Source organism: Centropristis striata, chromosome 9 (assembly GCF_030273125.1).
Source record: "Centropristis striata isolate RG_2023a ecotype Rhode Island chromosome 9, C.striata_1.0, whole genome shotgun sequence".
NCBI lineage: Eukaryota > Metazoa > Chordata > Actinopteri > Perciformes > Serranidae > Centropristis > Centropristis striata.
In genome coordinates this window covers 26,810,588-26,945,079 of record NC_081525.1, presented here as the reverse complement: position 1 = coordinate 26,945,079, position 134,492 = coordinate 26,810,588, and the positions used below count along the sequence as shown (strand labels likewise).

General features: G+C 39.9%; 3 protein-coding genes and 1 long non-coding RNA gene across 5 annotated transcripts; 2 read left to right on the top strand and 2 right to left on the bottom strand.

Annotated features, from left to right (window-relative positions):
* The first annotated feature begins 21,229 nt into the window (after positions 1-21,229).
* Positions 21,230-28,814, top strand: si:ch211-212d10.2 (uncharacterized protein LOC557710 homolog). The gene is made up of 3 exons (XM_059340315.1): positions 21,230-21,580; positions 24,930-25,045; positions 26,732-28,814. Exons 1-3 carry the CDS (start codon positions 21,391-21,393, stop codon positions 26,828-26,830), a joined length of 405 nt encoding a protein of 134 aa, XP_059196298.1. The 5' UTR covers positions 21,230-21,390; the 3' UTR covers positions 26,831-28,814.
* Positions 28,815-30,740: 1,926 nt separating this feature from the next.
* Positions 30,741-51,204, bottom strand: cilp2 (cartilage intermediate layer protein 2). The gene is made up of 10 exons (XM_059340493.1): positions 51,018-51,204; positions 42,683-42,760; positions 41,679-41,948; positions 41,278-41,460; positions 39,902-40,057; positions 39,494-39,811; positions 38,895-39,003; positions 38,157-38,314; positions 33,104-35,534; positions 30,741-33,017 (listed from the first exon to the last, which is right to left on the bottom strand). The coding sequence occupies exons 1-9, from the start codon at positions 51,079-51,081 to the stop codon at positions 33,118-33,120; spliced, it is 3,753 nt and encodes a 1,250-aa protein (XP_059196476.1). The 5' UTR covers positions 51,082-51,204; the 3' UTR covers positions 30,741-33,017; positions 33,104-33,117.
* Positions 51,205-62,975: 11,771 nt separating this feature from the next.
* On the bottom strand, positions 62,976-133,813 carry yjefn3 (YjeF N-terminal domain containing 3). 2 transcript variants are annotated; one of them, XM_059341126.1, is made up of 7 exons: positions 133,656-133,813; positions 133,475-133,563; positions 80,296-80,404; positions 72,547-72,657; positions 66,441-66,554; positions 63,978-64,128; positions 62,976-63,729 (listed from the first exon to the last, which is right to left on the bottom strand). In XM_059341126.1, the coding sequence occupies exons 2-7, from the start codon at positions 133,540-133,542 to the stop codon at positions 63,533-63,535; spliced, it is 750 nt and encodes a 249-aa protein (XP_059197109.1). In that variant the 5' UTR covers positions 133,543-133,563; positions 133,656-133,813; the 3' UTR covers positions 62,976-63,532. The 2 variants fall into 2 exon arrangements, with proteins under 2 accessions (XP_059197109.1, XP_059197110.1); XM_059341127.1 differs by having other exon boundaries at positions 133,475-133,813.
* LOC131977703 (uncharacterized) lies at positions 98,957-109,789 on the top strand. Its single transcript, XR_009394906.1, has 4 exons — positions 98,957-99,003; positions 102,045-102,128; positions 108,203-108,507; positions 108,597-109,789. It is a non-coding gene; the product is annotated as an uncharacterized LOC131977703 (long non-coding RNA).
* Positions 133,814-134,492: the final 679 nt, after the last annotated feature.

The window sequence follows — 134,492 nt, the reverse complement described above, 5'->3', positions numbered from 1 at the left end:
CTCGGGATCTATTTCTAGCTATTTTTTTATTTTTTGGTGTCTAGCTAGTAGTGAAGGGAGAGAGGGAGGGGGGGGGAAAGTCATCATTACTGTAAGAAGGACAGGTCCCAGAGGGAAAGGGATGACAGGTAGCCTCTTTGATTCTCCGCTTCATCCTTTAAGCCATAACTCTTCCTGCCTTCTCAGCTCTGGGGGGCTTAAGTGAATTTCACAAGACGTCATTTTGCATGTGTTTTTACACGGCTGCTACGGATTTTGTGTGTGTGTGTGTGTGTGTGTGTGTGTGTGTGTGTGTGTGTGTGTGTGTGTGTGCGTGTGTGTGTGTGTGTGCGTGTGTGTGTGTGTGTGTGTGTGTGTGTGTGTGTGTGTGTGTGTGTGTGTGTGTGTGAACTTACACAAATTGAGTGGGTGTGTTAAACCTGAGATTAGAAAAGTTCCCACAATATTTGATGTGTTGCATTCATTTCACTAGTGGAGATATAAATCAGTCAACTCTCTTGAACTACTGAAGGCGTCTCCTCTCTGCAGTGTGTAGATTTGAACAAAAGATATTTACGATTTTTGAGAAAAATCGACCTTTATCTGTTAGGAGAAATATTTGCAGTGCAGCGTGGATGCCTTTTATTGGGGCCAAGCTTCCAATTCCCTTCTTTACTTTTACACAGGAAACCTTGAGTAGATTGGTCCCACCAGATGGAAAAGGACACTGGTATTCTGGGTATTTGGCAGTCAGCTGGGGAAGAAAAGGCAGGTATTTGGATACATAGTGGACAGACAGGAGGTGGATAAAGAGGATGAGAGTGAGAACAATAGAGTGTGTATCTCTGGAGTGGCCTGCCTTGGGGTAGAAGAAGAGTCAGACAGTCTGTATTTGTCATTAAAGGAGATTTTTCAATGGAGAAAACAGATGAGCACTTGTTATCTGATGATTCCTGACGGCTGTGATCAGACAGGAGGGGGATCGGTGTGTGCACCTACACTGAAAAAAGTGATTTTGACCCTTAGTAAATGTTACATATATTATTTAAGCATATTCTAATAGAAATTATGTGTTATTTAACTCCACTTATAAAACACGTGTAATTTCAACATATTATTATATATAATATAACATATTATATTGTCAGAATTATGACAATCTAATTTTATTTTATTAAATGTAGCTCAAAAAAAATTATCATTTTTTGTCAGTTTAGACTGTTAATTCCATCCTTATGATTATGGTTGACAGAATCTGAGCAGTGTGTTTCTGCTTTCTGTGTTGTATTGTTTGTATCATATTAAAGTTGGTGGTCTACACATCTTGTGGTTCTCTGTCATGTATGATAGCTAAAAAATATTTAATTAGAATCAACTTAATAAAAAAGGTACAATTTAAACATTTTTAATTGATTTGAAAGAGTACAATATATTTAAAAAACATACACAATTTATTTAAGTTCATTTAAAGTGGGTTTAATTGGATTTTCTAAGAAAATTTGAGTAAAATGAACTCAAAATAATTGAGAAAGAATTACATGATATGATTTTTTAAAAATGTACTTAAAATGTATAAGTCCAGTCAACATAATAAAAATATCTAGATTCAGATAAAATTATTTCGTGCAACCACTTGTCATAATAAAATTATGTCCATTCAACAAAACATTTTTTTGAGTGTATGCTGTGTGAGTGTGTGTGGGTACATGCTTGACGTGTCCTTACCTACTAATGAGATTGTGAAATGGCTCATTTTCTCCCAAAGACCACCCGTGCTACTGCAAATGTGCTCTATGTTTTCTTTTGTTTAATTGCTGACCTATGACGAGTCAGAATTCTTTTTTTTGTTTTTGTTTGGTTTTGTTGTTCTGCTATACATCAAAACCAGCGTGCCCCTTTTTCTTTATGATTTAGTAGTTTAGTAGCATGAAGTCAACAGTTCAGTCACTTTCCTAATAGCTGCTATTTTTCACTGTCACACTTGCTGTTTACTGACCTAGCTCTGACTCCATTTGGCTTGGTAAATCAGACGGATTGTTCAGAAAGAAATAAGGAAAGGAATAAACAGGAGGGGGCACGAGGAGATGATGAAGTAGAACCTTGAGTTCATGGAGATACAGGTGATGGGATGGCATAGTGTTTGGGGTGACTCTTTCTGCAGGTGTCTCATTCCAATTATTTACAGATTGAGGAGGTTGTTTGGGTCCCTCACAGCAAGTAAATACACCCCAGAAAAATCTTATGCTGAAATGTGAGGACTTTTCCTTTCATACATTCTCAGTAGATCTTTGGTTCATTCACTTGTTGTGAGGGCATTTTTACTGTGAAGGTATAGAATATGAACAGTAAGGGTTAAACACATTGCTGCACATTTATCTCGTCTATACTGTCTCCCTCTGAAAACACTTTCAATCATATTTTGCTGCAGAAGCTGATTTAAAAATAAAAGCAATCGTCACTGCTGCGATCAGACGTAACTTGCGGCAGTCACGTGACCCTTGTAACTACTTCACTTCCGGCATTAACATACATTTATTTACTGTACTAAACTGTCTTTTATAAAGCCATACCAGAATTTTCTGCCCTAAACCTAAGGTCAGTGGTTTTATATTATCCACAGAAGTCCACAGAAACAAAAAAAACAACAACTAGGAAACAAATCGAGAAAAAAGTCTAGAAATATCTAGAAAAGCTTTAGAAAAATTAAAAGGATCTAGAAAAATTTAGAAAATGATCGAGAAAAAAACTAGGGAAAAAAATTTAGGAAAAGATCTAGAAATATCTAGAAAAGCTTAAGAAAAATTTAGGGAAGGCGCTATAAAAATCTAGAAAATGATCTAGAAAAAAAACTAGAAAAAAATCTAGGAAAAGATCTAGAAATATCTAGAAAAGCTTCAGAAAAAATCTAGAAAAGGATCAAGGAATATCTAGAGAAGAATCAAGAAAAATCTTGAAAAGCTCTAGGAAAAACTAGGAGAAAATCTAGAAAAAGATCAAGAAATATCTAGAAAAGCTTTAGAAAAAATTTGAGAAGGAGCTACAAAAATCTAGAAAATGATTTAGAAAAAATCTAGAAAATCCAGGAAAAGATCTAGAAATGTCTAGAAAAGCTTTAGAAAAAAATTGAGAAGGAGCTATAAAAATCTAGAAAATGATCTAGAAAAAAATCTAGAAAATGCAGGAAAAGATCTAGAAAGATCTAGAAATGCTTTAGAAAAATCTAGAGATTTTTTTTTACAGCCGCGGACCGTACATGTGCGCTACTTTTAAAATGCGCTGCACTGCAAAAAAGGTGCGTCTAAAAACAAGATAAAAACACTAAATCTGAGGGAAATTATCTTGCTGCATGGACAGATAATTTCACTTGACAAGATTTCTTAAATTAAGATTATTAAGCGATGAACTGGCCAAAGCAGAGTGCACTGCAAATTATTTGTTTCTTACCAAGATAAAAAAAAAACTTTAGATTTCAAAGTGTTAGATAATTAATCTTGTTTTAAGAGTTAATTTCCTATTTTAAGTGTTCAACATGCTTATTTCTAGATTTAACAATCTTACTTTAAGAAATCTTGTCAAGTGAAATTATCTGTCCATGCAGCGAGATCATTTCCCTCAGATTTAGTGTTTCTATCTTGTTTTTAGACACACCTTTTTTCCAGTGTGTGTACCGCGAGCCGCACCACGTTGCGTGCCTATGTGCCATAATTTGTGGAACTGACACATGACCTCTTCTGCCGTTTCTGTTGGAGAACTTGTTGCCTTGTTCTAGTTTTTTAACTTGTTTTGTTTCACCTTTATTGGATGGTTGACAAAGATCACCAGTTTAGATTTTGTGTATCTTTCCTATTCGGCTAGTAAGTTTAACAAACAAAAGCATAAAGAAATGATTCATATAGTGACTGATGTGTGTGTGTCGTAAGTATTCATTAATTCTTAATGCAGCATGTATTCATTCAAATGATTATTTTGATGCAGGAAAGCCTCGTCATCAGGTTAACAGCAGTATGACCGCTGGAAAGAAACATTGTTTCCCTTTGTACTTCTTTAGTTTCACATGCTTGAAAGATGAACACTGACTTGTTTTGCCACAATGATTCATGTCTCATGCGTCTGGCCTTCAGCAGCAGTCCCAGTATGATATTCCTTTCAAGGTCTCTGAGTTTTCGTATTGCAGGGCCACTCGTGATCTGGGAAAAAGAGATTGTGAAATAAAGCAGGATATCGCTGGGGTGGAATGCAATAGCGGTGATGTAAGAATCATAAACAGTCAGAAGTGCATCATTCAGAACTTCTTTTTAGAAAATTTGAAGTGTCACACACAACTGCAACATTTTCATGTTCATCGCATTAACATTTCATTGCTGCAGGATGTTTGTGACTCACAAAGTTCTCGCAAATTACGGGAAAAAAAACACGGTCAAAATATTGACTGACGAAGTGAACCGACTACCACTTCTGCACAAGTGTTTTAGCTGCACAAGCAGTATAACCTGTGGAAAAGAAGAGTAAGCAGTCAGGATCAAGGGATGGTATTGTATGGTATTTTGAGCAAGAGACGGCTTGAATTCTCCTCTTTAAAAATATTCATAACTGCAACAACTATGTGCCATAAGTACAGATTCAGCAAACCCATACAAGAATTCATTTTTAACGTGGAGGAAATGGAAATTTCATATTATCCCCATTTGTAGAAGTAATTTCAGTGTTTTGCTCATTTGTTCTTCTTTTCCACCCTTCAGCACTCGTCCCTCCCTAACCCTTTAGACAAGTTCATCTAAAAAAGAATGAGTCTGTATGAGGCCATGTTACGAGGTCATCTTAAGTGTCAGAGCAGCTGTTGCAATTATTATTTGATCTTGGAACTAGTTCATAGGGCCGTGGCCGTTGTCTGAAACCTTCTTGCATCTACTTGCTCTGCAAGAAATCTAGATTAATATCATAAACCACTTCCTCTGGCTGAGTTGTGAAGCAGGAGAATCTCTTGGCCATCTCTCGTTCATAATTTGAATGCTTATTTTCAATTATATATGTTCAATGGCCAGAATCACTGGATCACATTCCCTTCAGTTTCTTATGGAAGTATCAAATTGGACAAATTGGACTTTTGGCCTCCAGATCTTTGACTGCAAAGATACTCAGCACCTCATAAAGTGTTCCACTGTGACTCTGAGCTCACACTTAAAGGAAAATCAGGGAGCCATGGAGGATTCCCTGGGCAGTGCACGGTTTATTCCAACCAGGTAGCTCCTGTCCTGACCTAGTTTTTAGCAAGTGCAACTGATTATATTTGCCAGGTCTTAAAGAGAGCTGTAGGAACACGTGGAAGAGGTGTCTGAGGTGTCTGAGGTTGAGGAAGATTTTGTCCTAGATGTTTGTGAAGTGTGGCAACACAAAACTGCAGCTCCTCACTGTTTCACCAGCTGTTCAATGCAATGAGAGATGGGAAATTTTGAACAAACCATTAAACAACCCTATATTTTTTTATATATATAACATATTTGTCATAATTACTTGTCATAATTATTGTTTTTACTTTTTATATTTTTTAAATATTTTTTGTATGTTGACTTTTTCTATTCTTCATATTTTCTAGTTAAGCTGCTGTTGTTTGACTGATGTACTTGCACCAACATACCACAGCAAATCCTTTGTGAAAACCTACTTGGATTCTGAAATGATCTAATCTAATAAAGAATGCATCAATATTAGATTTAGAAAACAATATTTATCATGAGAAGATTTAGGATTGCATCCAAAATAATTGAGCTAAAGCTTATAGGAGAAGAACTTTAAGGTGTAAGATGCTTCATTTGAAAGCTAACATTTTCTCATTTATGCTATGTGCTTTTTTAACATGTGGCTAAAGCACAACCGAAACTACATTAGTTCCAAACAAACAAAAGTTTTTTTGGTCTAAGCTTATCCCTACCTGCTGTGTTAAATAGATTGTCTTTGATCAGTTTTCAATTGAATATATGTCACAAAGGATTAGCAAATTATCGTATTGTTTAATTTACATTTAAGACAACATCCCACGTTTTCTTTTTCGAATCAGGCCTGTTTAGATGGAGATGCATTAGGGATCAGAAGAAGGTTAATTAAGTGATATATGGTTTTGTATCTGGTTAGCAATACTACCCAGATGATGTGAGAAATATGAATTTGACTGATTTCTAAGGCACGACAAAACTCCACATTGCACCACTGAATCACATTATGAACTGCAACAAAAAGAGCCTTAAAGACTTATTTGTGTCGATATACAATAGGGTTGCACAGTGAATGTAGTTGCAGCCCCCTCAGTGCTTCACTCAGAGAAAATGTATCAGCAGATACTGAAAATATGTTAATATAATATAAATATTCAAATAGAAATAAATCTATATAAAAGTAGCACTAAGGGGAAAATGAAAATTGTATTTACAAGGGAAATACATGTGATAGGGCTGTTACATTTTTTAAAATGTTATGCAATATGTGTAATGTCTTAGATTAATTGTACTATTTTACCATATAACATAACACACAAACTGTGGTAACAAAGCTAAGGCAGTAATTATAAGCTAGTGTAGTAGCCCTGTCTTGTAATATATGCGTAGGTGTAATATGACACCTTTACATTTCTCAGTAGATATTGTGTTTATTCTACAATTCATTTAGTTGAATTACCACAAACTGGTTGTAGTTGATTTCTGGAAATTGAGACAAAATATAATGAAACTTCCATGTGTTGTCTGATGTGTGTGCTGTATGAGTTTGGGGTTAAAAGGTGATTACACATAGAATACACAAGTGGAAAGAAGGGGGGTCTCGGGGACAGCTTATTAAAGCCCATCTAGTGGGTTGATTCAGCTGCTTAAAATGAATGTGGCATTTCTGCAGTGTCATAGGTTTTCTGTAAAAGTACGTGTTCATATAGTATCTCCCTCCCAAAACATAACGTGAGGATTTGTGTGCAACAGCGAGTTATCTGGTGCAGATTGTAGGAGACATTACTTGTGTGTGTTGCATGTAAACACTGTTTTCATGTCAACACCACCACAACAAGATGTGGCTGATAGGCACTCTGTCACGTGGACTAGATATAGTTGCATTTGGCAGTAAGCGCATGCCTTGCAGAAAGGTATCTGTTTGAGCTATAGATGAATTCTGTGATAAAAATACAACACAGTAAAGGATTTAAGACTGAACGCTGGTTAAATATAGAGTTACTGTTGTTGTAGAGAGCTATGACATACAATACTAGGATGGTATATTGCTATTTATGTCCCATATCCACACAAATGCAAATACAAATTGTAAAACTTATTTTCCCATTCTGTTTTGGCCTTCTGTGCACACTAAACTTGTTTTACAAAACAGTTACATTATGCAAACAGTCTATTAGAAGATGGCAGTTATATGTATGTCTGCATCATAATCAAAAATGTTTGACATTTTAGAGACAGCAATGTATTTTTCAGGTGATTGGATAACAAGCATTTATGTTCTGGAAACTGCTGAGAAACCCGTTATTATCAATATGTGATCCTAGAGGCCACAACTGGTCACATACAGTAAAGTCAAGTTTAAAAATGCTCTCACTACAATTAAATGGTTACTTTGGGGACAATCATCATCACACATGAATAAAATTGGGCTCAGTAAGTCCACAAGAGACTCAGATATCCAGTTATACCCAATCCATGCACTTCCAACACTGTTTAGGGACCTCAGTATGCAGAAATATTCATACACAGGGCGAAAGAAAAAACTGTATGATTTTTGTCCCACACTGGAAGCATAAAGTGTGGCTGTAATGGGGATACTTCCCCTTTTTCATTCAGATGTCTTGAGGTCAGAGGTCAAGGGACACCTTTGAAAATGACCATGCCAGTGTTTGCCTCCCAAAATTTCAGCTACATAACATGAGATAGATAACATAATATGGTTGGTAGCAATGGGTTCCCTAGGTCTTCTAGTTTCATATGATTTCAGTGTAGCTCTACACTGTCAATCAATATGTGCTGTGTGTGAGTCTGAGTGTGTTTGTGTGCGTGCATGACTAAATGCGTGTGTGCATGTTTGTGTATGTATACTTACAGATGTGTATGTGGGGGAGGGAGGGGTGGGTTTTGTCATTTTTATTGTTTGTTTTTATTCTTATATTTTTTTGTAAAGCACTTTGTGTTGCATTTTTATGTATGAAAAGCGCTATATAAATAAAGTTTGATTTGATTTGATTTGAAGACTGAGCCTGCTACAGCCTCTCAGAGACAACAAAAAGTCAGGTCTCAGAGGGTTAGACTCAATAAATAATGTTTTATTTCTAATTGAATAGGGCACCAACTTTAACTGCCTTATGTGTAATTGGTGATCAATTCTAGTGGCCTTATAGGATTGAGCTGTATATAACAGCTTAAAGATATAGAGGAGGTTTTTCCAGCTACAATATATCCCCAGTGGAAATCAAGGCATTTGGATGACAGTCAATCCATTTTTGCTATTTTTGCCAACTGAACGGCTGACAGGATGGAAAGGGGGATTTCTGTATTGTTTTGTCTTGAACAGAAATATTTTTGGAAACAATCTTAGAACCCTGCGCTGATGGAATCACTTTTGCGTGAAAATATTGTTTTCAAACGTATCCCCATTTGTGCAAACATTGCGTGAGTCTCACTGAAGATGGTACAAAAACATGTTAAACATGTTTCACTCCATGGGCCCTTTGTTTCTGAATGTTCACTTTCCCAGATGGATGGGTCCCCCTTTACAAATCGATCCCTCCTCCATAAGTCCTGCATGTTCTCATCTCCTGGCTGGAGAGGCTGTTTGACCAAATGTTGTGATGTGGTTAGAAGCTGTTGGCCAGCGCAGATTTCATCTTTCCTTTCATGGTCTATCAAATGGGCTTTTATAGAGCTGAGCTTTCCTTTCTTTAATTCTTACATTTAGTGTGACGAGCTTAAACATAAGATTGATAGACATGTCTGGCTTGGTGTTGTTTTAGTAATCTTTTCTGGCCATTACACCTTCCTCTCTGGTGGAAACTGGGGAACACATTAGATCTATTGATGCTGGAATGTAATTTAGACAGAATTTATTCTGATTGCTTCTGTTGATCTCTTGAGCAAAATAACTATGGTGAGGTATATGTCTCACAAGCCTACAACCTGGGAGGTATGTCTCACAAAATGGACTGTTTTATAATATGTCTCCAATAAAACAAGGGACACACACACATGAATTAAATTGTTGTTTACTTTGTGAGAAAGCCATTGGTCTCCATTATCCAGTCTCTGATCTATCTTGTTCCAGACTGTAATATTCTTTCATAAAATGCGCCCTCTTTGTTTCCGAGGGCCAGGGAGTACAGCATGTCTCTTTAAGAGCGCTGTTATGGGACACATACAGATCAGTGAGGCTTGAAGTATCCATGAGAGGAACACGAAGACTTAGTTTGAGCCGGGGACGGAATCCGCAGCAGTCGTTCAACAGACGGGAACAGGCTTAACATGTCTCCATGGGCCACTTTTAAAAGCAGTGTTCCAACAACAGTTTTTCTCTCTGTGATGGGGCCCTAGCTACCAATATATTTTAACACGCCTGAATCCATGCATCATTCATTTCATGTCACCACTTTTATTATCCGCTATCTCTGGTAGGATTGCTCTAGTTTACTGTGTCAGATGTGTTCTGAGCAGACAAAGGCGTACATGTTGTGGTCATTTTTTAATTTCATTTGGCTCGATCGGCAATTGGCCTCATAAAGTAGTTCTCAAGCCGTAAGAAATTGCGGGTTGTTGGCCAGGTGGAGCCAGAATGACTGTTTAATTTGCTGGTGTCTGTGTGCCTCAGGGCTGAATATGAATAATATGTTGATGTGGAGGAGCTTGATGTATTTCAGAAGGTCTGGTGTGGAGACGTCTGCAGACTCGGGGAGGCTCAAGTGATTCTAGGCCTGTGAGTAGAACGCCATGTCCTGTCTATGAGAGAAGCTGCCTCTCATGTGTTTTTTATTTTTATTTTTTACATTGTAAGCAGGTTTGATGGATTCTGTTTTTCTTTTCTTGTTCTGCAAATTTTCATTTTTTATTTCATAGATGTAATAAGGGATTTTGTTGTTATTTTTCTATGTTTTTGTAGTTTTAAAATGTGCTTTTAATCCTAAATTGAGTTGAGTCATTTTTCTGAAAAATAAATGACTGCATAATCAGTCTGACAGCATGAGGTCCATAAAGTGAATGCAGTGAATACACAAAAAAGTAATAATATATGGAACATGGACATGAACATTACAGGAGCTAACAAAAAGGAAAACAACAAAAATCTCTCTCTCAACTCTAAACAAGGCGTGAAATGTTATACAGTAAATCATGATCCACAGAAGTTGAATCCTAATGTCTTTTGGTGATCCCCTGACTTTTCCTCTAGCTTTACCATGAGATTGACATTCTGCTTTTGACTGAAATATCTCTCAAATTGTTTACTGGATTACCACTAAATTTGGTACAGATATCTGTGGCGCCCAGAGAAAGACTGTTAACAGTGACACTGACTTCTTTGTCAATTTCTTTTGGTTTTGACCAAATACCTGTTAAACTGATGACATTCAATCTGCCACAGTGCTACTTTCTGTTAACTGCAAGGTTATTATAGTTAACGAAAACTAACAAAATAACAAAAACTAGAATTGAAAAAACATTTTCGTTAACTGAAATAAAAATAAAAATAAATAAAAAACATAACTAACTGAAACTGTATTTTGTGGTTATAAAACTATAGCCTGTGTATACCCATACTGCCTTGCGCGCTCGATTTCATTTCGAACTGTGAAAGGGTCTGGAAACCTTGGCCGTTTCTTAGCCTTGTTTTAGGGATCCAATCACAGAATGAGGAAGGACGGCAAGACAATGACGCGTACTACTCGACAGATGGAAGCTTGTAGTTTTGTAGTTTTCTTACGGATCCAACATGGCTGCAGCAGACGCAAAGCTCTCTTTCGATCTAGCTGACGGCGTTTTAAATAGTTTAGAGCGAACAACAATTGACTTTACACTCCTGCGGAGCCGCCCAGAGACCCGCAGCAGCTCGTCTGTTGGCCATAAAATCAGTGGATGTGTGTGGCTGAATGACATGAGGGGGGAATAAGGAGTAAAAATAAATAATCTTGCAGAAAGCCAGAACTGGAGAAGCAAAGCAGCAAGCAACACTCTCTCTCTCTCACACACACACACACACACACACACACACACACCAACATTGCCGGTAGACTGTGAGCTGAAACTACGGAGCAGCCAGAGTCAGAACATGCTGCAGAAAAACGTTGCAGAAGCACAACTGAGCATTTTAGTCTCAAAGTAGAGATGCTAGGGGGTTAGTCCGGCTATGTAGACATCCATTTCTGTCGCTCTACTACGTCATCTGGTATAACTGATACGATTGGCTAAGAGCTACGTACATCCGCTTTTGATAGACAATCGTAGCGCCCAATAAATGGTTCTGGAGGAACGTAAACCACACCTCCTCTACGGAGAAATGAATGGCTGGCCGCCAGACTAATCACAAATGAGATTAGTCTGGCGTTAGCCAGGCTAACAGAACTAACTAAAACTAACTAAAATTATAGTGAAAAAGTCCTTCGTTTTCGTCTTCGTCAACTTTTTTCAGACATAAACCTTTTTGGTTGATATGAAATCAATTTCATCTATCTGGTTTTATGACTTAATAAACTTATTGGGGCTGAGATGGATCAGACAAAGGAAATAAAGGCAACATTTATTGTGACCTTTTTGAATCTCGAACCCAACAAATACCCCATTAGAAAAAAATAAAACTCACACTAAAACTAAGTATTTTCCAAAAAATAAAAACTAATTAAAACTACCTGAATTTAAAAACAAAAATTAATACTAAAAGTAATGAAAAATCCAAAACTATTATAACCTTGGTGCTACCCTGCTAATTAGCAATAATGTTTTAGATGAGTAGAATCCCGCTCCTACCGGTCAGTCCCAAAGTATCGATAAGCTCCAGGAAAAATGCCAGTTTCCTAATGATTCCTGATGATGATAGGCAAAATGTTCCAAAGCTCACTTCACAAAATTGAATAAAAATGTGATATATAAAATATATGCAAAAAAGGGTAGTTGCTTGTTAAGGGGGTAACATCAGCAACCTCATGAAACACATACAAGTGCATCATTTTTATAAATCTGAAGCAGCGGGTTTGACTTCTACAACTAAACAGCTGCTGAACCTTTATTCCTCTCTGCTGCTCTGATGCTGACTGGATTTGTCCAATTAAAAATACATCTCTCAACCTCGTCAAGTAAATGAAGTTGTTAACTCAGGAGAAGGTAAGCATCAGTTTAAAGCACTTCATTATAAGTCTACAAGTTATTGAAGTTAATTGATGCCCTTATATTGCCGAATGCATTGTCATTTGCAATATTGTTGAAGTTGAAGCAGCATTTAGGCACCACCAGACAGTTGTTGATCAGACATTTGTCACAAACGCACCTCCATCATTATATGTACAGGAAACTCAGGAAACAATTTAACTTAACAGTAAAAAAAAAAAGAAGCTTGAATCTATTTTTTTTTTTTTTGCATTATATTATGAAGCATGAGGAATCTGCATCCGCGAGCAGTATCCATATCAATATCATTAAAATTCTAACAATACCCATCTAGTAAAGTTTAATAAAGTAAAGAAAGCACAAAGAAATTATCGTTCTTACCAAATGTTGCCTAGATCAGTTGTTCTCAAAATTTTTCAGTGATGTACCCCCTGTGAAATATTTTTTCAGCCAAGTACCCCCTAACCAGGGCAAAGCATTTTTGGTTGAAAAAAAAAAAGACTTAAAAACAGAGCGCTGTGCCATCAGTGTCTGATTTATTAAACTTTGGAACTGATAAACACATACAAAATTCAAACATTTGAAAAAAAAAAAAACCTATTTCAAACATTTTAAATGTTAATAATCCATGACTAAATTCATTGCAAATATTTCTCATCACTAACATGTAGTGATTCAAACTAATGCAGTAAAAACAGTGAGCATATAACCATTTAAAACTATAACTGCTACGCTTCAACCACGACTCCATCTTTGAGTTTTCAAGTGATTGACAGGTGATGCCAGGTGGCATATGACAGGTTGGGTCCAACCATCAAGGTATGGGGGGCACTCTGGGTTTTTAGGATCAGGAAATTGAATAGTCCAGTGAAAAAAAAGTAAAATTCATTTTATGAACGTATACTTATATTTTTCTTAAAATATTCATTTAATCATTATTTTTAAAGGATTTTTGCATGGATGCTACTTTTTAAATGTATACGCATACACCCTGGAGTGCCTTCACGTACCCCCATTTGAGAAGCTCAACAATATCTGCAGAAGCCTTACAACCACAAGATCATGTAGTGTTGTTGTAATATTAGTTGTGAAGTTTACTTTGTTGTGTTACTCGCACATGTTCGAAATAAAAAAGCTAAATTAAACTAAAACTACACTATTATGAGCATTTAGCCACATACATGAATACTTACTTGAATACCATACTTTGAAGTGATTCTGGGCTTCCTGAAAACAGCACAATGCTTCACCAACAGCATGTACCTGATCCCATTTCCTCCAATCAATGCAATATGTCAACACCATCAAACATAAACCATATGCCGCACAGTAAAACCATCATCATAGAGCCACATCATGACAACTACATGTGCATTTTCAGATGGTGAAGTCCAGCCTCCTCCATCTCCTCCTCCTCCTCACTATTCAGGCCCTACCTCCCCTAATAGTCCGGCTGCTAAGCTGGGAACCTTGAAGAACAAGACGTATTGTGTCTGGATATAATCAGGACTGAGGACATGAAGGAAGGAATGTAGCATAGTCTGATCTCTCCTGCAGACATGTATGCAGCGGAGGTGGGGGCAGACTTTACAGAGAGTGACTCAGCGGCTCGATGTCAAGCCCTCGCTGTCTCCTGGGTACAATTAAATGATGTCTTTCCTCAACAAATTGGTTGGAGAAAAACACTCCAAGGTTTAAGATGCTTGCAGGTCAGATAAGGTGCACTTTACCGAGAGATGCCATTTGGGAAATTGATCTGAATCTTGCTCTCTGTCCCTCACATTGTCAGAATGTTACTTCATATTACACATGAGGAAATGATGCTGCATAATATCACTTCAGATCACATTTATCCAGTCAGATTAAATTTCCAGGGAAACAGCACTCTATATCTAAATGTCAGCACTAACCTTTATATTTGAGGGATAGCATTGTTAAGGAACATTAAGTATGTCAAAGTAAGTTTATAGAGAGTTATATGTCGACACGTAGACTGTGAAAATGTGGACGGAGTAGAGAGGAAGTTTTTGTTGAATTTCAGCACCATCAATCACAGCAATGTGATTGAACTCTGAAAGTTTAATCTCAAGAGAAGCAAACAAGGCCATTTATCAACATTTCAAAGTCGATGTCCTTTATTTCTCTTTCAATTTTGATCCACACAAATAACCTTGAATAATAGAAGTAGGAAAAGTTACCAAAACACATAAAGAATGACCATCCTTGAAGTAGCTAAATCACAATAATAAATCAAGCTACACAGATGTCACATATTAAGTTTATTGCCAATTAGCAGCAAGAGGTCTGCTCGTCCTGTTTTCTGCAAGTTTCCGTAATTGAAACCAAAATTTGGCCTGAGTCATCTCGCCATTCACCCTTTTTTCCTTCACTCAGGCTGCTTTATGCTTGGAAAAAGCCAAAGGATGCCTTCAGTCGGCAGTGACTGCTGCCAACAGTTTAATACTGTGGCTCTGTAATGGTGTGAGCAGCCATCTCGTGTCATTAGATCTGATTATTGCTCTGCACGGTCATATAACAGCCAAAGAATGAGACTATTTTACAGGCCCAGGTGGTGCAAACACTGTTCCCGAACCACGATCCTGTTTTCCAAGATCCTGATGCGTCCATAAACACCACTAAACAAATCAAAGAGTGGTCTCTTGAACACTATTAAGAACAAGATCCTTCCATGGCCTCCCCAGGAACCAGATTTAAACATCATTGAACCTTTATGGGATCGACTGGGGGGAGTGTGGAGTTGCCTCCATCCCGTTCCTCATACAACTGGAGGTTTTCCTTTTTGACAAATGATCCAATATCCCTCTGCACTTATTTCAGGATTTGTGTGGCTTCCCTCCAAAGAGGGTTCAGACTGTTTTCTTATTATTTGGTGTTTTTCTTGTGTTGTCCACCTCCTGGACTCAAGACTTGTTGTGGGCTGTGGTTGGCTCCAATCAGTGTTCTCTGTCTTAGGACATGATATTACAACCCAGATTCAAAAAGAGTTTGAATGACAATAAAAACAGAATACCTCATATTCAGAATGAATGTATTAACAAAAAAGCAACAGTTTCACAGAACATTAGATATATTACGGCTGTTTCAGTAACCAGGCTGTTTTCTCCCCTTAAAACAGCCTGGTTACTGATTGGATAGATCGTTAAGCAGGATGTGACGTAGTGACAACAACAACACACGCCATTTGTAAAAGCCGGCAAAGCAGTGTTCCCAACTTAGCGACTTTGTTGCTAAATTTAGCGACTTTTCAGACCCCTTTAGCAACTATTTTTCAAGAAAGCGACTGGAGACAAATCCAGCGACTCCTTCTTACTCTCCTTAATGAGCCGCTAACGAGCCGGAGGCTTGTTAAGAAGAGCAGCAGTTAGCTACAGTTAGCTACAGTTAGCTCTGTAGCAGTACAGTGTGTATGTGCTGCTGCTACAGGAGGTGTTTACTTTGCGATCTCTGTTTGTTTACAACAAGCACCGGACACTCTGTGCACAGTTAGTGATGCCGTTAATTCACAATCACTATGTTTATGATCAGCGGAGACTCTGTGCATAATTAGCCATGCTGCTTTCAGCTGCTGACATTGTGCACAGTTAGCGCCAGTGAAAACCATACGTCACCTCCAGAGTCCCTCTGGGGGCTAACTTTTAGTGGAGACACGCAGAGTGAGCAGACTTTTGAGAGGGTGTGGCCTGAGACTTTCCCGATTGACACTTTCCCCCTAGTCGAAACACGGTTATTGTCTTTACTTTACTGTATTCAATTGAATGTAGTTTGCAAAAGATTTGCAAATCACTGCATTCTTTTTTAATACATTTTCACATTGTCCCAACTTTTTTGGAATCTGTGTTTATTTTCAGTTATATTGTCCAAAGGGCGAGAGACCTATTGTATGTCTGCCTTTGTATGTATTGACAACCATCATTGAATGACCTAGTCTACAGCTTATAATCAGTAACTCTGCAGGCTAAAAGCAGGCTAAGCTTGATTCTTTATGTATTCATTTATTACACCAGGATTCCACTGGATGCGTTACGACTCCAAAACGGGACCGTCCGCAAAGACTGCGTATTTGCAATTTAACTACAATGAAAAAAGTTAGAAAGTCAGGTATCCGCTGTAACAGTGATCCCAAGTTCTATTTGTATGTCCTACATTTAATACTTCATGAAATCATGTGTGACTAGCACCTGATTGCAAGAATCTTAATTTTTATATAATTCAGTCAAGGGTTACTACAAGTGGGATTGCTGTTTAATCAGAGCAGGACTGAGCCTTTATAAAATAAAGAACTATTCACAGTGCTTGCTGCTATACGTAAACTTGTTTCTGATGGTTTTGGACCTGCTGTTATCCCTATTTTAACATTAATACCGCATGAATTTGAGGTAATTTCCTCAAGCAAAGTCAGTTGCATTGCAGACTTATATAGAGTTTGCATAAAGAGCTCAAGCGTTTATTAAAGAGCGCTCAACCACTTATCGTTTTCACAGTGGGACTGCACCGAGGCCCGAGGCTTATTGGGAATGCAGGTCTGTGAGGGCAGACACTGGGACTGGGCCCAGCAGTCAGTTGTGGGTTCAGTTTCCTGTCCACTAAACATCAAAGTTGAGTCTGGATTTGCATTTGAAGTGACATAACGCCATCCCGGCTATCCACATTCCACAGGAAGAGAGAACACCAACTACAGAGCAAACAATAGTGTTATCTTTTCATGAGCTGCTTGTGGGAGTTTTAAATCACACTGTCCTTTTACTGGTACATGAAACGACAAGAATGATAACATCTGTTGGGCAAGCAGCAAAGCAAACAGGTAGCAGTGTTTGGTGCTTGGCTGAAGCATTTTCTTAGCTTATAAAAACTATGTTGGCTGAAGAGTTTGTCTTCCATCCATCCTTGGCGGATGAGTAAGGAGACATTTGAGGGTGGTTACTGGATTGTGGACAAGACGAAGCTAATGATGGATGAGTTTGGGCTCCACTCACGGTCTTAATATCTCATCTGGGCCAGACTCTCTGCACACCAAATATTGCCTTATACAAGTAGTTACACTGTCCACTGGTCAGGAAACTGAAAGAGAAGTCAAAAGAAATTTATGTACAGTGCTATCCTCATTTTGGCCTGTCTCTCACTGTCTGCATCTTTGTTTACTAATGCCATCCAGCCTAGTGATTCAAATTTTCCACAATACATCATTTTGGTGTCTGCAATTATTTTTTTCTCTCCGAAACCTCAAATCATTTGGAGCTCATTTAATTTGATTCACAGCGTGTGCCTTGCATTTTTCTCACCTTTCAGCATGCCAAAGCAGAGCTGTTGGTAATGTCTGTCAGTTTGTCAGTGCCACCTCAGACCTGCAGACAACCCGCTTTACTGTACAGCTTTCTGGCTGAAATCCTCAAAGACCCATTTCCTAAACTCTGGACCCCACCCACCAATTAGTAATACTTGGCTACATTGTTGAAAATAAACACCTTTGGTGATTTTCCAATCAAACCCTGCTGTACTGTATGAGCGGAGGCTGCATGATTCAAGCCTACCTGTGCTAATCAGCATGCCAAAATATCCACAGCTGTGTTTTATTACTGCGGGCTATTTGAGTTTCAATCCAAGTGCTTCAACAGAAATCCTGTTAAACACTTGCTGAAGTCAAGTGACACTGAATTATTTAATTTTAATTAAGCTAGCTTACATTTTGGTATGCACATGTGAAGGCTGACATGCGAAAAATGAACTGCTGTGCTTTTCTGTTTCCTTAGGTCACAGTTGTTGTTTTTTTCAAATATTACACACTAAAAGCATACTGTAAATTGTAGAACTGACTTAGATCAAAATACATAAAGTATCTCTATTGTACAAAATAATGCTGAGCAATGACGTTGACGTTGATGTTGGTATTAGAAGCATTCTGTTGGTGTGGGTTTTTTGTACTGTATTGACCAATTATGTCTGAGTGGGCTTTGGTTCCTGTGGAGAGCAAAAGAAGACATTGGTTTAAATGTAATCTCACAATCTCTGGCTACTTGTGAAACAATTATAGTCTTCGTCTCCATTCTCGTGTCTCAAGTTGCAAAATCGGACTGTAAACAACGGCATGGAAAAGGAAATCTTGGCCTCATATCTGAAATATGTTGGCTACACCCCTGAAACACTGGCTGTCACCCACAGAAGCAAACATTTTCATCAGTCCAATATATGATGGTTTTGAAGTTGTCAAAGCAGTGATGGGAAAAAAACAACCTTACAAAGATTACCACACTGCAAAAAAGGTGTGTCTAAAAACAAGATAAGGACACTAAATCTAAGGGAAATGATCTTGCTGCATGGACAGATAATTTCACTTGACAAGATTTCTTAAATTAAGATTGTTAAATCTAGAAATAAGCATGTTGTACACTTTATATAAGAACTTAACTCTTAAAACAAGATAAATTAAAGCTGCAAGCAGCGATGAACTGGCCCGAGCAGAGTGCACTGACAATTATTTGTTTCTTACCAAGATAAAAAAAAAACTTTAGATTTAGAAGTGTTTGATCATTTATCCTGTTTTAAGAGTTCATTTCTTATTGTAAGTGTTCAAAATGCTTATTTCTAGATTTGATAATCTTAATTTAAGAAACCTTATCAAGTCAAATTATCTGTCCATGCAGCAAGATCATTTCCCTCATTTTTAGTGTTTTTATCTTGTTTTTAGACACACCTTTTTTGCAGTGCACAATACTATCACACGATATGTTAGTCCATTATATTTAGATTTCAGTCCAAACTGTTGGCATGTAGAAGCCTTTTGTTGCTTCAGCACTTACACTTAATTCCTCAACCGGCCAGGTAACAAAGTGAGCAGGAGGAGAGCCAACAAAGTAATGGAGACATGTAGAATGAGTAATAGTGATGATAACCTTTTTTGTCAGTCTTCTAATTCTGTTAGCCAAGAGCACAACATATTAGAGAATTTGGTCACTTAGCTCAGGTTTCTTTACACTGGCCCTCCTTATTCTTCAGTGATTAAACTTCACATTTGCTCTCGCTGAGATCCAACTTCTGACAAGACACAGTGCACATTCTTTCAGCCTGCCCATGACACGTTTTCACGGCTCTCCTCTGCGTTCATGCTGCAGCCTTACATGAGTCAGTTTCTTAAAGTCAGGAACCAGAACAAGTGGCCTCTGTTATGCATCACTCCAGTCTAGACAGTAACTCACATTACTTCTGAGTTAAACTGCCAGCAGCATTATTACTGGCACAATAAAGCAATGGAGACAAAGTGAATAAAAGTTGAGGAAATACAGATCAGCATTTATGTATCTTTGTTTTTTGCAATTTGCCAGTTGGACAAATTGTAGGTGGCAAAACTCTCAACTTCAATGCTAATGGAAAGGTCAGTTTCATACACTGGTGGTAATAATGAGTCATTAATCTTCTTTGATCATAGACAGATGGCCGTCTTGTTCACAAATATTAAAGGTCTCATTGAGGTTAAACTGACAGACAAGAAGTTGGAGGTCCTGTTTTAAGATGTACTTTCTGAGGTTGTTTTGTCTCTTCTATCATCTGTTATTTGATAAAGTACTGCTGACTTCGATTGATTTACCAATTGATTTATTTTTATTTTTTGCAGCAAGAATCGCTCACAAACAATTTGTGATAATGTTAAGAACCTGCACTGTGGAAAACTAAACCAGAAGAAATCAGCCAAATACCTGTCTGGAGCACCACACAGTATGCAGAACAATAACAGAGTTTATAACTGATGACTAAGAAATGGTTTTGAACTATTTGCACGGTACATAAAAAATAATGTTCCACATTTACCACAGTCTTTGGGAACACGTCCAATACTCTGTGTATAAAAGTGTTCTGAATAAACTCAATAAGGCCACTAAGAAAGCGTTTCATTGCTGACACATAAAAAGTATCAGAGACTAATCCAGAGCAACCTGCAGCTCCAGAGCCTCATGTGGCTCTTCAGACCATCTACAGTGGCTCTCTGTGACTGTGACCAAAAAAAAACACACAAAAAAAAGAAATAATAACAGTTATTTCTTTACATTTTCATTTATCATTGGTGTAGGCTCAAATCAATTTGTACTCTTCAATTGTAAAAATGTGTGGTTTATAACATTTTTTAAAACATTTTAATCAACTAAAATGTGCATCACAGCTTATGAAAGTCTACAGCCCGGCACTTTACCCTCTAAATTTTGCCAACTTCAAGTCTAGTTTTGAGTTTGCCTCGCCAGGCTAGCTTTTGTTAGAAAAATTGCATGAGGAAACCTTAAAAATTAAATTATCTGACTCCAACACAAAATCCTCACCTATTTCTCAGCGCAGAGAAATAGGTGAGGATTTTGTGTTGGAGTCAGATAATTAAATTTTCAAGGTTTCCTCATGCAATTTTTCTAACACTTTCCTGATATCTACTTCTCCTTTACTGCATTCTGACAAAACCATTTTAATAACTGCTCATTGTGACCTATAAGTAGCCTAATGATGGTAGGCTGATTTAAACTTTAATTAAGCCTGTTTTACCTTCGTTGAAAGGTTAAAAGAAACATTTTGTGGCTCCATTTCGAGATTGTTGGACTAATCAAGGAACAGGAAAGGTTTGTCTTAGTCCATTCTTAATGAAACATGTTTATATGATGTGCAGCAGTCCCCATATTAGGCTCTTTCCAACATTAAAAGGCCTGTTTTTGCAAGCTTGTTCTGGCTGTTGCTTGACATCATGGGTTATTGTAGAGCAGCGGTGGCTATGAAACTGATAAACCAATAGAATGATAAATGTGCAGATGTGTGGGGGATATGTGGTGCTGCTATCTGCAGCAGCTGTGCTCCGGCGCTCAGCGTGCCTCGGTGTGACGGTGTCACGGCTGGCTGGCAGGCTGCAGCCCGGATGGAGGCAGCTCGGTCCGCACCACTGACCGTCGCAGCGCTCGGCCCGGTGGTTAACGTTAATATGGAACATTTTCACCGAGCGAACTGCCAAATGGATTTGCACCGGCGGAAAAAAGCAGGTCTGTAGTAGCGCAAATTAGAAAAGCAGTTGATTTCAGCGTTCTTTATGGCTTCTGGCTCGGGAGATGAGGAGGGGAACATGGAGGGCGGATCATGGAGGCTCATAGGCCCGGCCGCGGAGCTCTCCAACAAGCGCTGCCGCCTCATGTACTCCTCCCTCGGCTACGACTCTGATGTGTGTCTCTTCTACGTCAAGGGGGAGTTTTTTGCCATGGATGCTCGCTGTGCACATTCAGGTAAAGCACCAATGTATCCAATGCTTATTTTAACCCTTTAGCTGCACCTAAAGGGAGAATAATGTATACTGCATCCTATTTTTATAAGCGTAAAGAAGGGGACATTCTCTGTAGTGTGGAGGATGTGATGTAATGGATGAGGCTTTAACCCATAAGAACCCTGTAGAACCTGATAATGTAATAAATTCCTGATAATGTAATAACCCCGATGATGTAATAAAAATCTGCATTTGAGTCCATTGAAAATGTAATAAAACCTGATAATGTAATAACTTCCCGATAATGTAATAAAGTGCATTTCCCAATAATGTAATAAAGTATAACATTAATGGGAGGTTATTACATTATCAGGTTAGCCTTCATTTCGCAAGTCCTGATAATATAATAATTCCCCAAAATTGTAATAATTGAACAGCAGACCACCCATTACTTGAGTTCAAGTGGTGATACTGTGTAGGCAACTCTAGCTCAAGAGCTCTAGCGCCACCAACAGGTCAAAGTTGAATGTTTATTAACTTTTGACCCGTTCATCTGTTTTTCACAAACGAGGTATCCAAGACACACAAATGCATTCAACAGCTTCTTGAAATCTAAAGGTGCTTGGTGTTATACTTTATTACATTATTGGTAAAAAGTGTATTACATTATTGGGAAATGCACTTTATTACATTATCGGGAAGTTATTTCATTATCAGGTTTTATTACATTTTCAATGGACTCAAGTGCAGATTTTTATAACATTATCGGGGTTATTACATTATCGGGAATTTATTACATTATCAGGTTCTACAAACCCTCCTAAAATGTCTCGCTGCGGCCTGTAGGACATGGACATCAAACGTCCAAGTGCTGTCATGTGATTCCACTTGCCAATCCCCCACTTTGTTTGTTTGTTTGTTTGTTTCTGTTGGAAAATAATTATTAATAAATAGTTGTCTACCCCAAATAATGCAGTCAAGAGTCATAATTAAATAAGCTTTATTATGAAATGTTTAGCATATTCATGTCACAGTTCCGGTGTCAAAACTACAAAAATATAAACATAATCTGCTAATTCCTACTAACTGGCACACAAAGTGGATGTGGAAATGAAAGTGCAACAAGATGTAATTACCGAGGAGGACTTTTATTTTGAAAAAAATAAAAACATCGGATACTTCCAGTGTTAGTTGTTTACATTTATGGTGCTCGCATGTGAATGCACCACGTTCTTTCCATGACATTGTAATACATCGTCAAAATGTATTGTTTACCAAAGTTCCAATAAAAGAATATATTAATTTACTCACTATCAATGAGCATAGACCGGCATAGACATAGAAGAAAGTCTCAAGGCGTCCGCCATCTTGTCGCCACGTGACAGCACTTGGACGTTGGATGTCCATGTCCTACAGGCTGCAGGGAGACCTTACTCCAACCCATGGTGACACCCGTGTAACAAACACTTCAGCTTTATGCTTCACCTTAACTCATTAAATCCCTAAGCGACACATACACATCACCCTGGTGTGGTGGTCATGTGACTGTGACAAGAAGTGACTTCTCCAAAATGTGGCTGTGACTGGAAACAGAAATGTGAAATTAAAATTATTATAATTTAATTTCAAAAAGCTTATTTTTTGTTGTAAGGCTAAGTTTAAACCCATTTAACAATTATAAACCATTAATAGGGTGTCCTGTATTGCATTGAACTTGTTCTGACCATAATTTCTGAACAAATTAAAGTCACAATTTTGATATATGGTATGGAGATGCAAACAAAAAGGCAAATGGTTTTTTGTTTTTATTTATGTTAACACTTTACAATAACCAACTAAGTGATGTTATAGATGGTTTATAAACCAATTATTAACCATTTACAAAGTGATATACATATTTAATCTTTAAATGTTTTCAACCAAATCTTTCAATAAATCTTGTTTCTCCTATCTGTCAAGGAAATATTTGATTTCTGCAACTTTCTTGCGATTACTGGATTACAATGATCTGCTTTTCTTCATGAATGAACTCAGAGCCTTAAGAAGTTGGACTGTGTTTATCATTGTGCTCTACGTTTCATTACTGGTTTGTGAAATCGTACACATCATTGTTCTCTGTATGCCACGACTGAAATGCCGTCCTTCTATGTTGGCAGGCTCTCATTGGTTAGTTTTTATCTATAAATGTATTCTTGGGCTGCTTCCCTCTTACCTGTGTACATACATGTGTCGAAGCCAAACTAAACATGGTCAACACTCACAAATCATTGTACAGATGCTGGAGCCAAGAGTGAGAACTGAATTAGGTCAGAAAGCTTTTAGATACGCATCTTTATCATGGAACAATTTGCAAAAAGAATTTAATTTGTCTGAGCTGATCACAGTCAGTGAATTTAAATCAATTCTAAAGGATAAATAAACAATTTATCTTGGTCAGTGTGACTGCTCCGTATAAGTCTGACTGTATCTGTATTTAATTGTTTATGTTGACTCTGTTTAAATGTTGTAACTTGTCACTTTTTATGCTGCTTTCTTGGCCAGGTCTCTCTTGGAAAAGAGATTTTTTTAATCTCAACAAGACTTTTACCTGGTTAAATAAAGGATATATATATATATATATATATATATATATATATATATATATATATATATATATATATATATATATACATATTAATATGGTGTTAAAAATGTTATAATCAGTGCAACTAAAACTATTAATAAACTAATAATTACAATTTAATTGTTTTTTAATTGTAAAGTAACTATAATCTTACATTAATTCACCATCTATTTGCCATTTACACATTATTTAGTGAGTTGAACAATAATAAATTATGTATTTTCTATTCTAAATGGACTATATATGGTTTATAAATGATGATTAAACATTAATAAACTCTCTGTTTACAATTTATAAATGATGGTTATTGTTTGTTACTTAAAAACAAATCTGAAAAATAATGTATTGTTAAACATCACTATTAATGTCACAATTTTGATGAATGTTGTGGAGATGCAAAGAAAAGGGCACATTTGTGTTCTGTAAGCATTAGAATTAATGTTTTATTAAAACATCTTAAAATGCTTCTATGTGGTCCACTTGTTCTGTTGTATATCCCCCATCATTTTCCTTTAAGGATAATTGGGTCTGGGATCTTATGGGTTAACTGTAGCTCTAGCAAAGCAGGCCATGAGATTTGGTTTATTTAACCTTAAGCTGGCACTGAAAGGTCTATGTGTGGCAGCCCCCTGCTGTCACATAGCGCTATCACTTCCACACTGTGTTATGCAAGCCTCATACAATCGCAGCTAAAGTCGTTTGTTTTAAAGGCAAGAAACTGTGATTAACAATTTCCTGTGTCCCCCAGGCGGGCCTCTGTGTGAGGGGGACATCGAGGAGGCTAATGGAGTCCTGCAGGTCTTCTGTCCCTGGCATGACTATGACTTTAACCTCAGAACTGGGAAGTCGGGGTCCTCCTTACAGGTCAGTGATGAAATACAGTACTGTGCAAAAGTCTTAGGCAGGAGTGAAAAAATGTCTAGAAGAACTGATGCTGGTTTGAACGCAGGGTGGTCCCACTAAATATTGATTTGATTTAGATTTTTCTTCTGTTCACTCACTTTGCATTTTGTTAATTAATAAAAATAAACAATTAACATTTCTATTTTTGAAAGCATTCTTTTTTACAGCATTTTTTCACACCTGCCTACTTTTTTTGCACTGTTCTGTATTTATTTAGTGCAGTAAACAGTTCTGTCTGCGTGCAGGGCGCAGATGGGATTATTGAACGAAGCTGTCAGCAAATGATTTCAACTCAATGAGTAATTTCAGAGTAATTCCACTCCATGCCTGAACCCAAATATGTTGTATGTAAACATTTTAAATTAACTGTAGTGTAAACAACAACCAACATATTTACATAAATAAGAAGAAGAAGTTTGTACATGAAATTCCCAGTGCAGCCAAACCAAATCACTGATTTGAAGCTTATTCAGTGAAGGATCCAAAAACATCTCTCCTCCCTTCATTACCCTGAACATACTGCTGGGCAATTTCTTGAGACTATGATGGGGAGACCCAAACAAAGTAGGGGGTTCGGGGGCATGTTCCCCCGGAGAACATTTTTATCCTCAAGGCCTAAATTTTGTGCCTCTCGCACATTCTAATACCACTATTCCATCTTAATCATTGCATATTTTAATGAATTTTTGTAAAGGAACATAAGGGTTCTTTTTTATTCAAGCATCATTTTTGACAGTCTTCTTGTAAATTCTGTGGTGGATTCTGCTAACACATCCATGTGCTCTTATTTGGAAAGCTACATGTGTTTGCTTTTTTTTTGAAGGCGGGTCTAACACGTTGTTCCCGTAGCGCCTTATGGTGTGTCCAATTTACACTGAAAGTCAGAACATGGAGCTTGGAACAACGTCGAAAATTCTGACATTCCTGTTGACCTTGAACGCACCATTAGCCATACCACAAACGCTGGACCCTCTATGTGCGCTGATAACTAATGGAATACATACATGATATGAAATGTAATATATAATGGTGGAATGGTGGAAAAACAATAATAAGGCCATAAAAGTTCAGTAAGTACTTAGATATGTGCCAAAATCTCCAAATACATCATATTAAAACATTGTATCCTCAGCTGCAGTTGCTGACTGCACCTGGGAGCTGACGTGAATTATTTGCAGCGATATGTAGACAAATCATCCAGTTTTATTAGATCTCGAAAGTTTTACTGATTGACACAGCATGAGAAATCAAAGCTCATGAGTCATAGTTAAGATTATGTTTCCCTTTTGTTCTGTCAAACATGTTTTCCTCCCCTTGTTCTGTTGTTTGCATGCAATGAACAGTCCAAACAAGAGCTTCACTTTCCATAAACATCTTGTCGTCTTTTCCATTATTCATTTGTATAAACTGCTGTTCCTCTTGTACATCACTGTGATGACAACTATCAAGCAGTTGAATACATGTAAAAACAAATGTTCTGATGTTCAAAAGAGGATTTGCTGCATGTTTCATTTTTGAAAAGTGACATAAATACACATTTACTTGTATTTTGGCACATCAAGGTGCTGTGTGAGCTCCACAGTAGCTCAGGATGGTGTGTTTCTTCCAGCTCTAAAGTCTTTGTTTTCTTTGTTTTGACTTTTACAGCAACAAGTGTATGAAGTCAAGCTGGAAGAAGGCAACGTGTATGTGAAACACCCCAACCGTCTCTCCTTGGAGCCTTTTCCTGCAAATCAAAAGAGTTGAACAACTTCAGCACGACTGTCTCGTCCTCCAGCCCTTCGTGAGACCGCTGGAGAAGTCTATTTTTAAGACTTGTTCCACAAACCCAAGCCATCTGAAACATTCCTAAGCCTTATCTGTCATTTTCACAGACTGCTTCTAGTCTGATTGCCGTGAACTCAGGATGATATCAAGAGGATTGTCTGAACAGGATATGACTTCATTAAATTGTTTTAGAGTTTTTCTTGCTGCCATTCCAGGTAGAGACTCATCTTAGACACTGAACATGGAGAGCTGCAAGCTCACTGCTGACCTCGACAACACACCAGACACTCGCAAATATGCAACTTTATTATCTACGCCGACCATTTAAGTACATCACTGAGAGCAACCATGGATGCATTCTTCTGAAAGTCACCAGTTAACATGGTCACTCTTCACACTGAACACCAGTACTGCTGAAGACAGTTCTATTTTATTTAAATAATTGAAAAGTTTTATAAAAAGAATTGTCTACAGATTCAAGTGGGAAAAAAATCTCTTATTGTGATATACATTCTGCCCATTGGGTCCCAAAGAACAGTTCTGAATGTCAGCCACATCTGCAATGAATTTGAAAAGACACACTGGGTTTATGAAAACAGAAGAAATTAATATGAATTACTTATTTTATTTTTTTTATGTCCTGTAACATCTGTGTTAATTGAATTTTGAGCAACTTGCACACAGTACAGATGTAGTACAGATGAGTGGAAAATTAAGATTATCATAATTTTTTGACAAAACATACTTTTGCCACACAATCTAAATATCAGTTATGGTATGATTGTAATATTGAGGGCCTAATTGATTGCCAGTTATCTCTATAATTCAGGTCTTTTATAAGTATAAAGCTTCTACTCATTTCAGTGGAAGAATTTGTAGATTAGTGATAGCAGAAGCGTAATGACAATTTCTTTCAGCAATTATTATCTAACTAAACAGTCATTACTACCAATAACCCTCCTCCATGTCAGCGTGTCAAACTCACAGGCGAGTAGTCACACTTGCTGAGTTGCAGCCTTTGGATAAATTTAGACACTTATTCCAGTGATGTCCCCTTTAAGAATTTGTATTTCTGGACCGTTTTTTAACCCAAATAGAGTTCCAGCGAATAGAACACACATGAAGGGCACTGCAATTACGATTGGTGGCCGTCCCAGCGTTTAGACGTCTCCATCAGCATTTCTCTCCGTTCCTGGCCTGGGCACAGACAGGTTTGTCTGTTACTGACGCAATGGGACTCAAAAGAAACGGTTAGTAAGGCGCCGGAGAAGGTTCACGACCTGAAATGCACCATTGACTCAAGAAAAATGTGTTTTTCTAGCTCTGTGTGTGCGTGCGCACGGATGCGAGTGTGTTTCTTTTTTTTTTTTCTTCGTGGTGAGAGCAGTCACTCACTGTAGTTTCTGTCAGCTCCATTTTCTGGCAGAGGCACAGAGCCCAGTCATGAAGGTGTCAGTGACAGCGTGGCTCGACACTCATTTTCCTCCCTGCTGTGCAACTTTATTACAATAATAATTCCACTGGCTCAAAATGTCTGTTGTGTTCACCAGACGTTTTCTGTGTGCATTATAACTCATCACCTGGAGGGGTGATGTGCATACACAATGGAGATGCAGCTATTTTGTGTCAGTAGAAAAATGAAAGCAAACATTGTTTCTGCAGGTCAGGAGTGGGTTCTTACATTTTTACCTGACATCAGATCCCATGTGCCTCACTGGGAAAACCAGCATTCATGTCAGGCCTCTTGCTATAGTTTGGTTAAAGTTTTTTTATATGCTCCTCTTGTTTTAATGCATATTGTTTCGTCTTTGTTATGTGAATTATTTATCAGGCCTATATATATATAAAAAAAATGCAGACTGTATACACTGTAGGCACATTGTCCTGTAATCTGCTGCTGTTTTGTTTGTTGGAAACTGTATTTGTTGTTGTGAATTATGCAAAAATAAACATTTTATCTGTATTGTTTGATTCACAAATTAAATTATTATATGTTAACAGCACTGAAAATAGACTTTTTCCACACAAAACTTTACAAAACTCAAGAGTTTACACAAAATCATTTATTTACAGTTTCTTGTTCGTACATTAATAGATTTCATACAATACACAATTTACACATAAAAACTTAATTCAGAGAGAAACGAGATTGGCATCACCATGCAATAGTAAAGCGCTTACAGAGTATTATCAGGAGTTCATTAAAGTTATTATTTTACTGGAGCTCAGGGAGGCTTCCCAGAGCACAGTGGCAAATATACAATTCTCTTCCCAAACTCCAGAAAGTGGTGGAAAAGTTCAAGGATGACCTTCTGAATAAATTATGATCTCCTTCAGACCAGCTGGACTGTACAGAAGAGAAAATTATGAATCGGTTCATGCTTAAGTTACTGATAAATGCTCAGTGGATTCTGGTAGATTGAGTCTCTTCTGCCCTAAATATAGTACATGCACCCACTGAAATTCTATGACAAAGAGGCAGATATTCTGGTAGAATATTTCAAAAGCAGTTAACTAGCAGATTCCTTTTTCAGATTTTAATTGTTACAAAAACAACCCAAGTTTAGTCATCAAGTCGAAGGGTATGAAAATACCCATTTGTCAAGCATGCAAGACTTCAGTACAGCTCCATCTGCAACAATAGTATACTGTATTCATTTAAGGAATAGTTTGACATTTTGGGAAACTCACTCATTAGTTTTCTGAAGGTACTGCCAGCAGCCGGTTAGCTTAGCTTAATGTAAAGTCAGCTGAAAACTGCTAGCATGGCTTGGGATCATCCCTATGTTCCCTGTGTTTTCCAAAAAGGGTCCTATGTTCCGCTGTAGCAATACATACCGAAATCTATCAATCTTTACGGTAGACTCTCAGCATGGCCAGCAGGCCCACCTTAGCTCAAGCAGCCCAAAACTTAAATTTGCATGGCAGCTACTTTCTGGTTACTTTGCAGTTCATTTTTTGGCTTTTTAAATAGGGTTAGGCCTATTTGCCATGGAATTTGGCAATAATGGTAGAAAAAGTAACAAACCAGGGAACATTGGACCCTTTTTGGGAAAAGCAGGGGAAAAGGGTCCTATGTTCCCCAGTCTCATACAAAGAGGGCAACATAGGACCTGGGGAACATAGGCATGCTCCCCATGGCTCTGTCCTAAGGTTGAATAATTCACCGTATCACCTTAAATGGCCATGCTACCAGCAGGATTTCAATGAAACCATGGTTTGCAGTTTCCCCTGTAGTATGCGTGCTGAGCTAAGCTAACAGACTGCTAGCTGTAATATATAAAGGATAGAAATGAGAGATTTTCTCATAGAACTGCAAGAAAGTGAATGTATTCTAAAAAAATTTAGACATTTGATGACTTCCTGTAAAATGAAATGGTTGCTACCTCAACTGCCAAGTCAGTGAGATAAACATTTTCCTTCAATGCATGTGTTTTATCTGTTAGATTCAAGCTTAAACATCCCCTTTATTTGATTTAAAAGTCTTTGGAGACTTCATCTTAAGTCATTAAACCAAACATTGCAGAGGTTCTTTAATCTCCTTTGAAGTTCCCCAGAAGACAAAGTAACTGTTCGAAGAGCCCGGTTTACTTTCCCATGCAAAGCCTTAGGTTTACTCAGCCTATTATTGTTACCTTGTCCTTCAAACTGGCCTGATAAGTTCTCCACATGAATAAGCCAATTCTCCTGTCAAATCATTCTCCTCCAAAAAACCTGCATTCTTCCATGTGCAACCACTTTCAAAGCCCGAGATTCCTGAAATGATGGACTGTGAGGCCAAAGACCACTAATATTTTCCCTTCCCTTTCTTTCTTTACCAAACAGTTCCCCCAAAATGATTATATCCATCACTAGATAATCTCGCTGCTCTCTTGATGTCTTTGGTCTAACATATCCTCCAGTTGCTCTACAGCTGTCGGGCCTCCTCAGCTGACCTCACACAACTCCTTTGCTTGCATTTTTATTGGACTTATCTCTTCGCACACCTGGATTCAATCATCATCTTTTTTTTTACAGGGTGGATGCTGCGTCTGCTGCGGGGAGATGTTTGTTTTTTTCCGGAGATCTGAACTGTGGAGTTGTGGACGGCCTGCAGGCCTGTGATTAGAGAGGTCAGTGATAATGACGAAGGTACTGCTTGTTGTCAACCTAAATTATTCTGTTTTTGAGTGTTTTTCTTGAGTCTAATGCTCATAGTACAGAATGCAAAGAGATTGTTTATTCAACATGAGGCCAAGTACAAGTGTAGGTTTACAATATATTGTTCATTTATACACACAAGTGTTGCACATTAGGAATTAAAATGTAATCAAGCCAAAATTGAGTTACCTGTACATTGGGCTGGGTGCCACTTTAATAGTAAATATGTTTGTCCATAATCCTCTTGGGCCCAGTTTATTGTTAATTACTTAACTTCCTCCTTTGTACCCTAAAAATAACTTGTTTGGCTGTTTGTGGAAGTCTGGGTCGAACTGTTTTAATAGTTCTCAAGAGAATATGTAATTTATTTTCTAATTAACACCAGGCTTAGATTTGCTTGTCAGCCTCTCCTAGTTTCTCCACGGACCATGGTTCCCCTTATATGGATTTGGATTAGTTCAGCTTGAAGAGCTTTTCCCATGGGTCTGCAAGTACCCATTTTGCAGATAAACAAGTCTGCTGCTTCTATCGCAGAGGTAAGTTTCTTCCTATCACCAACCTCAAATAATATTTGCTTAATATTTGATATTTTAGTCTTGTAATCTGCCTCGATATTTACAGTAAGATGTGTTATTTAAATGTACTTAATTATCACTCGTGTAAGAGTAGGTTTTGTTAGCCAAGAGAAGGCCTTGCTGAGAGTTTTAAGTGCCTTTAACAAGATTGCTCTCTGAAGGTGAAAATATTACTGTGGTTTACACATTGTAAAATCAACTGAGTCATGCAGCAAAGTATGAAAAGGTTAATAGATTATACACAGTTCAGAGATGAAGAGTGATTACAACGCAGTTAAATGATCTGCTTTAAATGATCTGCTTTAAATGAGTCCTATGTAGGTTCTCGTGCAAACACTTAAACCAAACTATCTGCCACACGTACTGAAGTAATTCATTCACCAGCAGCACTTTTTTGTACTGTAATAGTTTGTTACATGCTGATCCTAAAGAATTTTTAAGTTAAATTATGTAGTTATTGCACTTCAAGATACAAAGGCAGCTCACAAGCATATTACCCAATAAAAACAACAACAAAAAAGTAATTTAGACCTTGAATAGGTCTCTGTATTGGTGAGATATTTAGGAATATTTATTAAAGTACCATTTTCTTTGGTGATGCTAATTTGGAATGTGCAGGGGGCAAAAACTAATGATGTCATACCTTTCAATCAACCATCCTCATTTCAGACTGGCTGCGACTAGTGAGATCCATGCTTGTCTTGGCAGAGGTCTTGGTCTTGCTCATTCTAAGTAGGTGTGAAGGGACATTTGGCTAAATCACAGTTGGCAATAAGGCATGCTAATGAAAAACATTAAGAAGCGTGACTGAAAACATCCTCTGTTCCCTGGGTGGCATGCCTCAGCCCACTGCATGTGTCTCTTTTGCTTTCCCTCGGTGGAGAGTTTCCCAGTTAGCAGAAAAATGACTCAGTGTCTGCCGCAGACAACAAGGACCTCAAGTTGGTTTCTTTATGATCTTAAAGAGAAGTTCAGTGGAAAGCATGGCCAATTATGAAGTGTTTGGGGCCTGGCGTAATATTTACATTTTTTTAAGGTTTGGTTTCAACTCCAGCATTGAAAGATGTCAGCAAAAAATTAAAAAACATAGCAGGGAGAGTGGAATGCTACATATTAGAACTATAAAAGTTATATTCTCAAACGTCAATTTAGTGTATTTATAATTAAAATTAGACCAAAGCTAATTTAGTAAATGTCAGTCACCACTTAAAAATAGTCAAATGATTGAAGTCTTTTAAGAGGTAAAGAAGAAATGAATAAACAGTACCAAACTTCAAGTAAGTATACCAGTAAGTCTAATGAATATCTTCAATCATTCTCATTGATTTTGCTGAATTGCTGTCTGTCTTGATTTTGTGGTTTCCATAGTCAAGAGGGAGTTGATGCTCATCAATAGATGGGCAACTTTAACTTCCCTGTTTTGATGACACATATCAGTCTTGACAGGAGTCCTAGAAATGAGAATAAAGGGTATTTAAATCATTTTGTCATTACTGTCAATGTAAAAACACCATAAATTATTGTATCTAAAACCTACCATTCTTAGAACCTCTACTGGCGTTGCTGTATGCGTGTGGACACTCTTCTCCTGGTTGTAGAGGTGACTCTGCGATTCTGGGTCCTGCCCTGCTGCTCTGAAGGATAGGCCACCACCTGGGAGGATAATCTCTGCGCCTGCAGACCCTCAGACTCCCTCATGTCTCTTGCCATCTGAGCCAGTGTCTGACCCGGGTTGGTCTGCAGACGTTGGAAAAGGCTTTCTCTGTTAATTTTCCTCTCTGGACAGGTGAAGGTCAGCGCCACTCCAGTGTCTGACTTCATCTCTCTTGAGAAACCATCTGAGGTGCCATCAAAGCAGCGGCCTATCGCAATCTCCTTGGCTACCCTGGGATTCTGGTCTGTGACTGTGTAAATGCCATAGTTGTGTCCCAAAGGATCAAAAGGGGCTAGCATGTTGAATGCATGAGACTCGTTGTTTTGAACGACAGGTGGATGTTTGATGAGATACTCTTGTAGGAGGCTGTTGGTGCCAGATCTGCGACAGTTCCCCTGTGGAAGGATTGATATGAGGGATCTATCCACCTCAGCTTGATCAAACAACATGCCGCTGCATTTGAACTCTACACAAGCTGCTGAAGTGTTGGCCTCTCGCATGTCCCGGGTGCTGCGAATGTCTCTTATGCCATAAAGTTTGCCTTTTGTTTCTCTGTGTGTTCCTCCCAGATTCCTTGACCTGACCATCACTTCCTTCTGTCCATGGATCTTCACCTTAATGAAGCATGCTCTGAATTCCTGGGGGTTAGGCCACCAGGAGAGGTAGTCTCCCGTCCAGGTCGTCAAATCGTTCTCCTCAAAGGGAACAACATTGTATTCATACTTGTCTTTTTCCACTCTAAAGAATCTGAAATGATTTGCATCAATAGGGGCATTTTCACAACCTATTAAATTCCGATAAGGATATATTGGCCCATTGGTCTCATCAAGGTTATTTTGGTTTGGCTTTGGCAAATTGATTTTGAAGGCTGTTTTCTTTAGAGCCGGGTCATCATGGTCTGAGCGCTGGTAGTCTATTTTATTCAGATATGGCTGAGAAACTCCAATGATGTTTGGATTCATCTTAGGGGAGGAGGGAGCTGCCTCTAGTTCTTCCCCACCTATCATTGCTGTGACATAAGCCGTGTAAGCATCAGGCCTTTGGGCATCACAGAAAGCTGGCAAACAGGCACCATTGGATCCAGTTATGACGCTGTCAAAGCGGCCCCATGCTCTAGGATTTGCTGAAAAACCAGGTTTGGGTTCCAGGTTTATCAAGCTGATCACGACACCCTCCAGCTGCTCACTCGGTAGAAACTTGTCGCTCATGTAGGCACGGACTTTAACATAGCAGCGTCTGTTTTCAGGCACATCTAAATTGAAGAGCCTACGTTCTCTGATCTCCATATTGCCTATGAGGAATGTGCGATCCTCTCGTTTGCTCCGTCCGTGTTCACCAGTAGTTGTTGTGGTGTACGAGAAGTCGCTCTCCTCTTCCCAGACTCCCGTGTCTGGGTTTAAAGACCACAGCTTCATTTTGGGAATGTGCTCTTGCATTTTGACATGCTGTGTGTCGAGAAGGACTTGAACAGCTCCAGCTCCAAGTACCTCTTTGTTGGTCTCATCTCTGAAGTCTACAGAGAACATGCCATAGGTCCTCAAAGGGAGCATGTCACCCTCATCGTCCACAAAATTGAGATCGCCAGGGGCTGCAGCTGCCGTGGTGATATTTCTTGGGTCAATGAATGTGACGCTGGCTTTCACAGTTCCTTCATAGGTGTCTCCATTGTCCTTGTGGAAGGAGTTGGGAGGAATAACCAATACCCCAATAGGGTCTTCCCCTTCAATTTCCCCAAGGCTAATTGAGTTGGTCTCTCCCGCATTGATATCAATTGGTGTCTGCTTTCTCATCACCTTGACATTATGGTAGATTGACCCACCTTTCTTATCAATGATGAACACCTTAGGAGTGTCAATAAACTTCTGAGTGGGATCAACAAAATTTACCACTAATCTCTGAGTATCAGGAGGAACTTGCAGTGTGAAACCTCCTTGGTATCCAGTTGTGCCAACCCTCTCTTTACCAATGTAGATGTACCCAAAACGCAGAGGCTCGTCATTGTCAGCTGTGGTCACTCTGCCACGAACCAGTACAGTTGGCTGCAAGCACTTTTGGCAGCCGCACTGTGTCACAGCCCTGATAGGAAGGTTGTAGCTCCCACAGTCTATGATTCGATTTTCCATAGTTTGAATCCCACAGCAAAACCCAGCTCCATCACTGCAACGCATATCAAAGTCTAGGGATCCAGCACATTTGTTGTGTGGGCAGCGGCCAGCGTTGTAGTGCATGGAGTCAGTCCCAGGTTGAACACAGTCCATAGGCAGTCTGATGAGGTGTGCCTCAGGGGTGGAATTGCATGCTGGCTTTCCTTTCGCTGTGAATAAGACAATAAATGGCATAAGACTGGTGCTGACACAACACATATACAAGAAAAAATTAGTCATCTGATATGGATAAAACATGAAAGGCTTTTTTTAGTGCAAAAATGTGGCTGTTTAAGTTCTACTTTCTGTTAGATCTTGTAAGCCTGTCAAATCTCTTAGAATTTAATTATATAATTGTTGGGTCCTGGCTAATTGCATATCACTGCATGAGTGGAATGGCACGAGTGTATGAGTAAATTCGAGTAAATGAGTAAATTGGAACTTGCCATTTCAGGACTTAAAAGATATTATTTCTGCCTTACTCATGGATCCCACATAATTTATTCATACGCACACACAATGTCTGCACGGCCCGAAAGTACCTATGAGTGTCCAAGTTGGACGGGGAAATGTGCATGAAAGGGTAATTAGACATGAAGTTGAAGAGAACATGTATTTACCAACCATCCAGATGGGAGTTGGACAGAAAGAATTATTGTTCACCCAGACATTGGCAGAATAATTGATGGGCATGATATCATGGTTGAGCTTATCGTCAAGTATCCTTGTTAAGCTCACAATCTCCCAAGTAAGCTGATAATTGCAGACACATGGAGCATTGCGATACACATGGAATACCACTACCAGGGCTTTGAGTTTCTTTGGGTGATAAATTATAGTTAGTCACCTGTATGAACTGTGGCTAAGATCAAATTGAACTTCTGCATAATTTGAAATGTGAGAAGTAACTCACATCCTGCTCTGAGGTGCAGGTGTTGTTCTGCACACATACAGCATCTCCTGCCATAATGACTTTTGGACTGCAGGGACTTGTCTTTGGCCTGGGATAGATTTCTTTAGCACTCTTCCATGAAAACCTTGTTAGTTAATCTGTGTCTTAACCAACAAGCACCTGAAGGATATAAGCAACGTGTAGCTCCCACGCAGATGTAAAAGCACATATTTATCTGACTCCGAGAGAGAAAATCAACAGGATTTATTGACAATGTTGGATTTCACCTCCACACAGAGAGTTTTGGAGAAATTGGGTTTGAGGTTTTACAGTGTCCAGAGCCATCTCACACAATAAAGCATCCAGTTTAGGAAGCAGTTGCTTTAACCAATGTCAACATAATAAAAATGTACTGCTTCAAACGCAGCCAGATTGTGCAAGCCCTGATATTTTTATTTTCCTGTTTTCTTTGCCTGTAATGTTATTTTTTTCCAATGGCAGACAGTCTATTAACTGACTTTTCTCTCTCCCTTGGTTGTAAAGACACTGTGGTTTTGTTTGAATCCTCTTTATGCATGAACATGGCTCACGGATGACTTGGTTAGAGCTTAGCGCTGACATTCTTCTTAACATGTGTATTCAAGCTCCGAGGCAGCTGCTCTGTATCCAGTAAAATAAATTGTGGTTGTTTTCTTTTTGTCAGTGGTTTCACTTGAATCTGTGTAGAGACTTTGACTAAACACGTCATTGTCAAATGTGCTGGGATAGCAGCCATCCCGAGCTATAATCCCTGTGTGCTGCTATCATCATCGTAAATTATTTTCTCTGCAGGCTGATGATGATGAATTACAGTGTACATTACATCACTGTGACTGACTAGAAGGGAGCTTTTGTGTCTTTTTTGACTGTGAGAACAAACTTAGAACAAATCGAAATTTAATATTTGTTTCCCACAACTTTTGAGAATTTACTGGGACTACTACATGTCATCAAACCATCAGATTAATGTGGTAAGTACTGGCCTGTACATAGCATAGAGCAAAGACATAGCATCTTTAACATCTCTGTTCTCATTCTCTCTGTAAGGATCCCTTGCTGTCACTTTTTAATGCACTGGGTACACTGTTTTTTAAAAAACTTGTATATATATATTACAGTATATATATTTTTGTTACACACATGGTGCCAGTGTATTTAACAGTGGAGTAATGTATTTTTTTAAAGATAAAAAACTGTAAAAAAAAATATATATATATATATACTGTTTTGGCTGATATATACATTTACGGTGTTTCATTGTTACTGAAACTGAATTAACCCATTTATCATTTTACAGTCTTTATCATATATTTTGATCTACAGACATTTTTTACAGTGTAGCTGAAAGAATTAAACTATGATTCTCCACTATGGTTTCAGTTTTAAAGTTTTTAATGTGGAACATGTGGTCAGCATTGTCGATCCAAACAAAAATATGTTTTAGAAAATGTGTTTATAGTTGTGGTTTGGGTTAAAAATGTAAGTAAATTCAATCCGTAGCCTACATAAGTTAAGAAGTTAATGTACATAAGTCAACATTGAGTTTTGGCAGAGGACGAAACAGCTCTTTCCTGAAAATCATGTTTGCCCGACCCATCTATCCACCCCGTCCTCCTTCCTACACGGACTTTCTCGCTCTTTGTACAACGCGGAAGGGTTAGTTAAAAGCATGGTGTTGGTGCACTAAAGGGTGTTTAGTGTGTCTGTATCAGACACTGAGGGTTGATATTTCATGATCTTGAAATATGAAAGATCTGTCTTTAATTATAGATTCATGCAAAAGTAGAAACATCCTCAACACTACAGTGATGTTGAGATACATCTGCTTTCAGTAAGAGTTCAAAGCCTGTATTTAACTTACCAATCACAGTGAGGAGGGCTGGAGAGGACTTGATGCTGCCTGCAGAGCTGCTGGTCTTACAGTAATACTGTCCTGACTGCTCCGGCTTCAGGCCCTGCAGTACGAGGTCCTCTTCATACTTAAACACCTTCCTGTCCAGCAGAGTTCCATTGTGGTACCTTGAAAAATAGTTAGTAGGAGAGATTTTCTTTTAACCTTTTGTTTAAAAGGTTATTTGAAATACTGGTAGCGATACAACAATATATTTAATGTATAAAGCATTTAAAAATGTATGTTAAATGTTGATGGTATGACTAACAAAGTTTCAAATGTATTCTGATATTTAAAGTTGAACTAAATAATGATTTCAAGTAACAGTTGATCTAATAACTGTGTAATGTAAAAGGGATTTCTTGTAGTGATGAACCGATTGACCCAACAGTTCCCCTCAGCTCTATTAGCATTTTTCAGCTCATGTTTTGATTTAAAGCCAACCATTTAAATTGTTTTGATTCAGTCTCATTGCTCTCATCAGCAATGTCTTTCAGTTGTAGCAGACAGATGTTTTCATCCAAAAAGGCTGTGATAAACCCTCTATACACTTCCTGCCCTGAATAATGCGACTTTTATAATGAAAAACACAGAAATTTAATTTGGAGTGACCTTCAAACATGTATTAAATTATCCAGTGTGTAAAAGTAATCACTCTGTTTCTAGCTGTTTCTGTGATTAATAATGCAGCGTTTGCACTCCTCTCACCAGTAGTATTTGTCAGGTGTTGGTGATCCCGTTGCCTTGCAGCACAACATCACACGTCCTCCCTCAAAGCGCACTTTGTCCTCCGGGTGCTTCACAATGTACGGCTTTTCTGTGGAAAACGGAAAAGAGCAAACCCATAAGACCTTTCTTTGACTTTTGTGAATGGTGCCACAGAGTTTTGAGACCTCATAAAACTCAGTCAAACATTACATTTTATTCTCATATTGGTCCCCGTGCTTATGAAAAATGATTGTCGAGGGGATTACTCTTTCAAAGCAGCACAGGCCTATTTTTATTTGGTCTCCATGCAACCAAGCAAGTTAAGTGCTCCAGAGGAAGTCTTTCAATAGGCCAGACTGTTTGTGTTGTAGCTTTGTCAATTTCCTGTTGTCTACAGTCTGAGAATATGATTGGAGGACTTACTGGATCTGTGGAATGATTAATGTGAATCAGGAAACTCTTACTTGAAAATGAAAATAGTTTTTTTGACAAACAGCCAACAATATCTTCAATTAAAACTGAATTGGAAGGATTGACAGCAACGGATAAAAGGGCTGTTTTTTAAATTAATAATATTAATATTTTTTGTAAGCACTCACCTGCTGACTTGAGGACAGCCCGTGCCCAGGAAAACCCTGTGGTGTTACTGGAGCTGGAGACGGTTATTGGAGCAAACTTCTCTTTCCTGATGGAGATCCGTGTGGAGCTGGAAGAGCAAATTCCCATGATTCTGAAATGACCTTTGGCATCTGATCTGGCACGGATCACCTTAGGCTCGCTGGCCAGTGCCACCCAGGCTCCTGCCACAGGGACACCAGTCACACTGTGGACTTCTCCCTGCAGAACATGGCCGTCGCACGTACACCGGTTACAGTCCTCATTGGGGCGGCCTTCAGTGCACGCAAGCTGACATTTGACTGTTTGGGAAAAAGAAAAGCTCTGTGATCTCAGAAGGATAAAGGACATCATTACAAAGAAAGATGTCACAGCTTTTAGACTCAGCACACCTGGGCACGGACTCTTTCCACACTTCTGTATTTCAGCAGGCCGTCCAGGACACTGAACTGTCAATGAGCTTCTCACACAAGTCCTCCTCCTTATCCTGCGACCTCCACCACAAGTCACAGAACACGTCCCCCACCGACCCCATGGACTCCACTTGGCTGATCACACAGAGAGACAGGAATGATGGTAGTTTGGAATTTAGTACATATAGTGTTTTCTGTTAAATTTGTGACCACCTTTATATTTATTTATATACAACTTAATACAGAGTGGTCTAATGAAAGCTGTTAACTCTCTTGTGCAAAGGCACCCAACATACTGTACATAGGGCAATAACTATTAGTAGGGCCGGGACTTTAATGCGTTAATTAAGATTAATTAATTACACAAAAATTAACGCGTTAAAAAAATTGACGCATTTTAATCGCATTTTATTTTTGCACCGCGGAACGTTTCTCACTGGATGAGTTTTAGGTGGACCGATTATACTGGAGCACCAACTAGCGTTCATGAGTTCAGACAACAACAAACCACAGTGAACATGAAGGAAGAAGCTGATGAGACGCTTTGGTTGGCCCCGTGGATGATGGGACATTTAGTTACAGAAAACCAACGGATGGAAGCGTCGATAAAAGCATGGTTGTGTTGCTATGCAACAAGGAATTCACATATCACCGCAGCACATCGAGCCTCAAGTATCACCTCAATGCCAAACATATAGCAGCTAGCGGCTAGTGTGGTAGCTAGCGTGGATTGTGTTTTACTTAAAAAAAACAAAGTATTATAGTTTACAGAAGGTCTACCTACCTATAGGCTACCTGAATTTCTGAAATGTACTATATTTCTAAATATGCTATTGCTACACTTAATGGCAAAAATTGCACTGGTCTGTTGGACTTGAACAAAAATAAACAATATTTTTGTTGCTTAAGCTTATGTATTCAGTCATTATTCAATGGTATACTAAAAATCCATGTGAAAAAAATTACTTCTCACTGTTCTCAGGTCAAATATTTATATGCGATTAAAATGCGATTAATTTCGATTAATTAATTACAAAGCCTCTAATTAATTTGATTTTTTTTTTTAATCGAGTCCCGGCCCTAATTTTTAGTTATCTAATTGGTTGCAATTAAAAGACTGCTGATTACAAGTAGCTCAATCAAGAATACTTGATCTCCTGATATTTCTGCTGTATTGTGTGCTGCCTGACATAATACAGCAGAAAATGGCACATAGGAATTTTCAATTTCAGAATCCATACCAAAACCAAAGCTTCTGATAGAATAATATGAGCTGTAACTGTTTGAATGTCATCAATTTCATACAAGTAAGCAGGGCTGGAGGTTCTGTTTCTAGTAAATCTTGTGATTGTCACCTGTACATGGAGGGTTGGAGCACTCCCTCCTTTCTGAGTGGTGCCCCTGGCACGCTGGCACCAACAGGAGAGGCATTGGCTGGGTGTTCACACATTTTCTCTGGCGGACCTGGATGCCTACGTCATTACAAACTGTGGTGGAACAGGGACCCCACTCACTCCAGTTAGTCCAGTAGCTCTGCACTAAACACACACATTGAAGAACAGAGTGTGAAAGCTGCCATTATGCAGCAGTTGGCCAGCAGAGCAGAGAACAAGACGTAACAAGCACTTTATTTAACTTTATTTAAGAACATCTATAATGTGTAAGTCTTCCCTCTAGCCAGTGATTACACGCATGCATGTGCATACACTGTAAAGTGACAGCTTGCACAGTGCAGGGCTGCTGCAGTCAGTGCTACCTGGGGGACACTGGAATCGGACATGGTAGTTGGAGCAGATGCGGCCTTGGGGCTGTTCTCTGTTGATGCACCAGAAGCCCTTCTCCAGACTGGAGTGGACAACTTCCCCGGTGTCTGCTGCTGCCACCCAGTCTGTAGTTCGAGCCTCCATGGCCATGGGCCGCGCACAAACCCTCTCCCTGTAATAGTAACGGATCGCCTCCAGGCGCTCATAGTCTCCATTTCCTCCAGGATGGTCGATGTTGAACCAAGACGTCCACTCTGTCACGCCTGAGGCACATGGAGGGGAGACATGGATGAAAACCAAAGGTATGGAGTTTTAGAATGAGGGAAAAGAAGTCAGAAAGAAAGAAGGAAAGAAAACAATTCTCAGGATCCAGAAATAGGGGAGGGGGGCTTGGAGCTGGTCTTACATGGAAGCGAGACATGGGTCAGAACCAAGGAAAAGCAAAAGGGAGGAAAACAGCAGGGATGGGTTACAAACTTTAAGAGGAGGTCTGCTACCATCATTTGAAACTGACTTCATGTACCCCCGGGAGCATTGCATTGTCCAGGTTCTTTCCAAACCCCCTGGCTTGACTGATGAGGCATATTGTCTAGATTTTTAGTCTGCTGCGTGTTCTGAAACCTGAGCCTTTCCTCTAGAGAGATATGAAGAATTCAAAACAAATGAATGCATCAGCAACAAATTGATTATTTATTTATTTAGTTCACAGAGTAATGCCTTACTCTGATAAATGAAGGTCTCTGGTGTACTGCAGGCTGATGGTGCAACAATCTGGACACAGACTAATACTGCTGCTCTTTTCTTCAACGTTCAACATTCGCTCTAACTGTTGATAAGCGGAACAAATCTGAAAGTCGAACTACAACAACCAACTCCCTGTCCCTTTCATCACACACAGTGTATCTATCATCAGCCTCTGGGCTCTCCCTTCGACTCTCAGTTTGAAAAGCCCTGGCATACAACCAGCTCTGAACATCACTGCTGATAGATTCAGTACCTGTTGTCTGTAAGTCAGTGAACATGTTGAGGGCACCTCTCCTGCTCCTGTCTGATTGGCTCCTGCTCCTCACAGGTCCTGCAAACAGGAAGAAAAACTGTATATCAAGCATATATGCTTGTCAATCCTACAGTTTTAAATGTCTACTTTCCTTATTCCCTCAGGCTGCAAAACTTGCTCAATGATAAAACGTAATGCATGCAGCCGGTATAAGATATGTCAGGGTACTATTTATGTGAGTGTACTTTTAATGTTATTGAAAATTATATTTTTGTCAGCCCATAATGTGTATTAAGTTTTACACCAACTTATTCCAATGGGTTTGTGCACACGCACAGTCATGCACACTCACACAGAGCACTTTGAGCATGTTTTGCTTTTTCTTCACGGCATGAAGGCCCTTCTAATTACACGCCTTTCCTCTACCCTTTATTTTTTATTCTCTCCATTTTTCCACTTGGTTCAGTAGTTTAGTTACAGGCTTTATGTCCTTTTCATGTGCAGAAACAATAACTATAGGCTTCTGGGGCGTCTAAAAAGGGAGAAAATAGCAGGAAATTGTTGGCTTCTTTGTCCATTTTTCCTGTCTTTCTTCTCTTGCAAGCTCTCATCAGTCTAACATCTCTATCTGCTCCTTTTCTGTAGTTTTTTCTCACTGCTGCTCCTCCTGCTTCTTCGAGACCCCACTCTATAATTCAAACTGTGCAGCATGCTCTCCATCCATCATCTTCCCCATGCTGTTTGTCAAATGTCTTTCCATCCTTCAGCTTATTGTCCACCCCCACCCCCCCTGCTTGCTTGTCCTCCTCCACTCCCCCACTCTCTTGATCTATCAACAAGCAGCCGCTGTTGAGGATGCTAATCAAGCTCCAGCTGTGACAAATCAGGGCGTGCAGTCATCTGCTCACCAGCGGCCGCGCCAGAAAACTCCACTTTAACTCGCTCCATCACCTCTCACAGAGCACACTCACTCACACATACTTTAATGCAGCAATTTGTTGCCGATTTCTTTTTTGATCTTAAGTACGTATGATTATAACTTATACACATTCTATGCACACACATACAGCATGCCTGTGTCACTAAGTCATTCTTACATCATGGTAATCTTTCATGCATGTACCTGCAATAGCAACAGCACAACAGTGAGGATCAGATGGGGGCAAATGTTTCTCTATTAGAAAGAGAAAGATATTGAACCTGGCATTCATTGTAAATTTGGCTCTTTGACTCATGAAACATGCACCATGAGGTGCATCAGGTTTTCCTCGTGCTTTGAAGTTTAATGATTCATTTTTCCTACAAAACCAATTTTTTCATGTTTTCAAAAACGTCAGTTGTTTGCTTGACATTTCATCGCCAAGTTTAACTTGGGCTGTACGGAAAAAAAAAAAGTCAGAGTCCAGGACAGAAACAAAAAGTAGCTTTTGCAGCCTCGGTGTGTGTGTGTGTGTGTGCGCGTGTGCATGTGTGTCTAATATGTGCAAGCACTTAGCACTCTCAGAGAGACACCGCTGAGTTAACGAGCAAAGACTCCCAGCACAGAGGCCAGTATCGATCCCAGTCCCCACTGGTTTTTATGGCTCACTTTAAGTCTTTATTGTCATGCCAACACATTTCTTCTGAACCCTTTTGATAGATTTAACAAAGAAGGATAGCGGCTCAACAGAACAAAGATCCACTGTCCAAAAATGCATTACATAAGTTTTAGGGTAACACAGACAGTCGGCTGACCCTCGAGGTTGTTAGTTTTTTATGCCCCTGGCTTTAAAAACCATTGATAGGTTTCCATATCGGCTTTGACTCTGTGATACACTGGAATAGCTGGATAAACAGAAGCAAATGCTTTCACACTGATCTGCATGGCAGATGTGGTTCTTCTCGCAGGTTTAGTTTAGTAAATCAAATCAGTTTTTCCACCTTTCTTCTATTGTCTCCTGAAATCTGTGTCTGCCCTGATTATATTTGAAAAGACAGTTTTTCTGCCACTTGACGGAACATCTTTGTTGTGTTTGCAATCAGCACGCTGTAATGTTCACTCTGAGAACTTTTAGAAACTCTTCTTTGGGAAAGCATGTGGTGAAGAGATACAAACAACCCTTTTGTTTCGCTTAATTAACACTGAATTCCAAACTTGTGGGTAATTAATTCGACCCTCCCAACTGTAGTGCATCTATTTACTTCCAAGAAAGTCTAAAGCTGTTTTCCTGCTCTTGTTACATAATGTTTTGCCCTCGCTCACACCAAAACAAAGGGAATTCACAGCAAAGCCATTTGGCTCCTGATTATCATTTCAAGATGTTTGACAATGAAAACAAAATAGAAACGATTCTTGGAGTTTTATGAGGTGACTAACAGTTTCTGAAAGTTAAAATAAGAGGAAGCCCAGATTAGCTTCGGCTGAAGGCAAATGTTGGGATAGAGACCTCAGTCATGGTCAGTATGAAATGCCTCAGTTCCCGTGACGAGCTCACAGAGCTAATTGTGCTCTTGAGTGGCATGTTAACACTTTATGAATTTTAAAAGCTGGGAGATTTTATTTGGGCACTGCTTCATATGGCTAATATGTAAGGAAATATACCTCGTCAACAAGCAAGTTTTTCAAGCCAGAGGGAGCCAGTTTAGAAGTAATTATTTCCTTTTTAGTGCTAAAAAAATCTTAAGAGCTCCACTGGTACATTATACTTTGTTTATTCTTTTTCATTTACTCTGGGTTGGTTTGGTTTTTGTGCTTTGCTGACACAGATCCTTTTACAACTTTTCACAGCTAATGTAATATAACCAATAAATCCTCCACAAGCTACATCGTCCATGCTTTTGGAACCAACCTGTCGTGCCAAATGGTCACATGATTAGATGAAGCATTTGTCTATCACCGTCTATCTCGGGCTGATTTACCCAATCAGATCAACAAATCATATGACGACCAAGATCTTGCCGAAGCCAGTCAGGACAAGTGAAAAAACATATTTTCCATCATTAAAAAAGCCTTCAGTGTCAATCTTTGTTCTCCTTTCAATAAAGAAATGCTCCGTAGTCATACACACACATAACCACTCCTGGAGCTGCCAGTACCTTCTCACTTGATGCTGATTAGCTCAAACCACTGGTGGTTTGGCCACAAACACATTACTTGAAGCCCGACTAGATGGATTTTGTGGTATCTTGAGTATCCTTCTACTGTGCAAGGTAACTCTAGATCGTAACACTACACAAGACATTGGACTTATATAGTGCCATTTGCTTCCCAATTCCAACCACAAGACTATATTCAGGTGTTCTTTCAAAGCATAATCAATCCTTAACCTCTAACTACGTGTTTCTTATTCTAACCAACAGGATGAAGCTCTTGTAAAATGAACAAAGTACTTATTTTAACCTAAACCATGATGTTTCCTAAACCTAACCAAGATGTTTTGTTCCTAAACCTAACAAACCATCAGTTCATAAAATGCTTCAGTTTGTAGTCCTAGAAGGCATGGATAAACAACATATTTTGTCATTTATTTGGAGGACATATTTAGGTATCTTCGTTGTTATAGACACAATAACACATAGTTAGGGTTATGGAACAATCATGGTAAAATAATGTTGACTGTTTGATAGAAACGAAAGGCGAACATCAGTTTCCTGTGTTAATGTCCAATGTCTAGTTGACCTCCTGCCTCCCTACGATGACTTTGTCTCTAAAACAACATCACCTGATGTCCTCCCTCGCCGTCCCTCCTACAGCCACATGAGGTCTTAACCCTTAATAGGGCACTCATTGAAATACTTGCAAATTCCAAATTTCAACCCTAGAGAATATTGGAGGATTTTACATACGGCCAGTATGTGGATTGTGGAATGTGTAAAAAAAACATACGGACCCGGGGGAGGGAGGTAATATTTTGAGAAAAAAGCTAACGAGATTTAAAGTGGCAAATCTACGCAAAAAAATGTGCAGATTTACGAGATTTAAAGTGGTGAATATGCAGGAAAAAGTTGTCCCCCCCCCACACTTTTTTCCCGTAAATCTGCAACTTTTTTTTTTTTGTGTAGATTTGCCAATTTAATCTAGTAAATTTGCAACTTTTATTCATACGTATTATGCCCTAATATGCCGTCATAGTCAAGTTCTCCTCGTACAAGTCATTGAAGAATAACACGACTGTTTCTTGCAGATTTTTTTTATAAATTTTTCACTTTGACATTGGAGGTCAAGGTCAACAAAGTTAATATTACTATATTATTATCATACTGATTGGTCAGATGTCATGGTGTCACTGTCTGTGACGTAACCTGATCTTTGCTGATTAGCTGGAAGAAATCCATGTGGTTCTACGACCTCACAGAGAGACATGGGGACCTAATTTTGATATCCACTGAAGTTACCAAATACAGTTCTTCGCCTGATAAAGTGTTAACCGCTCGAACGTCATTGCTTGGAGGACAGTCTCACCTTTGTGTGTTTGGTTTTGTGCTTAGCTCACACAAGATCTCTTTATGATTTTGACTCTTCACAGCTAATGTCATGGAATGCATATACAGATGTATCGCTTTCCTCTCGCCAGTTCACCTTTGACATGAACTCTGCCGTATTGCTGTTATTATAAACCTCAGCCAGCCTCAGACTGACCCTCATAAACCACCGAAAAGGTAACAAGATACATTATAGTGGCACCAGACCTGCATCTGTGGGCTGGTCAGCATCTCTGTTCCACATATAGCTACATAGTAAGCACCTGAATGCTACACACGTCTGAAACATAGCTTCTGGATTACTTTTTATCCCACACTGCAGCCCTACCGTCTATGAGTCTGTTGTGACAACTGCAGTCCTTATTTTAGAGGACTATCTTTGGATTTAACGATTTACGTCACAGTGGTTCGTTCTGAAATACAGTTGACGTACTTATAACCAGGCGACACAAAGGCAAATCCTCTATTAATAATCACCAGTGTCTTTGCAAAGGACAGCCTTTCACTTTATGAGTGGGAGTTTTCTGTCTTTGCCAGAATCTAATAAAAAAGCTGCTGAAGGTGGGTGGGGGGATACAGGACTTTATGAAGTTGGTTTTCAGAATGGTTTCAGTCAGATTAGAGCACTATGGTTGTGCCAGATGTATGTTGGCAGAGAGACAGGGCTTGAATAGAAGGTCTGGGTCCTGTTTATAATATTCCAGATCCTTACAAGAGGGAGAAGACGTGAAAACAGCATCCTCCCCCCACCCTGTTACATAACCTTTTCAACAAAGTTAGACTAAGAGAACGAGGTTGTACTGTATTTGTGATGAAGTCTAAAACAGTGGGATTTCATGCTTGAATTCAGTGATGTATATATATGTGTGTGTGTGTGTGTGTGTGTGTGTGGGCCTGTATATGTGATGATCTGTTTGCCATGTCATATGGAAGCTGTTTATGTGTTTGGCCAGCTCTGTAGCTGAGGTGTGTGTGGTTGCAGAGCAGTCTGCTTTTTCTCTCTGCGTCTATCTCTCTCTCTAAATAATCCAAGTCTGATTCCGAAAACATCTGTAGCTCATTAAAAACGGCAATTTTGTCCATGACATTAACTAATGATGCAAATCAACCACACAATTTAAGGATTTAAAGCTATAACAAAGGCTTTGTGCGCTCAAGCATTTTCTTCCCGGCGCTATTAAAATCACAACTGGGCAGCGTTGAATTATTTCCGCAATGAAAATATCTGGGAAGTCCTTGCATGAACCTCTGCACCTGTGCACAGGTACACAGCCAGGAGCTGGAAATAGCTTTGTTAAAAGCAGCTGATTAGTCCTGCAATAAATAATATCTTGGCACACACACATATGCATCCACACATAAATAGGAGAAAAGAAAAGAAATATGTGAAATGGCTTGGAGGTTGTCATTAATGGGAATTTGCGCCTTTTTCTTTGATCCATTGTAGTCCCTGTCTCAGTCATTAAAGTCAGCTGGCCAGACAGCTCTGTGTTTGGAGCAGACAGTGGTCAGCATCTGGAGAATTAGCCCCTGTGTCTGCCTCACAGTGGCCCTCCAGCTGCTGCTCACATACACCACCTAGCTTCGCCTGACATTTATGCAACGAGAGAAGAGAAGATTGGAAGTCCTGTGGTTAAAGAGGCCACATTATAGCAACTTTAAAAAAGCCCCAGAGCGGAAACCAAGACTTATGCTAAGAGGTGGTAATGCCACATTGTTCCCCTCTGACTTATACAATGGGCATTCAGCAACAGTTGCCGCCTTCAAATAGGAAAACAGCTCGTAAATCTGTGAGCTCTAAGGTGTATGGAGACAGAGAACAAGGCGAAAGGGATGATGGAGTGAGGGAGAGACAGAGGGGAGAAAGGTGAGGAAAGAATTTGTGAAGAAATTCCTAACGGAGACAGCTTAGAAAGAAAAGAGAAACAGGCGAAGACAAATGGAAAAACTTTTTTAAAACAAACATTGGGAGTTTCTCTCAAAGCATAACCAAGATTGTTCCTTAACCTTAACCATACGTTTATTACTGTAACCATGATGGAAAAAGATCTCCTAACCTTAACAAAGTACCTATTTTAACCTAAACCAGGATCTTTTCCTGAACCTAACCAAGTTGTTTTTGTTCCTAAACCTAATAAACCATCAGATGGGACAACGCTTCAATGTGTCATTCTAGAAGGCATAGATAAATGACATAATTTATCTTTAAATTTGGATGATTTGTTGGAAAATGAGTCAGGTTTGGACACAATAATAAACACATGGTTAAGGTTAACATGGATAAATTATTTAAATATATTAAACCAAACACCAGTTTGATTGATATTCCTAGTAAAAACAGTATTTATGAAATATATATATATATCACTTTGATATTCCATGGCTTGTAAACACACATGAAAACAAAAAAAGGGGCATGACTAATAAAATGATTTAACACACGAGATGTGTTTTTTTTTTTTGCAAATGAACTGTTCAGTGAGCGAGTGAGTGCAGCGAGGGGGGCTGAGACCATCATGAAGGAAAAAGGAAAGAGTGACCAGCTGGCCAGGGGAAAAGAGGACGGTAAAGTCATTTTACCTGCACTCTTTATCCCTCCTTTTATTCCATTTTCTCATTTAGCCCAGCACAAACCCAGCAGGTGGGAAAGCTTGGTTTGTGATTTTTGCTTCTAGTTTCCAAGGTGACCGGCTTTATATCTTTAGGGACTGCTGGCACTGCATTTGAGGGTGAAGTGAGGACAAAATGCACCACCTTACTGCAACATGTGGATGTATCGCTTAAGGAGCGTGGCACAGAGTGTAAAATTTTACAATCCATTTTAAGGCCGGCATTCATTCACGGCTATAACACAGTGTTCAGAGTCTGTCTGAATCACCATTTATACATTTCTACCTCCTTCCCTCATCAAACTGTTGGTGATTTACTCATCAGTAAATGGCACAAAGCCTTTGCGAGACATTTACGACTCTGAGGCCTCCAAGTCTGACAAGATACGGAGACTCTTGAGGTGTATTCACACTTGCTTTTATGGACGGCCAGCTCCCTTTCTTTAATGGAGAGCAGCTGTAAAGTGGACAGAAAGTGACAGCTTTGGAAAAAAGTGCTGCTGCTGGTGTGTTTCATGAAGAGTGGCGAGCTTTCAAAGCATGATAAGAGTGTAATTTGGGAGGAAGAAGTTGTCATCTGAAAGAGGCAGAGCATCACGGAGCGGCCCTTATGTAGCTGATAGTTCACCAAGTTTGGGGGGGAAAAAATGTTTAATTTGGTTCTTTGTGAGATCATAAAAGTCAGTGGAGCACTTTTTCTGCATTTTCCCCAAAAAGCTTGCTAAAAGTGGCGGCTACTGTGCTGCACTTTGTCAATAAGAATACAAAGTTTGCGCCACCAGAACCTTCAGCCACCAGCAGCACTTTCACTGTCATCAACAGAGCTTTTTTATATGATTAAACCAAACCACAAAGACCCCCTCCTCCTCCTCTAACCTCCTCTTCTATCACCACGTGTTGTTGATTAGCCTGGTGGTGAAACGTGCTGGTTACTTAACAATAGAGATTAACAACTACTGAGGTGGTCTATAAAATAACACACACACAGCCAAGCACACACCCTTATCACATGAGCTCACCACTAGAGTCCTCCTGATCTGACATCCTCAGGGAAATGCCGTCAACTTAGAAAACTCTACATGCACATGTGTGAGTGGCCATACACTGGCCCTCTGTTCTTACAGTGTGTGATTACTAAAAATGACATGCGAGAAAGTATCTTAAAATTGGCTGTCTTTCTGGAATAATTTTTGCTGCATTTACAGTAATTCCCCTGTTTGTGTTGTGTGTTTGCTTCCAATTTTGAAAATAATATTTCCACTTACCTTGGCCCAGAGCCACTGAAGCCAGGACAGACAGCAGGACTGCCACTTTATTTAATTCCAACATGGTACCACTATTTCAGTTACAGATGATTTGTTGTTTTTCTCTGATCCTCTACAGAATTGGCATACATTTAAGACAACAAAAAAAAAACACCAAAAAGTGTTGATTCTTCAGATCCTGGTGAGAGCAGCTGCTTGAGTTTGTCAGGTGTGAGTGATGCTGCTGGTGGAGCAGGGCAGAGCCGCTGCTCTTTTCTCATGTGAGTTTAGTTGCTGAGTTGGAGACAGGAGCTCAGGCGTTTTTAAAAGAAGGGGCATCGGGAGTGCACACCAATCCAGCCCCTCTCTGCTCACCATTGGCCAGTGAAACGTAACATCTGGGTCCCCCATATCATCTTCCAAAAAAAGGTGAGGGTATGGTGGGGGTAGAGAGAGAGGGAGACACTCACAGAGAGAGGAGGAGGGTGTGTGTGTGTGTGTGTGTGTGTGTGCTGTTACTGAAAATAAGAAGATGTTTTTTTGTTCTTGAGCAAAAGCTCATAAGTTCTGACTTCTTTACAACAATATTTTCATATTTCTTTGACATGTAATCTGCGTTTGCTCCGGTGTAGTTATCTTTATCCAGAGAGCAGGTGTGCCTGCATCTGTGCAAATACAAAGCAGCTTTCAGTACTTTCAGATACTTTGTTCTTTTTTTGTCATGTAGTATTTATGTCTTTTAGAGAAGATTGGTTTGAAACATTATTTGGTGGTCCTGTCATTTATGGCAATTTAATGCTTTGTTAACTGTTTATCTGTGTTCAATAAAGGAAGTATTTCTAAAAATGCCATGTCATTCATCCCCCCCATGTGTCTTAGTCCGTCTCACTCGTTTTTTATCTGTTTCTCCACCAGACACAGGACAGTGCCAGATGCTGCTCTGCCTCTGGTTCAACTTCTGGTTCAGTTTTGTAACTTTTTAACAGTCGCTGATTGCAGGGCGATGCACTGCCAAAGAGTGGAAGTGGCGTCATATGGCATGCCATTCAGGAAAAACTCCTCAGAACACAGAAACGAGAGGTGCTTATGAGGTGCAATGTACTCAGGCTCCTGAACGTTATGTCAATTGTTGCAATTTAGCAAAAACGCTTGTAAAAACGAAAAACAAAAAACGTTTAGTATTTTTATTCTTTGAAAAATCCCCCAAGCTTGAAAAAGGTGTTAAAGAACATTGAAACTTTTTTCCTTTAAATAAAAAGGCTCTTGAGAAAGCTCACATATTTGCATACTTTTACAGTCACACACTGAACGTCTCTCTCCATCCTGATAAAGGTTGGTTAGTAAAGTGAATTTCAATCGCTGACACAGTAATCATTCTGTAATTCAGTGGTGGAATGTAACACTTACATACATTTACCAAAGTACTAAACTTTTGTATAATTTTGAGGTTCTTGTACTTAATTTGAAAAATACTTTATATTTCGACTCCCCCACGTTTTAGAGGATCATTTTGCAGTTTTTATTTGTTAAACAAGAAAAAAAATTCATACAATATAAAAAACAAACAAACAAAACAACAGTGGTTCCCAAATGTCTTTGCTCCTTGTCACAATTCAGATGTCTGTGAGTTGTTTCAACAAAGAGACATTTCCCCTCTAAACTCCTCACATGGTTTCATTTAAGTAGTTGTTGGGCTGTTGCCCATATGTTCACAACAAAGTAAGATTAGATATCTATCTATAAAAGCAAGAGACGTGTGTGTGTGTGTGTGCGTGTGTGTGTGTCTCGAGGGCTTATCTCTCTCACCGTTAGTCAGACTGACCTCAGATTTTGTATGTGGCTTGCACATGGCTCAAAGGTGTGCATCCTCAATTTTGAAGATTTTTTAACATATCATTATTTACGTAGGACGCATTGCACTGTTTCCGATGGGACGCCTTTTAGGGGAGCTCCGCCCCATTGTATGATAGGCCTACACCTGGTCAGTAACACAATTCACTCTGGATTTCCACGCCTGACTCATCTCATCTGGAAGTCTATTTAGCCTACCTATCTTTAGTTTTAGTTTTAAAGTGCGCTACCATGTTCAGTTTTCCAATAATATTAGAATAGTTTCCAGTGAATATCAATGTTCAATATGTATGTGCTGGATGGTGTGGTACCTGGTGTGGCATCTAATGTACGGATGCATACTTCCTACAGGCACTGCACTAGTAGAGATAATATAGATATACTCATATTCAACTTGTATTCATGTTGCATGATTTTCTTCCTGAACTTATGAACAAATTATCCATCCACTAATAATATATCGGTCAGGAGACATTTTTTCTTCAGTGCAAGTTACTTTTAACTTTGACAATTTAAGTAAATCTGTACATATGTACATTAACTTATGTTTGTTTCAGAATGCAGTCTTGTCTGGTAATATTTTTACATTGTTGTATTACTTCTTTTACTGAAGTTATATTCTTCCATCACTGTACAATTGAGAATCAGCAACAACCAAAATAAGTTTTGATCTTGTTGTTAATTAAAAAAAGTATCCATAAATGCTGACATGACCAGGCTCCTGTGAAGTGCTCACTGATTGAATTTTAGACATTTTCATTAAACCTTTTAAAGACAGACCTTATGTAGATCTTATCCAGAAAACAAAACATTCATCATAAATTGGATCATTTTAAACTCTTGTTTAAAAAGTTTTATATTGTTGGCCAACACCTGCAAAATAGCTCACCTGTAGGTTATCAGCATGTACTTGTATCTCTAGAAAAAACATTTTAAAATAGAAGTAATAAATTGAAAAAATAAATAAATAAATAAAAAATGTGCAAAAGTGATTTATGTCTGACCTTGACTGAACTTAATTGGATTTGTGCAAAGTTTGTCACTAGAGTGTTTTCATATTCTTCTACTGAAGGGGGAGATGTCGGTGCAGAACAAGCTAGATGAGGTAACTTCAAAAGCCAATTGCTGTTTAATAATCAAAAGCAATCTGAAACCCCAGCACACAGCGGGCTTCTCAGTAGCATAGACTGTATATAAATAATGGACATAGTCACCGTGACGTGACCCTTTGGTTTGTGGCCCGTTGGAAGCATCGAGTTCAGCATTACACTCTTGCGTCATCTTGCGTCGCCATCTTGTTTCTGATACGGGGAGCAGACCATATCTGGACTGTGGAGGAGGAGAGGGATCTGATCACTGACTACAGCCTCTCTACACCTCAACCTGACTGAGAGAAGCTGCTGCTAATTCATGTTAGCATTAACTGGAGCATTAACTGGGATGTTAGTTTTGGCTAGCAAAACACAAAAACTAAATGTTTGTTACTTACCTCAGAGAAAATGAACAGTGACTCCTTGGAGTGTCTGTTAGTCCAACCAAACGCTGAACAAGACATTTTTACTGTACAAAACATTCAAATAAACTGTCATTAAGTGAAAATACAGTGAAAGGGTCAAAGTTATGAGACCAAACCGCTAAACGTCTTTTTTAATATCTATATTACGTTATATATAACTTCATTGACACGTTGCCGTGGATATGCATTGTTCTGCTTCTCTCCTGATGACGGCTCGCCTTGTTAGTGACCTATCACTCAAAGGTAGCCACGCCCCAAATCATACAATTCTTTATCTTCTGTTTTCTTCCAAATGGGGCCATTATTTGAACTATTAACATCAAATTGTCTTGAAGAAGAAGCAAGAAGTTTTCGAATTTTGCACTAAAATGAATGGACAGATTTTTTTTGCAGCCAAACTTAGCGCCCCCTGCTGGAATTTTCGGTAGAATGCAGCTTAAGGCACTTCCTGGTTTGCTTCCCTGCTCAGACCTGGAGGTTGCCACCTGGTCATTACATAGAGCAAAAACATACCGGAACATTGTAGAAGATTTTATTTTATGTTTCAAAACCACTAATGCTGTGCAGCCACTGCCAGTTACAAGCTGGAGGTTTAAACATGTATGGCTGAAAATGGACCAGACGGCAGAACTACTGCTGCAGATCGATCAACGCAAATGGCACGTATTTCTCTTTCACCAATCAGCCTCGTGCAAGTAGCGCTGGTAGGATCCAGGATCAAGAAGTTTTCAATAAGGGAGATAAAGTAGATTAAAAAAAATCTTCACATGCAAAAACATGCAATTGTTGTTTGCCTTTAAAATAAGAACAAAAAAGACCTTGAACCTATTTAGAAAGGGCCCATTTTTGCCTCACTGCTGCACTAAATCTTTTGACGGCTTTTCTTCTCCATGTATCCATCTATCTATCTATCGCTCATTGTACAGTACAACAAGTGCTGCTGTCAGTTATGACCGTTCAATTCTACGGGCCACCAACCACTCTAAAGCTCATTACTCAACGGCTCTCATGAAAAGCAGAGGCGACAGAGTGGTGACAAGTCGTTGTTTCCTGACAGGGATTGGACAGGCTTGAAAGACAGGAACACTGAGTGCTCCGACATATTTCTACAGCCCTCCTCAGTTCGCCTCTGACAGATTTAATACCACCGCATCGACATTCCTTTTCACTGACTTTCTGCACCCACTCACACATGTGCACACATCGGGCATTAGTGCATTAGTATTCAAAAGAAGCTCCTAAACTTCGTATAAATACACATTACCTCATCCATAAACAGCACGGCAGTCTCGCTTAGTCATTTTCCTTGAAGCCCACAGCCATGCACTCAATAATGAGAGGCCTTCCTCTACAGCTGATTATAGCCTGATCACACCTGTTTATGGCTTTCATTACCAAATCAAATCCAGTTGGGAACCAATAAACAGAAGTAACATCATGCACTCACTAAGGAAGCACAACACTAATTGCGTGTACTGTACATGTAGCACAGCTAGGTGGCCTCATGATTAGTTTTTCAACAGAATGAGCTGTTTTCAATGTGTCCTTGAGCAAACCACCCGAGGACACTGCCTCTAGCAGCTCCAGAGGGATTTTACTCCAGCTTTGAAGATCAAAACATTCATCAATAAAATATCTGAAAGAAATATGTATTTTTGTTTCTTATTTCACTATATTATTTGTTTTTTTGGCCACATGGGGGCAGTGGAACAACATGAAAACATAACTTTAGACTTTTTCTCATATGAACTTCAGGCTGGCGAATCAGATCCGGACATTGTCCAGAGTTTTCCTTTCACACCCATGGCACATGACAGTCAGACATGTTCTCATGTGACGGGGTCAGTTTTTAGTGTGTTTTTTAGTGTTGCTTTGTTGTTGTTTCTTGTTTGTCAATCATGTTTTTCCTCTGTATGTCTCCCTGGGCCCTCATATGAAACATACTGTCACTCTGAAACCCAGAGGTGGGAGGGACTGGACAGAAGCAGAGCTCGTCAAGCACAGCAGAGACACCTGGGGTTGATTGGCATGGAGGGACACCTGTGAAGGGATAAAGGAGTGTTGAAAGAGTGCTCACGAGGAGCAGGCAGCCGTGGAGAGCCGGAGAGCAGCTTTTGGACACAAAGAGGGCCGAAGCAGTGGGCAGCAGCAACCAACACGGTGGAGGAACCACTGTTGGCGTGACGACCTTAGGCTTGGCTTCTTCCGAGGGGACCTGCAATGTGGACGAGTGACGATCCCTGGCCAAGACGTTACTGCTGCGACCAGGAAGGGGGAAGACGACAGTGGATGGCAGAGGGCTGTGGTCGCAATCACCCCCTCTCTGAGATAAGTACCACTCCCCCACTGGCCCTCCTGTGTTTACCTGTGAGCACACAATAGCCCATTTAGTCCGCCATTTTTACTGACTATAGTTTTTAGTATTTGATTGAACTGTTGTCTTAGTCCATACCGACATTTTATATTTATTATGCTGTCACACCTATATGATTGGGCTAGGTCTCAAAGTCCTGTTTATAGCTGGGGGAATAATCCTTTGGGTCCTGATTTCTGGACCGTTTGAGTAATATTTTGGTTTGCTGTGCACTGATAAAAATGATTCTGAGCATTTGTAGATGTAACATAAACAGAATTTGTAAAATTAACAATACAAATCTATATATATAGTATCATTTGAAATCATTATTCATTTGTTCAAAATAGGTTTGAATGGGTTTTTTCATTTACAAGCGTTTACTAAGTTATCCCAGTCGATCTTCTCAAGTACAAACACTCTACAAACAAACTTGTTTCATTTACGTTGTTCCGTAAACCTGCCAACTGACATGCATTCTGGGTAACTCCTGCCTGAAAACAGCAGATTCCCAGACAGCAGCTGACTCTGCGCCGGATCCGCCTCCAAACCGGCAGATCCGCGTAACAGTCACATCCGTTTTACTGCTGGGATACAGACACGGGCCGGACGCGGGTTTCCGGGAGCGGGAATATGGTGAGAGCAGTCGGTCAGCGGAGTCCAGCCGGATGCGGCGCGGAGCTGGTCGAACGAGCGCGCAATTTTTCCCCCTCTTACTTAACTGAAGAAGGGAGAAGACGATCAGAAGACGATCACGATCGATTTTATTATCATTAAAAGGTAAGTCACACAAAGTGATGAAACTATTGAAGTACTGAATTATTAATTGATTTATTTTGAGATCTATTTAATACGAAAGCTCTCAAAATGTTTGAACTTAGTTATGTGGGGGGGGGGGGGGGGGGGGTTTGCCTGTAACTGCGTTAATGACAAGTCTTATATCAAGTTAAATAAAAGGTTAAATGAAAGGCTAATGAGGTTGACTGCAGTTACAATTGAAATTATGGATTTTTAACGGCATTATTAATTCTTACTGGTTACGTTAAGGTTATCTGTGGCAATATTAATGACTAATGTCAAGCTCGCTAATAACGCAGATTCCCTGCCGTTAGTCTTTGGTTTGACAGTCGTGACATCTCTGGCAGAAAGGCAGTGATCTGGGGAAGATTTAAAAGGATATTCCGGTGTAAATTTAATCCATGGTCTCTAACAAACCGTGACACCGAGTAAGACTCCCCCTCGAGAGGTCAAGTTTGCTGACCGCTAGCTTAGCTAGTTTTAGCAACCTCAGAAAAGACAGCACGATAACAATACACTGCAGCTTATGTCTCCAACTAGAAATCACCATCAAAAAGCCACTCATAGCCACAATTAATGGTGAGAACAGCACCAAACTTCAGCAACAGTACATGTACAGTCCCAGCACACAGTACGAAGCATCAGACATCCGCTAGCTTTGCTGGATTTGTATTTAAAACACAGCACAACTCACCCTCTTGTCCAGCAGCCTGCCTGTGTGGGGAAGCCCTGACGAGTTACCGAGTGCAGTAGATTTCAGCAGCTCAAGGATGAAAATGTATGATTATTATTCCATTGAATGCTCAGTTCTTATTATCGAGAATAAAGGAAGTTGGAGTATCCGTTTTTTCTGTTTTGAGAAAAAACTTGAAAATATGACTTGTGCCATATTAGATATTTATAAAATATACACTGATGTATGTTTTTTATTCAGTTAGACCTATATATGACAGGTTAACAGGTAGATTAGATTTTTTTCAGTTTGTTGTTCACAGTGATACATTTTTAGCGCCTTTGCCAGTATTAAGAGCTGCAAAGAACTTTTTTTATCATTAATACAATCATTTTGTTAGTTGATGGATTGTTTTGGTCTATATAACTTTATTAAACAATATACATTTTGATAATATGGATAGAGGCACACCAGCTCACATGAGTATCTAACTCTTCAGTAGTTGCAGCTTTTTCTGCTTGTCACCTTGTAAGGTGAAAAGGGTCCTGTTTCACTGAAATTCTTTTGTCTGCTCTCATTTTAGGTTTAATCAGAAAGTTGTTCGGTTCAAAGTGAAATACAGCAAGTAATTTCTTATATTTCTTTAGTCACTAAAACTTTTTACAGGGCAACTGACTGTGTTATCTGATATCTGTGTTCAGTAATGTTTTTTTGTCACAATCAAAAATTTTTTTTTAGAAATGATGAAAAGGAGCAAACCTCTGTTAACAAACTCTGGCGTCAGACGGAGGGCTCGCATTGCTCTAGAAAAACGCCTGCGCAACATTGTAGAAGACTGTGCGATACAACAAACAGACAAACCTGACCTACAGCCCACCATCAGTAACAAAGAAAGCAACAATGACTCAAGACAGATGTCTCAGATAGATGACAATTTAGATGCCCCTTGTCACTCTTCCAATATTGTCTGTGCAGACAGACAAAACATATCCGAGTCTGACTCTGAATCAGTTTGTTGACAAGCCACTCAGCCTTGTTGAATTGCCACATTTCCAGAGGCTGAACTGGTTGAACCGACTGAACTTTAAGGTAAGAATAAAGTTTTTTGCCAAGTAGACGGCTACTCTGCCAATTAGTTGATTAGATTAGATATTACTGTCTTCTCAGTTTTCATAATGTTATGAATGTGGTTTTTCCGTGTTCTGGTTCGGAACAGCAGCCAACAGGACCGTGAGAAATTAGACGGCGCCAGCCTGTTAGGATGCTAGTTTCTAGTTTTCATCACTTAGTAGAGTCTTTTTTTTTTTAATTTGAAGATGAGCGTTAGCAAGTGGCTTGCAAGTTAACGTCACACACTAGGACTCGTCTATGACAGGTAGTTGCGGTCTACGATGCTCATCGCATCTTGCTATGTGTTCCACTGCATATATGGCGGCGGTGTAGCTTTGTGGACGTCACACAATACGTTATCATGCGGAAGATATACAGTGTGTGGCGGGAGTGCATGACAAAAGACCGAATTGAGCGACTGTCACCGGTGCGCTAACGGGATCGGCAGAAATTAGACGGCGCCAGCCTGTTGGGACGCCAGATTCCGATGTTGCAGAAAAAAAAAACTTGCTCAAAAAGCAACTTGCATTTATTAATGTATGAGCAGGATAACTGTTATTTTGTTCAAGCAGTGGCCATAAGTCATTAAAAGTAATGTGGAAACACTGCTTTCATATCAGACATTCAAGCTTCAGGCTCAGTTTCATGAAGAGTGTAACTATAAAGGAAGATATAACTTGTGTTTTGTTTTAAATGTGTGTCTCCTATTAAAGAGCTGATTTATTCTAACAACTGCTGATTAAGTAACAGCTGAATAAATATACAATGTGCTTCAGGAAAGATGTGGAGGCATGCAAGAAACAAAAATAATCTGCAAAGAGGTAAAATGAACATTAGACAAATGATAGATGTGAACAAGGTAAAATGAAGATGTTTAGGACAAAGCAAATCTAAAAAGTTGAGTTACTAGTTTTCATGCATTTTATTTTGGACGTTTATTATAGTGTAATTTTGGTTAACTGCCTTGGTCAGTAACTAACTATGACATATCTTTACCAGCTGTCTCTACAACTACACTGGATGAAGGTTTGTTTATACAATCACTCGGTTAATTGTAGTATCGAATGTGTGGCAAAAATTAGATTCACTATTTACTCATGGACAAAAAAGTTGGTAATATATATTTTGTGTGTAATTCACCCGTATCTAGAATAGTGTGATTTATTAGAACTTTATTCTAAATGTTTTTGCAACATGTGTGTGTCACTAGCTGGAGAGAGCTTGCTATTAATTAATGTTTAAAAACGCTACATATGCTAAAAATGCTTTTTAGTTTACTTTTTCAATTCTGAAATTTGAAATTCGCACATCTTCCTGTTTTTAAGATTCAAGAGTGTTTTCGGGGCATTTGTTAATTCCCAAGTTCAGCCAGGCATATGCCTCAATTAACCTGACAAGAAAAACTTTGCTAGCTTCATTATATATGCAAGGTAATGGACACAATGTTTAGCTCATGAAGCTTTGAGAATAATGGCTAAATTACCTGATTAACTGTAAGGGGGGAAAATGAGCAGTATATGTACCTGAGGCAGCTGTCAGAATAAAAGCCATACTTGCCTGATAATGTTATTGAAATTGGCCTAGTTTAAGTTCAGTTTTTTCTTTCAATTCTTGAGTTTCATATTTTCCTGAACAGTTGTATGGTCATCAACATGCGTATGCCTCAGAACATTATGCTTCAGCAATATAATCTGGAATATTTGACCGATCTACACTCACTGGCCACTTCATTTGGAACATGTGTGCAATCTAATACAACAGTTCTGCCACTTCTGATTTGTCACCTTGAAGCGTCACATTCCCAGATTAGGTAGTAAAAACAGTATGTATTGACATGTTTAAAATTGTTCTTGATTGTCCTCAGTACTGTCACTGTTTCAAATGGTTTTCACATTTCCCAGGACATGAGAAAATATGCAAAACTATTCCAAATTGTCACCCAGTAGACTTTTAGATTTCCTGCATTGTCCCACTTTAAAAATACCCCCAGTTGTTGAAATTCTGATGGTATGATAACCTTAAGCAAAAATATTGTGATTGCAGCTTTAAAATGCTCTTAACATATGTTATAAGATGTAAATTCATTGTTTGCATGCCTAATTCAACATAACTTTTTGGGCTTTTTGTCTTTTTTTTCCTACTGCAGAATTAACATGTCTGTCAGACTTCGAGTCATACTGCAAGAAGAAGTTCGCAAGCTTTCCTTGCCCTCAGGAATCCCTCAGACTGTGGGAGAATTTAAGAATATTTTACAAGAGACATTTGAAATTGAGCAAGATTTTAATATTCATTTCTAGGACCAAGATTTTGATGGTCAAGACATAAAAGACAAAGACACTATCAGGGTGGTTCTTATTGAACCAGTGATCACACTAACATTTGAGGATTCTTTGAATGCTAAAGGACTCCAAGAGAGCATTGATGGCAGTTATGCAGAGTCATCAGAAGATGCCTGTTCCACCGCATCCACCATAATTCTGTCTTCTCCAGAGAGCACCTCCTCCCTTCGTTCTGAGTCCTGGCCAGCTCAGTTTGAGATACCTACCTTCTCCTTTGACACTGAACTCATTCTACAAGCTGAAAATGAAGCTTACAGAAAGGATGGAACCTTACTCAACATTCCTGCAGTAAAATCCAACATTCTGGACAAACTAGCAGATATCATCTTTGTCTACACTGCCTATCCTTCACAAGCACAAAGGGAGCAGGTTGCTGAGGCCCTAGTTGCGAAGCGCCCATGTTTGAGGGATCCAGTGTCCTTCAATGGTTTATATAGTTGGCACAACAGCTTGAAGTATAAGCTTGGCAATTTCAGAGCAAAGGTGAGACACCTTGGACTCCCAGAGCTAAATGTTAACTCTTGAAAGAGGAAATCGGCTGCAGACCCCAGCACTCCAGATAGAAACTTGAAAAAGGCGAAGAAATCTGGGGTAAACTACCTCCCACCGCATCCTCAAGGAGAAACTGATGCAACGCTTGAGAAGGAGCGAGTGGAGCTTCTTTATGAGTACAAGAAGAGAGACAATAACAAACTCATAAATGAGAAGATGGCAAAATCCTCACTCCGTCGAAATGATGTGATCCTCAACAAACCACCTGTGATTGACTTCAAAGCTCGACAGGGGTCGAGTGTCAAAGTTTCGAAGTGAATATCACTATTTTGATTTAATCATTATTTTTTGTTTATTATCATTATTATACTTTGTTTGACAGTATCACTGCCATTATCCTGTAACCTATCTGACACTTTCTGAAGTGAAAGTTACACATCTTCCTGTTTTTTAAGATTTCACAGTGTTTTGGGTGTGCTTTTAATTCTTAGTTTTAGCATATACCTGGCTGAACAGTGAGGCCTTCTTTCTGTGTCTCAATGTTTTTGTTTTGTTTTTAATTTTTATCCCACGATTTTTGTTACCCATTTTATTAATCACCCAGTTTGTCCTATTTCATGATCCTGGTCATGCTATCTCGTCATTATCGGTCCACTGAACAGTCCGGCAGATAAGAAAACCAAAACAATGACTTGCCTAAAGTCTTCAGGGAAACCACAGAGTTGGCCTTTACTTCTTGGTGGGTTCTTTACATTACATGCAGTAACTTTATAATATGTAGTGTATAATGCACTGATCTTTACGTAAAAGAAAAAGACAAAACACCAGAAACTGAATCCTTTAAAAGGATTTTTTATTTATTTATTGGACAACGAGAACTGTCTGGGCCTTTTGTAACAACTGATGGAGTAACTGAAACAAAAGTAATGCAGAAGTGCAGGCTGACCAAATAAACCAAAAATACAGGAACAGAAAGTTCTAAAACAACATCTCATCTCAGTAGCACACTTCAGTAAAAATGTAAACATAAGAGCATCAGAACATAAACATTAAAAAGAGTTTTGAAGGAGAAAAAAAGTCCAGTGGGAGGCATCATAGAAAATTCATCTTTCTTTGCAGACTGTGGTAACAGAAAGTTCTGTCTTTCGCAAAGTAATCAGAAAACAGTGTAATGCTACAGCTTTTACAAGTAGACTGACACAATAGCTCCTCATGCTGTTCCCTAAATAGACTTGACTTAAACCACAGCTTCTAAATATTATCATTCTACTGTAGCTCAACAACAACTGAGCTGTTAACATTAAATCACATCAACAATCTATAAAGTACAAAACAAGAGAATAGATCAACCGTATGTTTTTGAAAATGAGGAGTGGCCGTGCTGGCTCTTATGTTTCCCATGTGTTACAATTCTATGAGACAGTCTGTGCCAGGGTAGTCTGGGAGGTTGAGCTCATATTTTTTCTGGATGTCATAGGGCAGGAAGCGCCCGGCCAAGAAATGCTTCCCCGAGAAACTCATGGCACACTTCTTTGGTGCTGTGAGTGAGATGAGAACTTCTGGGTTAATGCCATCTTGACTTGGTTCTTCGACATCCCAACCTGAGGATGACAGAAAGGATAGTAATCTTTTTCTGCCTGCTGTGCTCACACTCAGCAGGTAGTGTATTTGGGGTATGATGAGCTCACACTGAGCTGACTGTAGTGTAAGATTTATTCTCCACGTGTGCCTCCAGAATGGAAACTCCTGTCTGGGAGCCAAGGCTCCTAGGGAGCTGCCTGGAGGCCCATTTATCAAGTTGTGTTTCTGAGCCTCCGGCCTGATAGCTACACTTTGTATGAACACTCACCTGAAGGCACATCCACACTGACAATGGGGATCTTGACTTGCTTCAGGGTGACAAGAATACCAGGGTAGGGCTCCTTAATGCTGGCACAGTCTGTATCTGGGCCCAGCATGGCATCGATCACTAGGTTGTAGGCATCGTTTATGAGCTGCACCTGAGCAGAACAGACAGAGTGTTGCAGGGTGAATAACGCCATAGGAAGGCAAATCATATAAACTGGAGGTGAGCCAAGGGTTCACAAGTAGACATTTCATTTTAATTAGAAAGGCCCACAAACCTTAAAGTTGTGACTTATTTTTTTAACACACTAATGTGATGTGTCACAATTTAACCCATAAGGAGCCATGGTGACACCCATGTAACAAACACTTTAAATCTTCTATAATCTCCCATATTCAGCTTTATGCTTCACATTAACTCATTAAATCCCTAAGCGATGTATACTCAACACCCTGGTGTGGTGGTCATGTGACTGTGACAAGAAGTGACTTCTCCAAAATGAGTGTGACTGGGAACAGAAATGTGAAAAAGTAGCTAATTTCAAAAAGCTTATTTTTTGTTAGGAGGCTAAGTTTAAAGACAATTCTAATCTGTTAATAGGGCGTCCTGTATTGCATTTAACTTTTTCTGACCGTATTTCCTGAACAAATTAAAGTCACAATTTTGATATATGTTATGGAGATGCAAACAAAAAGGCAAATGGTTATTTGTTTTTATTTATTATTAATTTATTTTACTACTTAAAAACAAATCTGAAAAATGATTTATTGTTAAACAGCACTATACATGTCACAATTTTGATATATGTTGTGGAGATGCAAAGAAAAAGGCAAATTTCTGTTTCTGTAAGCAGAAAATGTCTAGTTTTTTTTATTCTAAAATAAGAAATATAAACATAAATACAATAAACGCCCAATGTCTCGTATATTTCACATCACAGATCTTTGACATTTAGGGGTAGAATTTTTTTTATGTGGTCAACTTGGTCTGTGATATATCCCCCATCATTTTCCTCTAAGGATTACTGGGTCTGGGTTCTAATGGGTTAATGCAGAAGTTTGACATTTTAGGAAACACACTTATTAACTCTGTTGTCTAGAGTTAGATAAGAATATTGATCTTACCTTTTATAAATATTTGTTTGAGCTACAGCCAGCCACCTATTTCACATCTTATCACTTGAATTGATTTTATCAGTGGTTATCAGTATCATAGATACAGGTTGGGATGGGCCTCCTATATCTATTAGTCGGTTCAGAAGGCAGTTTTCATCTATTCACATGGTAACATTGGCAGTTTTAAACATGGCTATTGTTGTGAATTGACTCTCATAAGATCTCAGCTTTAAGCAACAAAACAACTCTTAAGTTTGGGAAACATCATGGTTTGGGTTAAATAAGTGTGTTTAAACGTCGTAAGTGGACTTAAGTTTCACTTTTACACTCAGATATGAAAAGTTGAAAAGGTGGCAAAACAGAAAAAAAAACACATCGGTCTTCAGAGTGTGATTTCTTTTAACCTCACAAATCTCTTCCTTCATGCCTAAACCAAACCAACCAATAGCAGGAGTGCTAGCCAATCAGAGGCAGAGTAGGGTAGATCATGACTTTTCTATACTAGAAAAAAATTGGCCTCAAGGACCAGTCCTTGTTTGTTTGTTTGTTTGACTCATCTTTCCACCCCAGCCTCATCCCTCCTCAGACTTAAACACTCTATGTCACCTGGCTTCCTCCTTTGGTTCTGTCATAATGACTTCAGCCATTAGAGGTCATCGGCTTATTATTGAATCTCCCTGCATTGATGATAAGCCTTCTGAATCTGTGAGTAGATGGAGCAGGCCCTTTATTACCCATACATCAGGATGATAATCACTGATCACGGCCATTTAAAGGGTTGATAATATTTGAAGTGGGTAAGCCAGGAGTCAATTATCTTAATTTCACATGAATAGGAAAAAAAGGAAAGAAGCTACTTCATAAGTTTACTAATTAACATGTTGTATCTCTCTCTGTTAAACTCTATCTTCAGCTTTGTACAGATTAAGCAAATAACCCAGGACATGTTAATAAGTGAGCTTCAGACAAGCTGGCAGGATGATTTTATTATTATTATTACTATTATACTTATTATCATTATTGTTGTTGTTGTTGTTGTTATTATTACCTTTAGACAGAGCCAAGTGAATGGTTCCCCACTGTTTCCAGTCTTTGTGCTAAGCTAAGCTGCCATAGCTACATACTTATGGTGCAGATCCAACTCAACAGAAAATACAGCACATTTTCTAAAATATTCAGCTTCTCTAAAATCCATTTCCACTGTTTCAAATTAATTACAATAATAATCACATTAATCACACTTCAAATTTGATGTTTTTTTATGTGTTTTATCAAACTTTAGAGCAAACAAAAACAACACCAGTGAAGCTCTTGTAAAATAGCTTGTCTGTCTGCAAAAATTGCTGCTCACCTCTGTGGGGAGATAAGAGAGGAAAGGGATGTCCATCTTCTCACATTGAACTGTAAAGTCCTGGTGTAGACTTTGAGAGGAGCGTTTAGGATGGTAGATGGTGGGCTCATATTCCTGTGTAAGATGAGGCAACAGAGAATAATGTGGAGTGGGAATGAAGAGAAGAGAAACACAAAAATAGAGAAAAGGTTACGTAATATGAACACTGGCCTGTGTTCTTAAGCCAGCACTGACATGTTTGAATGTATACGATACACTTGAGCTTCAGTTCACGACAAGTGGAAATTCTGTTGACCAGTGATCAGACGTTGTGGTTTTCTGCTTCCTGACTGAATACTTCCCTTATAAAGTAGAAGCTGAGAGGAGTAGAAATCCAGACACCCACTGTCTGAAAGGTCTGTGATGCTCAGCAGGAAGCACCTGCGACCCATGACCTTTACATGGCCTTAAACCATAAATCTAACAACTGTCAGGTGTGTGTGTCTGTGTCTGTGTGTGTGTGTGCTCATCAAGGGTAAGCGTTTTCTCAAAACACAGTCATTGATAAATATCTACATAATTCACTGTCAGTACTTATACCTACAAAAACAAATATCATGAACCAGAACATGATGGACAGGAAGTCAGATGATGTCGTATAAAGGGTGACAAAATCCATGAAGGAGGACATGGTGGATGGCCGTTTCAAACAAAAACAGGACTTTGACCCAGGAGACCACCCGTGTTGCTAAACTTACATGCTTAATTGATGTAAGTTACACATCAAACAAAGTTATTTTGAATGAAACCACAATCTTTTCCTAAACCTGACCAAGTTGTTTCAAACAGTCTCCACAGTGCAGTGATCGCTCATGTTGCTGGACATTTGTAGGATCAGTCGTGAAAATGGTGAATAACTTTTCATAAAATATCGTTAAATGCAATTTTATGAAAATAGGTTGACATATTTACCTTAAAACAGCTGGTTCAGCCAATTTTATTCTCATTTAGGCTACGGTTATATGATGAGAATCTAAACAGAAGACGCAAAAGTGGCGTCATGTCTTCACTTTTTATTCTGCGTTTAGACAAGCGTTTTCAGGAGGAAATCTGCTGCATACGATGACGCTAAAGTGTGTGAATGTGATTGGGTATGTATGCCAGGCAGCATCACTTAAAGCGATAAGAGCATCTTTGGGCATGTGGAAGTTTTTACGCCACGCATTTTCATCAGCTACTCCTTCCACAAAGTTCTCCACCATCCACTAGATCTCCCAGGTCTCGTTCAAAGCCGTCTGGCTCGCCTCCCACCAATTGGTGCATCCAAAATGTGATAGACATAATTACAGATCCTTTTCTCTTCACTAATACTATGTACACATCCTGTACATTTGGTGGAAAGACTCCTGTAAGTTTATTAGAGCTGCCAGAGCAGCTTGAAGGTCCGACGCATGAAAATAATCCCACGTTTGTTTATTTCCTTGTACTGGAGCATGTATGTGATGTAAACGCGTACGCTCAACAGAGCAGATCGCACGTAACGTAATGCACTTCCGCCCCCTTTCAAAATAAAACGCAATACGCAGTTCATGCAGCCTAAAACTACTTCAGATCAACATTATGTTATGACCGAGGCACCAGATCAGCAAACAATCAACCAAAGGGTCTCAGAGGATCGGCGACACGGACGACAAGAGACTGATTGTTGAAGTGGAACATCACACAATCATTTATGACATAACATATTGTTTTTATAAGGATAGATGGTCAGATCAACAGATCTTTCACATCAGAGAAGCAAAGAAAGCTGTTGGTTGTTGTTGTTTACTTCATACACACAGTTTATCCATAGACTGTATAAATAGAGTTTAGAGTTTATCACGGGATCTCGCGGCCTCCCGTATGGTCAGGATTATCGCGTGATCTCGCGTGTATACGACCGGCTCGCTAAGCCGTGCCGCGGCTGTAACGCGCCCGGTGGAAATCCCCAGTTAGACGAAAGGAAATTTGGTTGTAGTTCTCAAAGCGTTTAAAAATGCATTTTTAAAAAAAAAAAAACATGAAAATCCTTAAAATGATAAATAACTTTTCAGAAGATATCATAAAAGAGTTTAATGACAACAGGTTGACGTAATTATCCCTAAAAGGCTGGTTCATTTGTTTTCTTAATATCATATATGTTAAACATTTGAAACTGCGTAATTCAGAAAAGAGCACAGTTCAGGTTGGAAAAAGGTAAAAGGAAATTTGATTGTAGTTCTCAAAGTGTTTAAAAATGTACTTTCACAAAAAATCAGCAATAACATCTATCCAGAGCAATGTGTCATTAGTCCTTCACATTTGTGTTTTTTAGTGAAAAACGTGGCAGAGCGGAGGGTGCCTGACACAGGAAATGATCTGTCAGGTCAGGCAGACTGCAGCTTCCTTGGGGATCCTAAACCAATCAAACAGCCACAGACACACATCACCTGACGTCATCTCCATCATGATCTCGACAGAGCACAGAGCAAGCAACCAGGCCAAATACAACCCACTGCATCGGGGTGTGTGTGTGTGTGTGTGTGTGTGTGTCCCTTGAGGCGTGCTCTTGAGCTCATCAGCAGTTACACCATCAAACTGTGTGAAACTAAGAAAGGGCTTGAAATGTCTGTCGGTGACACAGCAATGAGCAGAAATGAGGTGTGAGACAGAAACATGCAAAGTGTTTAAACAAGGTCTTTTTCCAGTAAATGCTCACATCTAACAGGGTTACACTTTGTCTCCTTGAGGGATGATGGTGTCTTGTAGTATTTGTTTTTTGTATACAGCCCATTAGTAATGCAGGGTTGAGGTCTTTCACTGGTGAAACAGTAACTTTTTAGCATGCAAGACTCTGAGGACCTGTGTCAAATTATTCATTGTTGGGCTATTTACCTTATCTGTGTGCTCCAGTCTGTTTAAATTATTAGGGACCGAGCAAAGTGTAATTTATCATAATCAAAACCTCACCATATGGAATATACGTCAATCTCCCCTGAAATGTACGTATTCTACTGGTCCCGGTAATGGCCGTGGCAAAATGACTCAACAGCGCTGCCTCGAAAGTCAAGAAAATTAAGCCCCCAGCACAGGAATGTCGTACAGACATTTTGTAGGTGTATCCTGGGAAGACGCTCCGAAATGTAACAAAAACCCATACCCTAAAATGTACAGGAAGTCAGCTATTTTTCGTCGAAAATGCCATTTCCTGCTGTTTTTGCCCATTTCCACACCGCATACTTTAATTATGTATGAGTTGGATTAAAAGAATATTTGCATTTTGTTTGTGCCAGATTATAATATGGCTAACATCAGATTTTCCATTTATTGAGCACAATGTCATGAGCCAAACATAACATCATGTCCACTTGTTTTAATGCGAACAATACAGCAGAACTAATGTGCATAGCGCTTGTTTATCATTCTCACCCAGCATTAGCTTTGATCAAAGAATATCTGTGTCTTCCGGTATGCAGCGTTGTGTCCACTGCCATACTTAGCAGTGGAAATAATCAAAGATGCACGACAGAGTCAGACACAACCTGCTTTTGTGGCCTGCTCGGACTTCTCAGAGTGACGTGAGAAGCAGGTTGGCCTGTTCGCCTGCAGCTGATCATTCATTTCTATGCTCTGTCTAATCACATTCGCAGCTCTGCATCAGAGGCTCATGGCGGTGTGTGTGTGTGCGCGTGTTAATGTGCGTGTCTCACGTGTATGCTTGCATGTCTTCCTGCTGACAGGGATCACATCACACCATGAAAAACATACACTCTTACACCAGGAAAGTGATTCACAGTCCAAAATAAGTACTCAAGTTTCTCAAGTTAGAGCGAAGTCAGACAAGTGTGGTCCCAGTCGACCTACTGTAGAGTGCAGTCACATTGAAAATAACATAATAAAACTGAATTTATACAGCACATTTCAAGATGCAGCGGAAACAGTTGGGAATCCATGACAAATACACAGGCAAAGACAAAGACAGAAGCAGAAGGTGAAAACCTTGTAAAAATTACGTAAATATCGCCTCAATTGTTTTCGGAATTTTTTTTATGTTATGGAGAAGCTTTATTCTTGGAATGCCAGGATAAAATATATTTCCCTCTGAGCTGATCTCTGACCTCGTCCCTGGCCTTAAGAAGACAAAAACAGGGAGTGAGAGGCCAGGGAAGAGAGAGAGAGACTCCACAGAGAGCCATCAGAGTCCATCTAACATGGTTTTAATCAGAACTATCAATGCACTGTAAATCTAGTGTGTCGGACACATATGGTAAAGTGTATAGATGCATTCCAGTCTAAACCAAAGATCCCAAAAACACATATCTAATATTTCCCTTCCAGTAAAGTCATAGAGTAAGGCTTGGAGGCAGGACTGCAGCTCCAAGGACTGAGATGAACTGTGAAAAAGAAGCTCTTTTTCAAGTCATGAGATGTAATGTGTTTAGAGAGGAAGAATCCTGCCTCCAAAAACAATCAGTCTTTAAATGTCAGTCAGCATGTGGCCTGAGGGGCAGACATCATGGTCATGACATCATATGGTGGCTGCCGAGCGTAAGAGACAGACAGCTTTAACGAGAGTAACAATAGCATGATATCATGACTGTCTGAGTGCCCTTGTGGGAGGGTAATGGGATAACTGCGCCGGGCCGTTTACAGGAGCTGAAATGAAAATCTGTGTAACGCAGAGGGCTTGTATAGGGGATCCCGTGTTCGCCCTGACACAAGCTGAAGTTTGTTTTCATGTTGTCATATCTTAATAACTGGTGACCAGCCTGAGGGACCAGACCCCCACTAGGGGTCATCAAAGCTTCATGGGGGGTCGTAAAACACAAAAATATATACAGTTTTCTTATATCTCAGCGTTTATTTCATGTCCGTGAAGAAACATAAATGAAATTGTTGTTTTTAAAGTTTTTGTAATAAGTAAACGCCGGCCCCAGGTAGGAGTAGGGTTAGGGTTGGTCCAAAAAATGATTTTGTTTTGTTCAGCTGATTTAATTTAGGTTGTGTTGTAGCCATGGGCTAAACAAGTATAAATTCAGAAACTCGATGATGTTATCTGTCAAATGAAGCCATATGCATGCATGTAGGCCATATACTTCTTCTGTAACAAGCTTTGGCTCGAAGAGTCTTTTGTACTCAAGCTATACAGGTGCATCTCAATAAATTAAAATATCATAGAAAGTTTATGTATGTCAGTAATTCAATTCAAAAAGTGTAAATAACACATTATATAGATCCATTACACATAGAATTAAACATTTTATTTATTTATTTAATTTCTTCTAATTATAATGATTATGGCTTACGTTGAATGAAGACCTAAAACTCAGGGTCTCAGAAAAAAGTATTATTACAAAAGACCAATTTTAAAAAGTATGTTTAATATGTAAATGTTCTGGAAAGTATGTCTTTCTATTTGCAATCAATACTTGGTTGGAGCTGTTTGACTTGAACCCTCTGCTCATCACCGCCCTATGCATTAGAAAAAGTATGCAGTTAAAACAACCCAAGGACAAATGGAACTATCGCCAAACACTGAATTTGTAATAAAAATGAGCCTATTAAGTATGAATGATTGTTATAGATAAAAGAAAATGCATAATACGGACAGAGAATTTAATTAAAAGTTCCTAAAAATGAGAGAAGAATTTATCTTTGATGCGATATTCACAGGAACTCAAAATCCATCAATCAGTTGTTTCACACACATTTTTGTACTGTTATTGTTATGCATTGGATGTAATATTTCCATAAAGTTAGAATATTTTTTTTTTTCAGACACAGTCCTCTGTTTAATTGTCGTTTCATTTTCATTGTGATATGTTTGGAAGAGATTGATTAATAAAGTTTTGAAAAGATATACACTTTATCTGTCAACAATAAATCACATTGTCACAATCATTTCATGGAAAGAAGTTAAAAAAAATGTATTCCAACTTTATGGCCGACTGTGTATATATCAGTTATGGTAGAAAAAGGGTCACTTAAGGACAAAGGTTGGGGGCCACTGATCTACATGAGTCAGTAAGCACCAGACTGTGGTTTACAGTGGATCATTTGTGATGCTGTTAAATATAAAAGGGATTTTTCTGTGCAGTAGATTACTTACATATATGCGCAGGTGTCGGGCACACACCAGGCCAATGGAGCCGTTTTGATCTGGACCACAGATCACCAGCACTGTTGGCTGCTTCTTTGCTAGAGCGCTGAGCGGGTAGGCCTGGTGGACACACAGAATAAGAGATGGGCTGTTAGAAACAGGAGCTGATGACTGAGGGGAAGGAAAAACATAAGACACAGGGATCGAAGAGCTCTACAGAAGAGAAAAATAGAAGGGGTTATTGCTAGAGAACAATAGTGAGACAAAGCAAAAGAAAGATAGATGGTCATCAGTATTCAGTATTTATCCCCCAGACTCAGGCCTCTTATTCTGCACCAGTCATCCGATCTGTGCCTCTGCCTCTCCATCATACTCAGAGTCCCTGAATGCAGCATGCCAGGCATGCCAGACCAGGGTGGACGTGGCACCAGCTATATTGTCTCTTCCGTCTACGAAAAAAGGTTCAATCTCATTAAAATAACCCTGGCAGCAGTGGAAAAATACCAGTGTCCTCGCCGTGGGATGCTTCCGTATGTGTAACACACTTTCCGTCTCTGACTCTGCTGCATCGAGCTGTTGGCATCTGCCTCGTTTGCTGGCCGCATACTCTCTTGTAAATCACCCTGCACCTTTTTAAACGAGACAGGTATCCGCCTCCGGGACTGTCAACCTGAGTGGCTAATCTTCCATCTCCAACACCTAAACAGAGCGCGTGTGTGTGTGTGTGTGTGTGTGTGTGTGTACCCTCCGTCATCATCATTACCGAAAGCCCCAAAGGTGTCTGCCTTCATTTTCCACACATTTTTCAGAACACAGAAGTAGTTCAGTTTTACTGAGAGTTTCGGCACTGTTACATTAAACAAGAATGATTGTTCATCATCGCAAAGGTCACAGCATCTTTTCATAAACCTGAAGAACCTAAATTGTAGAAGACAGTTCACGCAGACTTCTAGTCCAATTAAATGTGTGTTAGAACACAAGTTGTAAAACCAATTAGCCCAGTTTTGTCAACACCATAAATAGTCCATGACTTTAGATCACAGCCCATAAATTACAGCAAGTATTTTGTAATTATGGGGCACATGTAAAGGACAGTGTATTAATAGAACTTAATAAAGAGGTAACAATTTTGTACTTATTTGGAACAAAATATCTGATGATGTGACTATTTTTCATATATAATCATTATAATTATACATAATTTGTAGGCCATGCAGACACACATCCTGTTAACTTCACAGTTCATCACTGTGTCCCATAATGAATGTATGAGCTCCTCATAATAAAGAAAAATATGTTATATAGCTTCCTGGCCTGTAATTAAAAAAATAGTTAGACAATTTACAAGTTCTTACTCCTTTATTAGAAGACTTGGTTCTCCATAAATATTTTATTGTACCCCTACTTATTTAAAATGATTAGAGTTTCAGTATTATAGCCGCACCATGATTGCAAAGTAATTACACTACAATTTGCAGCTTGTTAAGCTAATGTTACGTAATTCAAGTCAAGACTCTCCACATTGTTGGTACTCAGGCTCCAAATTTTGAAGATGATCTTGTCATAGGCCCAAATTCTGCCGCAGCACATCTAATCCATTTACTTGCACTTCCACTAATGTATTCAGTACAGGAGAAAGTTCATATGGAGAAATAGGCCATTTGCCACGTTGTATAATTGGATATAACAAGACTCAGAGTGCATTAAGTAGAGCGATGAATCCAGGAGAAAAGACAGCAGCCGTTAGCTCCATCATAACAGCTCAGCTGAGAAATCATCACACAGATTCAATGAGATGGAGGAGAGAGCGTTATGGTCGCTGAGGGCCACAGGACTCATGGTGATATTAGGTGGAGGAGCAGGGAGTTAGTCAGTGGAAAAGAGAGACAGAAAGTAGAGACAGTAAAACAGGACAGTGTGTTTCATTTTCACATCTAATGAGTTTTACACTGTGTAAATCGCACATCCTACTGAGTAAAAATAAAGTGGCACCCGAGGTGGATATGTGCATATATACTATGTGAATACGTGTGTGCCATGATGTCAAGCTCTTCATTGAGCTGCTCCCTAGAGGGAAATGCTAACTATAATAACTGCAACCAGGTATTAAAGGCTAACTGTCTCTGATAGTGATAGTGCCCTCGACTGTGAACTGTGAATATAGGTGTTGTTAGACTAAGATAAGCTACAATAGATTAAAGGAGTAGAGTTAAAGCTGCAGCAATCAATACTTTTAATGTTAATAAGGGATCAAATCTGAGAGGAGTCACCTCTAGTGACATTAGTAATTATCACCTGACTCTGCAGTTCCTTATAGATTTACAGACCATGGGCTGTTTTTGTATGGAATATTGCTTTGGTTTCTGGGCCCACAACCATGTTTCCACATTAAGCAGACTATTTTCAGCAAAATACCTCTGATAAACCCATTGTATACCACTTGCATATTTATGTATAGTATATTATGGTTATATTGTAGTACTTTAAGTAAAGTTATTTTAGGTAGTTGGTGGAAACTAATGTGAAAGCGAATATTTGACTTTAATTTGTGGAAAAAACCAACAGGCCCTCATACCTCAACGACAGAATAAACTCTCAAAACGATAAAGTCCATATTGAGCTTCAGTGTTCTCACATCACTAGACTGATTTTCCAGCTTCAACAATACATGCAGGCTGAGTTTATAAGGTATTTGTATATCCTCTGCATATGTTCACTGCTGCAAAACTTTTCACACTCAAGAGAGTTCGAGCTGCAGATTTCCGCCGAAACGCCCCTAATTTGAATACAAGCATTCCGGAGCCGGCTTTTGTCGGGACCTTTTTTGTCCCTGTAGAAGAGCAGGGTCTTTTTTTCTCCCCTGAAACAGCCTGGTTACTGATTGGATAGAATGCTAAGCGGGATGTGACGTAGTACTCTACACAACAACAACACTTGCCATTTGTAAAAGCCGGCAAAGCAGTGTTCCCAACTTAGCGACTTAGTTGCTTAATTTAGCGACTTTTCAGACCCCTTTAGAGACTATTTTTCAAGAAAGTGACTGGAGACAAATCCAGCGACTCCTTCTCACTCTTCTTAACGAGCCAGAGGCTGGTTTGTTAAGAAGAGCTGCCGTTAGCGGCAGTTAGCTACAGTTAGCTCTGTAGCAGTACAGTGTGTATGTGCTGCTGCTACAGGAGGTGTTCACTTAGCGATCTCTGTTTGTTTACAATAAGCACTGGACACTCTGTGCACAGTTAGCAATGCCGTTAATTCACAATCACTATGTTTATGATAAGCGGAGACTGTGCATAATTAGCCATGCTGCTTTCAGCTGCTGACATTGTGCACAGTTAGGGACGGTGAAAACCATACGTCACCTCCAGAGTCTCTAAATCCCTCTGGGGGCTAACTTGTAGTCGAAACACGCAGAGTAAGCGGACTTTTGAGAGGGTGGGGCCTGAGACTTTCCCGGTGGCGACTTTACCCCCTAGTGGAAACACAGCTATAATTAGTTGAGCAACTTAACAAAAAACAGGGACACAACTTAAAAGTAATACTACTGTTCTCTGTGTGTACTGCATGAATGAATAGACTTATTTTATAGCATGTAGCCATTACAACTTTTTAAGATGATAGATAATATGTCAGTGTTGTATGTAAAGCTTTCACTGCCCCCAAGTGGCAGAAAAATATAAGAAAGAATGCAGCTTTAAACTACAAAAAACTACATTAGCTTGGTTTTCTTACATTTTTACTGGCCCAGTTTCTTGCCTCCCTTCAACGTAGAAAAACTCACATCAGCGGGTTTAATGGCCTTTTCTCAAAATGTTGAGGGCCATCAGGAGGATCAGTGATATCAGTGCTGGAGCCGTTTCAGGCTGCTGCAGAAACCATTAGAGCCACACACTGCTGAAGGTTAGCAGCTAGAAAGAAAGCAGGCTGGATCAATTCAAAGAGCACTTTGAGATGTTTTTGAAGCATTTGTCTGATCTCTCATTGAACAGAGGCTTGCTTCACTCTACACATATCTATCCTAACTCATTTACTCTGATATCGAGCTTCCAAATGGATCACTGAAATGGAGAAAGCAATTAGTAAAACAGCAGATTAAGAGCTAATAGGTTTCTGTCCTGAGTGTTGGTGTAGATAATGCTCTTTTGACAGTCCATTTGGCTTTTTTAATGAGAAAAAAAATGATTTCCAATGCACTCTTCAGGTAGATACTGAATGTTGTAGCTACTTCAAATGAGAAAATTAAATAAAAACTTGCAAGTATGACCTCAGTCTATATTTTTTGGCGTAAACTATTTCACACGGAGGAAAAAAGTCCACATCATGGCCAAAAAAACGCTGAAGTTTTGTGGATTTTTTAGTCAGTGGTGATGACAGCTCCACTTTTTCCTTATATCAAATTAAATATCTTGAAACAAGTCTATAAGTCACTTTATTCCAGAATAATATCATTTCTTTCAGTAAAATTCTCACACTTCAATCTGCCTTGGCAACAAGAGACATGCAGTATTGTTTTAGAAAAACAAGGTTATATGGCTCAGGCTAATAAACTTGTTGAAATGTTTTCCAGTGTTATTTATGATATTTTTGATGTGGAGGAGGTTTCTACAAGTGCTGACAGATGGTTTGTTGCATCTGTTCAGCAGGTTTGTGGTCTGGTTGCTTCTTTTTATCTGCTCTTCTGTAGAACTTTTGACGTTGTCTTATTTTGATTCGTGTGCATGACATTTAAGGCCTATAACTGCTGTTATTGATTACAAAGTGATTTAAACAAATTGTATAAAACAATAAAAAAAACAGTAATTATAAGAGATAAGTAAGTAAATTCACCATATTCAATTAGAGATCAATACGCTGTGATTTAAATCACAGTACTCACACAGTAAGACTCATATCAGGATGCATAAATAATCCTTTTATAATTGCTACATGGCCCTCTGAAAAAGAATCAAAACGGATCGTGAGGTGCTTAGAGATTAGAGATTGTGCACAGCGCTGCTAGGACCCTGCTGACACACACAGAAACCCAAAAATATGTCTGTTTTGACTGTAATAAGGCCTCCAAGGCAATACCTCTTTGAAATAAATGTTAAAGAACATGTTCTTTCACCCCCAATCAATCTGAAAAACACACTGAGCCTGAGAAAGCACATTCATGGTCCTAGAAACACAAACAACACTGCCATATGCAGAAAAACTGCGCCTTTACTATTTGTATTAGAGCACCAAACTACAGTCCAGAGGCTTCTGTAAACTATAGACTAATTTATTATCCGTGTGGTAACACAAACGTCTCCTGTCTCCACTCAGGTGTTGAAATGCCTCAGACTGATATAGAAACACACACTCAAGCAGTCTGGACCTGGTGGCTGCGGCCGCTGCTGTTGGAACAGTAAAGGGATTACTTACAGAAGACCTATAATCTATGTGGCAACCAGAGGTGTAGGTGTGTGTGTGTGTGTGTGTGTGTGTGTGTGTGTGTGTGTGTGTGTGTGTGTGTGTACATGTGTGTGTGTGTGTGTGTATGACTGAGCATGCATGTCTGTGTGGTATACTTGGAAGCCAACAGCAGTAGGCCAGCAGCAGTGAAACCAGTGAAATCAGACTGTCTGCATCTCCTTCTAGTGTAATTTTCCTGAAATAGCAGTGATGTCATGTAAGCAGTAGCGTGCTGCTGGCGGCTGTGGGCAGCAGCGATCTGCAGCCTCCAGGCCATGTTTGTCTAGTAAGGCTATGCTGTTAGGGCTGCTGGTGGAGGGCCAGGCATGGGGCCAGCGGTGGCTGATGATAATAGAGGGGAAGTGGATGTGGTGGGTTTAATCACTCACTCTGAGGAGAGAACACAAAGTCTCTGATGCGGCCCCTCTGCCTGTCTCAGATTTTACTTCTTCTCTTTTCCATTTTCATTAAACTGCTCCTGTTGTGACTGCTTGTTTCTCACCCTCCAAGAATGTAATAGCTTTATTTGGTTAAACAATATATGGCTGTAGTGTTTAATAAGGCTTCCTATAAAATTAAACACCTTAAAAACATTAAATCAGCTCTAATTATGAATGAACTAATGACTAAAATGTCACACTAAAACAAACACTAGTTAAACCTGCATTAATTGATTTTTTTTTTCTTGGCCGATTGGCCAAAGCGCTGAGGTATTATCACCCAATAAAGTGGATATGACGCACAGTTCAGCAGAAAGTTGCGTATTTACACAACCAGTAGACAAAGAGTATCTTTATAATTCATTTGGAGTTGTTTTTGCCACCTGGCAGCTTATCCTTATGCAATGATTATCTTATGAAATATCTTCGATCGACTTAAACTTGTGAACTTGCTTAATGTTCTGAAACTACGTGATAATGTTGAGGCAGTAAAACTACTATCACCAGTTCAGAAAAGATACGATATGACATATTATTTATTAACATAATCACGGATGTGTTAATGAACACGACATTGTTATGTACATATGTATGTTATCTCTTTTTAGCTCTGGTTTGGTCTCCACTATTCCCTGAGGGAAACATCTGGCTTTCAAATGCTAAGTGCTCCATTAGATAGTCAGCAACTTTGTCTATCTGCAGTTTGGTGCTGGACATCGTGGTGTAGAGTGTGGATAGAAGATAACTTTTCACAGAAAACTTTCCTGTGGCACCTGGAAATGAATTTGGAAATGTGTGATGTGAGAAATGAACCTACACATAATTATAACCTGAATCTGCAGCTCCACTCAGCTTTACTGGGGTATGAATGAGTTTCAGTTCAATGTTTAGCTGTCTGACAGCAATTTTAACTCTCACAGTGCTGCTGATATTTAGCTTTTGCTCTTATCGTGAGTTTTTTTTTTAACTTTTCCGTGTAAGCCACTCATATATGTCTGAGCTTCTGCCTTTGGTTCTTTCCATCTTTTTCTCTTCACCCCTCCTTCTGACAGCAGCACAAGGTTTCATGTGTCCTGTAGCTCAGAGTCTTATTCATCACAGCCTGTTGAAGAGCCCACTGAGGAAACCAGTGTGGCATTAAACCAAGCCAGTGGTCTGGTCAAAGGGAACCACATGTGTTCCTAACAGCTCTCCACAGACACACACTCTTGGCTTGACACAGTCCAGACCACAGAGAAGAAGAGCTTGTGGTTCTGGAGCGGTGTGGTTGAGGAGCGCTGCCACAGAGTGAGCTCAGGTGTTCTGCCCCGAGGTGAGCCGCCTCAAATGTTTGGAAGTAAATGTCAAAGAAAGTTAGAACATTTCCTCCACGTAATAATCAGACGTTTTGTATGGAAGCTAATGCAAATTAGGCAAGTGTAAGTAGCAGCAGCTGTGACTCTTTGCCCTCTTGTTCAATCAAACAGTCACAACAGGATTTCACTGAGTTTTGTAATGATTACCGAGGCCCTGAGTGACAGAATGTGCAGGTTTTATGAAAGTGAGAGAAAATGTGTGACCTTTACACAGTTTGCTGAGTGATACACAGTGTAGGCTATTTAACAGATTGGCACAGGAGTGGGTTGGCTGAGGCCACACTTTGATTTTATTTGTTTTGAGCTTGCAATAAGGGCTTTGGATTCACCGTGCTTGCAATGCAGTCATTTTTAAAATACCGTTATTGTTATAGTTATAGTTTTCCTCGTACCAGGAGGATTATGAATGGATTAAAAACAAGAACAGAGTTTTCATTCCTCTGTGTGTAGGAATAGCAGGCAAGAGAGACAGAAACAAAGACATGCAGACTAACAATAAAGGAGATCTAGAAAAAAGAAGGCGTGCAGACCTTAGTGATTGCGAGGGCACATGCTTGTCCCCAAATCTCTATCAGCTGCTGTTGTCCGAACCTGTAGTCCCTCAGTAGCTCTGTCTCGATAGCTGCTGCCTCCCCTTTACTGTCAGACAGAGAATAATATACAACAAAGTGTTAGAAAGAGAGATATTGATCATTATCATCATTTTGCTCACCATCATCGTCAATAATCATAATCATAATCAGTGTTAACACCAAGTGGAGCTTTTCAGGGAGAGAATTGTGTCATCACTGGTGTGCTCTGAGTCTCATTAAATGGGCTTCACATATTATTCATATGTAGCCCATCAGCAAAAAGCAGCAAATTCAAAGCATCTGTTAGGGATGGAATAGTGAAAAGGCCTACTGGGCACAAGCCCATGGGTCCACCTGGTCTCCACCTACAATATGTCAGAGACACGTTCCAAGCAGGAAGAGAGTCCCAATGACCACAAAGACACATAAAAGGACTACAAAGAGACATAAAGGGACTACAAAGTGACTGAAAAGACTACAAATAGATACAGAACAGCTGCAAAGAGACAGTGAGACTCACAATGACTATGAAAGGGAGCCAAACAACCACAAAGAGACAGAAAGTAGCTCCAAAGACAGAGCCATTTTCTGTCTATAAAAAGGAGCAAAACCAACCACAGACAAACAAATAACTATAAAGAGAGCAGAAGAAATACAAGGGACACAAAACAACAATAAAACAGGCTAAACAACTATAAAGTTGGTTCATAACAAGTTCATAATTTGTCCATGGCATCTGTGTGAATAAAATATCCTTTCCAACACTGCATACAGAAGTCACTTACAAGGTAACATTTGGTCTTTACACGACACAGAAATGACACCTACCGGTAATCAAGTGACCCGTGATGCACTCAAAGGTATTTATAACACGGCTAAATTGGTCTGCATACATGTTGTCACACGTGTGCTTAAGCAGAAGGTTCGGCTGGATTGTAGGTTGGTTTTTAAGACTTTCTATGTGTCCGCGTCTACTCATAACAAACCTTAACAGCTTCTGGGAAGTACAGTCATGAAACTCAAAACAGAACTCAAGGAACTCAACTGTGACGTATACGGTAGCTTACATGTTCCAGGTTTTGCCTGTGTGTGTGAACCCAAGCTGATGTGATTTCTGCATTAGCTGTGATATTAATAATCTAATGTTCACACATTTTGGTTGTGCCTTTGCTTCCACTGGCTGCTCTCTGCATGGTGACAGTGTGACTAACGCTGCTGTATTAGAGCCTGCTGGTGCTGCTTTTAGCGTGTGTGTGTGTGTGTGTGAGAGAGAGAGAGAGTGCAATGTAAAAACAGCACAGAAGTGGGCAGAAAAACAGGAACAAGTCAAGTGAAAATAATATGAGTCTTCATTTAGAATCTTATTCTGTAACACTGAGTACATCCCTTTTACTCTACAGACACCTGGTGGTCGTCCTCGGTACTGCAGCTCAATAAGAAAACCTGGACGATGAAAAGGGTGCTTTCAGGTAGAAACGAGACTTGTTGTCATCATTATTTACCAATTCACTGTACTCTAAAACATCTCGGGGAGATGTGAAAAATCTCTACAGACTGTTCTTTATAGTATAATTCCTTCATGAAACTGCTCAAAAGAAGCTCTGTGGATTTTCTTGAGTGACCATTTCATGATTAGAAAGAGATTTTGCTGTTAAGTTTTTCAAATGTATTTTTAGCACTTTGGGCTCCACAAGCAAAGTGCCATCTAGTTCCATTATATTTGAGAGAAGGCAGACATCTCTACAGGCAATATTCCAACATTTGGCAGCTAAAACCAAAAACACTCTAGATTGATAAATTGCACTACAGGTAAGAAAAATTGTCCCTTTAAGAGTGATTATGTATTCACATCAACCCTACACTGCAAATTATTTGGTTCTTACCAAGATAAAAAAATAAATAAAAATTATTCTAAAGAATATATTTATAAGTGTTAGATAATTGATCTTGTTTTAAGAGTTAATTTCTTATTTTAAGCGTTCAACATGCTTATTTCTAGATTTAATAATCTTAATTTAAGAAATCTTTTCAAATGAAATATCTGTCCTTGCAGCAAGATAATTTCACCCAGATTTAGTGTGTTTTCCCCTTTTTTGCAGTGTATCCAGAGCAATAAAAGCAGATGAAAGAGGTTGTGTTACACAAAGTCAATATTGGCGCTCCTCACCACTTAAAATTTTCACATCTCAAAGAGTTTTTAAGACTCTTAGCGTGTGTGTGTGTGTGTGTGTGTGTGTGTGTGTGTGTGATCACTGGACACTAACATGGACAACCACATACATTCATTGATTATCCTTAATCACCCTGGGCAGGTCACCAGACTATCACAGGGCTGACACATGGAGACAGACAACCATTCATGCTCTCATACACTCCTACGGGCAATTTGGAGACTCCAATTAAACCTAAGCTGCGTGTGTTTGGACTGTGGGAGGAAGCCGGAGGATCCAGAGAGATCCCACGCTGACACTGGGAGAACATGCAAACTCCACACAGAAGAGCCAGATTCAAACCCACGTCTCTTTTGACATGAGGCGAAACCACTACACCACCATGCAGCCATAACCACATACAATTTGATAATATGAGACATTTGCACACAGATGAATGGAAGTTTAATGAAGAGTTCCTGTCTCTTACGTGGTAAAATTGCTGTATTATGTCACTGTCTTTCATTTGTTTTATGGCTCCAATTCCCAGGAAGACACTGAAAAAAAAGCTTCTATTTTTGTTTTGTTTTGGTTGAACAATTACAGTGAGTTGCATAAATGTGTGTGTGTGTGTGGGGGGGGGGGGGGGGGGGTTGTATGAATCTGAAGAACCACACACATGCACTCATTCCACTCTATTATCTGTGGTGGCAGTGAGACTAATGCTAAGCCTGCTTGTGTTCCTTTTAGGTTCTTTTAAGAAACAGCAATCTGTGTGTGTGCGTTTGTGTGTCTCTGTGTATGTTAGCAAGCCAGTGTAACCAAGTGGGGTTTCTGGCATTTACCTGTGCCAGTGGAGCGGCGGCAGCTGTCACCCACGGCTCACCTCAGGGATGTTTCCTGAGTCACTGTGACAAGTTGATCTTTGGAAAGTTCACTTCAGTCCACAGGGTTTGCTCTGTGTTCGCTGCACCCGGCAGCACCACAGCTCCTTGGTTTTAATTGGGCCAAATTGATTCTACATGGGGAGAGGCTGTTTCCCTTCTCGCCTTTAAAGCAGGGGGAGTAGGGAGGAAGCAAATTTGTGTTTTAAAATAAATCACCAAATCTGGTGTGCTGTTGTTGGTCAGAATTGATACTACCACAGTAGAAGTACTGCTGCTGAAAAGGCACTTACTATTGATCCTTAACATATCGGACAGAACAAAGTGCTGTGGGTGTACAGCTCAGCTGTTACTGTTAGCCAAGTGGCTCTACCACAAGGGAGCAGCACACAGTGTTCAGGACAGACTAAAGACAGATGGCCATGCAGCACACTGCATGTTTTTAGTTGTTGTTTTTTATTTCCAGTTTTTTTTGGTGCATGTCTTAACTCTTAACCCTTTGATGCACAACATGGGTCTAAAGTGACCCGACAGAGTTTTTATATTCTATATCTTTGCAATAAATTATTTTCATCATTCAGTATTCCAGGTTTTCCTCAATTAGTTTTTGATCATCATACCTCCTAATTTTATGTTTTCCTATATTAATTTTTGAATAAAATCACTTTTTGTATCACTACTCTTCTAATGCACAGCATGGGTCAAAAATGACCCATATCCATTTTTTTTAGCTAAGTAGCTTGCTATGCTAACTACTTAGCTAACTTCTTGGCTAAGTAGTTCTTAGCAAGCTACTTAGCCAAGTAGTAAGCTATATAATAATACAAAAACTTTTTTTCTTCACAAAGTATGAGAGGCAAAATCGAAATAATGATATGTTGTTGTCAAAAACAAGATATTTAAAGAATACTTGGAATATTCAATCATAAAATAAGTTGATATCAAAAGATAGAGCACAGAAACACACAGTAAGCATTAAATAACATGGAAATGAATACGGGTCATTGTTGACCCATGTTGTGCATTAGAGGGGGTGTCAATATGTTGTACATCAAAGGGTTAATCAAACATGTATTCACCTTAACTACTTCAGAAAACTTTTTTTTTCTTTCTTTCTTTCTTTTTTTTTTTTTTTTTTTTTTTACATATAAACGTGCAAAGGCCTTTAAGGGAGTACCAATCTGTTTCTAAAGGAAAGCCGGCGTAACCCTGGCCTTGATTTAAAAATGTGTGTAGGTGCGAGGTGTCTATGTGCCAGCTGCTGAAAAAAGAAATAGGGCCATATGAGTATTAGCTTTTGTTGCACCTGTAGCCACAGCCATGCAGCAGCCTTTTCCCCAGAGGGAGGGTTGATTTCCCCATGCTGCGTGTTATGTGCTCCTGCAGTGTGCCCCCTTCATTGTAGCGCTGCTCAACTGTGATCACAATGTGCTTAATGAGTCTGTTTGCCTTACACTTGAGATAAGGTAAAATGAAACTTTAATGGTCCCTGTGGGGAAATGAGGTCAGTGCAGCAGCTAATAGCGAGAGTGTATACAGCAAAGATTAAAAAAAAATAATAATAATAATAATGGAGAAGTTGAGGGGGTCATAAAAACATTAAAATGCAAATTATGACACATGAATATATCATAATGTGTGGATAGAAGTGTGAGTACGAGTCCATCATCGTCAGTTGTCAGTGTTTCCAGTGTATTTGTTAAAATATCTTAAATCACTCAGTATATTATGAGTTTTGAGGCACTCCTTTGCACAAAATATAGCAACTTACCATCTAAATACAATGGGTGAACCCTTAACACCTATTAAATGTAATGCAATTCAATTCTATGCAACAGCCCTGCAGCACATAGGCTACAATGACAGTAAAGTAGCACACAAACATGCTAATTTTACCCTCTATTGTCAGCCAATGAAACACTCGGTGTGTTACTGTATATATATTCTGCATCTGTGAAGCATCCTTGTATCATATGAGAGATGAATTCTCCACTGAATATCACAAGAGCTTCTATTTTTCTAACATCGGAAACTGAAATAGCCACATTTCCCACCCCCTCTCTCTCAATTTGCCTCATTTCCACCTTTCCGGCATGATCTGCTGCTGAGATAAGGAGCATGATTAAAATAACTGAGAGTGTAATATTTCAGTCGACATTTTTCCAACCTCCCAATGTAGGACTACGCTTGGCAGGGGGAGCTCCACGTTACAAAGCGAAATCATAGAGAAACAGACAAAAACAATGCCAGTTTTTTTTTTTTTAAATAACTCAACCAAACAAATTCTGAGCATGTTGTAGATATAAGATTTATTTTAATAACTAAAGAAAACCCACATTGGTAACATACAGAAACGTATTGCTGCCACCCTTAAAAAAGGCTCAGTATCACGTTATAACGTGATCAGTATCACGTTTTAACTTTATGTATCATGTTATAACATGGTAGTTTTACGCTATTTCATGATAACGAAACAAAATGAACAAGAATAGACGGACAGACAGAGAGACAGACAGACAGACAGACAGACTTTAAGTTTGGTTTCAGACATGATGTGATGTCACATGATTTCAGACAGAAAATTTTCAATAACTACACTATTGAAGCTTGGAGTAGTACTTAAATCCCCTCACACATTAATTAGCTCCTCTTGGTTATACTGCAGCACTTTGGGAAAATCTGCATTTTTTTTTTATTTTGGGGATTTTTCTCATCCTAAAAATTAACATGTGCATGACAGCATGACAAAAGAAACTGCTTTTGGCTTACATCGTCTCTACATTTTTTACTTTGTATGCAGTTGCATCAAAATGAATGTTCAGAAAGAAACAATAGTGATACAAAACCTCATTGTCTCTAAACCTCATCTATCTATCCATCCATCTATGTATCTGTTCTAGCCTCTATGCATCTATTCTTGCTCGTTTCATTTTGTTATCATGAAATATATCATATGTATCACGTATAACATGATACTGAGCCTTTTGTGTGTGTGTGTGTGTGGCAGTAATATGTTTCCGTAGTAACAACTGTCTTAAGACATGGGCAGCTTTTACTTCTCGCCACACTTGATTATCACTTCCAGGTATATTTTTAGTTGAGCTGGTGGCATGCAAAACACAGTAAATGTTAACTTATGTGCAACACTAAGAAGGTTAAAGTATGTTAGCCATGCCAACATGAGCGTGGTAGCATACTAACATGCCTGCATTCTTCCTAATGGCCAGAAGGGGCTGCAGTGGTTGCAAAAAGAAGTTTGATTCTAAAGAAGTCTCTCAAGAAACTACTTCTCACTTTTAAAATTATTAGTAGTTCGGTTGACATTTTCCTAATGACTTTATAGTACCAATCGCTAGTTTCAGGTCTTCTTCAACACAGCATGATGTTTATTTTGTAAATTATAGTCCCTTGTAGAGTAATATACATGATAAAGAAGGGAATGCTTTAAGACGCAGCTACCTTGTGATTTAGTGTCCTCTTGGGAGTTGTATGTTTTTTCTGAACTTCGATTCTTTCACAGTGTGTTTACAGTTTTAAAAGTTAATTGCAACATTTTTGTCACCTGACAATGTCTTGCTCAGTGTTTGGTTGCAGTATAAGACATTCTAAGGAGCCGGATGTTTCTTTTTTGCACCCTGTTAACCAAGCTATAACTTAGCTCCACCCCTTTTTCGGATATGGCCACTTCTGGCTAAAAAAAAACAACAGGATGCCAAACCAAATGCCAAACTGCCAAGTTTAGAAGCAGACATCCACAAACCAATGGTCGACGTCACAGTGGCTATGTCCACTTCTTTCATTCGGTCTATGAATGGAAGACTTTGAATTATGTCCCTTGAAATCTAGACCCTCAAATTTTCCAGTAAGAACAAAGTTTTATGACATTGATATATTCATGCAAACTACACTGTAACTCTCCCTTTGTTTTTTTGCTCTTACAGTGAGGACCTGGGGAACAAAGGGATGACCCTAATTGAATAGCTCCCTGGCAAAGCCAGACATACATAACCCAAAGAAGGAAACACAACTTTCCTGGAAGACAGTATAATATTCAGTAGTGCAGGAATTATTTTAGTTACTAGTTATTTTTATCCCAATGTCATTGAATGTTTCACCTTCCTCATAAAAAGTGATGATCCTGCCCTGCTGCTGCTACCTGCTCCAGATTTACCGTTGTGTAATTAACTAAGCTGTCTCCACTAGTGGAAGGCCATGTGCATGTTAGACTGTGCTGGTCTATTAAAGAGCAGCTAATAATTAGTCAGATTCCTGCCTTTGAGAGGACCCAGAGAACAAAAACAGCATTTATTAGGTCCCCTTACCCACTCTCTGCCTCTCCTCTATCCCATCATCTGTCCACCTCCAGCTCTATCTAATACTCAGCCCATGTTAATAATACTTCAGGCCTTTTAAACGCTAATAAAGTACCACATCAAATTGGATGTTGATAAGAAGGACATCACTCTTTTGATGTTGTTTTCTGTCCTCTTTACAGTACTTATCTGTGGCATTTCCATATTCATTTCCATCTGTTTTGACGCTGTCTATCACAGTTAATAAAGCACAGTGATGAGTCAGCTTAAATACAGTGTAGTGGAAGCTTTTGTGTTTGCTACAGATGCAGCTCTATGTAACCATTTGAGTACCTCTGAGTACAGTAGGCCTCTCTGGGATAAATCCTTCAGCGTACAGTAATTGATGTGCTCTACATTTTTGATGAAACAGTAAAGTGGAAAAACTTCTTCAACATAAAATCTAAGAAGCCAATGTCTCAGTTCTAACACCTCTACCACAAATACGAAAAAAAACATTACATATATATATATATATATATATATATGTGTGTGTATATGTATATATGTATATATATATATACTATTTATGAATTCATGTGTCAGTTTATAACCACAAATCTGTAAGCATGTACTTAAATGTTTTTGATGTAAAAGTAGAAAAAGTAGTATTTTTTTTACATACTTAACCAAGCATTGTGTTGCCAAATGATGATTCACTCTTTAATCTGTCAACATATCAGAAAAAAAACATTTTTCTGGCTTGACTGCAGCAAAAACATCATTATTTTAAGACGAGACCCCCGCACAGCTTTTATCTTTAACAGTGGGCGTCCTCTTTTCACAATCTTTTAATTTTAGAAATGTTGATTGTTTCTATAAATGCTCTTTAGAATGAGGCAACAGCTGCTATTTGTATAGCAGCTGATTTAGTTCAATCCTATGTGTAAATAGTAATAGACTGTGACTGCTGATGTATGGATAATTATCAAGCTTCTATGCAAAGCAGCATAAGGAGGATCGTGTGGGTGGATCGACTATATGTGTCGGTTTCATTTGTTTTCTTTTTTTCCTGCACTGAAGTCAATTATATTAATATGCAGTGTTGTATGAATGGTGTGGAAAATAACCAGAAAAAGTACAAAAACCGGATCTATTATAAAGCCTTGAAGAATATCTACATAGTGATGACAAAATACCTCGGCCAAGCTATTTGACCTGCGTCTCATTCTGTTGGAAGTGCAGCAAAAGACCCTGAAATATTCACTTTGCCATTTCCTGTCGGCTTTCATTCAGCTCCTTCCTGCTTTCTCTCTACTGCCTCTGTACTTTGATCTCCAAATTTTCTGATCTCGCCTTATCATTTACCCTTTTCCATTTTCTTCCTCTATCTTCCCCTTGCCGCTCTCGCTCGCCTATCCCGCCACCCTCTGTCTCTCCCTATCTCAGCTGCTCTGATGAAGGTTTGCACTTCACTGAACCAGAGTGATGGCAGATGGAGGGGTGACAACAAGAGACTCAGAGGGAAAGAGAAAACAGAGTGAGAGAGCACATGGGAGATGACTCACCCTTGTTGATTTAATCAGTTGTGTGTATTTTACATCTTTTTTTACAACCAGGTTTTGACCTGAGAAATATCTGAAAAGGAAACTGCAAGTAAATGCAGCTTTATACCACTTTATAAGCAAAGAGGTGAGGCTGTGGACTTATTATTACTCATCTTAAGCCACACTTTGATCAGCACCCTGAAGATAATCTCATTATGAACACTCAGCTTTGTTCCAGCTAAAAGGTTTTGGTCATAATTTTGGCATCATGCTGATGGACAGCCATGCCTGTGTCCTATAGCCTTACAGGTTGTACTGTGTCGCTGAAAGCTCCCCCGCCATTAAAACAAGATTACAGTAGGCTTTTCAGTAGGTATTTGCTTGTCTGTATGACTGCATCTAATTTAAACTGTCATGTCATGACACCTTTCATCATCAGTCACACCTCCCGGAGCGTGCCTCCAGGAAGTCCTGCAGCATCCAGCTAAGAGACGATGTAAAGGGGAGAGTCAGTGGGGGAGGGTAAGAGAGTAATAAGGGAGGGTTCAGATCAAAAGACTGTACAAGAAAACAGGACTTAGCTTCCAGCCTGTCAAGTGAAGCCAATGCAGAAGTGTTGTCAACCTGCACTTTGTTGAATGGCCAGCAGGGGATGACACAGCAGGTTGCAAAAATAATTTTGATTGTATAGAAATCTATTAGAAAATTACACTAATTCTCACTTCATTTATTACCTCAAGAAGCATCTTCCTAATGACTCATGGTCTCAGTCGCTAGTTTCAGGTGGTATTCATATAGCATGATAGGTGACATGCCACCATACCTCAGCACTTTATTAAACTGGTCACATAGTAATTATCCAACACGCTCTAGTGATTGCTTAATGGTCAATGTTCCCCGGACTAATACTGAATTTGGAAAAACTGCTTTCAGTTTTTCTGCTGCATCTACCTGGAACATCTTACAACATTCATTCAAAATCAACACAATTATAACTATGGGCCAGTTCAAAACTATGATAATCAATAACTCTGCATTTCACTGTAACTGTTTTTAATGTTTTTTGTCTGTACTGCTTCGTGTTTTCTCTGTACTCCGTTTTGTGTTTTCTCTGTACTCTGTTTTGTGTTTTCTCTGTACTGTTTTGTGTTTTCTCTGTACTCTCGACATCATTGCAAATGAGGGGTTTCCCTCAATGATTCCTCGAGAAAATAAATAAAGGATAAATGAAAAAAATGAAAATGATGTTAATTTTGTAAATTATGGTCACATTTAAAATAGACGGTAAAGCACCCACTTTACTGTCTATTTTGCTTTAGGTTGTGGCTACCTTGCAACCTACAACTGTGATCTGTCAGGATACAGTTTAGAAAACTGATATCTATTTTTGTTGGTAAAAATGACTTAAAATTGGCATCAGTGGGAATATAAGCAGTGAGTGACTCATCCGAGGAAGAAATGCATGCAATGATATGAATGTGCACGATTTTAAACAATGCAACAACTTGAGCAAAACAAAACAGGAATCAGGTTGTTAAACAAGCATATCTCAAATAAAAAACCAATGCCCTACAGCATAGGAGATTGTGTCAGAATGTGTTAGTGCGTGGGTGGGTATGAAATTGTTTTTGTCCTTGCTCAGACAGAGTATATAGTATATGCAGTGAGCATCGTGCGGCATTATCATTACTGGCTGACATTACTACAAACCTGGAATGATGAGTTTAATCACAGCATAGTTTGCCAAAATCGCGGGTGAGCAAGACTCATTACGACGTGTGTCCGACTGGAGTGGATTGCTGGAAGCATAAAGACACATATTGTGTTCCCCTCTGCATAATTTGATGATGGGCAGAAGGATCAGGTGCCGCAGTAGTGGGAGTGTCTTATAAACAGCCTCAGCTGGCAGATAGGAGCTGGCCTTGAGCCTCCATATGCTCCCATTCTAACTGCCCAGCATGAGCCCCTTCATGCTGCTCAATTCTTATCAAATCAGGATGGCATGATTCACTTTGTTTCAAGTCTCCTTTGGCAATCATTTAGGAGTGTATCTATGTGTGTGTGTGTGTGTGTGTGAGTGAGAGAGAGAGGGGGGGCAGTCACACCCATACAACTATACAGAAGCATCCTTCTTACAAATCAGTTTAATCAGTTTAGCTGTCCGCTCATGTTCCTCATATCCGGTGCGACGAGACAGCCATTCCTTAGATAATCCCAATCAGCAGCTCCTGTGTTTTGCTCTCTTGCTATAACTCATTTCACACTCCAGTCACCATGCACCTGTGGGCATATAAAACATGGATCATATTTACCTAAAGCATCAGGTGTTGCTGAGCTCATATCTGTGATATGTTTCCTGTGAGTGTGTTCTTCGGGAGCTGAAAAATGTCCATCCATGAGTCAGGTCTACTTATCCAGGATGAGGATGTCATGTGATCGCATAAGGACTTTTATCTAGATGGAGGAGCACCCACACACACACACACACACATGCACGAGATACATGAGAGGGGCACGCCCATATGTCCACAGGTTACATCATCCTCCCATCACCCCCCACCCCACGAGTGTTCTTTAATCCCTTCAGTTATCCAGAATATCCATTTATAACCTCTGCCTCTGCTTTAAACCCAGCCTCCTCAGTTTGGGGCCAGGGGCCATCCGCATCACAGGATGTGAGGCGTGCATTGTCACATCCGATTCGTTTCCACTGAGGCAGGGTCTTGTCCTCCAGGTACTGCAGACAGAGCAGGATAGCTAACACAATACATAAGGCCGCCGGCCAGGACACGACAGACTGATGACCCGTCTGTGCTTCCAAGTGACCTGAAGTTTAATAACAACCATGTATCAGTTGCCTTGTGCTTTAGGAGGAATTGCTGGTCTTTAGAGAGAGAATGGGCCTGCCCGTGGTCATGTCTCTCTATCTACCTTCTGTATATCTAGAGATGCCATTATTTGTCTCCAGTGACCACTCATGGTTGCTTTTTCACTCAATATCAAAATCCCATAATGTTTCTTTTCAGCCAGCAGATGATGGTTCGACTGAAAGATGACCTCATTTTCTTCCCCAGTGGGTCTCTTATAGACAGCTCCGGTACCATAGCAACAACGTTCAGGGTCATGTGACCATGCAATAAAGAGCATTCCAGAAAAAGCATTTCAGTATGCCCCTATTTAATTCTACAGTAACTGACCCAAAATAAGACATTTTAGCATCCAGCAGTTCAGCTTTCATGCTTGGTGAGTTAAATTGTAATTCATGTTCTGAGTTATATGAACCTCCATTTATCTAATTCATGTGTTGTTTCTTTCCGGTCCTGTTGTGAGCGATTGATCTGATATGGATTAAATTCCCTCCTTCCTTTTCATTTCAGTTGTTCTCTTTAGAAGGAATCTAAAGGCCAGTTTCAGTGCACTGTGGCCTTCTTCACTGCTACCTCCAGTCCTGACCCAGGGTTGGAGTGGCCCGGCAGAGCCCACCACTGTGACGGCTCCTTTTTCACCTGATATGGATCATTTCCACAGAGACAGATCAAACATGCTGTGCCCACAACATCACATCCAAGTACATTGGCAAGGGCTTGTTCTCTCATTGGCTTCCCAGCAACAAAAACTGCTAATTGTGCAAAAAGCCAGAAGGTTTGCTATCAGAAAGTGAACCCTTGCACCCCTCTCTCTCTCTCCTCTTCCGCTTTCTTTAAACCTCAAACTCTAAAGTACAAGCTGGAATCGTTTAATTTTAACTTCTAAGCATGAATGATGAGTTTGCAAACAGAAGCTTGTCCGTTCACCTGCCCAAAACCCAGTGCAATCAATGCTAAACAAACAAATGCTAACAGATGCTATAATGTACAATAATACAGTAAACAGAGAGAGCCATAGCTACCTTCAGATGACAAGAAATGTGCTCTTTGCTCACCGCGAGGTAGGGAGCACAGTGCAAACACATTCAAAGTGCAGTGCAGGTATAAATCATCATACAACATCATTGGATTTGGCTAAGTTCAATAAGTTTTTCTGCCACGCTTTGTCACGTGTCACTTCTGGCTATGTCACAAATAGCTGATATCATTGATTGCCCTTTGAACCAAGGTCAAAATGAAAATAATTTGAACTTTGATTGGATCAGTTTGAAGTGTTGCGACACACTTCCGCTGCATTGGGCGCCACCATTCTCCCTGTAGGAAAATCATGGCACAGCCAGCGCAGAACAGTTTTATAGCTAATCATGTACAGCCGGCTGTGTGGCCACTCATGTAGCTGAGTGGCACCATAGTGTTGAGGAATCAGACCTTACAATGCAGCAATCGTCATCAATACTGGCTGTGGTAACAAACACACCTGAGAACCTGGACAGTCTTGAATGTTAGCAGAAAAATAGTATTTTCATAACAATAACTGTGTGCTCAAAGCATTTACAATAATGGTGGGACAGTAGGTCTTACATCTGATGCAGTAAAGGCTTATGTTGTCAAAAAAAAAACTATCGGCTGTAATGAAAAGAAAAAATGATAAAGTCAGCTGTAAGAGAGAGCTCTATTAGAACTATTGCAACACAACGAAAATAAGTCAAGGATAGATAGGGATGGCAGAGAGGTAGCAGACAAGAGGAACAGAGGAGGAGAAAGCGACACGGCATAATTAGAACCACCGCCACCGGCAATGCTGAGACACAAAGGAACAAGTCAGACTAATAAAACCCTGCCATGAGGAGGACAATCTTCCTACAGCCCTCTGTGCTGTATGTGGCTTAATAAATGCTTTTCTCCCTGGAGGTAAACTAAGACCACAATGCTTTACTGTGGCACCATGGGACAGCGTTTAATCAGTGTCAATGATCTGTCATTATGTGGTTAATGGTGAAAGGGAATTTATAGGAGCACTGAAACCAGCTAGAAGTGAAAAAAACAAGATGTTTATTTCAGGTCAGCTCTAGTCCCATGTCCCATCTAGTCCCATGAGCTCTTCAGCTTTTACGCCCATTTGGTTCCAGATGTTGCAGGACACAGTGTGACGGAATGGGGGAAATATATTTTAGGAAGACCAATGTGTTCAAGGACACAGACTACACATGAGAATTACAAATATGCGTATGCATTTGCATACATATAGCTACATACACAGAACAGATAAGCCTGTATGCTAGATATATGGCTACAGGACATGTTTCTCTGTGACTGCTTGTGCACAAACATAATCATGACCAAACTGCTTATTAAAGAAATGTATAATCCCGTCAAACTTTTACAATAAAAGAAGAGAAATGGTTGACAGTGCAATTTAAAAATGTGTAGTGCAATCAAAATAAAAGTCAGTTTTAAAATTCAATATCCTGCTGATCAGGCAAAAGCTTCTCCGGGGAGGAACATTAAAAGGATCGTATCATTTATTGGCATTGCATGAGAGTTATGCCTTTTTTTGTTCAGTTCTTATCAGTAACTGCACAAGAGGGAACGAATTATGAGATACTACAAGAATCAGCATTTAGAGGGGATGTTTTTCTGGTAATTCAAATTCTCCTGCAATCCGAGGATGCTGAAACCTTGTTGTTGTTGTGTTGTGATATCATGTGTGCATGCGCTCAGGGTCCACCATATGACTGTAAGTAATCACCAAACTTCAGTTTCCACATATGATAATCCACAAGATATTTAAATAAGTAAATAGATTTGTTATATTAAATAATGACAGGCTGTATTGTGAAAAAATATAAATTTAATCAATGTTTATGAAAGTGTTTGCTCAGCTGAACTAATTATCTTTAAAGCATTTTAATTTTAGGGTTAGGGTGCTAATTCATTTGAATTATTTTACCTTTTTTATGTTAATTGTTTTGAATACTCCAGTCTAATATTTTGCAAATCTATTCAAATCTTTGAAAATCACTGCCGAAGTGTTGATGCAAAATATTCAGAGGAGAGTATTTCATATTTTCATGTTGTTTATTCCTCATGCTCGTGGTGTTTAAAGGCCCAAATGAAAAGTAAGCAACACCCTGGTGAACACAGAGAAGCATTTAACATTTAAAAAACAGATATTTCCCTCAGGGTCCAAATATGTCTAACAGAAGAGTAGATATTGGACTTTCCATTCAGCCAGGTGGCCAGAGACACAATTCTGAAGTAATGCTAATGTGCTGAATGTGCCGGCACCAAGTGACGCAACAAAGGCAATTACCAGCTGCTGCACAACCACATGTTTTCTACACAAAAAAGAGTTGGTTTTTTTTAAGAGTCATTTTAGTTTTTAGTTTTTTCTAGAGTTAGGCTGTTAGAGAGTTTGAAAGTCTGACAGCAAGAGCACAGTGACTTTTACTCTCAGAGATTTAGACTTAGAAAGTCGGAAATAAACCACTTGAGAGATGAACTACAATGTTGTTGTCAACAATATCAGATACAAATGTCAACTCAATTTAAACCAGAGCAACAGCAAGGAAGACATCATTAGTGTGAGCCACAGTCTATAGTGGCCACCCTGATGTCACCCATTGCATTGTGGACTATGATTTTGAAAGCTCGAGATTTGCTGTCATCATCTTGGTTTTTTGGAACAAGAAGTTGGATGAGAGAGTGGAGCTTAGTTATCCCCTAGTGCTAGCTAGCTAGCTTGGTTAGCAGGTTGCAAAAATGGTGGGACTCCTTGGAAAGTCTTATAGGTCAAAGGGTCAAAGTTCACACCCAAACACTGTGGTAGAAACGTTTCAATACAACAATAGCAAAACTAGTAACCATAAACTCACTAGGGAAGTGTTCACTGAGGTAGTAAATCAAGTGAGAAGTAGTGTCATTTTCTCATAGCCTTTTAAACAATCTGACTTATTTTTGCAATTCATGGAGTCGCCCCCTGCTGTCATTAAAAATAATGCAGTTTTTAGGTACTTCTACATTGGCTTCATTTTCCAGGTTAAAAGGTTACTCCATATTGTCCGGTGCAAATATGGTGTAACCCTAAAAAATAAAATTTAACAGAGGGTTTCTCAGTAGTTTACAGTACTATCAGATGTACTTAAAAACATGCTAAAAGTTTAACAATTTTTGACAATTTTGAAAAATGGCGGCCACCAGGTCTTTAAAATGACCATTACTCCTTTTAGTCAGGCGTCTTAGCTAAATAAAGGCACCACATTTTTTCCACATGCTCTCTATCACCATTAGTTTCATTTTTTGATGGGAGCCCCTTCATCAAGATTGCGGATCGGAGATGTCAGCCATATGAAATCTACGAGAAACAATAAATCTTCCAAACCACTTAGAAGGTCAATATTGGTGTCAAAATATAGATTTTCTGGGTCAAGGAATCCATTAGAGCTAGAATGAGAATATAATGATGATGAGAATATCACTAGATGATTATTTGATCAAATAGATATGTTCATTATGGTCATGTATTCACGTAATTTTCATCTCAGTTCCTAAACTGACAGACATATTAATAAAGGTCATGCACAGTACAAATATTCTGAAAAATGAATAAGATGCATACATTTTAATGAAATTTATTAGCTTCACATGTATTATTTATTACCTTTACAACCACAAATATCTGTGCCGTTCCAGTGTGCCTTCCTGCATGAGCACCTTGCACCACAGCCACTTGCACCTTTACAACCTCACTTAACCAGTTCACTGCAGGCTAATGAAGCGATTGGTAGAATGCTCCACACAGGAAGCCAGACCTGGCTGTCTTCATCCAATGTCCATTCCCATCCTTCTGGACTGGGTGTCTGCTGCTTGGCCAGTTCAGATGTTGCTCAGATCCCAGACTGGTAGGCAACTCACTTCAAGTGCTGCAGCAGGGCATCCTGAGTTGGTGGAATGTGTTCCATTGTTTTTAGAACAACTCTTTCTGTGCTTCATTGACTAATTCCAAATCACTAGTCTTGTCATAAAGGATGATTGTGTAGGTTGTGTGCACGGTTGTGGTGCAAGGTGCTCATGCAGAAAGGCACACTGGAACTGCAAAAATCTTTGTAGTTGAAAATGTAACTAGAAAATTTCTAAAGAAATTTTGATTGTGTGCTTGCCTCTGGCCCTTGATTCTCGTTGATTAAATCAGCAGTTAAACAGGGACTCTGTTCACAGACACCTCATACAAGTTTCTAGGACAAACGGTTCATTAGTTAGTAAAATGGGGCGTGGCTAATGAAAAGGGGCAGGTTAATCAACCACCAATTAAACAGGAACTCTATGCCGAGTAATCTGACACCTTATACAAGTTTCTAATACAGTTTATTAGTTATGAAAGGGGGCGTGGCTAACCAAAAAGGGCGGGAAGTTATTAAATATTGTTATGTAGAACTGGTCAATGATGAACCATCATCATGCATGACAAGTTTGAGGCAGATTGGACAATGTATGGTCAAGTTATAAGGTCTCATGCTTTTTGAAAAAACGCCATCTCCTTTAAGTTAGAATGTCTGTCTTGGAGGGGGGGGGGGCTTTGGTAGCTAAGCAACCAGGTGGCCAGGTGGAGTTGACCAATCAGAGCAGAGCAATCAAGCCGACGACCGCCATCCTCTGCTTCAGAGAGACTGCATGCACCGCTGGACTGCAGGTCTCTGCTCCTTGTCACGGCAAACCCATTTAGAAACAAGAAATATGGCGTCATATTTGAGTCAAAAGTCGCGCAAGCGATAACACATGTGCACGCGCATTTATTTCGTGTCATGCAGGCAGATTTCAACTGCCGCGTGCACTTGTTTGATCTTCGCGCACATATTCAGCAACTGAGTGAAGCAGATTCTCCCCCGTGCTCGCTCGCGATGGAGCGCTGCTCGTGCGAAGCGAGGACTTTTGACACATTGGGGGCGGGGCCAAGGCTGACCCCGGGCCTCTATGATTGGTCATTTTCCAGCCCTCCACGTGGGTGCCTTGTCAGTTTACTGCTGACAGCTGGTAGGCGGCATCATCTAAAGAACAACAACGGTTGTCTCATGACGTTCACGACTACAACTCTACGCTTCATCACTGGTAATAAAAAGGTTAAAAAATGCTGTTACTTTATGGCTTCATATTTGAGTCAAAAGTCTTGCGAGCGATAACCATAGGCGATAACACATCTGCATGCGCATTTATTTCGTGTCACGCGCGTAGATTTCAACTGCCGCGCGCACTTGTTTGATCTTCGCGCACATATTCAGCAACTGAGTGAAGCAGATTCTCCCCCGTGCTCGCTCGCGGTGGAGCTCTGCTCTCGCGGAGCGAGGACTTTTGACACATTGGGGGCAGGGCCAAGGCTGACCCCGGGCCTCTTATGATTGGTCATTTTCCAGCCCTCCACTCGGGTGCCTTTTCAGTTGACTGCTGACAGCTGGTAGGCGGCATCATCTAAACTTAAGAACAACAACGGTTGTTTGATGACGTTCACGACCACAACTCTACGCTTCATCACTGGTAATAAAAAGGTAAAAAAAAAAATGCTGTTTCTTGTTTCTAAATGATCATACAGTAGTTAAAGTGTTCCATGGGTTTGCCGTGACACCGAGCAGAGACCTGCAGTCCAGCGGTGCAGGCTGTCTCTCTGAAGCAGAGGATGGCGGTCGTCTTAATTTATGTCAGTCTTCTCAGACAGCCCACAAACATTGGAAGACTTTCTGATCAGAGACTGGAGCGGTGGTCCGGAGAGAGGAGGATGTGGAGCCGGAGCTCCTCTGGGGGGCGGAGCGGGTCGGCAGCACCTGGTGTCGGTGTGTCCTGAGTCTATCTGCTGTCAGGAGGCTGACCTGGACCATGCCATGCGTGGTGAAGCATGTTTAACAAATGTTCGCACACTCTCTGGCTTTTCGTCTGAGGTAAGAAGACTTGAACTTTTAAACTACTGTCGAAAATTTTGTGAAATATAGTTGCAAGTTATTTGAGGTTTTTTTGGACGATGTTTGTCATTTTATTTTGCTAATTTATTCGCGGCTACTGGTCTTAGGTCTGAGCTAGCTTTAGCATCATGTCAAGCAATTTAGAAATGGTCCGTCGAGGCAGAATATCTTCACAGTTACTCCATGTTACAGTTACCATGATGCTAACAGTTGTTATAACAGTAGAGGTGTCTGGTGTTAGCAAACATTATTGATTCTAAGAGTACATTGCATAGTTTGACTGATTTGATGCTACTGACAGACAGCCTATAATGCATTGTGAGTTGATAATCTAGGCCACAACAGTTTATGATTAATGTGTTTTGTCTTGTGTCTATCTGGGAAGGTGTCATTATGCTAATAATAATATAATAATGCTAAAAAAAATGCTAGCTTATGCTATTTTCCTTGATTAACGTTGTCTAAATGCCATTTTTAATGTAGGGTTTGTGTACAATGTTGGCCTGACTAATTTTTGTTTAACTGTGATATGTAGCTAATTGTATGTGGATTTTGATGGTAGCTTCTTGATAATGTAGTCCTGTTTTTTGTGAGGATGTTTTGGTATTCTTATGTAATAAGGTGTAATAGTAATACCAATGTCATACTCATCAATGGCTAAATTTGAACATTCTGTGTATTTGGATAATATTAAACTGAAACTCATGTCACTTGGTAATGAGAGGTTAAAAAGAAAAGATAATCATGGGGATATACATTTAACCATGGAGTCAGGGCTGTAAAAATGTACTGTAATGATGAACTGGTAGTTTACTTCACCGTTTAAAATTGACATTGTGTCAATGTCAATGTTACTCACTACTGTTAGCAGACTATTACCCAAACTATTACCATTTCTTTTTTCCAATTTGTCATGTCAACTGGTACCTGAAGTATGTGTTCCTGTGACTAATATTAATGTACTCTGTGTGTGTGTGTGTGTGTGTGTGTGTGTGTGAGAGAGAGAGAGAGAGAGAGAGAGAGATTTACTGGAAGTTGAAAATGTAGGCTTAAACAGCTTTGGATTAATTTGTGTGTGTGTGTGTGTGTGTGTGTGGCCTCAAGTGGTGCTGTGAAGCATTTTCGTTGTAGGCTTTAATCCTGTTTTCTTCTGATATTAATACCGCAGTACTATTTTGATAATAGAGGTTATTATGTAATAAGGTGTATTTGTAATACCAGAGTCATAGCCATTAATGGCTTAAATTTAGTATAGGGTGCATTTGGGTACTATTACACTGAAAGCTTTTGAAAGTATTCGCCACTATTATCAGATTATTACCTAACTATTACCATGGTGTTACTGAGCTTTTTTTTTTTTTTTAAATCATTTTATCATTTAAGGCAACTCATGCCCCAAAAATTGATTGATTGATATATAATTTTCATATTTTTTTTCTTTATTATTGGTCAATTTTAGTCAATTATTCAAAATTAGGCCTCCATTTCAAGAGAGAAAAAAGTAAAAAAAAACAACCTGAATACTCTTTTCAATAGTAATAGTGGAAAAAAATAATTCTTGATTGGAATGCACAGAGTAGGTCATGTGAACTTTTAGTGAAACTTATGTTTTGATATTTGTATATTTGAATAAAATTGACCAATAATAATGAAAAAAAAATGAAAATGAAATATAATTTTTTTTGGTCATGAGTTACCTTAAAAGGTGAAAAAAAAGTTGGTAATATTTTTTTCTACATTTCCTGAAACCAGTCTAATGTCATGAGTAGGGATGGGTACCTTTCACATTTGAATCGATACGGTACCGATACCCGGTACCTGGGAATCGGTACCGGTACTCAACGGTACCAATTTTCGGTACTTTTGCGTAACATATTTATTTCTCAAAATATAAACTTTAAAAAATATATCAAAACAATATAAAATCCAGGATGAGCTGTGCTTTATTGTTGAGTGAACGTGCATTTTGTAACATGAAGGTTGCAGTGTTATCAAAGAATGCAGAGGAGCGCTCTCAGGTGGCAAGTGCACGGAGGAGAAAAAAAAAAAAGTTGCAAGTGCACGTGTGATTTGTTGTGATGACGTCGTAGCTATGCGGCGCAGCACCGGCCAGACAGTATTGTGGGCATAGCATGATGGAATAAACAAAGTTGAGTCGGGCTGCTCTGTGCACATATCGGGGATGACGCAGGAGTACGAGGGATTTAATTTCAGCGAGGCAGTTTGGAGTAAAGTGGCAGGTAATATTCCTGAGTTGAAGAGCTGAGTATTAGCGGAGGACCAGAGATGCAGCTGCTAGCTGCTAATGACTAGCCTACGGATGAATGGAGAGAGCAAACGGAGTAAGGAAGGTCTAATCTGGAGGCAGACGAAGGCCAAGCCCGGGTAGAGACATTGGAGAGATAGTAGCTGGCGGCTAGAAGACCTAGAGCCGGCTGTTGGTCTCTGCTCCGCGGTGGAAGAGGGCAGCAGTTAGCGGCCGCGGTGAGCAGACAGGACCAGACGAGGAGGTAAATAAATTTTAAAAAATAGTACGATCGTCAGCACGCTTGTTAATCAAAGACGTCAAATGAAAACGGGTTGAAATCAATGATTAGTTTAAAGTCAACGCCGTTTAGGTACCGAAACATGGTACCGTTTGATTTTACATGAATCGGTACTCGGTAGTACCGACGGAATTCGGTCGGTACCTATAAAAGTACCGAATTCGGTACCCATCCCTAGTCATGAGGTCCTTTTTGACCGCTGAGGACCATGGGTGCTATAAAAATGTATAAAACACGTAAAAATGTATGAAGAAAGTAAAAATGTATATTATCTATAAAGGATGCAGAGGGGCACATATGCTGAAAATTTTGCTATGTTTCTAGAGGTGCTATGTGTGTATTTAATTAAAATGATTATATTCAGCTTCATACTGATTTTTATGAATAAGTGATACATTAATTCAGTTATTTAAAACATTAATAACACATTATTGTTACATTGCTGCAATGCTCACGGTTGTCATCCTGTTCTAGATAAACAGTACTTCACCAAAGAGACTTGAGTATCCAGTTCTTCGTTGACCTTCAGCATTCAGTTCTTTGTCTTCACCTTTTCAGGTAAGCAATTAAAAAAAAATGTTTTTGTAATGTTGAGAAACACTGAAATTATTATTCATAAAGAACTTTCAACCACTGTTCTGTGATGTCATGTATAGTGATATACAAATATATCTGAAGGAACGGTGTATTTGGGATAATCAATATTATTAGTATTATTCATGTATTTATTTATTTTTAAATCAGAGAATGGGGGGAAAATAGATTATTAGTACAAAAATTAGTAACTAGAGTTACTAGTCCGCATGGTCTCAGCGACAGAGTCATCGGTTCACATGGTCTCAGCGGCAGAGTTACTGGTTCGCATGGTCTCAGAGGCAGAGTTACTGGCTCACATGGTCTCAGTGGCAGAGTTACTGGTTCACATGGTCTCAGCGACAGATTCATCGTTTCACATAGTCTCAGCGGCAGAGTTACTGATTCACATGGTCTCAGCGACAGAGTTACTGATTCACATGGTCTCAGCGACAGAGTTACTGATTCACATGGTCTCAGCGACAGAGTCACCGGTTCACATGGTCTCTCAGCGACAGAGTCACCGGTTCACATGGTCTCTCAGCGACAGAGTCACCGGTTCACATGGTCTCTCAGTGACAGAGTCGCCGGTTCGCATGGTCTCGGTGGCAGTCGCAGGTTTGCATTGTCTCAGTGGCATTCGCAGGTTCCCATGGTCTCAGTGGCATTCGCCGGTTCGCATGGTCTCAGTGGCAGTAGCCGGTTTGCATGGTCTCAGTGGCAGTCGCCGGTTTGCATGGTCTCAGTGGCATTCGCATGGTCTCAGAGGGAGAGTTACTGGTTCACATGGTCTCAGCAGCAGAGTTACTGGTTCACATGGTCTCAGCGACAGAGTCATCGGTTCACATGGTCTCAGCGGCAGAGTTACTGGTTCACATGGTCTCAGCGACGGAGTCACTGGTTCACATGGTCTCTCAGCGACAGAGTCATCGGTTCACATGGTCTCAGCGGCAGAGTTACTGATTCACATGGTCTCAGCGACAGAGTCACCGGTTCACATGGTCTCGGTGGCAGTGGCAGGTTCGCATTGTCTCAGTGGCAGTCGCAGGTTCCCATGGTCTCAGTGGCATTCGCCGGTTCGCATGGTCTCAGTGGCAGTAGCCGGTTTGCATGGTCTCAGTGGCAGTCGCCGGTTTGCATGGTCTCAGTGGCAGTCGCCGGTTTGCATGGTCTCAGTGGCAGTCGCCGGTTTGCATGGTCTCAGTGGCAGTCGCCGGTTCGCATTGGTCTCAGCGGCAGAGTTACTGGTTCGCATTGGTCTCAGCGGCAGAGTTACTGGTTCGCATGGTCTCAGCGGCAGAGTTACTGGTTCACATGGTCTCAGCGACGGAGTCACTGGTTCACATGGTCTCTCAGCGACAGATTCGCCGGTTCGCATGGTCTCGGTGGCAGTCGCCGGTTCGCATGGTCTCAGTAGCAGTCGTCGGTTCGCATGGTCTCAGTGGCATACACCGTTTCGCATGGTCTCAGTGGCAGTCGCTGGTTCGCATGGTCTCAGTGGCAGTCGCTGGTTCGCATGGTCTCAGTGGCAGAGTTACTGGTTCGCATGGTCTCAGAGGAAGAGTTAGTGGTTCACATGGTCTCAGCGACAAAGTTACTGTTTCACATGGTCTCAGCAGCAGAGTTACTGGTTCACATGGTCTCAGCGACAGAGTCATCGGTTCACATGGTCTCAGCGACAGAGTCATCGGTTCACATGGTCTCAGCGGCAGAGTTACTGGTTCACATGGTCTCAGCGACGAAGTCACTGGTTCACATGGTCTCTCAGCGACAGATTCGCCGGTTCGCATGGTCTCGGTGGCAGTCGCCGGTTCGCATGGTCTCAGTAGCAGTCATCGGTTCGCATGGTCTCAGTGGCATACGCCGGTTCGCATGGTCTCAGTGGCAGTCGCTCGTTCACATGGTCTCAGTGGCAGTCGCTGGTTCGCATGGTCTCAGAGGAAGAGTTAGTGGTTCACATGGTCTCAGTGACAAAGTTACTGTTTCACATGGTCTCAGCGGCAGAGTTACCGGTTCACATGGTCTCAGCGACAGAGTCATCGGTTCACATGGTCTCGGTGGCAGTCGCAGGTTCGCATTGTCTCAGTGGCAGTCGCAGGTTCCCATGGTCTCAGTGGCATTCGCCGGTTCGCATGGTCTCAGTGGCATTCGCCGGTTCGCATGGTCTCAGTGGCAGTAGCCGGTTCGCATGGTCTCAGTGGCAGTCGCCGGTTCGCATGGTCTCGGTGGCAGTCGCCGGTTTGCATGGTCTCAGTGGCAGTCGCCGGTTTGCATGGCCTCAGTGGCAGTCGCCGGTTTGCATGGTCTCAGTGGCAGTCGCCGGTTCGCATTGGTCTCAGCGGCAGAGTTACTGGTTCGCATTGGTCTCAGCGGCAGAGTTACTGGTTCGCATGGTCTCAGCGGCAGAGTTACTGGTTCACATGGTCTCAGCGACGGAGTCACTGGTTCACATGGTCTCTCAGCGACAGATTCGCCGGTTCGCATGGTCTCGGTGGCAGTCGCCGGTTCGCATGGTCTCAGTAGCAGTCGTCGGTTCGCATAGTCTCAGTGGCATACACCGGTTCGCATGGTCTCAGTGGCAGTCGCTGGTTCGCATGGTCTCAGTGGCAGTCGCTGGTTCGCATGGTCTCAGTGGCAGTCGCTGGTTCGCATGGTCTCAGTGGCAGTCGCTGGTTTGCATGGTCTCAGTGGCAGAGTTACTGGTTCGCATGGTCTCAGAGGAAGAGTTAGTGGTTCACATGGTCTCAGCGACAAAGTTACTGTTTCACATGGTCTCAGCGGCAGAGTTACTAGTTCAGATGGTCTCAGCGACAGAGTCATCGGTTCACATGGTCTCAGCGGCAGAGTTACTGGTTCACATGGTCTCAGCGACAGAGTCACCGGTTCACATGGTCTCTCAGCGACAGAGTTGCCGGTTCACATGGTCTCGGTGGCAGTCGCCGGTTCGCATGGTCTCAGTAGCAGTCGCAGATTTGCATGGTCTCAGTGGCAATCGCCGGTTCGCATGGTCTCAGTGGCAGTCGCAGGTTCGCATGGTCTCAGTGGCAGTCGCCGGTTCGCATGGTCTCATTAGCAGTCGCCGGTTCGCATGGTCTCAGTGGCAGTCGCCGGTTCGCTTGGTCTCAGTGGCAGTCGCCGGTTCGCTTCGTCTCAGTGGCAGTCGCCGGTTCGCATTGTCTCTCAGCGACAGAGTCGCCGGTTCGCATGGTCTCAGTGGTAGTCGCCGGTTCGCTTGGCCTCAGTGGCAGTCGCCGGTTCGCATTGTCTCAGTGGCAGAGTTACTGGTCCGCATGGTCTCAGAGGAAGAGTTACTGGTTCACATGGTCTCACCGACAAAGTTACTGGTTCACATGGTCTCAGCGGCAGAGTTACTGGTTCATATGGTCTCAGCGACAGAGTCATCGGTTCACATGGTCTCAGCGGCAGAGTTACTGGTTCACATGGTCTCAGCGACAGAGTCACCGGTTCACATGGTCTCTCAGCGACAGAGTTGCCGGTTCACATGGTCTCGGTGGCAGTCGCCGGTTCGCATGGTCTCAGTAGCAGTCGCAGATTTGCATGGTCTCAGTGGCAGTCGCCGGTTCGCATGGTCTCAGTAGCAGTCGCAGGTTCGCATGGTCTCAGTGGCAGTCGCAGGTTCGCATGGTCTCAGTGGCAGTCGCAGGTTCGCATGGTCTCAGTGGCAGTCGCCGGTTCGCATGGTCTCATTAGCAGTCGCCGGTTCGCATGGTCTCAGTGGCAGTCGCCGGTTCGCTTGGTCTCAGTGGCAGTCGCCGGTTCGCTTCGTCTCAGTGGCAGTCGCCGGTTCGCATTGTCTCTCAGCGACAGAGTCGCCGGTTCGCATGGTCTCGGTGGCAGTCGCCGGTTCGCATGGTCTCAGTAGCAGTCGCCGGTTCGCATGGTCTCAGTGGCAGTCGCCGGTTCGCATGGTCTCAGTAGCAGTCACCGGTTAACATAGTCACAGCGGCTGAGTTACTGGTTCACATGGTCTCAGCGACAGAGTCATCGGTTCACATGGTCTCAGCGGCAGAGTTACTGATTAACATGGTCTCAGCGACAGAGTCACCGGTTCACATGGTCTCAGCGACAGAGTCGCCGGTTCGCATGGTCTCGGTGGCAGTTGCCGGTTCGCATGGTCTCAGTAGCAGTCGCAGGTTCGCATGGTCTCAGTGGCAGTCGCCGGTTTGCATGGTCTCGGTGGCAGTCGCCGGTTCGCATGGTCTCAGTAGCAGTCGCAGGTTCGCATGGTCTCAGTGGCAGTCGCAGGTTCGCATGGTCTCAGTGGCAGTCGCCAGTTTGCATGGTCTCAGTGGCAGTCACCGGTTTGCATGGTCTCAGTGGCAGTCGCCGGTTCGCATCAGGCGGCAATCTCCATGCCTGAGCATGGAAGCCACCAGGAAGTGCATAAAGCCTGCAATTCACCGAAAATTCCAGCAGGGGGTGCTAAGTTTGGCTGCAAAAGAAATCTGCCCATTCATTTCAGTGCTAAATTTGAAAACTTCTCACTTGATTTATAACCTCAGAAAAATTTTTCAGGGACAACATTATGGTCTCAATCGCTAGTAAAAAAATTCTTCAAGACAATTTGATGTCAATAGTTCTAATAATGGCCCCATTTAGAAGAAAATAGAAGATAAAGAATCGTATGATTTGGGGCGTTTCTAGCTTTGATTGACAGGTCACTGACAAGGCGAGCCGTCACCAGGAGAGAAGCAGAGCGTATCCACGGCAACGTGTCAGTAAAGTTATATATAACTTTATATAGATAGAAAAGAGGACGTTTAGCGGTTTGGTCTCATAACTTTGACCCTTTCACACTATATTTTCACTTAATGACAGTTTATTTGAACGTTTTGTTCAGTAAAATGTCTTGTTCAGCGTTTGGTTGGACTAACAGACACTCCAAGGAGTCGCTGCTCAGTTTTCTGAGGTAAGAAAGATACATTTTGTTTTTGTTTTTTTGCTAGCCAAAACTAACATCCCAGTTAATGCTCCAGTTAATGCTAACATGAATTAGCAGCGGCTTCTCTCAGTCGGGTTGGCGGTGTAGAGATGCGTGTAGTCAGTGTCGTCAGATCCCTCGCGCTCCGCCACAGTCCAATTATGGTCTGCTCCGCGTATCGGAAACATGATGGCGACGCAAGATGGCGACGAGTGTAACGCTGAACTCGAGGCTTCCAACGGGCAGTCCACAAACCAATGGGTGACGTCACGGTGACTACGTCCATTATTTATATACAGTCTATGGTTCGCATGGTCTCAGCAGCAGAGTTACTGGTTCGCATGGTCTCAGAGGCAGAGTTACTGGTTCACATGGTCTCTCAGCGACAGAGTCGCCGGTTCGCATGGTCTCGGTGGCAGTCGCCGGTTCGCATGGTCTCAGTAGCAGTCACATGGTTCGCATGGTCTCAGTGGCAGTCGCAGGTTCGCATGGTCTCAGCGGCAGAGTTACTGGTTCACATGGTATCAGCGGCAGAGTTACTGGTTCACATGGTCTCAGCGGCAGAGTTTCTGGTTCACATGGTCTCAGCTCTGTGCTGAATTGATGCGCCGTGCTCCATCGTCCGTCAAAAATAGAAGCTCTGCGCAAGTTTTGCCAGGGCTGATGGTATATTGGTGCGACGACGGACTCACTACGCAGCGGATCTGGAGTCGGTGGAACCTCACACAGTGATTATAATGAATCCGTATTGGCTCCGCAGACGGATCTGCAGCCATTATGCATGCAGTGGAATTTAGGGGTAACAGGATGTAGTCTGGTACTCCCCATCAGGTTATAATTTTGTTGGTGAGTGACTTGGACACCCTCTCTTCTGTAAAGCTCAACCGAATGGGTCTAATACTCCATAAATACAACAGAGTACACATTACCTTTGGAACTCTATGGGAAAGAGCCCATGAAATCCAGGGTCTTTCTGAAGCTGCAATTTCCCTGCTTTTCTTAATTTGTATTATTAGCAGAGCTGAGCCCAATCAACACCTATATACCAAAGCACTGTTTTATAGGTCTTGTATTTTTCGAAGATATCCTAATATTGAATTCTCATTAAACATTCCAGGAAGGAGTTCTCAGAGACATCCTGGTATGTAGACTTGCTAGATGGCTTCATCTGAAGGAGTTCCAAGATGGCACAGCGGATGGCAGCTTCAAAACATGGATCACCTCGTTCCACGACGCTGGACTGCACTATGAGAGGGCACGAATATCAAGCCTTTGTGGGATCACTATGAACGCCCTAAGGCGAAAAGCTGGGACAGATCTTTCCGGCAATATAGAAGGACATTTGCAGGACGGCACTATGAAAGAGGCTTCTTTGCCTTCTGTGATATCTGACTTCCAGCGCTGACAAAGTGACCGATATCTGTAAGTAAATACCCCAATCCTCGCGTCTTTGCACTGGCTCCCTGTTAATTTTCGTATTGATCTTAAGATTTTGTTGTTTCTTTTTAAAGCTTTGAATGGACTGACCCCATAGTACATCAAGGACCTCATCCAAATCTATACTCCAGCGCTCAAATTGAGGTCCGAGGGCCAGCTCCAGCCCGTGGTGCCTAGACCGAGATTTAAAACCAGGGGGGACAGGGCTTTCTCTGTGGTGGGCCCCAGAATTTGGAATGCCCTCCCCCTCCATGTCCTAACAGCCCCCACGGTGGAGTGCTTTAAGTCTTGTCTTAAGTCTTAGTGCTTTAAGTCTCGTCTTAAGACCCATTTTTATTCCCTGGCTTTTTAACTTTGCGTGAGTTTTGTGGTCCTCTGTGTCTTTTATTTATTTGACTACTTCAACCTACGTCTTTTATTTATTTTACTATCTGTTTGATTTTATTGTTTTATTTATAGCATCATTTTAGAGTAATACACTTATTATTTATTGCTGATTGTTATATGGAAATGTTTGTTTTATTGTTGATTCTATGTACAGCACTTTGGAGATGTTTTTGTTGTTTAAATGTGCTATACAAATAAAGTGGATTGGATTGGATTGAAGTAAAATCATGTAGAGTGGTTGTCTTACTGCAGTAACCTCCTCATAGACACTGTGTAGCTTAAGGCTACAAGAAGTTATTTCTTCCTGCAGCCGGCACATTATCTCAACCATGGGGGACAGAACCCAATGTATATCTTTAAGATTTTGAGTGATGCTGTTGTAGCCATTTCATAGTGTCTCTGAGCTGATCTCTAAGGTACTCTGTATTTTGGACCAAAAACTCCTTTGTATTCCGGTATCCATGTTCCTGACTATCATTAATGTCATGTCTGATTTCCATCAGAGGTTGATTTAACTATGGTATATGTTCCTTTTCAATTTTCATGTCCCACACCATTACTTCTAGTTTGTGAACTGAATGTTGCAATTCTTCCAAGGGACAGGAGGTTACAACTGAGCAGTTAGAGAGTCACCATCACATAAATAAATATCAATTAGAGCCATTGTGTTTAAGCGAACCTTTCATTCCCGGGGTCTGAAGAATTCAATATGTTCTTGTGGCTACCACCGCAGGGAGCCTGTTGTCCAGGGCAGCTATTCTCAAACTTGGGGTCCCGACCCCAATTGGGGTCGCGAGATGATTTCTGGGGGTCGCCAAATCATTTTGGAAGTCAGCTCTGTCTCCACTGTGTTAAAGTGTTCATGTGTTTTAGTCTTTTTGGTAATTTTGTGTTTTTTTTAGTCATTTTGTGTCTTTATTTTTTTTGGTAATTTTGTGTCTTTTTTGGTAATTTTGTGTCTTTTTTTTTTTGGTAATTTTGTGTCTTTTTTAGGTAATTTTGTGTCTTTTCTGGTAATTTTGTGTCTTTTTTGGTCATTTTGTAGTCAATTTGAGTCCCTTTTTGCTTAGTTTTATGTAATTTTTTGGTCATTTTATGTCTTTTTTATGTCTTTTTTTTTATCATTTTGTGTCATTTTGAGGTCAATTTGATTATTTTTTGGGTAATTTTGTGACAAATCCCAAAGTAACAAGTTATTACTTTCCAAGGAGTGTCTGGCTTGAAGCTGACTGTTACACATTCAGGAGGTCAGAATGGGCCTTTAAACTTATAGCAAAGGACTTAGATTAAAACTAACAATAAAATATAAAAAAATATATAAATGCTCAGACAGAGAGATGTTTTAGTTGTTCTCTGCTTCATTATTTGTCCAAAATTTGTCGCATCAACTGAGTTTGTATGATCTGAACTGTGAGATTCTGTTAAGTGGGGGGGGGGGGGTCACAGACAACATGCATGTTAAATTTGGGGTCGCGACTCAAAATGGTTGAGAACTACTGGTCCAGGGTATGGTAACTTATACACCAATTTTTTTTTGCCGAGTATTTAAAGAACAAAGTCAATGAATGCCAGATTCCTATTGGCTTAACAAGGGAGAGTTGGGGTGTGGATTTTGAACATTAAAATATAGACTCAAATAAAGCAGACAATTTTTATGGCAGATTGCCACACAACATGGGCTACTGCAAGTAAAAGTGGCCCAAATCTGTTTTGTTTTTTTTGCTTATATGTATCTGTTTTTGTTTTGTTTTGTACAGTATGCAGCACAGATCAGATGGAATCACATTTTTTTTCAAATCAGAACCCGGTCTCTTTGTGATCCTAAATCGGATATAGATCTGATGTTTTCCAATGCGACCTCAGGCTGAACAGTCATGTCGCATTTCACAGTGGTCACAATTCAGGACTATAAGTTCACAAGCAGTCTGATATGAACCACATTTATAAAACAATGTGAACACGGCTGTGAACGGCTGGCAGCTCAATCTTAAACAGTACAAGTTAACACTGGCGTGAGACAACAGAAAGTCTAAAGGCCGGTGTTGTGTCCTTACTGGTTTCCACACTAACTGGTTGCCGTGGGCTATGATCTGCGCATTTTCTGTTACGCATGAGCTGTCCGTGGTACTGAAACCACTTGCTGAAATAAAGAAGAAATAAGAAAGAAAGCACGAAAATAATAAAAATCAGCACTCAATCAGCACTTGTAGGAAGGTGGGTGGCACTGCATTTCTGTGTCATGTGCTATAGTTGAGCCGCAAATATAACGACCACCCATGTCTGACTGGTCCCTCCTCCGCCCTACATCATCATAAACAACACAACGCAGAGTTCCAGGGTGTGGAGAGGCTCATCCCACATGGGCTGGGTTACAAATACAATTATACATGTTGGGTGGGTGGGCCAGTGAGTAAAATGGGCGGGCCCTTTGCTGGCTACGTGTCTGGACTACAGATCTCCAGAAAATTATCTTGTTCTCTCGAGAAAACAAATGAAATTAACTCGTTATCATGAGAAAAAAATATATGAATGCATGGCCGTTCACCTAATAAGGTAAGATATCTATCTACCCACCCTAGAAGAAGCAGCAAAAACTATGTAAGACAACCTGTTATTGTCTAGGGCAGGGATTCCGAAAGTGTGGTGCATGCACCCCTGGGGGTGCGCAAGCTGCCGCTAGGGGGTGTGCGAGATGAAAAATGTAATGGCGGTCTGATAATAAAAAAAATTTCCCCCACACAATAAAGAAGTGAAAATTAACATTTCCTTTGTAAAATGTAAAATCAAAAACTGTAATATTAATTAATAAATAAATGCAGGCTATGCAAAATGCACTTCATCTTCAAATGAAGCGTAGAAGAAGTTATCTTCTTCCATTTTTCCAACCTGTGTTATGATTGATGATACGATTATGACTGGTTGTTTAGCTCCACGCTCATTTTAACTTGCTGCAATTTTTGTTCAACGTGGCTCAAAATATTATAACATTTTCCCAACTTATGTGCTTTCTGCCTCTGATCCTGAGCCTGTCATCATCCTCTTTGCTCTTAAAAGTGTAAGCTTGCGCATAACTTTGTTGCATTATATTGAAACTGTGTTCAGCTCAAGTATCACCTCAATGCAAAACATATAGCAGCTAGCGGCTAGTGTGGTAACTAGCGTGGATTGTGTTTTACTTCAAAAACCAAAGTATTATAGTTTGCAGAAGGTCTACCTACCTATAGACTACCTGAATTTCTGAAATGTACTATATTTCTAAATATGCTATTGCTACACTTAATGGCAAAAATTGCACTGGTCTGTTGGACTTGAACAAAAATAAACAATATTTTTGTTGCTTGAGCTTATGTATTCAGTCATTATTCAATGGTATACTAAAAATCCATGTGAAAAAAATTACTTCTCACTGTTCTCAGGTCAAATATTTATATGCGATTAAAATGCAATTAATTTCGATTAATTAATTACAAAGCCTCTAATTAATTAGATTAATTTTTTTAATTGAGTCCCGGCCCTAGTCAATGCATTTTTTGTGGCTCCCGTCAAAAATTGAAATCTATGGTGATAGAGAGCATGTGGAAAAAATGTGGTGCCTTTTGTCCGACGTGTCCCCATTCTTCTCAAATCTGGTCCGAAGCTGCCTGACGATTTGTATTCCTCGAAAGCTGGTACCTAATACATGTTTTGGTCATGTAATATTCTAATTAGCATATCTGCATGATAGATAAGTGATTACAAGTACAAATATATATTAAAGCAATTGGTTACAAGCATATTTATGCAAAGAATGAGTACAATTTCCCTTAAGTAATTGCATATTTCTCCTTTCTCATATGGCTTTGCCTGGTTTTGGTGGCTTCCTGCCCATCTTGAAAATGACACCTTTCTAGTGGTCAGTTACATTTTCTGTACTGTATATGCAATGTTGTTTTCTACTGAGGCAATAACAAAGAGTGTTGTGGTGTTATGAACCTGCAGGGCATGTCTGTCGCAACTCTTGCATCCTCCCCTCTCTGCATGTTATCTCCTGCCAGCCTCTCTCTCAGCGGGGCAGCGAGGCAGGTTCAGCTGTAACAAAGGGCCCACCAAGAGGTCTACATGTCTTATGTCACTCTGTCAGTTCTGTCAGCGTGTAACAGACTTGTTCATTGTATTTAATTTTTTTTTTATTCTACGATCAAAACATATAATAACATCTAAAAAAATGCAAAATATGGGCTTCCATTATGTGCCTGTGCCTGGGCCCTACTTCTACAATGCACAGGGGACATCTGTAGTCCTCCTCCAGAAGTACGTATAACCAACATCTCAAAAAATGGATAGTGGAAAAGATGAACCATTTGCATTCAGAGATACAGCGTGGGCGATGCTGAAGATTAAACTCTTGGCAGGTAATTTCATTCATTTATTTCAGCAAGTGTCCCAATTCCAGCAGGAGAGCACGGGGCCTCAGCTCGGCTCCTCTGGATACAAATGATTAATCTCCGTCCTGCTCTCACTTCTTATGGCTCTATTTTGTAGCATTGCCAATAGAAGGCAAGACAGGAGACTCCCAGAGCAAAGCCAGAGGAGAACAAAAAAGAAAATGATGCTTCTTCTGCTGCTGAAAACTCTCCAAGGCTTTCTTTGAACTCCCTTCGCATAAATTGCTCACTCTCTTTCTACCTAATCATCCTGCGTGTGTGTGTGTGTGTGTGTGTGTGTGTGTGAGTGTGAGTGTGTATTGGCCATTTGTGAATGTGTGACCCAATCCAATCTCTCCTGACTCATTTCTCTAACTCAAACTATAGAGACTGTTTCATAAGGAAAAGGCAGGTGGGTCAAGTGAAAGGCAATTAGATACAGAACACATGCAGCTCACAAACAGCATATTAATGAGAAAGTAGAGCCTCTAAACTCACACCGCCCCTGTCTGTCAGCCTCTCCCACCCTCATGTTTGGCCAGAAGCCTCCACACCAAGCAAGGTTTTGTTCCTGACACAACCACATCCCCGCACCTGCACACACACGCACACAGACAGGCTGTGTATAATTGATGAGCACAGCAGCAGGGGGAACCATGAGAGGGACCAGAGAGCCATCGCATCGAAACTGGCATTCGACCGACCTTTTCGCAGCTACGCTGGCACGTGTGTATGCATGTATATGCGTGGGCGCATGTGTGGGTGTGTTTATGGTGCTTTGGTGGCAGGTGGTGGGGAGAAATGTGTGAGATGTGCAAAGAGACCAAGGCTGATGAAGAGAGTATTCTTCAGAGACGCTTTGAATAAAAACAATGATGATGAGAGAGTTGAAAATAAGGCGCAGGAGCGGGAGAGAAATACTCCAGTGAGTTACCTCTAATGAGAGCAGAGCAGTCGGGTGCTACCTGGGCAAAACAAGAGAGAATAAACTCCTGATTGAGAAGGGGAGGCTCGTGTTTGTCAATCATGCACACATGAAGCTGTTCCTGCAGTCAAGTGCCATTTTATACAAGCAATTGCCCAAAACCCTGTGGCATAGTGTCGTGTTATTGACACACACTCTTGTAACACATGTAGCTGCCTCACCACTTCAGACTAAATTCCAGCTGCTACTCAAACTTTCTCCCGGCTCCAGACTCGCCCTTGGCGTCGTCCCTTACCGACAGGCGAGTTTGTCTGCTAAAGGTCCATGTGTGCAGCTGTAACCTCAGGCTACCGACGGCTTTTACACTGACAGGCTTAGCTGTAATGTATGCACATGTGGCATTTCCCATACATTAGGAACAGAATGTCACACAAGCTGTGCTGCCTGGGGAGCCTGGCAGGGGGTAGTATATGAGGGATTTTTTTGTGCGTGTGTCTGCGTCACACACACACACATGGTGCTTGTGTAAACGCGTGCTACAGTCAATCTGCCTCACCTCCCTCTAAAATGTTTAGGAGGTGAAAGAGCAACAGCAGCAGGAGGAGACGGAGGTGCAGATGTGTGAGCCGCACGACACAGAGGTGTGACGTGGAGGAGGAGCCATCACGCAAAGCCTCCTTCTGTCACCACTTCCACACTTTATCGACTTGGTTTTACTTCCCAGCTTGTGTCATCACAGCCAAGTAGCAGCGTTTAGACCGACATTTAGCCATTCGTTTTTTATTCACAGATTTGTGTCAGTACAGCATAATAAAAAGAAGACTAACATTTGCATGAATTAGCCCTTGGAGACCCACACAAACCCATTTTTGGAGAGTGCAGGAGAATTCTAAGGGGCAGATGAACAGTATGTGGTGCATGGAAGTGGTGTACGTGCAGCACTATGTGTCAAGTTTTTTCTAGGCCATTCTCATGCTCGGTTGTGTCTCAGCAGCAGCAATTTTTTGAGTTGATGCCATTTGTTACACAGATTTGGTGTTAAATTTGTCGAAAATATCTGAGAAATACCTCATTAACAAACCAAGACTTTTGTAACACCACTGAAAAAATGCTAGGATTTAGTATTAAAAAATGTTGACATTTAAGAGATTTCTGTAAGAATTGCATTTTGTTATAATTAACTGTTGAGAAAACCCCTTATCTTTAATATATACTACACTGTAAATGTTTTTTTTTTTTTAAACCTGTTGTTTTAATGGTTAAAAAAAAACTGGCAGCTGTGGTTGCCAGAACTTTACCGTAAAAAATACGGTGCAACTTTTTGTAATATTACGGTAAAATTATATTAGCACTGTTGATTTCACCTTTAAGATTGCCATTTTATTCCATATTTTACCGTATGAATAAAACGCTTTTCCATCAAAAGAAACGTTGTTCTGCCATATGATTGACAAGAAAATACTTTATAAATGCCGCATGAATTAAAGATTTTACCATTAAATATTACAGTATATTTCTGTCAGAGATATGGTGTTTGGTACATTTAACAGTGAGAAAAAGTATTTTTTACAAAAAATAAATGCTAAAATGATGGCTTGTATATATATTACAGTATATGTTTGTGGTGCCAGTGTATTTTATAGTGGAGTAATGTATTTTTAAAAATTAAAAAAAAATTTAAAATACTGTTTTGGCTGATATATACATTTACGGTGTTTCATTGTTACTGAAATTGAATTAACCCATTTATCATTTCACTGTCTTTTACTGTCATAGTTTACAGTTTTTCACTGTTCAATCTACAGACATTTTTACAGTGTAATACATAACATACATCCTCTGAATGCTCTAGGTCTCTAGTTGGTGGTTGTAAAGTTTCATGAGGCTGTGATTACCCTAGAGGTCACAGCATGCTCATTTTATACAGTGAGGTCAAGTTTCAAAGAATGCTCTCACTGGAATAAAATGGCTACTACGGAGACTAACATCATCACGCACAGATAAAGTTGGGCTTATTGAATCCACAAGAATGTCATCTTTAAAGCAATACCCACTTTATGCAATACCAAAACTGTTTAGGGACCCCAGTATGCAGAAACATTCAAATACAAAAGGTGTAAAGCGCATTTATACTAAGAAAAAATGCATGTTTTATCCAAAATGCTCCAAACTCTCAAACTTTATTTAGCCTGCAACAAGATATCATGACATGGTTGGTACCGATGGATCCGGGTCTTCACATGCTGCCAGAATCTTCACTGCATTAAAATTAAGCCTATCACAGCTTCTTAAAGACATTAATGTCAGTCAGTATCGAAACGCTTCAGGGAGTCTCAGAGGAGATCCACCAGTGAACATAACGGCTGCTTTAACTGCTGTTATCACACCTTCAGTACAACTCAGAATGTAGTAATCTTTTCATTCTTTAATTACAGGTGGCATTATGGGACTTAAATAGGCTAAATATAGCACAGCCCCATCAACAAACCCTTTATCTCCTGCCAACAGTCACGGCTGGTCAAGGCAATTATGCACAGCCTAAAGTCACTGACCCTTTCAGTGAAATCAAGAACTGCAGTATTAGTAATATTCTTATGCATAACTAAATGGATGATCATTATTAAATTTTCTCAAAGACGGCTAATCTCATTACCTCGACCTTGAGTGTGCCGTGGAGGAAAATTAAATTGAAGAGGAACTTTATTTAACTTACTGCTTCAAACACTACTTCTTTTTCTCCCTCATATATTCATTTATATGCAGTTATAAGCTTATTCTTTGAGAATTATCTTGGTTTATTGCCTCTCTCTCTGCGTCTTTATGTCTCTATGCAATTCTGGGAGTGCTTACTATTATTTGCTACTATTGATCTTGTCTTTTAACTCGCTGTGCACTACTGTGAATGTTAAATGCTAAACCTAAGTTTGAGACAGGAAAGAGAGATGAATCAGGCACTAATTAAAAAATAACAGTTTGATGATAAATCATCATCAAATCACAAAGTAAATTCTTCTTTTATCCACCAGCTGAATGACAATAAAGACCAAATGTGTCAACAGACCCAGCCCTTTTTCAGGGTTTGTGATGTTTATTCACACAAATATGCCAGCTGAAATAAAACAGAAAAAAGACATTAAAGCAGGCTACATTTGGAACAGCTGATGGACCCAGCTGGATTTTTACTGTTTTTGCCAGATTTGTGCCAATCCCCTAAACAAAGCAAATGCAAGAAGAGACAGAACAGAAGTCAAAGAGAATTTAGCTTTTCAACATTTAAATGGTCGAAACAAACTCAAAGAGCTGAAGAGGAATAAGCGAGCAAAACAGACATCATCTATAGGCACAATAGGTACTTATTGAGTGCAGACTCAGCTGGAAGTCTGCAGGCCTGCAAATCAGCATTGGAGTGGGTGGGAATCCATGAATTAATGCATTCGTCTTTATTCATGATTATGTATATACTGTGTGTGTGTGTGTGTGTGTGTGTGTGTGTGTGTGTGTGTGTTATAAAGATAAACAAGTTGAACTGAAGCTCAAGGCAAGGCAATTTTATTTGTACAGCACCATTCAGACACAAGGTCACTCAGAGTGCTTTACAGAGGCATAAAAATACATTTAAAAAAATACAACAGACATTAAAATAGCAGAATAAAAAATATAATATATAGACCCTAATACCAGTTTATTAAGCGGACGATACAAATTTAAACAAGCTATTTTAAAAAAGGAAGGATTAAAAATATGTCTGAATTGAATTCATGAGACTTATTTAGTGAGTTTAAAAATAAAAAAAGCAAACAGCAAATTGTGCTCCCAAAAGAAATGATTACCACTACCCGTCGCTGTGTATTGACACCTATTGCTGTAATTAAGTGATATGACAATGTTCTGAATGTGCTATATAGTCTATCTAATCAAAGGGAGTCTTTTAATGTCCTAATTCATTTATATTGAAAAAAATTGTTAAGTAAACAAACTCTTTCATAGCGATAGCTTCCATGGCATTAGTTATAATCATAATTAATAATCAATAATAATTATGTATGACTAAACTGACCCTAAATGTGAACCATGCCTGGGTGTAGAAAGAGAACAGTAGCCTATACTAGTGTATGATGATACGTCTTTTTTCTTTATTATGCTTGATAATAACTTAGCACGGTACTTTTATTTTCCCGCTTCCGGTCTGTCTGCCGTCATATTAATAAATGAGAAACAAAAAAATGTCGGCCTGCCACGATTAAAAAGGGAGCGAACTTCGTCGTCAGGAGAACTGTATTGGGCACGGGTACTATCGGGAGGATTTTGGCCCATACAAGCACTTGACAATAAGTTGATAATGTCCTCATTGGTCAGTGTTGCTGCCACAAGGTTCCCAGCTGACTGACTCATGCTCACTTATTGCGGCAGCAAATTACAAGGTGGCAGTGCCTTGATGACGTCAGTCAAGTTTCATTCAATATATTCAAAGTTTCATTCAATATATTCATAGTTTCATTCCATATATTCAAGGGTCATTCCATATATTCAAGGGTCATTCAATATATTCAAGGGTCATTCAATATATTCAAAGTTCCATTCAAAGTTCCTATATATATATATATATATATATAGTGAGGCTATTTTTATACATTTGATGAGCTAGTATTTGTTAAAGGATCATTTTTTTATGTACTTCTGGCACTGAGGATTTGCCTTACCACCACTAATTTGGAAGTGTGTTAAAGTGCTGCACTCACAGCTTTGTGTCGTGTTGGTGTCTCAGCAGGGATGCATTATTGGCTTTGCTCTCTTTAAGCCACTAGAACCGGTAAGAGAAAGTCCCATTTTGTAACCGCAGTTCTCTGAGTTAAGGCGGACACATTGAACTTTACTCTCTTCAAATCATTGACTCAGTGGGCTGAGGCAAAACAGCCATACAGATAGTGCCACATGTCTTAAATGGCAGGAAGTACATGAACGTGTTGTTGGATTCTGCCTGCAGCTCATAGAATTATGGTTACAATAAATGTGTTTCCATTCACCCAATGCATTGGCATTAAAGTGTTCACTTGATTATTATTGTGAAGTAAATGTTAACTTCACAATATAATGGCTATGGAATAGTGACTGTTTGGATTGGTTCCATATACGCCTATTTTACGATGCAATTCTGTCTGCAACCATGTCCGCTCTCCCGGGAAAATGACAGCTGGATTTACAGCACAAAGCAGGAAGAGAATAGCGCCTGTACTTATGAAGATAATAAAATAATAACAAGGAGGAGTCTGAAGACAGCAAGACTCTTGCCTCCCATCTTGTCAAATGCAGCACATTAGCTGCTTCACTTCTCATTACTACCTTTCACAATAAAAGCCCTTTACTGCACCACTGCTTAGCAGAAAATATTTCTCAAAGAGACAACGCAACACAATAGCTTACAACTTGACAAAAAAGTAGAATTTTGGCCTCCCAAAAAAGAAACGAAATAACGAGAGCTATCCAATTGCCTTTCCCTTTTGTGGGGTTAAAAAATTGTCCACTATTCATCATATTTTCCATTACAGATTAAGTAGATTTAAAGGTTAAAAGTTGCAATTAATATGGATGGAAACTTGACTTATGTGTCACCTCTGTTTTACATTTTCTTTCACATTCACCCCCCTCTTATACCTCCCTCTTCATTCTTTTTTTTTAAAGCTCAACAATAATGCTTTCTTGGCTGTCTTAGATAAAAAGCCTCTTGAGAAATTATTTTCAGCACTGACAATTTTCATGCCACCCACTCTGTTTGTCTATGGTACTAACTATGGCAGACCTTTTGGCTTCATATTTACTAATTACAGTAAGCTGACAGAAATCCAAAAAACAAAAACACAAATGTGCACAGTGCACAAAAACATGTGTCTCCCCCTCTGTCTGCCTGGTTGTCATTATAGCAATTATCAGATAATGCAGACAAAGAAATTAGATTTTTGGCCGTGAGAGCAAGATAGATGTGAGCTCCGAAAGTCCAATAAATCCAAGGCAAACCCTCAGCTCCTGTCCATCTTTCAGAGCCATTGCTTCTTATATTTTCCTCCACTCTCGAGGGGTTTGATCGACTCTGTCTGCGTCAACATTTAGTTGATTGTCTGTTGATTTTTTCTGTCTGGCTCTCCAGAATTCTATCTCTTTTACTGTGTGCCTTTCTCAGCATCACCATTCATCCACTGGTTCATGGGTCACCAGGGACTCTGTCCATCAAAGCATCCAGGAGGCAAGAATTCCCCCACAGATCGGCTCATTACAACTCCTGGAAAACACTGAAAAATAGATCTTAGGATGGGGAGCCGCGGGGCTGACGGGCATTATTAGTTGTTTGGAAGAAGAACAGAAATGTTTCCAGGTGACTAGGTGATTGACTGTGCTGTTTTCTTGTACCTTATACAATCAACACATATGCAAAACTACCGTGAAGCTGATTTAATTTGTACATTATTGCCCTCACTGAGTATTATCTTGACTTTTTAAAAGCCAACTTTAATTCCTATTTATATAATCCATCAGTTATTGGGCAGAGTGTTGTAAACAACAACAGAGAGCTATATAAAAGACAAGAAAAGTCATTTACATAATAAGTATTCAGCGGCAGCGCTCCTCCGATGGGAAACAAAACAGAACCGCAATCAGGACTCAGCAGAGCGAGACAGTGAACCCAATTACTGAGAATTGGGAAAGCCTTCCTGGCTGCAAACAGAGGCACATACTCTGTGACAAACACACAGTTGGAGACACAATACCTGAGGACAAACATAAAAATTTTTAAAAATCTCAAGGCCGCAAATGCGTTTACAGAAAGGACAAAAATAGATCAACAATGGAGAATTTATATAACAAGTCAACGTCATGCTTTCACAGTCTGTTTCATCTGTCCCTTTCTGCCAATTCAATTTCATTTTCAATCATGCACTACTTTAAAAGTGTAGATGAGAAAAAATATGGCGAGCATGTCTCTATCACAAACACTCTCATTATGTGATGAAAATGAAAATCTGTTCAATATACTTTCAGATTTAACTTGAGTGCTGCTGTCCCTGCAAAGGTCTTTAACAAACACAGCACCTACAAGTCTCAGTCAGTCGGGGCTACATCTCTCGCCGGGGTGTAACATTGGTTGGTTTCCATGGCAACTGGCACAAAGCTGATGTGAGTGACAGGTGGTAATAGCTGACAGGAAAGTGAGTGCTAAGATACCGCCCTCAGCCCCCCTGGATCTTATTATCAGTTTTCTGGTCCTCACCCACTCTTTTTTTCTTTCCCCTTCTCTCTCTTTTCTCCATCCTCTCCTCTCTCTAGTTTTTCTCAATCTGTACCTTTTTCCGTCTCCCTACATTGATTTTCTAGTGGAGACGACATAAGGCAAGTTGCTAGTTGCCATCGCTCCCATTATGTCACCATGAGAACACTTTCCTTTCTACTCACAATCCTCAGAATAGCTCTGGCCGCTGTCAGCAAGTCGCCTACAGGGTTCACAGCAGAAACCGTTGAAGGGGTATAAATTAAGTTTTTGGCTGTTATGGTCCTCCAAACTAGACGACCACATATGCTGTGTGTTCCTGCACTGTTATATTACCCACAGGAGCATTTCCTTACTAAGCTCCCCTAGCAGTGGCAGTAGATTCACACATCAGCATACCTAAACATAATGGTTACGGTGTTAAACACTTTGTTTATGTTGTGAAACAATTACAGTTTGGTTAGGTTTAGACGACAAAACTACTTGGTTACAAAATAAAATTACCTGGTAAGGCTTACAAACAGAGTTTGGCATAAAATAAGTATGCTGAACATGTGGTACACTGTAATTAAAAAAAAGATTCTCATTTTACAGCAATTCACTCTACTGTAAACCATTTTTCTACATTAACTGCAAATGCCATCAAAATGTAAATTACTTTTATTACAAATATTAACCATCATATAAAGTTTAAATCTGTAAATTAATATAATTATTTTTTTAATACAATGGCAATGTGCTGTTTCCTCCCTATAAATAAAAAAATTGTAAAGTATCTTGTGTTTGCATAAGTATTCATGGTAGATATAATGTCATATTTTGGAGGAATGCTTCTGTCACAGGTTTGTCTCTCTCATAATCACAGCATTAGCATTTGACATTAGCATTAGCAATGTTTGCATTGCTTGAATCACAGTTCGGCAAATAGAAGTGAAAGAATAAGGAAATGCTGTAGTTCATTTAAGAAGCTTAACTGTGTATTTGCCTGTGTGTGTGTGTGTGTGTGTGTCTGGGAGTGAGGGCACACTGAGGGCAGCTGCTGGTGTGACTGGGAACGACTGGAATGTTAGATAAGTTATTGACTGTAATGATGTGATGCCACAACACTGTGTGGTGATGGATTGGTGACAAACATTAGCTCAAGATTGATGGAGGTAAAGATTCACTATAACTCACAAGATAAAGTCAACTCACGGAATATTTCAAGGACTCAAATTGATGTAGCTGGGGAAACATCAGATCACTTAAGCTGCGAGAATCCTCCTGATTGACTATTCTATCAGTATGCTCTTGACAAGATTTGATGGATTAAACAGGGTTTGAGAATAAATCTAATAGACAATTATAATAATCAATTCCTCACATCATCTCCCACTTGAAATCAGTAATGCAAACCAAGACTGGAGCTCAAGCTGGATATGGGGCACTAATGACTTTTTCAAAGATAATCACAACAAAGAATGTTTTCTCCTGAGCTGCACAATGAAATCAGCCAGTTATTGGAGCTATTTTTCTATCTTTTCTTTTGTTTTCTTTTCTTTTTTTAAATTGTAGCCTGTACTACAGCCTGACTGTCTGGAGCTTGAAGAGATGACAGTGAAGTGTTCTTGTTTCAGACTGACCCTTATTGTTGTAATGGAACAGAAGAGCGAGGACGACACATTCACAATACCTATTTTCTTTTTAAACCCCTTCCACCATAACCATCCACACACACACACACACACACACACACACACGCACACACACACTCCCATAATCCCTCTCTCTTTTCTTCGCCCTCTCATGCCTGTCAGCTTTCCAAATATCCAACACACACTCACACAAGATGACAATGCATCCTGTCTACACACATTAAAGTCAGTTAAAATATCACCAGGGCATATAAACAAAACAAGCACACACATTCATCCCACACTGAGGCTCAGTCATTTACACATGCTGTGACTCAGACCTTTTTCAGGGTAGTCCAGCTGAAGCTGTTCTGATTATATAATGGAATGCTGAATGATTATGTACAGCATTTTCAAAATAATTATTCTTCTCCATTCCATTCCATGTTGACTAATATTAGTTATATATTTTAATAAGAAACTTAACCTCCTGTGACCCTGCATCCTCATATGTGGACATTTCAATTTAGGTTTTCTGGACCTTATACTTAATTCTGCTTAACTATAACATGTTGTCCTCAGTAGTACACACTCTAGAAAAAGCACAATGCATTAATTAGTGTAAAAATCAGATGGCAGCATCCTGGTAAAGTCAATCAACAGCTTATCCCCATACAAAGGTGGACCAGGTACACAATCTGATCATATTTTATGGTTAAAACTTGTTTATTTGTGCTTAATAATGTTGGTAGTTTGATGTTCTGGTAACGCTTTATATTAAGGTCCTTGTAATAACCATTAATTAACAAGTAATAAGGCCCTTGTAAGCCCTTACAAGATGCTTATTAACATTATTGTGTGTTTATAAGCTTATATAAGTGTTAATAATGGCATTATAATACAGCTAATAGCAGGCTATAAGAGATTTATAAGCACTAATAAGAAACTTGTTAGCAGTTTGCAAATGCTTAAGAACATTAATAAAAGCCTCATGAGTATCTTATAATTCTTCATAGAATTACAAACACCCATGACCCACCCATTATGTCTTTGCCATGCCTTTATTAATCTTATTTTGTTTGCTTATTGATATTAAAATATACTTTATTGCTCATCTATTATAAGTTACCTATAAGTTAACTATGCTTTTTGCAACTACCGGATCTAAAGCGAGAACAATGCCTTATTACTTGTTAATTAATGGTTATTAAGGACCTTATTATAAGCGTTACTGCTTGGGTCTCAGGAGGTTAAAAGAAACTATGTTTTAAAAGACAAAAATCCTATTTTTATAGTTGGCCATCCAACAACAGCGCCGTTTGTAACGGCTCACATTTCCCATCATGCATTTTTCACAATTTGCTGTTTAATGTTCCAAAATAGAAATGACACTGATTCGTTAGTGCTTAGAATGAGTCTGTTCAGAACATGGTGGTTTTGTATTGGCCATTTGTGTGCTGGTTAAAAGTTATAATCATAAGTAAGGTGGCTGTTACATGTCATGGTTTTAGTACACGGCACAGTGGAAAGAATAACGTGAACCTGAGCCAACAGACCAGTTGTCAACTGCATGAAGGAATTACAGAAATTAAAAGTTAAGAATTAAAAGTGAGCATGCAGTGAGGGAAGCAGTTAACCATATATATCACCTGCAATATAATTAAAATGACTGAAACATCAAGTAAAAGATCCCATTTAAGCAGCACAATAGTTTAATTAACATTAGTTAATTGAGGCACAGTGTGGACCTGTCAAACCAAATAATGGTCTGTCTCTAATAATAGCATGGTGCTCTGTTTCACTGACTCAAAAGAAAACCCCTGTCATTACTGCAAGTTTTCAGCGCTGTAATACCTTGGGAAGTGATCCGAAAGTAGAAATTAAAAATCACCCTCTACATGGAGACAATGGTCTAGTCACAAAATCATCTCTGATTCTTGCACTCTAGCTGAAAAACCCTTCTCGTGGCATAATTGACACTGCATATTTTTGATTGTGTGTCTTTGTTAAAGAGAGCACTGTGCTTCCTGTGAAACACACAAAAAGACATGAAACCTCTGAAGTCCAGGAGATTTTGGTTCAAATTTGTCAACTTCCTATGCATTCATTTCTGTCTGTGTTTAGCATCTTTCAGTCTGATTTACATCACATGCATGGCTCCTTTTTCTCCACACAAACTTGGCTATCAGTCAGATTTTTCATTTTATTTTAACTAACAAAGTATAAAGCTGCCAGCAACTGAAAATACAAGCAAAAGAAACAGGTTTCTATGGGAATGTACAATTATTATTTTTTTTTACCATTTATACACACAAAAACAGCAGGAAAAAAAACAAAAAACTACAAAACAGTCTCTTGCATGTAAATTAAAAATGGTAATAGTTTTCATTGTCTAGAAACATAAATGGCAAAGCTCCTATGATTGTACTTTCAACTGGTTTCTCTGATCTGATCTAGAGGGTTAAAGACTCATTTGTTTGTATTGTAGTCATACACCACAGTGGAGACTTTTACATTTTCAAATATGTTTTCCTGCCTTCCAGACAGCCATTGGGAACATTTCTTACATCACTCTGTATGTATGATGAAAATGTAGCAGTGATGGGACCTGCAGGCATATAAATGAGAGCTTCTCAGCAGATGCTTTACGCTTGAGTACATTCAGCTGCCACCAGAGAGACACCACTGCTCACTTCAGTCCCGTCAAATCAATATTACACACTTAAATGCATAAACACACTCACACAAGCACAATTTTCATATTATTGTGGGTTTTCTGTGACTCATTGTTTTCGTCTTAATTACAGTTTCTGCTTTAGTATAGAATAATGCATTAGCTTGCTTTCTTTTAGAAGATGAATTCCTCCGAGCAGCCCTCCACAGTATCAATCTCCATCTTTTCTGTGTGCGCATGAAAAAGTAGCACCATTTTGGTGATAGTCCAGTGTTTCAAAGGGAGAGAAGAGGAGAGGAGAGGCACCAGCAGTGGGAGACAAAATATGAGAATGAGGGTTTTTTTTTCTCACTCTTTCTCTAGTTCTGTCATGTGTTATCTGTGCCAATGTAAAGCTAACACTGCTTTGAGCTGTGAAGGCGGTAAGAAACTGATTAGAGTCCAACTTGCACATCAGAATGTGTGTGCTCATTCACTATTACAATGACACACACACACACACACGCACACACAAGCACACACTTTAAAGTACACGACATCCACACAGTGTGAAGGTCATGTAAAGGGGACATAATAGCTGCTAAATAATTGACAATTTCTGACCCTATTACAACCTGCCAATTTAAAGCACAAATTTGCAGTCACCTCTAAAAAAAGGAATCATAGGGATCTCTGTGTTTATCTCCGTCTCTTTCATTCGCCCTAATGGGTGTCCATGCACACACACACACTCCTTGTGCGACTGCTGTGGTTTGACGGACAACTTATTGTATAAGGTTTGTCAGAGCAAACCCTGAGTGAAGATAAGCAAACCAAACTCACTTCAATCTGCAGTAAGTGTTTGACCTTTTCACTCTGCTCTCATCGCTCCTCAAACCAACTTGTGCTAAACGGAGATTCGTTTTTTTTGTTGTTTTTTTTTCATTGTAAACGCTATGTTGAACAAATTGGGGCACATTTTGGGAGAATGTTGTGTTCTCCCCCGTGCCCCCTAATATCTACTCAAATCCTTTCAATGATTCACAATGTGGACATAATGTGGAGGACACAGTCTTCGCTCAGACTTCCTCAAATGGCTCTCTTGTGTTCTTCATTACCAAAGGCTGCTGCCTAGAGACTCATTTAAACATGAATAAGCAGGATTTTATGCTTTGGGGTGGTCTGGAAATTGAAAGCAAGAGCTGTTAAACCTCAGATGGACGAGCGTTCAAACATCTCCGCAGATTTGTTGAAGTCATCAACATGAAAGATTATCAACATCCAGCTTTTTTCTATAATGTTCTGAACTCTAGCAGCTCTAAAACAATTTATAGTCATGGGCAAACGTGCATGGTGCAAGTGCATTTATGGTTTGTCCAACTCCACTTTTGCTAGTTAAATAGAGCAAAATCTGGATACAAAGTAAGGCAGAAGGGGCAGAGAAGTCTCCCAATCCTCTGTCACATCAACAACTTCATTTGACTGCATATGAGCATATGCATAGATAACATACAGTTTGTGTCTACCAAGTGTATGCTGTGAAACCTGCCTATGTAGGTGCATATTAATATCTGAATATGCATCTTTTTAATAGCAAGAAAATACTGCACCATTGGCTTTAGACCAGGTTTTTGTTGGCCAATGACGCATTCACTTTCTGCTGTTTTTAAGAAAGCAATACACCAACAATGCACCTCATTTCAACACCATGTGTGCACAGATGGACAAGTACTTTTGCTCCTTACACAACATGGGTGCTGGGTGTGAAAATGACTGAAGCTAGCTATGAATGTTTCACTGCACTTTGTAGATAAACAGAAAAAAGTCATCCCTCAGCCAACACAGAGGTCAGCTATTGTTTATTCACAAGTATACATTCATTATGACATTCATACAGTCCATTCCCTACTCACACATTCCAATAGTGCATTCTCAAATGGTACTTTGCTATTATTTTGATATTTTGCTATTCAGCTTATGTATATTCAGAACATTATGACCTATTAGTATTATGGGTAGGTTCATTTAGACTTAGTAGGCTGTTTCATCTTCATAGTAAGGCTCAAAATAAGGTATATGGCTCCATCATGATATTTTTCTCTTTTTTTGGCCAACACTGACTCTTTAGTTAGTAAAGGTTGCCGACCCCTGATCTAGGCTGAGCTGAGATTTAGTTGAAGACAAGCTAACAGTCTGATGTTGCTTTTTTGTATGACTGTAACATTCCTGCAGCAGCCTCTGACTAAAGCTATCCATCAGTAGAAATTGTCACTGGCATCATAACGCCATTTACCACACTGTGCCTCAAATCTCATATGTTCAATATGAAGGCTTTCTATCCACAAAAAGGTGATGTGACCAGGGCGAGGTTGATATCTGCTAAACATCACGTTGTTAGTTGTTGTTGGGAGCATGTTAGCATCTTGACATTAGAATTCAGCCTCTCAGAGATGATTACAGAGCTCTTAGCCTGGTTATTATCTGGAAATTGTGGTTGCTGTGAACCATAAAAATGCCATAATCTAACTCATACGTCAAGCTAGGTACTCACTGTAACTTTATTATATGGTGTGAATGCATTGAGTGCTGTCTGGTTTCTTCTTTTACTCTGTTAGCTCACCCTTACAGGCACACAATGCTACTTACAGTATGAAGCAAAGATCTGAAATAGAAGACTTATTGTAGATCTTCTGATTCATAAGAAAACAACAGTCCTCATCCTGCTTCACCTGCCCTTTCCCCTAGATACCCTTCTTTCAAAATTGGCTGAATTGAGAACTTTAATGGCTAATCTGACTTTAATGGAAGAGGTAAATTATGTCCAAACACTGCACTGGTAACATATCATCTCACCACCATTTCTCCCGCTCTGCATCCCCACCTCTCTGCCCCAATCATTACATTTGGCCTATAAATAAATGCCAGAGCTGTCACACAGGCAAATGGAGCTACCAACATGGGAATTGATGGCAGAGAGCTGAAAGGAGGGAGGCAAGCCAAAAGAATAACAATAAGCCCAGTATGCAATGTTGTCAAGGTCGGAGAGACACGAAGGCAAAGCAGGTAAAGTTAGACAGCTTGACACGCTGGCAGCAGCTCAGATAGACAGGCAGACGGACCAGCAAATGGAAAGATAGACAGAAATATCTTAGACCAGTCGAACATTTCTCTGTGCGACTCGCCCCAGGCCCCAGGTGTGGTGGGAAAAGGGGAAAGGTGGGCCAAGGTGCCAGAACATCTAACACTATCAGAACAGAGAGGAGGAGGAAACAACATCAGAAAGATGAGGGAAAGTATCTTATTACACTAAAGGGAACATTGCAGACATAATCAGGTTTAATTGCTTTGATTTGAGCAAATGTGGCACATTGAGCTGGCAGATGTTCGTTGAGTCACTCCCTCAATACAGTTTCTAAATTCAGAGTTTGATCCAAAAAAAGACTTGTGCTGTGTTATTTTCAGTTCTCTCCTGCTGGTTGGGGAACATTATTTGCTGTTATTTTACAGTAAAAAGTAGATCAAACAGAACAACTTGTGATGTAGAGTGGGTAGAAATAGTCAGTATTATTTGCCCAAATAAATTATACACAAGCACAAAATCTGCCCTGTATATTCAACCCGTTGGTACATTTTACCAATCGAAACTTTCTACTGTGACTCTGAAGCCAAATCATCACCAGCTCAGAACCACTGCCAACAGTTCCAGGTTATCCCTGCCTCAGGCCTTTCAGCAATACCTGTGCTATAATGTAGCACTACTTTTACTTTGTGGCGAGATGTATGCAAGCTTGTGGGGAAATGTACTTTCATCCCAGTTTTGGATTAAGTTAAATTTTTGAAGAATTAGTTACACATATCCTGTTTTGCATTGTGAGCGTGCGTGTGTTTAATCTGTTACTCTGGAGGAACAGCTGTGTGTGAGATGAGCCGTGCTCAGAATAATTTGGATCTTTCTGCAACCATTATCACACCAAAACAATGGGATCGTAACATATTATTTTCATGTGTTCGCTTAATAGGTTTCTGCTTGCCACTGGCTATACACTGTAAAAAAAAAACTGTTGTTTTTACGGTAAAAAAACGGCAGCTGTGGTTGACAGATCTTTATCGTAATAAATACGGTGCAACTTTTTCTAAATTTAAATTTCCTGTTTAAGATTGCCAATTTATTCCATATTTTTACTGTAAAAAGTTAAGTTTTTCCATCAAAAGAAACGCTGTTCTGCCATATAATTGACAAGAAAATACTTTATAAATGCTGCATAAATTATGATATGGTGAGATATGGTGTTTAGTACATTTGACAGTGAGAAAAAAGTATTTTTACAAAAAATAAATGCAAAAATGATGGCTTGTATATATATTACAGTATATTTTTGCTACAAACACAGTGCCAGTGTATTTTACAGTGGAGTAATTTATTTTTTTATTAAAAAAAATGTAAAAAATATAACTTTGGCTGATATATACATTTACAGTGTTTCATTGTTACTGAAACTGAATTAACCCATATATCATTTCACGGTCTTTTACTGTCATGGTTTAGCAGTTTTTCACCGTAAAATCTACAGACATTTTTCACAGTGCATGATTATATCAGATTATTGAGCAGCTTTTTCACATGGGTGACCCAGGGCTAATATAATCTCTTCTGGATGTTTTTTTATATGACAATTCTATAAAGCAATTATCTTCATCTAATTGTACTTTGTTCACACAATGCACACCAAGCTTCTGCATAAACAGGTTGCTATACCAGCTGTGTGTCAGCTATTGATTGTCAACAACCACGGATAAACATCTACATATCATTTTAGAATGAATTATGAATATGAACAACAGGTTAATTTAAAAAGCGAATAAATTAAAAGCATGAGGGACGCTCAAGTTCACACATTTACATGCCTGCGCACACGGAGGTACACAGTCCCTGATGACGACAGCCGCTGTATAATCAGTTACCCGTGCAGTAATATGTGTGGGCTTTAATTGACAGCCTTAATTGACTGCCAGCCAGCACCAATCAGGCTGCAAAGATCTGAGAGGTCTGAGGGCTGGGACCAAGCCTCTCGGGTGGTAGTTAATCTGCCAGCCTCAGCTCCTCAGATGTCGACACACACGGAGGGTGTAAATGCAGCTCGTGCCAAGAGGGTAATTACATACGAAAAGAGTAAAAAAACACCCAGAATAGATTCATAGGTGCATGCACTGATTGACATGGCGACAGTGAAATAGACAGGTGTCAGGTCTATAGAACAGTTAAATCAATGATAATAATTGTGAGTGTTACTGAAGATACATGAGTCATGGAAGAGATGCAGCATACTGCATTAAGATGTCGTCAGGAGCCGTATGTACATCCATATTGGAAAATCCATCACAGGCTCGCAGGGTGATTTATAGAGATAAATGATCAACACACAAGGAATAAACCATCTGCCTGGGCTATATTAAGCACATCTTCCTGTTTGAAGTGCACTGAAGGAAGAAAGAAAACAGAGATGTTTCCTCCTGAGTCACAAAACACCCAGTTTGTAGTAGATTAACAGGAGACAAAAACAGCAAGGACACAAGTCTTTGAGGCATTCCCGCTCTAATCTTGTCATAACACAAAAAATATTCAACACCATCCCTCGTGTTTGAAAGGGTTTGGTACAATATGTTCCACTGCCGATGTGCATTTGTGAGTCTGTTTTTGGCCTGTCTGTGCATGGCTTCGTGCCATTAGTATTGCTGTACAGGCATTTGGTCACATCCCTGTATTGGAGAAAGTGTAGCTTCCCTTCAGGTCTGAGCCTAAAATTGCTGGGGGAAAAAATGGGACAAAATTTTTTTTAACACCAGCATTGATGTGTTTCTTGACAGTAAAGTTAGTGTTTAATTTATTTTACAGCTAAAAAAATAAATAAAAGCATGTATAAAGATGCGCGGTACCACGTTAAAAGAGTAAACCACAAATTTTCTACAACACTGTCACATCCAGGATGGACAGTAAAATAATAAAAAAGTTGTAAAAATCAATGCTGCAGAACCAGAGATTTATTCTTGGGATTATTTTCTTTTTTGTCAAAAACTGGCACCTACATTACCCATAATGCAACTCAACCACTGACAGGTGTGTTATGTAACCTCAATCAGAAATAAGAAGGGAGCTACAGAGGTCTACTTCTTTCTCACTCCAGTTCTTTCATTTTCAGACTTCCCTCAGCCCCAACTCTGTTCTCATTTATTGGATTCTTCAGCTTCCTCTGGAGCTATCGGGCATGGTCACACATGAGCAAAGTTAACATTGGCAATTATACACCTCCTATTTTTTCCCCGCTCTCATTGTATGTGAGTGAAAGGGCAAAAAACACTTGATTCTGGTGGCAAAGCTAAGTTTATCTATCTACGCATCACGTCAACTTCAACTGGTTGACCCCAAACTGATGCTGTATTTTTCCATCGATCTCTGCCTACATTCAGCACGAATGGTCACTTTTTGGTCTAACCTTACCCTTACTTGGTGGCGGACAGGTGGGTTTGAAGGGGTAGAATATATTGTCTTCGTACAGTTTTCAATTGAATAAGGGAATATTGCATCTTGTTAATTACGGTTCGACCAACGTCCAAGCTTCTTTGGAATCAGCGTTGTACATTTTGAAGTAAAACGGTTCCAAACAGGTTGTTGTGAAACAGCTGCAGTTTGGTTAGGTGTAGACAACAAACCACTGGATTAGTTAGGGTTTAGATAAAGATCATGGTTTGAGTTAAAATGTTTGTTACGTAAATGTCTCAAAGTTGGCTTTTAAATTTTATACGGGACACAGACAGCTTTCTCTTGAGTGAATGTCTGTTTGTCCCCCCCTCGCATGAACTACTGCTGACTTTGATTAGAAAGGTTTTTGTGATATGTGAAAACAAATGTAATCTAAGAGAAAATATTTTAGTATTTTACCTGCATTTTGTGTGTCACATGTTTGATCATAATGAATACAAGGCTGTACTTAGTGTGCATCCCAGGAGGACCACCACTTGTTATTTTGAATCTTATGTGAACACACACAGATTCATCACTGTGAGCATGTGCAGTTCGTGCAACTTCCTCTGTTTAAAAGGGTTATTAAAACAGCTTACCTGTATTTTCACTATGGTACCTCTTGCTTCTCAAATTCTCCTTTCTTGTGACGTTCTGAGAGTAAAAGTGGTTCTACAGAGGCAACCAGGGGGAACACCACACTAACCTCGGATTGCATAACAAAGTAATTTCACTTCAGATCCAGAAAGATACTGAATCAGAAGATAATTGTCTTGGTCAGTAATACGTAGCCTGATAATAGCAAATCAAACATGGCCTCGCTAATTCTATAACAGCTCAAATTTGTAATTCAATTTGAGGCTTCAGTGGAGGAGAAAAGAGCAATGAGGGAAATTTAAGACTGGCAAAGCGAGGAGTTTCTTGGGGGAAGACGAAGATAATACTGCTGGCACCATCATCATCATCACTGTCATCAGTACTGGTATTCATGTGGCAAACAAGTCAACTTAAGTAACTGATTTTACTCCCCTTTCTCTGTTTTTCCTGCTGATTCAGACTACCAGATGAATAAAGTCTTATTTGAATACCTGCTGTCTCTTTCTCACACTGTGCATAGATGTGACAGCCGTCTGGTGAATTGTTGTGACTATAAAATAGACAGAGAAGACATGCAACAGAAGTGAGCAGGTGCCTACCTGAGGTAACGCAGTGGTTCTATGGTTTCAGCCTCTGCCTCCGCTGAGCTGTGGTTCATCTTGTCCATCTGTTTTCACCCGGCAAGACTCTGCAAATATGAGAAAGGATGAGCTGTGCCGCTCCAAAGAAAACACTTCCGTTCCTTCTCTCTCACTCTGATTCAATAAGCACACTGTCTACCTCTTTGCCTGGGAAGAGACTGAGAATGTAAATGTGCTTCCTCCCTCTGTGTCTCTCTCTGTGGCTCTTGATTGGTTCAGAAGCTGGAAGGTAATTACTGGCTGCTACAGACACACTCTCTGAATATTGCCTCTATCTCTGCCTCTCCTCTGTCTCTTTCCCTCTGTGGCCTCGGCTCATTCTCTAATAAAACCAGCTGGCTCTGTGTATCAGCTGCGCTCGCCGGGAAAGCCAGCCAATTAAGAATCAGCAGCCGTGGTGCTCACCGGCTGATTGGCTCAGCCAGCCTCGATCATAGCTGCTCAGTCATCCAGGGTGCAGCCTCCCCCCCCCCCCACCTCTCAAACATGCATACACACACAGGCACACACTCCTTGGTGGCAAAAGCCCTTGATGTAGAATCTGGAGCAAGCATCAGAGTGAGGAAACACCTCTCACATGTCATATGGTGGAGGGAGGTAAATGAAGCCTATTACCAAAATGTAGATTATATAGCACCATCCAACCTGAGTGGGTGCTCGCTGTAAATGACAAAACCAAAATGACCTTACAGGGACTTTGATCATATGGATTTAGGGCAGCTGGGGAAAGCGTGAAAGAAGAAAAACACTATCATAAAATGTAAATGTACAGTGAGACAGACAAACACAGAGGAAGAATATGTACAGTCGTATCACGGGGAGAACCTGCAGCTGCCAAGGAATGAAGCTCATTAGTGGGTCGTGGTGACAAACAATAGTCACTTTCTTCTATAAAGGTTTTTTTCTCTGAGCAGCGTGACCTCTCCTAACAGCACAAACAACACAGCTTTAAGTCTGTGCTTCTATATTATAGATT

Coding starts and splice junctions, on each gene's coding strand:
- yjefn3 (XM_059341127.1), bottom strand. CDS start 133,542: ATGGACAAGATGAACCACAGCTCAGCGGAGGCAGAGGCTGAAACCATA. Junction 80,405..133,474: donor GAACCACTGCGTTACCTCAG/GTAGGCACCTGC, acceptor TCTGTCTGACAG/TAAAGGGGAGGCAGCAGCTA. Junction 63,730..63,977: donor CAGTGTGGATGTGCCTTCAG/GTGAGTGTTCAT, acceptor TGTCATCCTCAG/GTTGGGATGTCGAAGAACCA.
- si:ch211-212d10.2 (XM_059340315.1), top strand. CDS start 21,391: ATGGCTTCTGGCTCGGGAGATGAGGAGGGGAACATGGAGGGCGGATCA. Junction 21,581..24,929: donor TGCTCGCTGTGCACATTCAG/GTAAAGCACCAA, acceptor TGTGTCCCCCAG/GCGGGCCTCTGTGTGAGGGG. Junction 25,046..26,731: donor AGTCGGGGTCCTCCTTACAG/GTCAGTGATGAA, acceptor TGACTTTTACAG/CAACAAGTGTATGAAGTCAA.
- cilp2 (XM_059340493.1), bottom strand. CDS start 51,081: ATGTTGGAATTAAATAAAGTGGCAGTCCTGCTGTCTGTCCTGGCTTCA. Junction 38,315..38,894: donor ACACCTGACAAATACTACTG/GTGAGAGGAGTG, acceptor CTATTTTTCAAG/GTACCACAATGGAACTCTGC. Junction 35,535..38,156: donor AGCCCTCCTCACTGTGATTG/GTAAGTTAAATA, acceptor TCTTATTCACAG/CGAAAGGAAAGCCAGCATGC.